General features: G+C 38.3%; 3 protein-coding genes and 1 long non-coding RNA gene across 5 annotated transcripts in view; 2 read left to right on the top strand and 2 right to left on the bottom strand.

The window, feature by feature from the left end:
- Positions 1-10,957: 10,957 nt before the first annotated feature.
- On the bottom strand, positions 10,958-46,837 carry PNPLA8 (patatin like phospholipase domain containing 8). Of its 2 annotated transcripts, none has more exons than XM_032687148.1 (10): positions 46,721-46,837; positions 44,525-45,737; positions 43,441-43,590; positions 42,068-42,219; positions 41,301-41,395; positions 37,827-37,998; positions 33,037-33,094; positions 30,624-30,818; positions 13,838-14,033; positions 10,958-11,816 (listed from the first exon to the last, which is right to left on the bottom strand). In XM_032687148.1, the coding sequence occupies exons 2-10, from the start codon at positions 45,644-45,646 to the stop codon at positions 11,542-11,544; spliced, it is 2,415 nt and encodes an 804-aa protein (XP_032543039.1). In that variant the 5' UTR covers positions 45,647-45,737; positions 46,721-46,837; the 3' UTR covers positions 10,958-11,541. The 2 variants fall into 2 exon arrangements, with proteins under 2 accessions (XP_032543039.1, XP_032543040.1); XM_032687149.1 differs by having other exon boundaries at positions 46,792-46,830.
- LOC116786522 (vasopressin V1b receptor-like) lies at positions 46,216-67,091 on the top strand. Its single transcript, XM_032687150.1, has 5 exons — positions 46,216-46,366; positions 62,238-62,475; positions 63,530-63,666; positions 65,041-65,053; positions 65,085-67,091. The coding sequence occupies exons 1-5, from the start codon at positions 46,232-46,234 to the stop codon at positions 65,180-65,182; spliced, it is 621 nt and encodes a 206-aa protein (XP_032543041.1). The 5' UTR covers positions 46,216-46,231; the 3' UTR covers positions 65,183-67,091.
- Positions 47,115-48,476, top strand: LOC116786523. Its single transcript, XR_004356984.1, has 3 exons — positions 47,115-47,341; positions 47,448-47,660; positions 48,325-48,476. It is a non-coding gene; the product is annotated as an uncharacterized LOC116786523 (long non-coding RNA).
- Positions 67,092-116,647: 49,556 nt separating the features above from the next.
- The window catches only part of THAP5 (THAP domain containing 5), a 6,440-nt gene continuing 1,191 nt past the window's right edge, over positions 116,648-121,896 (bottom strand). The window contains exons 2-3 of the mRNA XM_032687865.1: positions 120,170-120,359; positions 116,648-117,615 (exon numbers count right to left, since the gene is read on the bottom strand). Coding sequence (XP_032543756.1) covers positions 116,674-117,615; positions 120,170-120,359 — 1,132 coding nt within the window. The 3' untranslated portion in view covers positions 116,648-116,673. The remainder of the gene's footprint in view (positions 117,616-120,169; positions 120,360-121,896) is intronic.

The following is a 121,896-nucleotide window of genomic DNA, read 5'->3' as shown; positions in this document are numbered from 1 at the left end:
AAGATGATGATATTTTCCAAAAGCTATCTGGTGACACACTGTTGGAAATAATTTCCACATGCTTTTGAGATTAAGTTGAGGTGCAATGAATTTCATAGATAAACGGCAAGCAGATCTGTTTAGTTTTACTATTCTGTCTCTAGCAGATCAGCTTTTGCTTGTGTTTCTGTATTTTGATTATTTCCAATTCATGGTATACTTGTGTAGTGCTCCTCAGTACAGCACCTGAATGTTTTACTATGTTCTCTTGTGCTTGATCTCCCCCAACCCCCTTCTCTTTGCACATAAACCCTGAGATTCATTATTTTTCCATTCTTTTCTGGCAAGAGCATCTCATTTTCAAACTGGAGGAAAGTTACACAATTTCTAAGAATACTGGAAATAACTCTGTCACTATTTACACTTTGCCAGAAGAGCAAGTATCACATACAGCAATTATCATGACGTTTGAGTATCTTCCATGTCTATGCTGTATGTCACTCAAATACATGAAAAACTGTAGTTAATGATGTATGATCCCTGGTGTTCACACATTCCTCTCACTGGAAGTGAGCCCTTTTCCAATTTGTGTTCCTAAGATTGTCAGTCTTTCATTCTGTAGCTACCTTCACTCCTTCCAAAGTGCTCAGGCAGGGCTCACATTTAAATGATAATCATTCACCTCCTCTGGTGCCAGAACTTGCTTACCTGCTTGCTGTGATGCTGCCTGCTAAAAAATTCCAGCAGTTTCCCCAGCTCAGGAGTTCCCTTGAGTATTTTGAAAACTTGCAGAAGTAAATTAGTGTAGTTACCAGCTATGTGCCCTGGAATCAGATGGCTGGACAGAGCACAGACTGTGTGATAATTCCTCAGTCACCAAGAGTGGTGCAAAGAGGTTTCCCTGATTTACTCAGAATGACTAATACCAACTGAAATTTTTTTTTTTGTTTCATTGCCAGTCAGTTGAGGGAGGTGATTGTCCCACTTGACTCTGTGCTGGTGCGGCCTCACCTTGAATATTGTGTGCAGTTTTTCACTTTGCAATTTAAGAAGGATATAAAGCTATTAGAGAGTGTAGAAAGAAGGACCACAGAGATGAAGAATGGTCTAGAGGGGAAGCCCTACAAGAAGCAGCTGAGATCACTCGGTTTATTCAGCCTAGAGAAGAGGAAACTGAGGGGAGACCTCATTGCAGTCTACAGCTTCCTCATGAGGGGAAACAGAGGGGTGGTCACTGATCTCTTCTCTCTGGTGATCAGCAATAGGACCAGAGGGAATATGAAGGAATAGGCTGGATATTAGGAACGGGCTCCTCACCCAGAGGGTGGTTGGGCACTGGAACAGGCTCCCCAGGGAAGTGGTCACAACACCAAGCCTGTTTGAGTTCAAGAAGAGTTTGGACAATGTTCTGAGGCACATGGTGGGATTCTTGGGGTTGTCCTGTGCAACGCCAGGAGGTGAACTTGATGATCCTTTTGGGTCTCTTCCAACTCAGAATATTCCATGATTCTATGACTTTAATAATAAAGACAGAGAGGAAGCAAGCCTAAAAAGGTAAAGCACTGCAGTTTTGTTGCTCCTTGGTGCTGGAAGTCCCAACTGGTGACAAGCAAAATGGTCTATTGACTGGCACCAGCCCTCACAGGTGTAGCTGGCAGGCTCTGATGCCCACAGCTGGGACAATGTTGGACAACCTTAGGAGAGGCAGTGGAGACCTCTGGATCTATGGGACTGATTCCATGACTTTTTAATCTAATACGGTCTGTAAAAGGGAGTACTCCTAACTGGTTGTGGATACATCCAGGTTTTTTTCTCTATATGTGCATGCATGCGTTCATTATTTTCCACTACCATGGATCACAGAAACAGTTTTTCTGAGTTCACTCACATATTTCAATATGCTGAATAACCATTTTATTTAGCACATTCAATAGTAATTTGCTTATTTGATATATGAGTATCTGTAATCATTACACAAATGAATTTGGGGCTTACTGTTTCAATCTGTGACTTCAAGCTCAATAGATTCATCTGTCATCTAGACTTCTCTTCAAAAACATGGTATATATACTACCTTTGACATCAAACTTTGTTTTTTCTGCTAACATCCACTTATGTTATGAACTTACTTTTTGTTCTTGTGATTAGCAAGGAACCTTCTACCATCAAAATAAATCTCTTGGCACCATCTATATATGATTTTCTGTTATTTTAGCTATGTAATAATGATTTTCTTATTTCTCTGATCATCTGTTGTTCTGAGAAACATTTGTGCTCTGCTCAAAGGTTTAGAAATGCTGTAACACTGACGTTTTTAAAGCTGGAGAGACAAGACTATTGCTTTTTTTTTTTTCTATAACACTTTTATAATTCTGTGTTCTATGGCATAAATTCAAGAATTAACATGAAGAGAGCTATTTTAGGCAAGTACACTCTTGTCCAGAAATAAACAGAGAAATAGATGAGCACAAGGGCTGTTCTATAAGCCATTTAGCAATTGTTTGTAACAACAGCATTAAGTTTCAAAATTAGGCATGTGATTATTAAATACTACTTTACAACACAGCATTAGAGGTACTGGGTGTCAGAAGTCAGACAACTTCTACAAGGCAGAGCTAAAAAAAATAGGAGTTCAGAATGGGGAACAATGACATAGAAAAACATTGATCTATTCTAGGAAAGAAAAAGGGAACATCTTGAAACGGTACTCGGGTCAGAACTCCTACAGAAATGCCATCATACCTTTTGTCCCTAAGGAAGAAAACCTAGACCCGGATTCACGACAGCTATTGTTCTAGACCTTTAAAGCAAGATGAGAATAAGGCAAGATGACTTATCTGAACAAAACTATGAAATCTTAGGTCTCTTTGCAGTGATGTGGAAGGGTAGGTGCAGCTGAGTGCATGGCTGACTGCTTGCCACTATCTTGTTTTATTCGGACTGTAGAGGCAGATGCTTAGAGATGATACACAGCTCTAACATATATACCTGAGTAAAAGCTCAAAGATGTAAGACACTAACATTGAGCCTTATGCGATCTGATTTGTTGACCTTCACAGCAGTGACTGTAGACCAGAGGCTAACACTAAAACATAGACTAGCTGTAGCAGTTATTGTTTAATTCAAGCTAACGGAAGGCTGCAGTGTTACATCTATAAATCTATTTGAGCCTGTCTGCATCAGATTAGAAAATCAACTGTATTCAATCATTTTCTAATCTGCTGTTTACTGTTGTGGAAAGGGGTTTATGAGATGCAGTGTGTTTGTTTTTACAAATATAGTCTGACAGGGTGACTTACCTTCTGAAGAAGCTCTTTATTCTCATTTCTTTTTAGGTAACTAGGGAAGAAAAGCTGTCTAGAAACTGTCATTGTAAAAAAGTACATACTTCTGAGCACCTAATTAGAAAGTTCTCTTTTCTACTTTGAACAGGTTTTGGCTCTGCTTTGCGTAAGTTCAGAATTCTTCATTGTCTTCCCTCAACATGCCTCTGGCTGCATCCATAATGCTTTAGGCCTCTGGGAAAGACTCAGCTCAAGTCCAGAGGACCTATGTTCCTCAAGGAACAGGACTTTCACATGACCAATCAGATCACCTCACATGCTCTGCAGTGATTTCAGGCTGCCAGCACATATTCTGTGCCCCCTCCATGAGGCATGCTTTTGCAGAGTCACAGACAGCAGATCTCTGTGCATGGCTGCACAGGCATGTATCAAGGCCAATTAGGTTTTTCCACCACCAGCAGAAGGTACCCTCTCACACAATAGAAAACTAAATTTTGAATAGCAACCTGTCTTCCCCATGTCACCCCATGGTTACAGCCAAAGTCACACAGCTGTCCTGTAGGCTTAGCAGAGCAGCACCCATGCTGATCCTTTGGCTTGCTCAAGAAACACAATCCCTTCCACACACGTCTGAGAACCTGGCCTAACACCCCTCAGCCCAACACTGGATCTGGCTTGGGAGCTTCGTTGTCTTATTGTACAGTAGGACAGAAGGTTGGCATGGGAGTCTTCTTTTGAAGAACTGTCCCAGGCAGAAAGGAGAAGGCTTGGCACCAGCTCTCTGCTAAAAATAGCCGTCTGCCTATTTCACAAACATCCCTATCTGTCAGCTGGGCACTTGGTACCAGGTCTATCAAGGATGCTCTTCATAGCAAAGGTTACTAGAACAAGGTATATACTGTGAGATAAATTTTACTTGTTATGAGAACTTCACATCTCTGAAGTGCTTTTGCAATGGGGACCTTCTACAGAGGGGCCTCTTGACAGTCTTTCACAATGCCTTTAGGGTTGGCATGTCCCATTATAAGCCCAACTGCAATCCAAACATTTCAAAATATTTTGGGCACCTGAAAAATTGTCTTTTCTAGTGCTTTTAGTGACTTTGAGCTGTTGTGACCATGGAGTATTGTTTTCTGAAGCCTGGCTGCAAGAGCTTCTTCTTTACAATGAGCTATTTTGAGGGAGGAGAGCAAAGGCATTGTGTCCTGACTGGTAATAATGATCTAAGTCTTCTTCCTCATTATCTCCAGAAGGAAGGAGAACTATCTTTTTCTGTGTGCTTTGACTTTTTAAAGGCCTAATGGGACAGAATGACTACTAATATGAAGTGGCTACAACTCTAATGTGGAGGAAGAGAGGATCTGCTGCCTGTGTGCAGCAGCTGCAGTGTCTGGTGCCAGCAGGGACCGTTTGTAGAACGACCAAGTGTCCATGCATCAGGAACTGTGTGGCAGTGATGCTGCTTTCTGGGAGTGCCACAGGGACAGCACCTCATACCTGTGACCAACTCATACCAGTCGCTGACAAAAGAGAGCAGCAACCCCACAGTTGTGATCTAACACATGCTGGATATATTTGGTTCAGGAAACTAACCTCTTTTTTAGCAGTATTTGTTTTAAGTTGAATTATGAGGCACCTGCTGCAAATGCATTGGTTTGAAAAGAGATGATGTTTACCTGAGAGGCTGCAGTGTGCTGAGCCCTGCATAATGCATGAGGAAAAGCTTTCAGTTTCTCAGAGATGGCCTGAAGTGAAAGCACTCTACAGACATAAAATATAATGGAACAATATCACACTGGAAGTATTTTGGCTTTTTTTTTCTTTATTATCTCTGATATACACAACTATTTATATATATATGAACCCACACAATAAACAGCTGTTCAGAACACACTTGCTTCCTGACAATCTCATCTAAGTTACTCATCTGTAGCCCTTCCCAAGGATTTATGACATATCTAGTGCAAATTATTAAAACTTTGTCTGCTATAGAAATATTATTGTCTTTCCTGCTGGATTCAGAATCAGATTGTTTAGACCTGCTTGGTGATGTCCTAAAGTCTAATATTTAGCAAGAAATAAACCAGCTAGAATGCACACAATGCTCAAGTTTTGAAGTTATGGCATGCTTATGTCCTAATAGATATGTAAAGTAATGCTTTGAAATCAGATTTAGTAGTGTAAATGACTTTGTCCTTTGATTCCACATATTAAGCAGTACCTGAGATACCTACCTTTCCTTGCAGGATGATAGAAACATTCCTTACCTTGTAAACTCTCCAACAGTTCTGCTTTTTTTCTTTGCAATATATAGGTCTTGTTGTTCCATAGTTAGAAGTTTTCTGTGACTGCCCGACTTGCCTGCCTGAAAATACATTCAAATGAGATGTACAAAGGGACAGGACAGGCCCATATGTCTGATTTCTACAGAGCAGCCAGTGAGGAAGCATGGAATAGTAGCTATGCTGAAATTATGCCCTGGACACAGACCAGGTTTTTAAGATGTTACTTTTGGGGATTTGCTATCCAAATTTTGAGACATTCTGGAAGACTGTTTCCCTGTGGTATTAGTGTGATGATTATTACATTATTCAATTAGAAAATAATGGTGTAAGAACAAAAAGCTGCTCCCTTTCCAGTTTACAAGGTCTTGAAAATGAACGAAAAGCTTTCAAATGCTAAAATCACAACTTTGCTGAATTTACAGTGCATTTTAATGGTATTTAGTTCTATGCCCACGTTGTCTGTGGTTTTACATGAAAATTTTATATTACAGCTTCTTCCTGAAAAGCAAAGATTTCAAACTACTACTGTGTATTTATGCTATTGCGATTATATGGGGAAATAGCTGTTAATGATGTTGTTATGAGAAACTGATAAAATAAACGAAATAATAAATAAAAAGTAAAGTTGAATTGCTGCTAAGCATGCATTACCAGGGATGTAAGTACTGGAGTGTTTCAGTGCTTGTTTAATTTTTACAATATGTGAAAAATTGCTAATGGTTCGCCCTTACCAAAATCTGCTAATTTTATTAAAATAAATAATAGAATCGTCCTTGTTAAATCTTGAAGAAAGAACAATTAAAAAAATTAGTTCTTGTTTATAGGAGTATTTGCAAACAGTGAAGGCCATCAGTTGGACCAGATGTCACACTGGAATTAATGGGTAAGTACCAGGAGCAGACATGACTGTAGGTTTGGGAGTGAGGAAGCTGGAAATGAGGAGGGTGAGCAGTGATCAGGGGAATCGGAGGGGACAGTAGCCCCTTGAGTTCACAGCTCAGTGCTGTGTGGCTGGAGCAAGGAAAGCCTACTCCTCTTGTTCCTGCAGTCTGAGGAAGAGGCATTTGGTATGCTTGTTTTTCTTTGTAAATGAATATGATTACACTAAGAATATACCTTACTTCTAGCACCAAACTGTCCCTCAAATGGAACAGTTCTGCAAGGTCTGAAAATGTGACTCACTTTTCAAGCAGCAGTGAGAAAAAAACCCCAAACAACGCATTTCCCTTCCTGCCTTATGTAGTTAAGTGTAAAAGACTGTAACACAGCTGGCCTGGGAGTGCAGTCATTAAGCAGAAAGAGGAAGCCTTAACACATCCTTCTCCTGCAACAGATTATGTTTGGATTTAATACTTGTAATTTTGAGAACAGTCTTTTAATAAAAGAAAATCAGTACTATTTGTTGAGCCAGCAGCATGAAAATATTTTAATCTCAGATGAAAAACTAATGGTGTCAATGAGTAGGATGCACACCCCAGATTTTTCCTTCACCTGTCATATGTCTTGTAGTACTTCAACCTGTATCAGCTCCCATTACCAGCTAGGGAAGGAAAGCAAAATAAATAAAACATAAGTGATGGATCAAAGACAAGACATAATCCTTATCTGTTAGACCTAATGAGAAGGAGCTGTTAAGACACTTCCATAAGCCTATGGCTTCTGATATATATGCAGGATTAAAAAATTCTCACCTGCCAAGTGGGTTAGGGAGGATTCAGTTGGCCATGGAGACTGGTAGCAATTCTCACAGTGTGTTATAGAACCTCATTCAGAAGCTCAGGTTCTAAAATTCACACTGAAACAGTTTCTTTTGCTCTGTTAAGTCTCTGTATAGCCATTCTGTTTAACATCTTTCACTTTCTGGTTAAATTTACTTTCTGGCTAAGTGTGAGCACCTTCGGTTTTATGCAAGTGCTGTCTTTTAGCCTACTATCTTTTCCTTCTTGAAGTATTTTTATATAGTAGCACATACTCTCCTTCCAGCCCTTGTTTTGTTAGAAACAAACTGCACCCTCTTAATCTTCCCTTTGGCAGCCCTTCTTTGCATCTGTTTTAGTCTGAATATCTCTTTCTCTAATAGCACTGACCAAAACTATAATTATATTCAACTGCTGTTGCCCACAGCTTGTGCAATAGAATTGATATCTTCATATCACTGTTGAAATGGACACTGACAGGAAGTATCTTAAAGTGATCACACTTCAACATTTAAAAGTTTTACTTTTCTTTGGTAATGAAACTTTCTCCAATTACTATCTCCTTCTGCATAGATAATTAGAAACTAAGAGGTGACCTAAAGGTTATCTAAGAAAAACTTAAGAGGCTTTTCTCTTTCTGACCTTGCATAAAGGAAGATTATTTTATGCCTACACCTTTTCATTTCCCAGTCTGGACTCCTTCTCGCCATTCAAAATCAGAGCAAAGACATTTATGTCAATTTTACAATTGACATTATCACTTTCTCAACTCACTCAACTAAAGCATATCAAAGAAATAATAGAAAGGCTTGGATTGGAAGAGACTATAAAGATCATCTTAGTTCCAAGCCCCCCGCCATGGGGAGGGACATCAACAAACCTCCTGATTTTCTTTCCAGGATACAAACCTGGAACATTATCAAATGGCAACACTCATCTGGTCAGACAAACCTTGTTTTCTCTGAATGCACAAGCAACCTAAAATGCTTATCTCACTACCTTCTTGTTATTGCTTATTCTAGATTCAAAATTCACATTAATCTGTTTTTCATGTTTGTTCACATTTTCCTGGTCAAGGAATTTGCTCGTGCACTGTTACACTGTTAGTTTTGTAGCTGTGACTGCTGCCTCAATTTCAGTTTTTTAACTGTATAATCGCACAGCATTCCCAAGGGTACTTTTTCAAAGCAGAGTTCATTTAATGTGTTCTGCATTAGAATATTCCTTTTCCCGTTGTTAATTATACATCTTTATTCTTCAGAGGCACTTTTTTCGTTTTAGCTATTCTCTTCTCAAAGCCATGCTGCACTGAAATCCTATCGTTCAAAATATTCAAGAGCCCTCCTAGATTCATCTGTAAAGAGAATTATGTTTTTTGGCCCATCCAAATGATCAGTTAAAATCTGCTAGTATTTGACCCAGCACTAATCCTCCTGCTTGCTATCAATAAACTCCCTTAATTTAAAATTCTTTTTCCTTATTTCTTTATTTCGCCAGTCCTGATTCCTCTACAGTTCTCACTATTCCATTTTGTTCTGTTAAAGTATTATGCAGTATTCCACATCCAATAATGCCTCAATAAACTTCCTGAAAATAGTTTTACTTTATATATTGTAGGAACACACCCACAAGTTAGGATTCCTTGCAAACTGCTAAGTTTTTGAAGTAACTAAAGACTAATTACAGCTTGAGTGATACAACTGTTGCATCTCCACATTTTAAAGTGGTTTAGAGAGGAGAAAACGCCTAATTAGTGCCTGATAGTGCAGCACTTGTGGCACTGAGGATCAAAGAATTTAGTTTGAAAGGATTTGATACATGCATCTTGTGAATTTCTATACACAGTAGCCTAAACCAGTCTGAATTAATTACTCTATAGCTCAGCTCAATTCCATACATACTTTTAAAAGCCACACCTAAGGAAAATACTGTTACAGAACTAAAGAGGAGGGAAGAAGGGTGAATGAAGATAAGACAGTAGCTTGCAATAAAAACAGTGTCATCACAAATCCCAGTCTTGCCCTAATGGAAATAAATGCCTCCCTCCATGAGGAGGTTTTATTTGTATAAAAAAATAAAATGGAAATGTTATGACTTTGTTCACTAAAGGTCTGTGTTTTCTTAAATAATACTTGCTCCAAAAAGCTGTGACTGGAAACATGAATTCAGATATCTCACAGATGATGCTGTGACTTTGCTCTTTGACAGGGAAAGAAGTGTCTTACACGTGTTGTTACATGAGACTACCTGATATTGTCTGTTTTGACTTAGGATGCTGGCAACACAGTTCAACTCTATACAAGGTGCCTTCATTAGAATAATGCTGACATTTCTTTTTTATATGCTCCAATCATCTCACACCTATGAACAAAGTTTGATCTCTTGTTACACTTTTACTCAGTTCTTAGTTATTGGAATGAAAAAGGTAAGTTGTATGAATTTAAGTGGCATTAAAATCATAAAACATTCCTTTTTAGTATCTTTATTGTCCTACTCAAGGCATTACTTTTAGTGCTTATATTTTAAAAAGGGAAGGATGAACAACACACGTTCTTTCACTTATCTTTAAATTGCTCTATCTTTTTAACTTTTCTTTCTCTTCATTTCTCCTCTTTTCCCTTCCTCACACACTGAATGACAAAGGCTTCTATAGCCCTTATGCACCTAGAATTTGTTTGCATTGGGAACAATTTAAAAAAGGTGAAGGCTACAGCTTCTGCACTAATAATAGTTACCAGTTTCACTGGCAAACCCAAGGCAGAGAACTGAGGGAGAACCACAAAAGTATGGATATCTAAGTAAAATGACACAGGTAAAAATAAAAAGTATGTCAAATTAAAAAAAGAACATCTCAATCAAATGTTTTCTTGCACAGTCACAGGATACTATGCAACAGCTCCAAGGATAACAAAGGATCTCAGCTGTCTTCCTCAAATTCCTTTCCTAAAGACAGTTTAATAACATTTTCAACGTTTTAAGACAACAAATACAGAAAGTCACTATCAAAATGTTGTTTTCAGTAGATAATGCAATGGCAAGTGATTAGTCCCAAAAAGCAAAGTGACAAATGCACTGTTTTTTGGGGAAACTGGACATTTTAACTACTGCATAGTACATACATTTTTATCTAGTCAATATATTCATGCACTGTAGCTGTCTACTAGGAAACAAAAATTTAGGCACCTGGCAAGCAATCAAACAATCTTATTAACAGGTATGTGCCCAACACGTGACAGCTGCTGTGTCTAAAGCAAATTTTACTGCACCATTCTGAAGTGCTGCCATGTACCTTCCTGTGGTTGACAATGCTGTTTGACACACTATGTTGTCACAGCACATCACACCCCCTCCCATGGCATATGCAGAATGCTGCAAAGGAATGGGCAGTAAGATTGTAGTCTAAATGTTAACTTCACAGCTCTGAAATAATTCCAGGAGAATGCATATATGGAAGTTAGAAATGCATATTATTTAATGTATCAATTTCCTGCTATTTTCTTCTTGACCAGATACACCTGAAGTTTGGCAGCCAAAACTGAAGCTTCTATAAAAAAAGCTGCTCATTCATGTGAACTACTTCATGATCATATTTTCTTTATCCTGTGACTGGAATAGCTGGTCAAGTGACATTTTGGGGTTTGGGATTATTTTCAATAATGAATCAATCAATTGGAAGTTATCCCCATAAAAAATAAGAAGCAAGTTCTAAAAATATCAGTTAATTTTGATAATTTAATAGGCCATTTACAGTCATCCAAACATCTTACTCAATACAGTTATGTACAAAATCCATTAAAATAAAAAAAAAAGTTATCTTTCTGATGTAAAAGTGCAATTAACATAGGCAAAGTTTTTGTAAGAACATTACATTGCCATTAAATTCACTGGCTACATAAGAGCCTAACAGGTATATCGCCTACACTAAAGTGAATGAGGATTCTTTATCTGTTAATTTTGAATAAGCCTGGTAGTTGATAAATAAAGGTTTTCTGCCACCGTAATTATGGTACAAACATCCAAAAATGCATTGCACAATTGTTTTCATAATTTTCAGTTTTACCAACTTGAAGAAACTTAAGTAGAGCAACAGTAAGATCCATTAGGTTCAAAAAATAATTAACACCATTAAACCTTGTAACAAGTAAGTGTGCACAAAACAGCCATCTTAAATTGCTTTCTGTGAAATTCTGATAGCTTTCCAGAGATGTCATTTACCCTGAATAAACATTCTTCCTTTACAGTATCAAATGGATTTTCTGGAACAAGATTTATATTTATCTTTCATGCATTACATATTCACAATTTGGAAAAAAAAGGAAGGCCTTCATACATGTCAGCCTTTAATCTCATCCAGTCCTGAAGCCTCTGCAAAGTTGTTTTTTCTTGTGTTAATATTTTTGCAGCTTTTCTCAATTTTTCTTCATTTCGTTCTAAGTAGCGAATTCCATCTGTCTGCAGCTGATTGAGTTTCTCCTTACGACTTTCATCCAGAGCAATGTCCTCATTCATAAGAGGGTTAAATCTGAAATAAGTATCCGGAGGTAACAGTGCATCCAGCATGGTATGAACTTCTGTATTGAAAACAAATGAAGGAAACAGTTATATACACATGATAGACAAATAGTCCTACAAGTGCTCTGAACAACAACTGCTCTGGAGTGACACAGTAAGAGTAAATATGTGCTGCTTTGCTGAGTAAACATTTTTCCACCACAGCCTTATCAAAACCCCTTTCTCATTAGAAGCTTTGTAAATGTCTCTGCAACTCTGTTTACTCTGGAAAAGCTTAATCTCTCATTCCAAGACAACTTTACTGGTATGGCAATTAAGTAGGCTTTGCAGCTATCTAGATTTTTAATTACATTCCATTCCTTTACAAGTGAGAGCGCATCATGAAGAGCGGAATGTAACTTACATATTCCCATTCAGGATACCCAAGATTTGTTACACTCAGTACTAAGAGAAGCAGCTGTTGTGAAAACCACAGATACAGGTTCTTCTGTAATCTCAAAGACTGCTAAGTAAAAAGGTGGGATTAAAATTTTCTTTTGTTTGTAACTAATTAATTTTTTAGATATTACTACAGATTTGGGGTTTGAATTTAACATTCATTTAATTTAAAATGTTCAATTTAAGTTATTAGACTTCAGTTAACTAGTATAATAATAAAAAACTGGCTATATAATGCATTTGTATGTTCTTCTCTTTTATAACCTGTTTTCTCTCTCCCTTTAGATCTCTCTTCTCTTTGTTGGCTCCCTTAAAATTGCCTATGATTTCCTTCAGCTTTCATTCTATCTTCTTAGCATTCTTACTGTATTCCTCCATTCTTTTAAACACCTACTGTCATATAAAAAATTTAAAGTGAAAAAAATATCCTGGGTAAGATCACAGCAAAAGATTCCTGTAAACCTGAAATCTTCTTGGCTTGGCCTCTCTTCCTGCAAATTACTCAGCTATGTCTGTTCTTGTCTCACCACATCCAGTCTTTCTTGTCCTATTTAATACTCTCCCTTTTTTCCCCTCATAATATAAGTTCCCATTTCCTCAAATCTACTCTCCTCTCTTTCCATTTCCTCACCTTTGGTCTCCACAATGTACTTTCTCCTCCTCTTCCCATCTAATTTCTTGCCTCATTTTTCAGCTGCATTGAAACTTTTTCTTCCCTTGACAGGAAGTGGACACCACATATCTCCTTCTCATAATTCCCACTGCCTTTCCATGACTGTGCAAAAACCAAAAGGCAACCCAAATCTAGCTTTTTCTTACTAATGACGGTCAGTTGACAAAGACTATGCAGTAAGGGATCTAGACCTTAAGAGCATTTCTTGTTCTCTTTTTGCAGTATCAGATTCCTTTGTAAGGGGAGGGGGGAAAGCAGCTGTTTATCAATATTTCCTGTTTGTAAAAACAAAACAGATGTAAACTGCTAGTGACAGAGTTCCAGTGTACTCCCATCTAGGAACCAAGTTTATTTTGGAAAACAGATGCTTGGCTCTTCCTGGCAGCAATGGAAGTCATGACCATTGGCAGAGGCAGTCTAGTCCTTGGAAAAGTCCAGGTATAAAAGCACATATAAAAAGAGATCATAAGTAAAATTCTACTTCTGAAGCTGTTAAAAATCAATGTTATATATTAACTATTAAGCATTTCTTTGTTACATGAAAAATAAATAAAATGTAAGAAAATAGGATTTTCAAATGAATTCCTGAGTATGCGTTTCCTGAGAAGCACAAGTAAAAATGTATCACTTTGTATAAATCCTATTAGGTTATCTTTGTGATTCTGATAAATCAGCCTCATATTAACAGTTGAGAACATATAAACTAAAAGAGTTTAGCAACAACACAGTGAAGATGAAGATTAAGGAAAAAGATTCATACCATCATCTCCAGAAAACCTGTAATACTGGTACTAAAACATTCTACCTGAAGAACTACAAAGAGACATGCTTCTATTAGTTTCATGGGGCTGGTAGAGATGAGAAGGGAAAAGACAAAAGGTTGCAGATTGCTCTCTGCATTGGAACTATAATTCTAAGAAACATAAAACTGAAGACAGTCACAATACAAATATATCTTAAGACACCAACCTTCCGTATCAGTTGCACTGTTGATAACATTTGTGAGTTTGGCTTTCAAACTGGTGTGTGTGACATTGGTCTTCACCTCACTTTCGTATCGACCAGTGCCCAGCGATATCAAACACTGCAGTGGAACATTTGGCCAAAGACACTTGCACTCATGAACTGCCAGTGCAGAAGGATTATTCAGAAGCAGACCTCCATCCTGTAAATTAAGAAGAAATACAAATATTGGTACTACACATAACATATGTTCATAAAAGAAACTGCAACTATAAATTAAACTAGCGTAGCCCTAATATACAGAACCAATTAAATTCAACAAGCATTAATTTCCAACTTCAGTGTAATTTTCTTTTTGTGCTATGCAGCAGCTGTGTAGCTTGGCCTCCTGGGCTCATGGACACTGTCAGAGCAGCTGCTGGGGCCGTGCTTGGTTCTGCTGTTGTGAGCATTATATAGAAGAGGTAGGCTGAAATAGCAGTGTTCACTAGAGTATCTGAAGAAGCTATGACTTCATTTTTTGAAGACCTTTTTTGTAAGACAGATATGCATACTGACAATTTCAAACAATCAAAAAGTCTGTGCCTCAAAATGCTTATTACTGATATCACAAGGATATATTCTGTAACAAAATCTAAATCAGTAGCTGCAGATTCTAAAATAAATTAAAAAAGAAAAATGACAAGAGTTAAGCTTGGCCAAAGCTACTTTGTAAGCAGTCATTACGCAGGATGCTATAGCCTGGTTTTAAGACATGGAAAATCACTTAGGTTGAAAGGACCTATTGAGCTTATCTGGTCCGAACTCCCTGCCCATGCAGGTTCAGCTACAGCATGCTGCCCAAGGCCATATCCACTTGGGTTTTGAGTATCCCCACAAATGAAGACTCCAAAACCTCTGTCAGCAACCTGTTCCAGTGTTTGACCACTCATAGTAAAAAGTTTTCCTGTGTTCAGATGGAATTTGATATATTTGCATTTATGCCATTGTCTTTTGTCCTACCAGTAGGCACCACTGGGAAGACCACAGCTCCCTCATCTTCATTCCTTCCCATCCTTTATTTGTACACATGGATAAGTTCCCCCCGAGCCTTCTCTTCTCTAGGCTGCATAATCTCAGCTGCCTCAGTTTCTCATATAAGAGATGCTCCAGTCCTTTCATGATCTCTGAGGTTCTGCACTGGACTTGTTCCCATGTCTCTCTTGTATTGGGTAACTGTGGCCTCAGCAGTGCAGAGGCAGGACCATCCCTTCTGACCACTGGCAGCACTGCTGTTAATGCAGCCCAGGATGCTGTTGGCCTTCTTTACCACAAATGTGCATTGCTCATGTTCAGCTTCTTGTCCACCAGCACCCCAAAGTCCTTCTCTGCCAAGCTGCTTTACAACTCAGTGTGGGTTTGTGCATGGGGTTATTCCTCCACAGAGGCAGGACTCTGCCATTCCTCTTTTTGAACTTCATGAGAATTCTCCAGCCTGTTGAGGTCCCTTTGAGTGGTGGTCCAACCATTCATGTATCAGCCCTTCCTCTCATGTTTGTATCATCCATGGAATTCCTGAAGGTGCACTCTGTCTGATCATCCAGTTCACTAATGAAGATGTTAAATAGAATTTGCCCCAGTAATGACCCCTAGGAACACCTCTAGTGACTTGCTTCCAACTTGACTTTGTGGCACTGATCCCAATCTCTGGGTCCTGGTCATTCAGTTAGTTTGCATCCACCTCACTGTCTATTTATCTAATCTCCACTTTATGGGAAGTAAATGTCAAAGGCTTTACCAAAGTTGTTGTATACAACATCCGATGCTTTCCACTTGTCCACCAATTGCAGAAGGCTACCAGGTTGGTAAATCACGGGTAAACCACTTTGTAAATCCATGCTGACTACTCATGATTACCTTTTTGTCCTTATGGCTTTAGAAGTCCTTTTCAGGAGGATTTCCCCTATTACCTCCTAAGGGATTGGGCTGAAGCCAACTAGCCTGTAGTTCCCCAGAGCTTTCTTCTTGCTGTTCCTGAGGATATGAATAATATCTGCACTCCCAATTACCATTTAAAAATAATCAAGAGTCATCTCGCAGTGGCATGAGCCAGCTCCATCAGCACTCATGGGTGCAACCCATCAGGCTTATGAATTTATGTATGACCAGTTCATTTAACTGCTCCCTAATAGGGTTCTCCTCCACCAAGCACAAGTCCTCCTTGCACCACTTTCCCTCTTGCTTCAGGGGTCTGGGGATTCCTCAAAGCCATTTTTACTGGCAAAGATTGAGACAAAGGCAGCATTAAAGCATCTTGGACTTTTCCACATCACTTGTCACAAGTTGTGTTGCCCCATTCAGTAGCAGGCCCACATTTTCCCTAGTTTTTCTTTTGCTGTGTATGTACTTGTAAAATCCTTTATTGTTGCTCTCCACATCGCCCTCCAGGCTAGTCCTTGTTTTTTCTAGCCCTATCTCTGCAAGACTGGTCAGGAGATCTATACCCCTCCTGTGTCACTTGCCCCGGTTCCACCTTTTGTACACTTCCTTTTTATGCTGGAGTTCAGTTAGGACCTCCTTGCTTGTCCCTGCCTGCCACCTTTGCTTGATTTCATACTGGTTGGGGTGGTCCTTTCCTGACTTTGGAGAAGTGATCACTGAGTATCAGCCAGATCTCCCGGACCCCTTCCCTCTTTAAGCTCGTAGTCCATGGGATCCTTCCAAGCAGAGCTCTGAAGAGGATGAAGTCTGTTCTCCTGAAATGCAGTGCTGTAGTCCTGCTTTTTTCCCTGCTCCCTTCTCTTAGGATCCCGAACTCCATCCTCTCATGGTCACTGTAGCCAAGGCTTTCTCAAACTTTCACAGCCTTGACCAGTTCTTTATTAAGTAACAGGTCCAGCAAAGCACCTTTCCTTGTTGGTTCCTCCATCAGTGTAACAGTTGCTGTCATCAGTGCACTTGAGAAATCTCCTTGGTGGCTTGAGCTCTTCTGTATTGTCCTTTCATCAGGTCTCGGGATGATTCAAGGCCTGCTGAGGACCAGACCAGGGAACATGAAGTCTCTCTAAGTTATCTGAAGATCGTAATTCAGCTCAATACTACCAGGAACAAATGCTACTGTGGAATTGAGGAGAGATGTCTCTTGCTACCAACATGTTAAAAACTGGGATAAACCACTTTAGGACTAATAAGAATCAGTGTGACTGACAATAAGTCTGAGAAGCATTCAGACAATGAGATTTTCATCCAGAGAATCACAAAAAGTATGTTCAACACTTCTTGAAAGTAAAATGACCTTGACTCCAGCTAATAAATAGGTTATTTTGGAATTTGAATTCAATAGAACTTTCTATATTGGTAATGCCTTAAAGGGAGCAGTTATAAAGGCAAGACTTAAGCTGAAAACATTATCAAGAGCAGAGATGAATATCTTTATATCTATTCAAAATCTATACAAACATGTAAAATATAAAAGAAACAGAATATTGACTACAATAAGCATTATGCAAGTACCCCCTTATTCTAAAGCTCCCTGAACTCCCTCTATCCCATATCTGACCATTGCATTACTAGAATAATAAAGAAAAGCAATTCTACTCAGGAATAGCTTAGAATAAAAAAGGTTTTAGAGCTGGTAAACATTTTACAGAAAAACTCCTTTTAACTACAGCTGTGCTAGATAAATAAGTAAAACCAGGATTACTGAGCTTGGTTTTTTAAGTTTGCTTTCTTTTAATTAAGCTTTCATTTCAGTCTACAAAAAGCTCTTTGAACTCTTTCTGGATACCATCCGTTTTCCTCAAAACACTAAAAACACTGCTAAAATGAATGGTCTCTTCAGTGCCCATTATCCTTTGCTTATGTTTAAATTAGCTTCTACACAGAAAACTAAATACAAGGATGTTTTTGTCCTCTATATAACTCCCCATGAATCTTAATCTAAAATCTTCATAGTTATCTTAGTGGTGCTTACCTTCTTTCTTTAAATCCTAGATTAAAAACATGCTTACAGAATAATTTCCACTGATCTTGTGAATACAAATAAATTACACATGACTGCTTTACCATGAGAAAATCAGTGTTATCAGAAGTTAGGGGGTATATAATACCAGAATACTATAATATTTTTGTAACAGTAACAAATAAAAGATCAAAGGAACATAAAGTACACATACCTACACATACCACATTCAGTTTGTGATGAGACCAGCTTTGTTTAAATATGGAAATCATTGCACCTTCTCCAATTCAGGTTTCTTGAAATGACAGTAAAAAGGACAACTGATTTTTTTTCTTCCCCTCCAAACAGATAATGGTTGATAATGACCACATCTTGATCAATATTGTGCTTCAAATCAGATTACTCTGTTAAAAAAGTGGTGTTCATCATACTGCTCTTTTGCTTACAATGATGAACTACTGAGTCCTACTTCTAACTTTCAAAAAATCACATGTATCTATTATCTATATAAATGCTAGAATATGAACAGAATATTGGATAAATTACTACATTATCAACATACACTTGATCTAAAGCAAAACCAGTAGATCAAGTGAAGTGATTATCCCCTTTTATTGAGTACTCACAAGGTCAAACTGCTGATAGATACTATGTACAGCTTTAGACACCTAGTTACAAGGCACTGAAAAGCTGGAACACATACAGTAAAGAACCACTAAGATGGTTTAGGGGCTGAAGCATATGACATATGAGAAGAGATGTCCGGAACTAGGTTTCCTTGCCCTGGAAAAAAGAAAAAGCTAAGGAGGAATCTAATCACAGTCTTCTCTTATCTAAAGTGGGAGAAGAAACAGCCAAATTCCTTCAAAAAGTACAGAATGAGAGCAAGAGAAGCTGTGGAATCTCCATCTTTGGATATTTTCAAAACTAAACTGGGCAAGGGCTCTAGCAACCCAACTCAACTTTGAGGTTTAGCCAGTTTCGAACAGGAAGCTGGACCAATGACACCCCCCGAGGCCCTGTCCTCCTCCAATTTTCCTAAGGTTCTACTCTATTTAAAAGAAATACTGTATGAATCATAGATGCATGTTATTTTAGCTGTAAAATGAAATTACATTTTAAAAGCCATTTTTATTAGAAATTTAACTTTGTCAGTCTAGTCTCAGTCTTGTGGAAAACGTAAACATTTGTAGTGCCAAGAGAGGTTTAGGTTGAACATTTAAGAAAAATGTCTTCACCAAAAAGAGTTGTGAGGCCTTGGAACAGGCTGCCCAGGGAAGTGGTTGATACACCATCCTTGGAAATATTTAAAAGACCTGCAGATTTGGCCCTTTGGGACAATGTTTAGTGGTGGACTTGGCAGTGCGAGGTTAATGGTTGGACTTGATGATCTTAGATGTCTTTTGCAGCCTAAATGAGTCTATGATTCACACTTGGAATCTGTAACAGAAAGGGTAACTTACAGGGACTCTTCAAATTACTAAACTACTGATACAGAAAAAAGTGCCACTGGCCCAAGTTCGGACACAGGACTCAGTGTTGGGCAAACAGCCAGGGCAGATCCCTTATTCTGCCTGTTCTCCCATTCTTAGATTGCCTGGCCTTCCCTACCTTTCACAATCTCTTCTCTTTCAGCCAGTTCTCAATCCAATCACAAGCTGTCTTTTCCAGTTCCCAAACACACGAGTCACCCCTTCCCTTTTGTGTTCTCTGCTGCCACGGTCAGTGCACTGGCAAGTACCAGATGTTTCTTCATATGCTGAACTTTGCAAAACCACCCCACACTTGAGTCAACTTAATTTGCTGGCAGTACACCAAACACAAAGCGCCATAGTAGGAATGCTAATGCAAGGTAGTATGAAAAAGGGTAACTCCTCCAATGACGTCATGTAGGCAGACAGTAGGGAAGAAGAATTGTTTAAAATGTATAATAAAAATAATGGAAGTAATTAAATAAATTTTAAAATGGAACTTAGCAATAATAAAACCCCAATTTTGTTACTGATAGCAAAGCAGTGAACTCAGGGACTAGGACATTATTTTCAGTCTTTTGCCAAAGGCTTTCCAAGTGGCAAACATTCAATTGTTATCTTTTATTTAACATCCTATCAGCTAATTCCCAGATGAAGTCAATTCATTTTTTTCATAAAGATTTTTTACAAAAATTCCCTATGCAACTGTGAGCGTATATTTAGGATTTGCTGGTTGGTAAGAAGAAGTCAAAAGCTGTAGCTAAAATTTTCTAGTAGTGTTTTGACCATTGCAAAATAGTCAGGCAAGGCTCCCTTGTGATTTGACTAACAGACCTTAAATTATTTAAAGCAGGGAAAATGCACCTTTTGTAAGCATATGTTCCAATGAAAACATTCTGGTGGAGATAACCTGCTTGCATAGTTCTAGGGGTAAAGAAAGGCCTGGTTAAGTACTGTGAAACAGATGGGTGAAAATTCTACCATCAGAAGCAAAATAGATTGGGAGGTCTCAAAGAATGTGCTCCAGAGCACTTAGAAGCCTAGTAGCACAGAACTTTCTGAAAATCTTAAATGATTATGGTAAACGTGTATAAAGTCATCGGTGACATATTTAAGTCAATACCTTGAAAAAACAGTTATTCAAAATTAAGATATTAAAATTAAAAAATCAGTTTGAACCATACTTTACCGTGGGTAGAGCAGTTGTTTCCCATAAGTTCAGAACACTCTCTACATTCACAGGCTCTTACTGCATTTCCTAATTCTGTCAGACTCAAGTTGTGTCTTGTAATAATTCTGCGTAACATCTCGTGTGTTGCACAGTTTCACTTAAATGATGCTAAACTTTGTGAACAAAATAATCTAGCACTGTTAAGGACATATAATGTAAGAAAGCCAAGTCTGATATTTGGAAGCTGCATTTGCTTGCTCCATAGTAACCACTTCACCTCACTGCCTATGCAGACATGCTTTGCATTTTAGTTCACTCTTACAGACTTGGCCTGTTGTTTACTTTCACCGTCTTTGCAAAAAAGTAGAGACAGAATTAGTACAAAGCTATCACAGGCTAAGATTTTGAATGGACTTTTGAAAAGTATTTTTTAAATTCCATGGTTAAAGTCAACATAAATATAATAAATATGCAGATTAAGGATAAGGCTTGTTAATGCAAATGAGGAGTTTGAAGAGTATTTGCATTACAACAATGGATTGCTTCTTCGAAAAATTAAGATAACTACTCTAAAAACATTTACTCTTGTTTAAAGCAAAATAGGTACACCTTGCCAAATCATTCTGTAAGATCAGCTCAATACATTTATATAAGTAGCAGCAAATATCCTCAGAGTAGAAGACCGGAATGAGAAATGGAAAAATTCTTCCACTACCCAGAAGATCTATCAATACAAATAACTTCAAGATTCACATCCCAGCCTAGTCATCTCACTGCACTGTGCACCCATTATGAAAATGTCACTACATCCACCCTAAGGCTTTCAGGCTTACTCATTCAAGCATAACTGGGCTAACAAATTACAGTTTTTAATATATGCTTTGGGAAAAAGAAATCTATACATTAAGACTTAACAGTAAATAAACTAACCTCTATCACATTCAGCACTAATACACTCTCCTCAATACAAAGCTTATATGATCATGCTATTCTTTTAAATATATACAAAAATGTTTGAAATGTACATTAATTATGGCTCTGCTCTTGGGAGTAATCAGTCAGTCTGGTCACAGTGCTACTGAGGATGAAACTGCTGAATAAGAGCTCCCAGTAAGACAGGAAATCTTTATTTTTCTGAACAAGCATTTGACAAAACATATGATGTTTTATAAACATGGAACAGGACAGAAACAGAACTGTTTCCTCTTTATCTTGCTGACAAGCAATGGATGGTGGTGTTAATATTTCTAAAAAATCTCCATCTAAAATGTATAGTGTCCTAAAACAATTTGGTTTAGCTTCATCTAATAGTGTGTCCGATTCACTTTGCCACAAAGATCCATCCTTAATTTATAATCATGCTAATAGGGAGGCTATTGGGTCAACTACATACAATTTATAATACAGTCTGCACTAGGTTGATTCCCAACAGAGACCCTAATTGGAGACAGATATTAATACAATCCTCTTGTACATCAAATTTCTAACAATCACAGAAAGAACCAACTTCCTTATTTAAGGGGAGACAGACCTACTGCTTTAAATTCCTGAAATAAATATCTTGTGCTCATTACTTTGAAATGCTATATCCAAATTATGATTTCTCTTCAAACACTAATAAACACATAAGCAGTTACTTGTCACAATTCTAAAACATGCACTGAAAAAGGGATTCCCCTTGAACTGGCAAAGGAAAAAATTCTTTAGAAAACATTTGTATAGAATATGAAAAATAAATGCATTTGTATGTACATTATTGAATTACACCAATACTAAAATTTCCATTACTGCAGTCTTTGACAATTAAAAAAAAAATCTAAAGATGCATTAGCTACATTTGTACTTCTGCTACACGAGTTACAAAGAGAGAATTTAGACCGACATCATGAGTAAGAAAAAAATCTAATAAAGTTTGACAGTTTATTGAAAAGCTTCCTTTTCAGTACAACTATTTTCCCATGCAGTATTTACTATTATTTCCTCCTAATAAAACAGCAACACCATAATACACTGGTCATACACAGAAACGTCATGTTAACTGCTTCTGAGAACTGTCAATACTATTGCTATTATATGCTAAACATTTAATAATATATTTTACATTGTTTTACCCTCCATTAGACATGTTTGCTCTTGACATTTCTTCAGAATAAATGGTTAGCTGAGGTAGGCTCTTAGGTGATTACCTTCAATTATTAACTCATCCCAGTGAGTCACTAATTCACAGAAAATGACCAGCTGCTCTGAAAACATCACTGAATTCATGGGTTGTTATAAGACACAGAAAATGTACTCTTACAGGGTATTGATGAAGTTTGCTAAATATTAGCAGGTACCATAAAAGAAAGAATTATTTGGCATTAAAATATATTGTCAGATATTTCACTAAAAGTCTGTGCATAACAGATCTAATTAAATGAATTCTGCAATGAACAACAGCACACATCACCAAAACAGTACATATTTTATAACTGCATTTCCCAAATGATGAGCCACTTGTAGTATGACAAGCAAAGATCATGGTGTCTAACATAAGAAAAAAAACCTGTCCCATGGTTGAACCTACAGTGACTCCAGACACAGGCCTGAACTCAGGTTCTCCTTACGACGTGTGAAGCACAGGCAAGCTTCAACAGGACAGTTAAAAAAACCCACAAAGCAAACCAACCAATCAAAAAACCCCAACCTACGGGTCTGAATAAAATCCTTCTGGATTCAGATGACGCTTGGCGTACTCAAGTCTAGAATATTTGTCCTTCCTGACAACATTTAACTTAGGAAGCACATAAATACTCCATTTGCTATGGCAGAGTGTATCAGAATAAGGAGAAAGCACAAGTTGTTGCACTAAAAGAAGCACATTAATATAAACCCTCCACATGCAAACAAGAAATCACAGATCCATGTCAGATTTTCACAATTTCAAAATTCTTTTATTTCCCAAGCTAACAAGCTAACACAGTGGGGGCAGGGGGAGGGGGAAAAGAACTGAAGGAAAAGTTCTGTGCTTTCATGGGTCCCCTAAGTTAAGAAGTAACTAGATGACAAAATACAGTCGGAATCAGAGCCACCATGAGAAAGCTCTGAGTAGAGCTACCACAGAATGATTTAAACTACCAACTGTTGCTGTTGAAAGGCAACTGTAATTCTAAGGTGTACCTTTCTCTAAAAAAGGAAATACATGACACAATTAAGACAACATTGTGGATGGAATACACTGGAATACAGTGTTCCAGCCTGACTAAATTAACTTCTCTGAATTTTGCTTCTAATTTAGAAATGCTGATTTTGAATCTGGTATATCATTCGATTTTGCACAATGTGTCTCAGGTCATGTCAAAAACATACTGGATAGTCTATTTTCAGGAAAGATTACTCACACTGCAGTAGGTTCAGTGAAGGACCATTAGGATGACAAGAGTCTGTTTTGCAAAATTGAGACAGACTAGCAAAATAAAAAAGGATATGAGTGTTCTGTATATAAACATGAAGTACATACTTTGAGAAGAAAAGTAAATTAAACTAGAGAACAGTAAGTACTGGCACAAGGAAAATTTGTATCCATTAGCTAGGAATAGACTTAAGAATGAAAATGAAAAATTTTCTGGCCATGAGAAAAATGAGGAAATACCTTATTGAAATAACCTTCTACAAGAGTAGCAACAGCAAAGATGGCTTTATGTTTTATCAACAGCAACCTCTATTGCAGTTGGCAACCATGACAGAGGACCCAATTTGACCTGAGGGAAACTGTTTTTTTCTGTTTTCCCTTATTTTTTTTCCTAAGGAAGTGACAGCTGTAACCAAATTGAATTCTGTAACCAAAAATCTAGAATTATCTGCTACTAAAAACAACACTGTAAATATACCCCAAGTAATAGAAACATTGAAATGCAAAGAATCTTTGAAGAGATTGCCAAATTATTTCAGATTTGGAAAATTAATACCACAGATTAATCCTTATATTGGAAGAGAAGCTCAGTACAGGAAATAGGGCTTAGACGTTGTGCCCTATTCAATGAATGGAAATGCACTCAGTATTGAACTAATTGGCTTTATGCACATTTGTATGCATGGTGAAAATTATTCCTATCACATGTATCCATGGCAAGACGAGGGCAGTTTCCTAAACTGCAACAAAGAAGGCAAATTAGAGGCTTGACGGTAGCTGACAAAACATTAAATGATTTTTCACATTAAGTACCAGACCACTATGCATCATAAACCAGCTTTCCTTAAGGAAAGAGGTAATAGTATAATCCCACTACATTCTTAGGCTCTTATTTGCAATGAATATCACCAGACTATTTCATTTTGAAATGTGGCCCCATTTAAGTCAGTATTAGACAAATACACAACCAGGGACACTGAAAACTATAAGCCATCAAGAACTGACAAATTGTTCTTTTTGATCTAAGGAATGGTGGCTAGTACCATCAGAACTTGAGTGCAACAAACTGAATTGTTTGTACAGAGATTACTGAATTGACTCAGTTCATAATTTTTCACTCTACTCAGCCTCCTTAGACTTTACAAGATTTGTTTTACAGTAAATATTAGCTGGTCAACAGTGCTACTGAAGACATATGGACTCAGAAGTCTAAGCAAAAAAAATAGTTAAATGTAATACAGCTCATTTGAGTGAGGTTTGTTTTTTTCTTTTAAATAAGCACTCTGAATCAATTGAGAAAAAAATGATAATGCTTTCAAGTTAAATGCCTAAACAAAATACACTCTCACATCACTAAACAAATCTTCCAGTAGCATCTCACTTAGCAAGCCCCTCTGGGGAATCTTGCAAGCAGTCTGCTCTGCAAAATACTACTGGTGCAATAACCAGCAATTCCACAAAGGCTGGTAAACCACATCATGCATGTCCACCTTCAGAGCTGCTAACCAAACCTATAAAATCCATAGGAGAGAAATAAATACAGATATCGATGTAGCTAACATGTTCCAGTAAATTCCCTCTTGCTTAAATAGTACGTGACACTGCCTTGAAGGCTGTAGGAAAATGTGTATGGCAACAAGTAGACAGAGAAACAAAGAAATATTTGTTTCTATCATTGTGAGAACAAGATACACCTACTAAACCAGAGTCTGCATAAGCTCTGGTACATACTGATCACCGTGGCATATCCTAAGAATGAAAAGAACTTCAATGTGACCTATATTCTGTGTCTTAGAGCCTGAGAAGCACCCTTGAATCTAATTTTAAAAGCTACCATGTAAAACCAATTAGGGTAGGATCCACTAAGCGAATCACTTTTGAAGGCCTCTCCTGTAACAAGCTACAAAAGATGAAGTGGCTTTACAGATTTACTGCCTAATCAAAGGAAGGGGAAAGTTTGAAAAATATGAAGAAATCACAAAATATCTTTTCTCAATGAAGGTGTGACTTGAAACTTTAGTTACAGCATACTATTGTACCATATATATTTTTTATTTCTAGGTTGTATTCTCACCTCATATCCTGCTACACCTACATTATTAAAACTCCACTAACTGACCACATGCCAATTTAACTGTTTTACTACGTGATCTTGCTCAAAGAAAACAGTTATTTGAACACTGTTATAAATTAACATCAGCACTATAATAAATGGAACTGTAATACAACAATGAAATAACGGGAAGCTGTCAAGAAAAAGGTGATCAAGCCCTTTGTATGAAATTGGCTATATTTTATTTGAGAAAAATCTGTGGCTTTGTTGAATTTACCACCATCCCCCATACAATCCCTGCTGCCCTTTGAATTAATCCAGTGGGACAAATTTAGTTTTTGCTGTAAAACCTAGTAAATTAAGTGTTCATAATGATTTTGTTAAATCTTATATTGCTCTTGTAATTAATTGATAATTTCCTCAGCATACTTTACTGTTTACTGAAGTGACATTGAGTACCTCAAATGTTTTTCACACTACAGAAAAATAAAAAGGGGAAAAAAAAAAAAGAAAAAGAATATATAAGAAATAACACCCTACTGTGGGAAGTAGGAAAAATAAAATCACTGGTTTGTAGCAGGACTGGGGAGAGGTTAAGAGCTTCATAAATACATTTCAAAATAAAAGAGCTGACATGTGGCAATACGGCTTCTATATTGTAACATCATGACTTAGTCTCTCTTGACTTGCACGGTTCCTGGAGAAGCATGTTACAGGGATTAAATCCCTTTGAATGTTAATGTGTTCCTCTTTTGAACCACAAAGAATATTAATCCTCCTCTCCTCATCTACCAACAGCTGCGCTGTTTTTTCCTACTTGACAGAGCGGAACCAGATAGCATGACACGATTGACCTGAATGTAAATATTGCTGTTTGGTTTGGAACTGCTGACTTTTTGTGGAAATTTAACAAACCAAGATCAGCTCACCTGCAGCACAAATAAGCTTGCAGGCAGCTAGAAACACCTTTCTGAACAATGGCATCAAAAGAACTGTAAAACTAATTTACTACCTCACTAAAAAAATTAACACACTTAACAATCCCTTGAACATTTACAGTGTCTATATTACAGAAGTCAGGCTGGAATGTTTCCAGAGAAAGAGCATGTGTGTGTGTACACAAATACATATACACATATATAACTATACAGATTATGGAAAAGTAAGCCATAAAGCCAACAGCTACAGCTCAGTTCAGGCACGACTCCAGCACAGACATCTAGAGTCATACATAAAAACTCCATGAATCCATGTCAACCTTAAGCATAACTCTCTTTCAGCTACTTCATATGTTTGTGAGAGGACTCCAATCCCAACACAAGCTAGATACCATAAGACAAGAATATGCAGGATGACCCTAAAAAAAGCCCACTAAATTTCCATTTTCAAAATAAATATTTTCACACATTTGAAGAGTCTTAAATCAGATGAAATGCCAGAGTGCTTCTCAATTCAGATTTAAATGTACAACTGACTGATAATACAAAACCTGGTCTCTATATATAATTCTTTAGGAGTCCCAAACTTCAAAGCCAGGAAACAAATTTCAATATATGTACTATTCTGAATTTTCATGTACATTTTGGCCACCTCTGTTCTTGGAATTGTCTAGAAATATCAACACTGCAAGGCCAATTATAAATAAATTAATATGAAACTAGCACAGTTTATGTCCAGAAAACAGATTATGTTGATTAATGCAAGTCTCCAATCCATGAAAAAAATATCCTCAAAAGACCATCTTTCTGACACTGTACTACAATTTTGAAGCCTTTGGCATAAATTATTACTTATACTTACTGCACACTATGCTGATGCAATTTTAAAAATCATGGTACTGTTGAGAATGTCTAACAGTTATGCTTCATTTATTCATATAGTTCAAAAGCAGTCCATTCTGTTAGACAGTATATAGTGTAAAGTGATAATACAGAAAAGAGTAAGAATTTCCATATATACTACAAAGGTTAGGATCATACCTCATCTGGCTGAGGAATTTAAAATTACAATTGCAGTGCACTTTCAGAATAAAGATGCTTAACAATAATCTACTATTCCTGCATTTATGATACGAACTATAATCAAGAACAAAGATTTGCTAATATTAACATATTTTAATAAGAAAATTATTGTAAGCGGGAATATTACTGCATTTAGGATTCTATTTATTTAAAAATGTACTTATGCATATGTATTCCTTTCAATTCACTTTGGATACTCTAGCAGAGATAAAGCTCTTGATTACCTTGCATTTTCCACTGAGGTACTATTAACACCCAGGAAAAAAGGGTAACAGTCTGCTACATGCACAGAGGCTCTTACCCCAGGGTTAAAACAAGGTAATTCAAGATTGCTTGATTTTGCAGTGGTGGATTTATAATCTGAGATAGAAACCTGGAGGAAGACAGTCCTGTAGCATTTGCCATGTAGTAATTTGCTAGCTAGGCATCTAAGTACATCCCACACAAACCAGACAATTTTGGAAACAGATGAGGTAGAAAAAGTGTAATCTGAGGGGGAAAAAAGCACACAAGACTGGAAAGATCGATTCTATAAGAATTCAAGGTTTAAATATTCCTGCCCGTGTAGAAGAGATATTTTCAGATGATATGGAAGTTCGAGTCAGAAAATTCAGCATCTAGTTCTATTACAATAAACAGTTTTATTACTGAAAACAGATCCAGTTCTTTACGGCTTACAAAGGTGAATCGCATCCTAAGTCCTTCCTTTCTAGTAATTAAAATACATGAAATAGAGAAGAATGGTGAATTTGCAAAATTATGTTTGTAAGATCAGATGTAAAGGCTTTGTCCAAAGACTCTGCAGCAAGGAAAAAATAAATTATTACTTCATTCCAGCCCTCTGTGTCTGAAAATACTGGATCTGATCCCTATTAACACTAATTACACATTCTCTAGTCTGGTAAATTGGACTTGAAAGTGAACAGATGAAATGAATACCAGCCTAACTGCCTATCACACAGGTCTGGCAATTCAGAAACAATATTAAGACAAAGAATTGTGTAAGCACTGTGTAGAAGTTAAGAATCATGTTGTTTATTCACCTATTCTTCACACAAAAGCACAGACCAATTTTGATGTACTCTCAATTCAAGGAAATAGGGGTTGGAAAGGTGAGAAGAGGAAGAAAACTGCTTCACATAGCTTAATACTGACCCATTCAAGTAGTTAAGGACCAGCTTGGAATAGCTCCAAAGGCTAAAGCAACTCCCTTCCCAGTTTTGCTTGGCCAGATGGAAGATGAACATGTTTCAGGATTTCAAGCTGTGCTTTGGCTTGGAGTTTAATGTGTTGCTCCATTTTTAGCTTTAAAAAAGCCCCAAAACTTACCTGCTTATTTGATTAAAATGTTTGAAGGATAACAATATATACCATAATGGGGAGGCTGTGGGGTGGGAGGCAGGTAAGGGAGGGAGTAGGGAATAAAATGCCCTAAATAAAAAGGGAAAATGGTAAAATGAAAGAAATATCAGAATCCGGTTGATGTAGTAGCACCATCCTGCCCCTCCATGGGAGCCCTTACCCTCTCCACCCTTCAGCTTCTGTAGGGTATGGAATTATGCTGTTTTTTCTCAGATGAAATTCTAGCTGTTTCTTTGTACCAATGTTTATTATCTCTTAATTTTTCTCTATTTCATCTTATACTCATTTATCTGTTAGCCTTTAAACTTCAGTATTACTCAGGCACATTTCAATGCTAAAGATATTACAGAGCCCTTTCAATGGACACCATCAGAAATTCTATATGTGATCCAGGTACATCCTTATTACTCAAAATATGCTATTATTGGTTTCCAGCAATTACGGTCGATGCCATCATATGAATTAAAATGACAGAAATGTAACAGATGCTTTCATTAAACTTAAGTGATACAACTCTATGCTCACTTTAGTAAGGGTCTCTAGTTCAGTCACTCTTTGTAGTTTTTTTCTGTCACAGATCTGCACTAGATATTTATAAAAATAAATACTAATATTTTTAAATTAGTATGTACTGCAAGAAGGATTCTTTTAATACTCAGAGAACTGCGGACAATAAAGAGGCACTGGAGGACGAAACCACTATGGTTAAAAAAGCTACTAAAGAAATTAATTTGCCTTGCTCTTTACTTATCAGGGTCACCATCAGAAGCTGTAATTCAATAAAACAGAATACACTGTTAATAGGAGACACTGCTTTATCCTCAAGGGAATTTCTTTTGCAGTTGTCCTGAGTTCAATCTTACTGCCATGACATCTCTTATTCCTTTTACTAGCCCAGAACCAGGGTAGAGCTGAATAAGCTATCAATGGAAAGAATTAAAAAGTAGTCCTTTCAGTAAACTGAAAGTATGCACTAATAAAAAGAATACTGAAGTGTATAACCTGTTCTTTTCACACTTCACAATATTGTTAGAATTTTAAGTCACACCACCTGTTTAGTGAAATAATGCTCAATGAAATACCAGTTGTAAGCAGGAAGACAGAGGCAATTTGCAACTCATATAAGGTTTCCTTCCAGGCAGAGACGAAAGAAACAGTAGAAGAGCTTAAGCTTGTATTGAGAAGACTAAGATTTTTAAGCCTATACCCTTTCTAGTTCTATAAAGGCTATAGAAGCTGAAAATATCCTTTCTTACCCCTATCTGTCCTAGATTTCCTTTGTGCTATCAATTTATTTGTTTAGTTTTGATTTAGAGATTCAGACCACTTTTTTTCCTCGGGTGTAAAATTGAAAATATTTACTAAAGGAGATTTCAACTCACCTGATGAAGATCGCTGCCCAAAACATATTCCTGGAAGTAACCTGGTGCAGCAGACGATGCTCTAATGGCCTGCCACAGCTTATACTGACAGCCTCCAATGTAATGGGACTTAACACCAGGAAAGTGGTTGTAGTTTCTAAACACAAATGCTTTCAGTGGTGTTCCTCTGTTTACAATGGTGCTTACTGCAGCTACCTAGTGATGAGGAGGAACAAAATTAGTTACATATGATGATAATATTAATATAAGAATGACAGCTTCCCACAATGCGAAATTTAATTTATACCTTAAGTGCATCTCTGGAATCTTACTAGGTTCATTGTTTATTTACATTTTTATAAAGTCTATGTAAATTTTAAAAAGTGAAAGTAAAAAACAAACAAAAACCCCAATTCCCTAAAGAAAATGTTATTTTTAATCTGAAATTGTTTCCGCTGGCTACTCTGTTTCTACGAATATCTACAATGTTTAAATAAAAAGCTGCTGTCAACTATATGATTACAGAATATTTTGCTTTTAGGAACAGTATTTTATTCTCAGAAGTCTGTAATCAGCAATGCAACAATGCCATTAAATATGAATATCAGAACTGTCAATCAATTTCTTTCCCCCCAAAAATGATTACTTAATAAGAAAACCTGAGTTAAAGAATTGCAGGAAGAATCTCCCTCCCCAAAAAGAAATCAAAAACCCACCCAAAAACCAAAAGAAACACATGTAAGTCTTTCCAGGTTTTTATAAGGACACTGAAATGTCAGTAACAGAAATCACATACAGTATAACAAAGTGAAAGGTCAAAATGGTATTTCCATTAAAAAACAAAAAATGTATGACTAAAAAAAAAATGCATCTTACAGCTATAATCATGAGATGAAGGTGCCTACAGTTATGTGTGTTAGAATATGCAAGACCTTTTAGTGTTGTTGCAGCCAGCCTGGCTGGCACTATCAAAAAACCACTCTTTAGCAGCCAAGTGGCTGCTCAATTCCGTTTTGTTCACTATTTTACAGAGTAGGGTGTTTTCATGAAATTTTCCCAAGAGCACAGCTGATGCTGTGATATCACTCTATGCATTTTCATTCTTCAGCTACTTAATTTAAATAATTTTATTCACAGTAGATTCATCCTTACAGAAAAGAAAACAAAAGAGTAACTTCTACATAACAATGCAAAAGCAAAACACGTGCCTGGTTCATACTCAGTCATTTGATGGAGGGAAAGTTTCCTGTTTTTGTCAAAAGGAAGGTTTAGTTCTAAGCACTACTAGAAGAAGAAAGAAAAACAACTTCAGGAAATTTAATAAAAAAACCTATTAAATGGATGTTTGATTTTATTTTTGGCAATACCCATGTATTCTTCCACTTCATGATGCAGTCTAAGTTGCCAAGTGCTCAGCACCTTCAGGAAAAATCCATCTTGCTATGATTCAACAGCAGCAGAGCACACAACTGCATGTTTTATTTTGATTTTGCTATACCTTGTAAAGAGTGCCACCACTGAGAGCACTACAAAGCAATTACTGTGAACAGCTAGTTTCAACTCTATTTATATTCACATTTTATTACTGAAGAACATGGAAGGAAGCCAAAGATCCCAGTTCAAAGATAACTTTCAAGTCAACATAGGATAGCTTCTCTCTCAGAAAGCAACATACCACACCAGCCTTTTCATGTCCTTGTTTTAGACATGGACTAGGAACGCAGTCAGTCAGGCACATGTTTCTATGTTTAGAAAAATGTGAATATCTTCCATTTAACAGTAAAGCAATGAATATAGTGCTATGACACCAAAACACCTGTTAATTACAGATTGTTCTGAAATATGTCCTATTATATTTCTCTTCTTTCTTCACACCCTATCCTTCACCAAAAATAAAATACCCAGGCTTTCTCATCTTTCACTCTCGTGCTACTGCTGTATCTAACACCCCTCCAATGACTTGGTGCCTTTTCTACCATACAGGAAGAGAAGAGATCTCTAGGCTTAAGAATGTGCCTGGAGAAAACTGGGTACTCCAAATAAAGTGAGAAGAAACCCTGTCCTCTTACAACACAGTAAAACAGATCACGGATGACATGACAGGATCTCCAGGCACTAGAATTCCTATATGAAAAAAATAAGCTTTACACAATGTCAAAATGTTGACCTAGTATTTCTATGCTTTCCAGGTTTCTAACATCTCTGAAATATATTCCAACTCAAAGTATTAAAAATATGAGAAATTGATGCAGAAGTTTAAGAATCTAATTAATTTTTATCTTGTAAAAACCCAGGTTATTGCATTGGAAGCCTGAAGAGCTATCAACACTCATGCTGTTTATCCAATATTCTTCTAGGGACAGAATTTACTCAGAACTCTTAACAGTATTTGTGAAATACACAATTAGTATTTACCTCAGAAAACAGTACTTACCTTTGGACATTTGGATTTCCTTGCAGTTTCAATCATAAGATTCGAGCCCATTTTTTCTCTACAAAAAAGAGTGTACAAAACTGAAAATGCTCCATCAGTTTAGCATTAAAAAGATGTACATTTTTATCATTCTTATTTCTGCAACCTTTGCATTTAAAAGAAGGAGTCCTTGAATTTCGCTTTACTAATCAGATTTCTGCAGCTGACTTCAATGGACCACCATTTCAAACCTTCTAGGCTGTTGGAAATAAATCTGAAGAGTGTTCAAGGTCTTGATTCAAGTTACTTCATCACATATTTAACGATAATCATTAGGATTACTCAACTACTTAGTTAGATGAAGCACTTTGCTACATTCAGGAATCAAAAACTCAACATCCTTATTAAGCAGTTTCATAGTAATGAAAATTACTCTTCCGCACTGTTACAAAAACAAAAGCTAAGGAGAGAAAGATGTCATTCCACATGATTCAAAGAAAGTTAAAACACCTACATGTAATCTTCCATAACAGTAATCCAATATGCATTTAATATCTCTTTTTGAGGAAAAAATTTTTCAGATGCATACATTTTTATAAATCACATGAATGGGCAGCATTGTAATGTATCATCACATTAGCATTAGGGTCAGTATTCCAATTGCTAACTAGAAGGTAACTCTCCTGTATAGTAGAGGAGACTGGAGTAAATTACCACACTAGCCAATAATCTCACCTCAGCATCTATTTCAGCTTTGATTTGCTTACAGTAAAGGTCTAAAACTCTTACAGAGTTGGTGGTCATCCATAATGATTCTAAAAACAGGTTGTCCTTTAAGCAAGTTTTCTTCCTCCCCTAGAACATAGCCCACCCTGCCTTATTCTGCAAAGACTGTTGTCAGTATTGCCATACTTTTAAAGCAGGGATATTCCATGTGTTGTTTTTATGAGATCATCCACCTACAGCTCACACCCCCTTCTGATAGTAGGTGGTAGGACTTCCACCGGTAAAAACAACACCTTTATCAACCTAGTCAGGTCAGAAGATAAAAGTAGCTTTACATGCTACAACAGCAGCAGTCCTCCATGCAGACAGTAGACTGTACTTGTAGCTAGGACAATTTACTGCTCCACTAGTGGATATCTGTGCTCAAAGGATGGCTGTGTACATGTCCTTGAGAGGGAAAAAGGAAGAAAAACAGCTTCCAGTCCTATGATTGAAAACTCTTGCTGACACAATTCTTCTATCAGTAGCACTGTTTTATTTTTTTTTTCAATAAACGCATTAATTCCAGTCTCAGTCACCAGCAAGGAGGGGAAAAGTGCCATCTGCACTCCCTAACTGATTACAGAAGGAGACGAAGGCACACAAAACCATGAAGTAGGAATAAAAGACTGACAGAGGTGAGATATCAAAGACATCTACTGATTTGCATCACTTTCATCTACTTCTGAAATATCTATATTAGCTATTTTTTCCCAAACCCTGAATGCAAAGATTAAAAAAATGCATAAGCAATATCCACTGCTTAATTATAGGAACCATCAAACTGAATAACTATCTCCTCACATCTTGTTTTTTATGAAGGTCAGGAACTGATGCTTCAGATATGTACAAGAAATCCCTTAAACTACTATGCAACTTTAGACATTAAGGTCTAAAGATAAAAGTTTAATATCACCTCCAAATTTATTTTAGTTCTCTTGCTAGCATTAATACAGTAATTGCGTATTATATAAATGTTTTTGTCAAGCCTCGCTGTTCAGTTACTTTAACTAAGTCACAGCAGAAGTAATTCCACAGTTTCTTCACATACTGCATTAAAAAAGAAAGTCTTCTAATTTTACTTTTATTGAATATTCCCTTGATCACAAAGAAAAGAGGAGACTGGTAATTCTCAAGATACCTTATTTATCTCAAATTACCACTTTATCATGAAAAAAAGCAAACAAGTTAAAGACCCCTAGTGCCTTTGTGTATGTTGTCTTTAGGTCACTGGCTACTTTTTAACAATCTTGCAACAGAAACATTCTCTAAAATGGGGTAACCAGGACTATAAATAGTGTTTTAAGTGAAACTGTACTACAAATTAATATAACAGCATCATAATATTTTCTGTATTTTCAATGTCAACTGACAATCATCTTGTTTGACCACAAGAATACAGATGTTTCATTAAACTGTCCATGACAGCACCCAAATCACTTTTGATATTAAAGCTACTTTAAATCCTGTAAGCATTTTACATTTTTCCACTCACAGGTTATTACTTTACACATAATTTCATTTCCCTATTTTTGCATCTATCTACTTTGCTTGTGTCTGTCTGTGCCTATGTCCTCTAGACATGACCTACATAAGTCTCTTTCACAAACGTTGCCGTTTCATTGCTTCAAGTCACTAATATTGCAACACCTATTTCAGTAATGCTATGAACAACATTCTGCCAACCATATGCTTGAAGAAACATTCTAATGGGCTACAGCAACGGTGCAATCAAACACTTGAGAAAGAGCATTCAATGCAAAAGGCAAAACTGTACCTTTTACCCTCTTCTAACAACAACAGTAGTACCAGGAAACTATTACATCCTTACCAAACCTACAGGAGAAACTTTTATAGCACATGCTGGTACAGAATGTGCTGCCCATCCAGTTGCTAGAAAACAGTGTTCAATTTGCAAAACAAATACTGGTTTGAAGTATTATTACTTGCATTCTCAAACACATGCATTACCAATTTTCCTACCAAAAGAGTACATGTAGCTTTTATCCTACGCTCCATAAAGTGATTGAGTGCTTCTCAATCCCAGTATTTTAGCTAGCTTGTAAAAAACCCTAGTTGCTCACCAAATTTCTCCAGTAGTTTCTTCAGACATATGCAAGAAAAAAATAGTATATGTAAACAACAGTCAAAAGAAAACAGAAAAGTTGGAACTATAAGCCAGGTTCTTCTTACAAATGCAATTCAATATAGCACTACCTAAGAGTGATATGTGGTAAGTATAGTTTTCTGCACAATGTAACTGATTAAAACCAGTCCTCAAATTGCAACTCAAGAAATATATAAGAAAAGTTAAAATAGACAAATACATAAGACTTAAAATCAATTCCCTACAGCACTCTGAATAAAAAGTCAGTTAACTAAAATTAGTCCCATTTTCTGAAATGGAATTTATAACATACCTCATGAATGCATGCAACATTAGCCTAATGTAACATTAGCTTAATTATTTTCAGCGGGAATACTTTCTGTCAAAAAATATAACCACTGACATCATGGTAGGGCTAAACATACATTGCATGTCTGTATATTGTCAATGGATATTCTCTATTTCAAGGACGGGAGACAAGCTAGCATTTAAACAATAAAAACCTACCCTGAACAAGTAAGGCTTTTAAATTTAAAACAAAACATAGAGAGCAGTTTCCTCACACTATGACTGAAAGTTAGACTTAACCTTCATATTGCTGTAAAGAGGTGCTATACAGTCTTTTAATTCCCTTTCTTAGTTCCAGGCTCCCACACCACAAGGAAGCCTCCAGGAATCCCTTCAATAAAATGTTGTGTAGGCATAGAATCTCCCTTCAACACTGCAAAATTAGGTCAACAAGAAGTCATTTGTTGATCAGCACATTTAATTTTCAATTCAGTCTATAGATAGTATATTAATTGCCTGGTTTCTGTCTATTGCACCGCAATTCTTTATCTAATGTGCTACAGCTTCAAAAAAACAAAAAAATAGCATTTTAATTAAAAGCATGTAAAATACTTTCATATGAGGTTACTGTGATTTTCACAAGACTTCTTTTAGTTGAGCGGGGGGGAAAGAGGAAAGGCAGAGAAAAATCTCATTGCTAAAAAAAAGACCTCCAGATATCTGAAAAGAAAAGCTCATGATATTAATTTGATAAACATATTTATTTCTAAAAATATGCAAGAGCACAGAGAAGTGGTGCTTCGAAGCCTCTCTCTCCACTTCAAAGATGTGATATGCTTAAAACTCAAACAGCACAGGTATTCCCACAAAAAGTCTAGAAAAAAACCCTCTTTCGATCTCATAAAACACACTAATCATGTTCCCAAAGGAACTTATTATTTATCAGAAGGAACCTTTTACCTTTTTACACTTTCTCTCAGAAAAGACTGTTTCAGTTCTTTCAGTGGTAGTGCCAGCTTATGTTGATTGGGAGACTATGATATTAGTTTGCTAAAAATTATAAACAATTGAACTATCAATACCAATACAGATGAATAAAACACATAATACAATAATTCCTTACAGTGACTTTTCCTGTGTAGTCGTTAATGCATGTGTATACACTTCTAAGAACAAATACCATTTAATGGGCAACTCTGACACTGAGGATATTTTTTCATTGTGATCCTTACAGCTCATTTCCCTTTTCAAAGAAAGGGACAATGGGCGAACCCCCAACATTAAAAATCCCTACTAGAGCACATAATTTCATTTCTCACCAATCTCCTATAAGAAAAAAGGCACAGCAGGTGGCTAGTAAATTTTGTAGCAAATCTGTAATGAGTCAGATCAAACAGAGCTGGCAAGCATACAGGAATATAATCAGAAATCAGTGCATTAAAGCTTACTTTATTCCCCAGAAACAGAAATCATTACATTAAAGGCTTTCAGTGTTTTGGTAAATATGAAAGCAGCTATTTCAAAAGAATTAGAGTATATGCTACTCCTTTCTAGTTGTTTTAAGAATTTTCATTACCAGTGAAGCAATAACAAAACCAAATGCACTCAGACACTACATTAATTATTTTTCACCTGATCATTATTTACTTACTTGAGCATTTTTTCCCATATATCACTGTCATAAAAGGCGTGGCTCCAACCCATTTTGACTGTTCCAACAATGACATTCTGCTTAAAAACATCTGATCCTAATTTGTGGTACAGTTCTTCACAATCATCCAGAGGGATATGGAACAACCCCAACATAAAAGCTAATATAGCTCCTGAAAAATAAATATTTTGCAATATAAAATGTAGCCTGAAGTGAGATTACAAAGACGTATTACCAGTTAATGTAGGTCAGAGGTTAGCAGAGTATCTGTCTGGAAATAGGAAGACCAATTTACATTTATATCGGTAAATTTCTGTTCAGACATCACAGACCAGAAATATGAGAAGTTGGAAAGTGACATTATTTCATTTTGCAGATTTCATCCCTGCAAACAAGTATAGGGCAGAAAACAAATTAAATCCACTCCTTTACTTGGAAAGAGAAATAAGTAAGAGAAATCTATGTTGCGATATCAGAAACATATTTGGAGCATTACTTGCTATTTTGAAAACTCTTAAGTCAGCAGAGAAAAATGCTCAGAAAATTCTTTAAAAATAAGGGAGTTTTGAGTACATAGGATTAGATTTGGTTGCAATCATTTACAGTTAGTCTCATACATGCTGCCATCTAGTGTATGCCTAACAAAAATTATGACCTACACTTACAGGAGAAAAAACAACAGCATTCAAAAGGCATGGCTGTTGAATACCAATAAGGACTGTGGAGAAATACAATCAACGCATTATACAATTCTTAGATATAATAAACTGAAAGGGACACATATAAGCTTTAAATCTAATTGTGCAGTACTGTGACAGCATGTAATTAAGCGTTAGGAATAGTTAGGACACATGATTTTTTCAATTTGCAAATAAATGCAATAGGTTTGAATAAAATTATTTCTAAAAGGTGCAAATGTTTGAAATAGAGTAAGAGTACAACACGTGCAGAACGAACTACATGAAGGAAGTTATGGATGGCTTTAAAGGAAACATGACTTCCAAGCCTCTCTCGCTCTCACAGACCCCACCACCCTGACAGCTGAGCATCAGTGCATTGATGGTCTCAGTTTCTTAAAAAGTAGCACAAACACTTAAGGGAACTTGGGCCTATTTGACACAAAGTTTCACTGAGAGAAACTTAATTGCCAAGTCACCAAATGCCTGTATTCTAACACCTAGCACAGAGAAACACCATTTTCCCAAGTCATGCAAATCCTTTGCTATCTTGTTTTCCTCTAAACTCTCCAGCATGACTTCTACATTATCATGCATTTGCTATTTTGGTGAGCAGTTTCCAAGGTTTCAGGGCCTATTACAGCATCATTGCAGTGACCTTTCTCTGTGACTGCTGCATTTAAATGCTCTGACCCCCAGTGAGGACAAGCACAGGAAAGCTAACTACAAAGACACACTCTGCAATGCTGAATTCACAGCAAACTGATTATTTCTAAACCTCAAAGGCAAAACAGCTAAATGATATTAAGAAATACATAAAGTGCAGCAGAAAAGAGAAGTGCAATGCACAAGAGGCATCCTTCCTATCATTTAACACATCACTCTTGTAAAGCACAATTCATCCAGATTCACTGGCACATGTACTGTCAACACAAACAGAACTGCTAGTACATGCTGACAGATGTGCACAACCTCTCCCAACCACGTCTTGTCATCTATTATTGTGAGCTGGACTACTGCAGACAAAGCTTGATAGTATAAACATTTAAAACAATATGTTAAGTATTTACTAGCAGTTACAAACCCAAAAATTTGGGGAAGAATTAAAAATAAAGTTAGGTCTAGTGAGAGTAGTGGGATCAAATTAAGAACACTAGGCCTCTCTATCCAAGATAAAATATCTTGTTGTGATTGAAGAAATTGGCGAAGTATTTTGCAGGGAATCTATCTTCCATGGAACCACTTACTGCTAAATTAACTAACAAAGGATTTCTTTGGAAGATTATTTAAACTGTAAAATGGGGAACTATATTGTGCCTACAAACAAATTCTGTCTGGTAGACCTAAATATTCTCCTTTACTACTGAGTCTATTAAGCAAATCTCTGGAAACACAAACATTTTCTCTCGTCATGGTCATCTATGCTTAATATAATTTCTGAATTAAACTGTATAGAATATAAGTATAGTGCAAAAAAACTTGAATAATGTTGAATGATTTTCTAAAGGAAACTGAGCTATTGAACTACAGCATATACCTCATGTTAGAAATCAGCATTGTGTGGCTAATGGTCTAGCACCATTTCTGAAGACGACGACTATTGCTTAAAGAGAAACTTATGCTTTAGTTTCCTACTTTCTAGGGAGGAGTAACTTAACACTGAGTCACAAGAGTAATTAAATCTGGGAGGGACCTGTAGAGGTCATCTAGTCCAGCCTCTGTTCAAACAGGTTCAGTTAGAATAGGTTACTCCGGACTTGTTGAGCCAAGTTTTTAATATCTCCATGGATGGAGATTCCCCAGACTGTGCAGGCAATTCCTTCCAGTGTCTGACCATCTCTGCAAGAAAAACAAGATTCTGTAACCTAATTATAACTTCCCATACTCCAGTTTGTCCGTTGGCTTTTCTCCTATCACTGTGCACCTTCAAGATGACTCTAGCTCCATCTTCTTTATATTTTCTCATTAACTGAAACAGCAAAAAGGTTTTGCTTTAGCCTGCTCTTCTCAAGGCTGAATAAACCCAGTTTTTGCACCCTCTCCCTTATATGTCATGAGATGCAGTCCCCTGATTATCTGCTTGACCCTGTGCCAGACTCACTCAGTACGTACAAGAACACACCCCACAAATTTAAGGTTTACAGAGAAGCCCCAAACTAGACATTCATAGCCAAACAGAGACCCTTCATCTGTTAGGTATGTTCTTGTCCACGCAAGCCAGCGTGGTTGGCTTTCTTTGCTCAAGGATACACTGATGATTCATGTCCAGCTTGTATGAATCAAGACTAGGTCTTTTTCTTTAAAGTTGGTTTCTAGATGGAAGGCTTTGTATTTGGCTTTATCGAACCTGTCAAGCCTGTACAGGCCAACCTGAACAGAGGCACCACTATACTGACCACTTCCTCTAAATTAAATCATCCAAGATCTTGCTACAGGCACACTCTGTCCTACTGTGCAGGTCATTAACAAAGTTGGGAAGCATTACTGATCCAATATGAGTCCCTGAGGGGCATTACCTTAGTTGTCTGTGAAGTCCCATAAATATCTAAGATAACTGTATCTGTGTGCAAAGTGAAGATTTCACATTAATTGAAAACAATGACAAATCAGTTTGAAGTCACAACTATCATAAACCACCCAAAGTTCTTATATAGAAGAAAAAAGACAAACTTTAGAAATCACATCTATGCTTTCCCAGCTTACCCTCTAAGTCAGAAACTGTAAAACCTACATTTAATTCTCAGATGTTCTTTTACTATATTCACAGCAAAATTCCAAACTGTAGCTTAATAATTACCTGTGCTTACACCACAGATGTAGTCAAAAAGTTGATAAACTGGCTTTCCAGTTAGTTCTTCTAGTTTCCGAAGAGTCTGAAGTGCAACTAAGCCCCTGAAACACAAAAATCCCCTTCACATGCAATGGCAGTTTTATCTTACAGTCATAATTAAGCAAAGGTGGTCTTAGAGCTAATTATAATTCAATAACTACAACAATAAGAATACTGAATAATTCAGGGAATAAAAGAGTAGCAGAACAAAATTAAAATAGAATGATGAATACTAAATATAAATTACATACTCAGACATACCAAAAATAGTATTCAACAGCTTCAGCCATATTGGTTTGTAGTAAAGGCTTGGGGATGATCATTCTGTGGATGTAGACTCAAGATATTTTAGCTGCATCCACACCACACAGCACTTTAAGTTTGGTCTTAACACAGGGCTGTATAATGCCCCTTGGAGTACAGTATTTTTCTGTGTGGGGTTTGTATGGCCCCCAACTCAATGTGTCCGAAATAATGGGAGAGATGCACTACAGACCACAGACTTGTGTTTCTGGCATGCAACTGTGCTAACTCAGTTGGGATAGAGCAAGATAATTGTGTATGGCAAAACAAGCACCAAACAGAGCACCAGTCAAGCACCAATGCATACAAAAATAATACCCGTGTAACACAAATGTAAATCATGAATTGCCCTTTTTTGGGCATACATTTATCAAAGAGAAACTGAAATTTTATTTCTAGTTACAGTATAAAAAAGGCTACAGAAGTTTTACCTTGTTCCTCCTCCATCAATGGTGAGGACTCTAATTCCCCAGCCTTTCACAGGGTCGGTATATCCAATTAGAGCTAAAGTTTCTCTAACAGCAGCCTGAAGACTTTCATCATTAGCCTGTCTCAGTCGCAGCAGGCATGGGATTACTTTTTCCTATTGATGAATACAAAGGTATTTCATTCCAATCATATGTTTACAGCAAAAGAATCCATGCTTAAATTTACTAGCTTGGCATTTAAGTATAGAAGTAATATTAGTTAAACTTGAAGGAAAACTTCTTCAAAACTGTATTTACCCATCTTCCTCTCTCTAAAAATGGAAATAAAGGATGCCAATATTATGTTGTACACGCCTCATTGCTAAAAGTAGCCACCTATCAAAATTCAGCAGTCGAGGTGAAACACAAATCTTTTGAATAGCTAGAAAAGCTACATTCACCAGGAATTAAGCTTAATTGGCTTAATGTCACATTAGCCAAATATAGATTTGAGTATGTAGCACATCAAGTATAGGTAAAAGCCCAGATTTTGCTTAAAAAGTATCACATTGCTTCAAAACAAGAAATGCCTTCTAAGTAAACTAATAACAAATATTAAAATTCTTCCTCACATGGAGTACTTTTTAAATGTACATTACCACAAATATATAGAGCATTACAATCAAAATGGGAAGAGTGGATATACTCTTTCATAATAAAGTAATTCACATATATTTATGTGGACTCCTGACCTATACTCTGCCCAAATGATTCATCTGGCCTGCACTCCATTCCCAAAGGCTGCTTTTCCAGAAATTCTACAATCTATGTCACACATATATCACATCTTGTGGAAAAAGGCACAAGGCTGACAAATGTTGTGATTGAGCTAGTACTTCTAGAATAGTCTACCACCCACCTCCTGTCCTCTCACTGCCGGGAAGAAAATGAGTAGGACTAGATTACGTGCACTTATTTGATGGTTATACTTCACCCTTGCCTTCTCTCTTCGAAGGAAGCATGTAAACAAGCATAGAAAGTACTGTGCATATGCAGATCAACTGTACAGTACATTCCTGTCTGGTCAACTGCCACAGAGGACACAGCATACGACCTTCCCCTACCACTTGAAAAAAAAAGCTATACCACCTCCCCACATGACCATGTCGTATGCTTCTAAATTAAACACTGCAATCTTAGGAGCCTTTAGCTAAACTGCTGATAGTTTGCACACAAATCTGCTTGAACCAGCTAAAGAGTTATAAAAAGAGACACTCAAGTTGTAATCTTTACAAATAAGACTAGTCCACAGAAGCAAATAACGAGGTTTTATGTTATTCTATATCAATCATCTGTCAGATATTTAATTTTTATCCAAGCATAAGGACTATTTGCACCTTAATTGCAACTCCTCTGCTCTCTGGAAATTCTAGAAGATGATAGGTCAGTTCTTCAACCCTGCTGATACAGACTCTCCGATTAGTGGATCTTCGTAGGGCTTGAACTAAAGCTCGAGTCCTGTTATCAATACTCACTCTTGCAATAATCTAAAAAAGATAAACAGATAATATAAAACTATTCTAAGAAATGTGTCAAATTTGTCAACACCAATTCCAATGTGTTATTTTAAGATTTCTCAGAAGGAATGAACAGGATGTTGTACTAGAGATCTGCTACACGGTCCAAGTAAGCATTACTTAAACTGGAAACAGATAACCTTTTGATTCTTAATTAGAAAACTAAATAAAGTCAGCTCACAGCAAGAATACACCAAACAAACATGTGTCAGCATGTACTCAGGTGTATTTTCAGGGCAACTCTGAAATCATGGTATATGAAGCATAAACAAACCATGAACTGTGAAATTACTATAACTACAAAAACCCCCACAATTAGATCTGTCTGTATTTAAGGAGCCTCTCTACATATACACGAACTAAGTATATGCATATATAACACACACACACACGTGTATATTTTTATATATATATATATACATGCTTTATATATAAACTTACATGTACATACGTGTACTTCTATAAAAAGTATATACATATTTTTATACGTGTATACAGATGTATATATACCTATTTTTAAGTACATATATGTATTTGTAAGTTTATATATAGTATGTGTATACATGAAAATTTATACAGTTTTGCATATATACTTATTTATCAAAGTAGATACAATAAATCATAGAACAGTTTGGGTTGGAAGGGGCCTTAAATACCCTCTAGTTCCAAACTCCCTGCCATGGACAGGGACACCACATTATGTACTTACATGTAGGTATGCATATGAATAAAAGTATGTGTACATATGTAAGTACAGACAGAGGTATATACTTATTTACGTAAGCATGTATGTATATGTACGGTTCCATATAGGTACATACATTTGTGTAGTGTGTATATATACACTTGTATAAAATAAAGATAGAAATAATACATAAATAATTAACACTAAACAAAGACTTGCCTTTTCTCTCTGAAGAGACAGATGCTTTTCCCTCTCTTCTGCAGTCTTGGCCTCTTTTGATTTGTCCTCATCAGTCTTCTCAGAAGCTTCTTGTTCTGGCTGTTTACTCTTTTCTGGTGAAACAACTTTTGATTCGGATCTTAACTTGGGAACCAGCCCCCCAATATAGCTGTCTACAAAAGCTTGTACGCTGTTACTGGGATACGAAAGAAAGTTTGCAATACTTTTTTTAGTGGAAACTGGAAGGGCAGTATTTGTCTTTTCAGCACCCAGAGTCTCTGCTTCAGGAGCTAAAGTAGCTGCTGAATCCACTGTCTTTTTTTCACTCGTTACAGTATTTTCTGATGAATCAAGCTTATTCCTCTCTTCACTTTTAGAGTCCTGTAATGAAGCATTCCTTTTTTTCTCTTGTTCCATAACGGAATTACTAAAGTAAGAGTTGATATGATCAGCTATGAAGTTGTAAGTCTCTCCAAAATTTGTAGAAAAGTAGCTTATATGAAAAAGGTGGTTTTTAGTAGATGCTGAAACTTCTGGAGTATCTTGACAAGTACCACTTGAACTTACTAACACAGATTCCAAGTTTTCACTTGCACAAGTGGATTTCTTTGCAGCTGGGCCTCTGTTGCAATCCTCCTGAGTTCTGGCATCTGTGACTTTTTTATCATTGCCTAGATTTCCACTGATGTTATTTACACCTGTACTACTTTTATTTGCTTTTCCCAAAGTACCTGAGTGTGACTTTAATCGAGCTATTCGTGACACCAGTTCACTGTGAGTGCCAGACACAGCCTTTGAAACAGATTCTATAGTATTCTTAATTCGTGACATGCGAATGCTCACCTTTGTAAGTCCTTTGGAAGAAGAAGTTAGAAGTTTAGAAATTCTACAGTATAAAAACTCATGACTGTAAATATATTTGCTATACCAAAATGTTCTGCTTCTGGCCCATTTACATCGAGGCTCGCTTGTATGCAAAACTCTCAGGTGTGTGGCATGATTTATCCTCCAGCAGACTTTAGGTCTATGCAAACACAGATATTTGTTTCTTTGTTTCCACCAAAGGTTTTTTGGGTTAATAAAAAAGACCAAATATGTGTCCAAAGATAATTGAACTGTCATTACTTATAAATAATTACGCCTTTTCTATGCTGCTTTCTACTTCATTCCAGAAAATATATTTCAATAAATAAGTCTCGTATTGTAGTGTTATCTGAAAAAGAAAAAAAAAACCAACAAAAAATCAACAATGGAGACCCATATACAGTAACAAGTAAACTAAAAATCACAGAGTGGGTTAAGGCAGATGTAGCTTATTTACGCTTTCTGTAAAGACAGATAAACATTCAAATCAAATAAGCTCATGGGAATATTTACTGCTCAGGACATTTGGTAGCACCACCCCAACATTTCAACATGCTACTCCCTAAAGGCCAGTTTAAGCCTATCTTAAGCAATGTTACACTTCTCAAAAGCATTTAGTGACATACAGAAAATTGATTGCTGTTTCTTCCTATAGAGAGAAATTTGTTTTTCTTTACGAAATTACCTTGTGCAGAAATCACATTTCAAATGTCATTATATTACAACCCCTTTGCAGAATTCCTCACAGGGGAGGAGGGACGCCGATTCTTTGACCAAAGTTCCATGGGACATGTCTATCCCAAGAGCCAAGGACAGTACATAACCCTTGCTCTGCAAAGAAAGATGCGACGGGCGGAGCAGCGTTTTACACACCACACCAGAGCTGCGCTGACACTGCAGGCACAAATCCATTACCTGCCCAAATGGCAAGTCCAGGCTTCTCTAGCCCCCGTGACAAGTGCCGAGGAGGGCCGCCAGGTAGGCATGCAGGCCAACTTCTGCGCAGGCCGACGCCAGTGACAGCAGTGGTCACAGCGCCGCAGATTGCGGCGTCGTTACTTACGGTCTCCTCTGCCTGAGCTGTGCCTGTCCCGCTGGGTCCGCGCCAGGCTCCGGGCTCCGGGTCCCGCCGGCGGGCCGGGTTATAAAGGCACAGGGGCTCCTCCTGTCCCGGGGGGGAGCGGGCGCTGTTCTTGCCTTGCGCCATTTCGCAGAATCGCTGCCGAGAGCGGCCGCGTAAACAAGCACCGCGTCCCGTCCCGTCCCGTCCCCGCTGTCCCCGGCCCACCCTGCGTCACGCGCGCGAGCCCCGTATGCCCGGCACGCGCTCACCGTGTTCCCCCCGCCTCCGTTCCCCGCATGACCCGGTGGCGACGCGACACGGCCCTTCCCGGTGGCGGTACCTGCCGGGCATCGGCTTCCGCCTCCCCCCTCTGCCCCGACCGCCGCCGCCGAGCCCGGTCAGGGCCCGAGCGCGGTCCGGGGCCGCGCCCTCACGAGCGGTACCGCCCGGGCGGAGCGGGCGCGAGCGGCCGAACCGGGAACGACAACACTCGCCGCGGGAGAGCGCACCACTGCGCCTGCGCCGCCTCGGGTGCCGGAAACAGCTGGGGCGCGCGCCACCGCCTGACGGGCCGCCGCGGGGGGCGGGGCGGTGACGCGCGACCACGGCAGCGGCGGGGCGGGGCTGCTGCGCGTGCGCGCCGGCGGGGACGGGCGTGGCGGGCGGCGACGTGCGGGACAGCACGCGGGGGGGCACCGCCCGGTGACCGTGACGAAATCACGGAAAATGGGAGGGGCTTGGAACGGACCAAAAGGATCGTCCGGTCCCAGCCTCCCTCTCACTAGAACAGCTTGTTCAAAGACCTATCCAACCTGGCTTTGAACACTGCCAGGGTTGAGGAATCCACAATCTCCCTGGGCAGCCTGTTCCAGTGCCTCACCATCCTCGCAGTAAAGAATTTATTCCTAATATGTAACCTCGATTTCCCCTCTTTCAATTTGTACCCACTATTGCTTGTTCTAATACTACAGTTCCTGACGAAGTGTCCCTCTTCAGCTTCCCCGTAGGCCCCCTTCAGGTACTGGAAGCTGCTATGAGGTCTGCACACAACCTATTCTGCAGGATGAACAGCCCCAACTTTCTCAGCCTGTCTTCATAGGGGAGGTGTTCCAGTCCTCTTATGAATTTTGTGGCCCTCCTCTAGACTTGCTCCAGCAGTTCTATGTCCTTCTTGTATTGGGGACCCCAGGGCTGGATGCAGCACTCCAGGTGGGGTCTCACAAGAGCAGAGTAAAGGGGCAGAATCCCTTTCCTCGACCTGCTGGCCCCACTGCTTTTGATGCAGCCCAGGATTTGTTTGGCTTTCTGGTTGGGCACAGTGGAGCTCATTGTGTCCCATGCTGCTGGTGGTGTTGGGATCTTGGTGCTGTCCCCTGCCAGAGGCGCTGGGAGTGAGGGGCTGGGAGAAGGAGAAGAGCCCCTACCCGACCTCTGTGGCCACTTGGTGCCGGTGCTGTGGGAATATTTTGTGGCGTTTCCTACTTAACTCTTGGGCAATGATGACAGAGTGGTTTTCATGGTTTCATAGGCTTAGTGGGCACCTTGCTCTTTTACAGCTAGGCTTCAGAGCAGCAGCAAAACCATGAGCTTCCTGTCTGCACGGGCTGTCTGAAACACAATTTTAGTGAAGTTGTAAAAACTCCGGGTGATGATGGCAAGGGAGCATGGATGTGCTGTGTGTGTGGGTGGAGTGATAGGATCCTTACCCTGAGTGTTAGGAGGGTCACATCCCATTTGCAGTTTCAGATATCAGTTTTGTGCTTCTGTTCTTTCTCACAAATAAAAAAGTAAAATTAGTTTTCTTAGCTTGCATTTTATTCCCCACAGGAAAATTTATATTATTACATGCTGTATTTTTTTATAAATTGAACAGGTTAAACTCTACACATCTCCCACTGCAGGACATCCCTGGCTGGATGCCAGATGCCCACTGAAGCTGCGCTGTCACTTCCTTCCTCAGCTGGACACGGGAGAGAAAATAGAACAAAAGGCTCATGAGTTGGTATAAGGACAAGGAGAGATCACTCACCAATGTGGTAGTTTGGTCTAGTCCTTCCTTGGTGACCAGTTTGTAACCAAGGAAGGGTCTAGATTTACCCAGTATTCCCTACGATTTTTATGTAAGCCGGACTATAAGAAGAAAGGAGGAGAGGCCTTCGCTCTCTTTCCTTCCGGCGGCTTGGAGGTGCAGGTTCCCTGCTGTTGAGTCTGCCATGTTGGGGAGCGAGGCCTGGTAAGGCCTTGTCGACCTTGCGAGGTGGAGGTTGCCGGCGATCGTTCCGGAGCGACTCTCGGTTGTCCCAAGAAGAGTGGTGGGATATTTCTTTGCTAACTCTTTTAGTTGCTAGATATTGGGCTACTAATCAGGATATATATATATTTTATTTTGGTTTTGTTCCTTTTTCCCTTCCCCCTTCCCTTTCCCTTGTAAAATTGTATATATATTTCAGTTGTATATAACTGTAACATAAGTGTAAATATATTTATATATCTATTGCTATAGCTATCTCTCTCATTTCGGTTTTTCTTCGTTGTTTTTCTCCCTCTTCTCCCTGAGGTTTGGGGGGTGGGGGGGAGGGGAACTCTCGTGGTAAGGTTTGCAGATTTGGCAGGGAGCCAGCTTCAAACCGTATCAACCAGTTACCATCATGGGCAAAACAGGCTTGACTTGGGGAAATTAGTTTAATATAATACCAATTAAATCAGAGTAGGGTAATGAGAAATAAAACCAAGTCTTAAAACACCCACTCTCCAACTCTCTTTCTTCCCAGGCCCAACTTTACTCCCAGTGGTACAAGGAGGCGGGGTATGGGGGCTGCAGTCAGTTTGTCACATGCTGTCTCTGCTGCTCTTTGCTCCTCAGGGGGAGGACTCCTAACACTCTTCTCCTGCTCCAGCGTGGAGTTCCTCCCACAGGAGACAGACCTCCATGAGCTTCTGCAATGTGAATCCTTCCCATGGGCTGCAGCTCTTCACAAACTGCTCCAGCATGGGTCCCTTACATAGGGTGGTGCATGGTGTTCCTTCCTTCAGGAACAGACTGCTCCAGTGTGGATGCCCCACAGGGTCACAAGTCCTGCCAGAAAACCTGCTCCAGTGTGGGCTTCTCTCTCCATGTGTCCATAGGTCCTGCCAGGAGCCTGCTCCAGCATGGGCTTCCTACAGAGTCACAACCTCCTTCAAGCACCTACCTGCTCTGGCGTGAGGTCTTCCAGGGGCTTTAGGGGAATTTCTGCTCTGGTGCCTGGAGCACCTCCTCCCCTTCCTTCTTCACTGCCCCAGACATCTTCAGAATTGTTCCTCTCACATAATCTCACTCCTCTCTCCCAGCTGCTGCTGTGCAGAAATTTTTTCCATTTCTTAACTATTTTATCAAAGAGGCACTACCCCTATTGCTGATGGGTTCAGCTTTGGCTGGTGATGGGTTCATCTTGGAGCCTGTTGGAATTGACACCTTCCAACACAGGGGCAGCTTCTGTTCTTTTTTTGTATGGAAGCCACCCCAGTAGTTCCTCCCCCTCCCCTACCAAAACCTCATCACATTAACCCAATGCAATGAAATTTTTACACTCAAGGTGTGTCACTTCCTCAGTGAAGTACTCAGTGGCCACAAATAGCTCATGAGCCCCATATTATCTGGGATCCTTTTGCGTAGGACAGTGGCAGTTCACACCCAGGTGCTCCTCTGTTCCCTCCAAAATGCTTTCAGAGCTGCTTGCTTTCTGGCCTGTTCTGCAGGTATGGTCTGCCTGCCTTGTTTGTAGATTACTACACATCTGGTTGTATTATCTAGTGGTAATTTACTCCTGGGAGTTGGTTTTAGGGCTTGTGTGCTATTCTTTAATTTACCATGATATTTCATTATATGTGCTTAAGCTCATTTTTAAACCAAATAGCTCAAACAGTAGTGGTGTCTACCAGATGCAGCTAAGCAGGGAGGTTTTGCTGTCCCTTGCTGTATGAGTTACATCAGGTAAAGGCCAGTTACTCTTATGAGAGCAATGCAGTACTGATACATTTTAGACTGTGGTAGCTTAAGTTTGCTTAAGCAGCTTCCCTGGGTGTGTTTGCCCTTCTGTAAGCCCCAGGACTCTTGCGTGTGGTGCAGTGTGGTGGACCAAGTTGTATCTCATCAGATGACTTAAGAGACAGTGGCCCAACTGAAACTAGAGTCTGAGCTGGCTTAAAACAGGTTAACTTGCATTCTTATGACAACAAAGGGTTAGGCAAAATGAGACCTACAACTTCAGTAAGAAGGAATTTTGGACACGATAAGCTTCATGCTGCCAGGACACATCCTGCTTCTCTTTGACTGGCAAATAAGATACTGGAGGTAGGAGGCAACTGATCCCTTCTAGCTACACATGCCCACTTCCTAAACACTCACACTCTCTCCCATAATCTCATTGTAAAATTCTCTCCTGTGCCTGCTCAGACATTCATCTCACCAGTGGGATATGTACAGTGGTATGTTGATTCATACCTTTGCTAAGGAAAAAATTAGAGGATTTCGCATTTCAATTCCAATCACAGACCTATGTGTTCTTGCCACATGGCTCTCCTCAAGGACAAGCAGACCCATCTGATCTGACATGTTCAGAAGTGCATGATTCATCAGCTTCTCATGCAACTCTGAAAGAACTGGAAAACACTAAACAAGAAAAGAAAAAATTATGTATTGCCAAGCAAAAATTCTGCGTCCACACCTTCCCAAACATTTTGCCAATTTAGCCTTCTCTGTACTGCAATCATGATATTAAGAAAAAATTATCTCAAATTTATTTAAAAGATAGACACTTCAACTAAGCTAATTTTATAAGCTCTCTTGGCAGTCAAAGGTGAGTTCATCCTGTTTGATTAAACACCTGCTTTTTAGATAAGAGAGGTGAATCCACCTACGGTATTCAGAGAGGCTAACTCCAATTTTAGCCATTTTGGCATAATATGGATGATCCCATTTATGACATTTTAAGATACATTTTAATTTTAATAGGATGCACATTAGCTGTTTTAAAAATACTTCCATTTCAGTACTTTCCATGGGAACTCTCAAGAAAGAAATCTGTTGTTATTATTGATGAGTTTTTGCTGATCTCTATTAGATTGCATACCCAGCACTCAGATTCTTTCAGGATGGTCCCTTGAAACATGATTGTTTTCAGTTTAGGACAACATTGAAAGTAGTTTGATTTTAGTGAGTTCTATCTCTGTAACTTAATTTAAAAAATCAAAGGCTTTCAAAACATTTTCTTATTGTACATATTAATACATGTTTTTGCAGGTAAGATGCAAACTTTTGTAAATCAAGTTGCACATCAGTTGTGATAAATCTTCCTGCTTTTATGAAAGAGACTTCTTTGGTGTACGTGAATTTTGTCTTGTTATAGCCGAAATATTGTGGTGTCAATACTGGAAGTGAGTTAACTGTGTTCATTTAAATGCAAGCTATATTTTTAATCGCTATTAATTATTTTTAACATTCACATTTATATGTTTGTCTTGGACTCCTGCTTGGAGAGAAAGTCATAATGGGTTATGGGGCAGTTTGATAAAAATTGGATATTTACCAGAAATAATGGTTCCAAAATTTGTCTTTCTAGGGTTCTCTGTCTTGATCTATGAAATATGAAATATGAAATATTACACTCTCCCTCACTATAAAAGGTGGCACAAATACACTGAAATTAATTAATTCTGGAACTCCTTACAAAATTAAGTTTTACTCTTTGTTGCTATTCTAGTTGCAGAGTTCAGTGACTTCATCTTAGGTGAATTAAACCCAAATAGAACATCTTCCAGGTTGAGATGTTAATGTTGAGAAAATAGTTATTAAAATAAAATATATCTCAAAATGTCATAAATGGGATCATCCATATCATGTGAAAATGACTATAAATGGAGTTAGCCACATATTTTTGCTGTAGGTTTGATACAAAGCTATAATATAAATAGCATTTGAATATATATAAGTGTGGTTTTTTACTTACCATATTGATTATGGATCGTATCCTGGAAACACAGCAGTGTCATCTAAGAGACTCGAACAAATGAAAAAAAAACCCAAGTATTTCAAAGCCCTATGACAAATGAACATATATTAGTGGGGCAGTATTCTGCTAGTAATGCTGTCTGAGATAATTGCTTAAATCTAACTTCTTCAATCAAGCCTTAGGGAAAATACTGTTTTCTATTTTTGTCAGCATAATATGACATAGACAGAAGCTGTGTAGCGGCCACCAAATATACTCAGCTTTGTAAACATATGGATTCTGTCTCTTAACACTAGATGGCAGACAAAAATGGGAAAATATTTCCTTAGTTTCAGGGATAGAATGTGGAAAAATTAAATTGCAACTTGAATGAATGTTCACTGAAAGTTCTCAATAGGAATTAAGACCACTGAACGCGTGACACAAATATCATGCTTATAACAGCATGGATGCTTTCTGCAGCCTTTCATTTGGCTGTGGTTTTTGGCACAAACACTGAAAATAATCAAGTAGAATATTTCTACATTATTTTCATATTGCTTTTTTATCTCTGTTACTTCCCTTTAATATTTTGCTCTTGTGAAAGAACTAAAAATTCTAGAAGCCTTAGAAAGGCTAAAGCAACTCAAATAAAAGAGAAGCTTACAGAGAAAACTGTCCTCGACGGGTGGTCACATAGTTGTGAAATTGCCTTCCAAAATGAAGACTTATATTGTAACTGCTTCGTGTCTTCGCCTTACATTGGTTGCCTAAAGTAATTATGGCTCCTTTGCTCCTTATTGTCACTGAATCTTGGACAATAGTATGGAAGTAACATGTTTGCTAAGGAGGCAACTCTTTTCATAGAATATTATAAATTGTTGTACTAAATATTATGTAATCAGTTCACCTAATAACCAGTGAATATTTTGGGTTGTTACCCCCTTCCTCTTCCGGAAATATCCACCAAAAGAGGTGTGGTGGGACAGTCAGAATCCCCAAGATTCTGCATCCCACACTGAATCCCACTCCAAAATGTCAGTCCTTCTAGCTAACAGTGATGTGCATATACCATACTAGAACTGTAACAAATCCCACCAAATTCCACCTTATCTCTCCCACTCGGTGCTGCTGCTGTGACTGCACAGACACTAAGCCAGACTGGCTATCTCCAGTGCCTCATTTGGGCAGCCTTATGGACTAAAATCAGAAAAGACCCAAGTTATTCTCATGGTGATTTTCCCGTTGGAGTTGTTCCAAATGAGAAAAGTAAGTGTACTGGAACAGAAGGGTAAGTGCAAAAGTAAGTATGACTTTCCTGCCTTGTGGTTAGAAAGTCAGCTACAGAGATATCCATAGCTTCTGGTCTAAGTTCCTCAGATCATTCTCATTACACAATAGCTTTTGGTATAAAATGTATATATAGGAGCAAACACCAGACTGTGGCATTGCCCTTCTCACAGGAGTGCTTTACCCACAAGGATACATGCCCCTTTTTTTCCAGGGTTTCTTCTTGGTTTCATGAATCTTCCATTCTTTTGTGCATAGTCACCTAGTTCCAACAAGAGGAGAAAGCTTTTTCAATTCTGCCTTGCCAATAAAGTGGTGAACTTATTATTCAGAAATGTATATTTAAACCTTCTCAGGCTAAAAATAGCACTGATCTCCTTTTCTTGCATCACCTGGGTAAATACTCCATTGAAAATAATCTTACACTAGATATTGTCAATGACCTTATTCCTGTTCCTCTTCCTTCCAATCCCTACTGTTCCTCCTCTCCTCATCCAGTGGCCTTCATTTTCTCACCCCATTTGAAAGGACTGGACAATTTTCGGTCTGTTCATCGAAGGAATGCTTGTAAGGTGTCATTAAGAGTTACAGGCTCTGCATTTTGAATGTGTAAAGATACCTGGCTCTTGTGCAGAATTAAGACACTAGATTTTAATTAGGATCTGTAATTTGACTATGCCCTGCTCTGTTCATTTTTCTGCTTCACTAAATCCAAGAAGTTTCCTGCTTCCCACACAATATAAAGGTACTTGGACCCCTAAATCAGAGGTTTGGATTCTGCTCAGGGAATTGGTACCTCAAGTCCTTTATGCATCTATCCTTAATTTCCTGTGCCTCTACAGCTCATAAGGGTCAATGGCTCTGTCTTTGATCAGTGCTTTTGTGCATTCTAGAAATCTACCTGCCTGTACCAATCACTTCATTATATACTAGTTATGAATCATGCAGTTGATTACTTAGAATTTGAAATTCAGACTCATGCTAGAGGTCATATTACAAATTCCTCTTCAGCCCCCTATGATTATCATAATAGTAATTCTGTTACCTTTCAGCACTCGAGAAGTGATAGATGTGAATTTTGTTACTGCAGCGTCTGGTTGAGAGTATGATTGTACAAGTGTCACACAAGGTTCTTGGTGTAAATGGAAGGAGCTCAAAACATAAAGTCACTTTAATTCTGCTGGAATGAATTCACTGTCCACAGTGTTTGCAATTTCTTATTCAGTATTGCTGGTGAAATTTACTGTCATTGTTATTTATGTTATCTTTTAATTAAAACGTTGACGTATGGCTGACCTTTGCTCTGGATCTTGAAGTATTATATTAGGTTCCATCTTAGCATTTTTGCTTTTATTGAAAAGCTCTGTTTATAGGTTCTTATCTGTGGAAAAAGTACTTGGTAATTCTTCTTCAAAACCAGTCCATGATAGTTCCTTTTTCCTGAAGTTACACATTATTTCTGCATTTTTCTTCACTCTGACCAGCCTTGATGAGGCTCCTTATCTGCCAATTTCCCACGACCCTGGTGGCAGGTGAGCTGTCAGACCATTAAGTGTCCTGAAAGGGAATCCAGACTGTCTGGAATGCTGCAAATGAAATAGATAATTTTTGGCAGAAACCTACATAATTGATTTGTAATGATTTTTTTGTATCTTAAAGTAGTCTGATGGAAGTTGTAGAAGTAACAGTAAAACCTCAGGACTCTACAAGTGAGCACTATTAAAGTCACACAAAATTTTACAGTAGCAATAGGAAGAAGCCATTAATTAGAAAATGGTTTGTAAACTGTGGAAGATAATTCTACCACCATAATGGAAATACATGACTGAAAAAATCTGATTCCGGGCTTTGAACTGAGAGCTACCTTCACTCACTACCCTCAGTAAGAGCTGTGAAATCAGAAACAATGACACCAGCAATAGTGAATAATAAATCTTTTACTGAAACAAGTTTTAAAAATATTGTTTCAGACATAATCTCCTTAGGGATTTAAAAGAGGTGCGTAGCAATGTACGTAGTTAGTGGTCCTGTTTTATGGTGAGTATCTGGGACATGACTAGTTATGAGTCACAGGGGACCCATACCCGTTGTTTTTTTCTCTGGCTTTAATGCCTCTGGCCAATTCCTACTGAAGGATGCACTTAATTTATGAAGGTCTTGTTCCAAAATATTGCCTAACAGTAAATATAGTAATTTGATGTGTTGCAGTCTTACATTTTTAAGGCTATAAACCTGAATTTGTTTTTATATAGATTTTAATCTTACTAAAGTAACACTCCCTTTAAATAGTTAATTTACACATTTGAGAAATGAACGTAGTTTCATGGAAAGTGAAAGGCATACACATGTACACAACACATAAATACGTGTGATTCCACTTTGGGGATATAAACAGGGCTAGCAGGACAGAATGTTGCCACATGTTCATTATAATGTTAATTTGAAAAGTTAAGGGTGGTTTGTAGTTCATCTTGACTGAAAATTAATGAGATTTTGGGTTGTCCTGACATTTTCTAATAGTCTTTTGGCTTCATTAGAAGCTCTACTTCCTGCCCAAAAGTGATTTTGTCCAAATCAAAGCTTAACTCTTTCTGAGGAGTGAAGTTATTGACACTATTCTTCATTTTGTGTCTTCTTGTGTGGTGACAACGTCAGCTGCCTACATTGTATGATTGAATTTATGCTGTCTGTAATAATGTCTGCAACGTATTTTTCTCTGGTTTTTGTTGGCACATTGCCTTTAGTTGTTGCATTTGAGCCTGTTTTAGTTTCACAGAGCCAGTCTAGTAACTTTCTAACTAATAGGAGTGAGCCATTAAGCCTGGTCCAAAGAACCTTGTATAATATACCTTAATATAACTATTGAATTAATGATGGGGTTTCTTTAAGAATCCAGAACTGTAGGAAATTGTACCAGTGCAGAAGCAATAAGACATACATAATTTTAGTCCAGTAAAAATTACTTACAGTGAAGTAGTTTATCCATTGCGTTCTGGAAATAAGCAATATTATAATACTGAAAAATATGCTACCTTGCTGTAAATGCACTTGTGCCACAGGCTAAGTCCTTGAACAGTATTCATTTGTAACTTTGGCTAATCTCGTGTATGAAAGAATCCATTTGCGAGCCATTGCACTACTTCCAGAAGGATTTCTCATAACATTACCTGCTACTTGTGCTTATTTGCATTACTTAATACATCTCCTCAAGTGTATTCTCTATCACTAGGGAAATTTCAATGCAATGCTATGTTAACTCTTTTTATCTACCCTAGAGCATATTACTAAGTAAATGTTTTTTATAAAAACATATTAAGAAGTAAATGTTTCTACCATCTTCTTTATAACTGAATCTTTTACTGCATGCTCTAGTCCCTTCCACCCTCTAAGGCCCTTGGAAGCTGTTTTTACATTTTAGTGTTTGAAACGAGATAAAATCACATAAGCACTAAGGAAATAATTTTTGATTTATCTAAAATTCTGTAGAGATGTGACAAATCATGTGAAAATTTTCTTTTCTTAATTAGTTGGTTTTCATGACTTGACAAGTGCAATAGTAATAATCTACTAGTCCTTCAGATCTACAGAATCTCACAGAGAAAAGAGGCAGACCTGGGTTTCTTACATCAAGAGCAGACAGCAATATTTCTCACTTGATCTTTACTTAAATAGGAACCTTTTAAAACTTGTTTATGCATTCCAAAGTAAAAGTGTGCAAACCTATTATCTTCACAAGTTGTATTTCATAAGTAATATCTGTCATGAGATTATACAGTTTCTGGGTTTTAGAAGCTTGTGGGGGGCTTTTAACTCTAAAATACACATATTTCTGCTTCAGCATATATTTCTTGCCTGGCTTGGCAAAAAGATTTGCAATGCACTGCAATTCATACAGTTTTTGGAAGACAAAGATTGTGATGGGAGTTGTCACACACAACTCACATGAAATACATAGATCAAGGGAGGTGTTTATTCCCCCCTACTCACCACATATGGAATATTGCCTCTCATTGTGGAGCCCCTGCACAGGAAAGGTGTTGATGAGCTTGAGTGAGCTTAGCATAGGGCTATGAAGATGTAACCTAGTGAGGGAGGCTGAGTGAGCTGGGCTTGTGCTCCTCACCAGGGTGGCACAGCAATAAAGAGGTAAAAGAATTGTTCTCATAAGATAGGATAAAACCCAGAAATATATACAGTGAGGAAATCTTAGGTCCCTTCCAATGCTGGGAGCTCTGCTGTTGTGCAGCATTGGATAGACATCTAGTGGATCTTCCCCAACACATTGCACAGATGCCGCCTGTGCAGGGGTTCCTCCTTCCTTCCACAATGTGGAGCCTTTTATTTTGTGGGGCAAACAATCATGTTTTTTCTCCTGACAGTCTGGGTTGCCATCTGAGTTACAACGTTCCCCAGCACCAGCACAGGCTTTAAGTACAAAGCTCAGTAGAGCAGACATATCTTGTTCAAGATCACTAACTCCTTGAATACAGTATTTTCCACAGTGCTCCCAATATGGGTTGTTCATCCTGGAGGAGAGATGACTTCAGAAGCCCTAACATTGCCCTCCTATACCTATGAGGATGCTGGCAAGAGGTCTGAACCAGTGAGGTTATGGCAGAAGAATGAGAGGACATGTTCAGAATCGGAGGAGGGTCTAGTGGCACATAAGGAAAGCTCTTTCACAGTGAAAATAAGCATTTGCAAACAATTACCCAGGGAGGTTTGGGGATTCTAAGCTCTTGGAGGTTTTCAAAACCTGACTGGACAAACCCTTGGTAAAGTGGTATGAATTCAGTGTTGCCACTGTCTTGAGCAGCTGTGTGATTCTGAAGTTCTGAGAAGATATCTAATTTTGAGACTTGATCTGTGAGCTGAATCTCTTCCTTCTAGCTAACTGACAAACATTAGATGAGAGCCCACACTGAGAAGTTCAGCAGAAGTTAATTAAAATGTGCCTTCCCACACTACTGAAAGCAAATAATTTAGGAATAGAATTTAACTTGAACAGATACAGTTTAGAATAAAGCAAAGCTGGGCAATGGGAGAAGGACACTACTGTAGTGAAAGAACCGCTAAGACTACTTAAACATTTTTTTCTATTATCTTAATTTTCTTTTCTCAGTGAGTTACATTCCCAGAGTGGATCAAATTTCAATATAACACTATCCTGACTATCTGCTAGCATGCATGAAAAAGATTGAAAGGACACAATTCCAAAATTATGAAACCATTAATATACACTGAACTGATTATATACAAGATAGAGTCTTACACCACTAGGACAATTTGTACAATCAGGTCCACCACCCTTTTTATAAACATGGCAAGGGCTACTTGTTTCTCAGTGTGCTTGCCCTTTAACCTGTGTCCACATGCTGAATCTGACACCAGGGCTGCTGCCCAGACACTGTGTGCTCTGTATGTGTGTTGGCCTAGGAAGAGTTGCATGTTCCCATGGATCTTGTTGAACGATTCTAGGTGATAAAACACCTTTGCCTGAAATATATGTCTACCCATACATTATGCATTGTGAAAAATTTATGAATGTATGCTTCTGGTATAACATTCTGGTTAGTCTTCCAATAGTACCTCAGAATTGACTTGTGTTGCATATTCTGGTCTTCTTGCATATAATTGCTTGATTATCTTTCAGATCATGAAATGAAAATTCATGTTTATTTTCCATGCCTGACCCTGGGCTTAATTTTCTGTTCACGTATTCCTATTTCAACCCACCTAGACCTAGCTCTGCATAGATGTACATATTTGGTCTGTATCCTGCTAGAATAAAGATCCCACCTGGCTTTTCATTATCTCATGGAGTCTGGATGGTCAAGGTAAATGATTCTGGAGTACATGCCTGAAACTCGGTCTCCATCAGAAGGCAGATCAGCCCACCTACTCCACAGCACAGTGTTTGCTGTCACTGGAATTGCCAGGGGTTCATGACTTGTGACCAGTTCAATTGCTCTTCTGCAAGTTTCTGGGTGAAGGGAGAATGAGGGTTAAGACAAACCCATTTGTTCCTTTATGATCTTGCTATGCCTGTTTCCCACTAAAAGAGAGGGGTTCCAAGCTGAGGGGGGAAACTAAAAGGAAACAACCTCAGGAATCCAAGTTTACTACAAATAGGCTTTAATTTAGGAAAAAAATTATCAGGTATATTAGATTAAGTGGTTGTGATTCATACTCTTTGCAACAGTCTTAGAGAAAAGCCGTTGTAGACTCAGGCAGCTGCAGCAGTGTTTAGCCAAGTATGGATTACAGCTACTTATAGCTGCTGTTGGTGGAAAAGTTTCCTGAGATTGTTCAGCTTGTCTGTTATCTGTTCTCATAGTCATACCCTTGCATGAGCTGTTAACATCCATCCCATGGTGCTATGAAAGGGGGAAAGAGGGAGAGAAAAGAGATCACATTGTTTTTGTAAACTGTTCTAGTCTACCTCACCATCCTGTTTATGAATTTTGCCCTTCACCTGTCTGTTGATACATGAAAACCTTTAGTGGCAAAGAGGTAGTAGTCTGTCTGTGAGCTTCCTGAGCTGGTCTTATAATATAGTCAAGATCACAGTGATCTATCAGTTTAGGTGCAGTATTATATACTCTTTATGAACATGGATATTACTTTCAACCTTACTGGTTTCCTCTTCAGAACGACTTCAAATTACTAGTGTCCTGACTGTAACCAGAAAGATATGAGTGCCCTAGCTTCAAATAAGATTGCATACAAATATCTGTTTTCATATTAAATGAATTCATTTTATTAAATCTCTCTTTTGTGATTAAGAGGGCAAGGCTGAGGGAGAAAAAAATGAAATTAATTCAAAATTGCTATTCTTATCTGTGACTAACAATATGCAAGTCATACTGGAAGGTTGAAGAACAATGAATTTCCTGTGGTCATGATATAAGTTGCGCCACAAAAATAAAAAGGTTTAGGTACTGAGAAATGACCTCCCAGCTTTTAGCACTACAGTGGAATAAAGACGCTTGGAAATTGTTTCATCATAGAGACCTTTTCCTCAGTTGGATTTCCCACTGAATTTTCACTTATTTTTCTGTTAATTCTCAGTAGACTCAGAGTCCCAATAAAAGTAATTTATTTCATGTGTTATTTTTCATTTTTCTGAGAAAAAACCTTTAAGTCTTGACCCCATCTTGAAATAAAAAGATTATTTTTAGGGCAGTTCAAATAGTTTCCTTTTCATTTTAGAATCAGGTGACTCCAAAAAGAGAAGGAAAAAAAGGGGCTATGGAAAAAGGCATTTATTTGTCTGTGCTGCATTTAGGGTGTGGTTGTGCCCCAGGAGCCTGGAGAGCTGCAGTTACGATGCGCCTGAGCTCAGGGACCCAACTTTTCTCTACTTATAAGCATTCCTCCCAGTTCAGCTGAAGAATGCTCCTCTGGTTTGCGTAGAAAAATTCTTGCAAGAGGTCTCCTGAGTAAGGTCATTTGAGGATGACTTTGGCCACAGCTGTTTACAAGTTAGGGTTTTGACCGAAGTGAGTAATTGAATCATGTTGAGCCTCTGAAGTTTGCCTTTTATTTATATGTTTCCCCCAATTGTGTGGCTCGGTCTGCCATTGGCTGCGGTCCCTGCAGCCTACCCGAGGGCTCTGCAATTACATAAGGCTCTGTCTGCTGGGAGCCTATATAAAGCCTTTGTGCACGCCAGCAAGACAGAATTTCATCAAGATTCAGGTCCCACTGCTTTAGTTTGCACAAGCAGGAGGAGTTTTGCTTGAAGATATACTGAAACTCGAATGCCAGCCTGGTTTGTTTACCAGCAGGTGCTTCACAGCTGTCAACCTGAGTCGTAAGTGGCAGCTACTGTAAGTAGCTTCTGTGCACTATGAAGAATTTTTCATTTCCTATGCAGGATAATACATATCAGACTGAGAGTCCTTCTCACAGATTCCCGAGTTTGACAAATCAGTCAGATCCTGTTGGAAGACCAGAAAGAGATGAACAATTAGCTCAAGTAGAGATTGCTGTACTGGGGGTCATATTTCTGACAGCATCTGTGGGCAATTTTATTCTCATACTGGTGCTGTGGCGAAGAAGAAAGAAGCTCTCTAGGATGTATGTGTTCATGCTTCACCTCAGCATTGCTGATTTAGTGGTAGCCTTTTTTCAAGTTCTGCCTCAGCTCATATGGGATATTACAGATGTTTTCATAGGGCCAGATTTCTTGTGCAGAATTATCAAGTACCTACAATTGCTAGGCATGTTTGCCTCTACTTATATGATAGTGGTCATGACAGTGGACAGATATCAAGCAGTTTGCTACCCTATGGTCACGTTCCAAAAGAAGAGAGCGCTCTGGAACATCCCTATTTTCACCAGCTGGTTTATAGCACTGATTCTTAGCCTACCACAGGTATTTATCTTTTCTAAGACTGAAATATCTCCAGGTATCTTTGAATGTTGGGGTGAATTTATTCAACCATGGGGCCCAAGGGCATATGTGACTTGGATTTTTGTAGTTATATTCTTCATTCCCTCAGCCATTCTTATCACATGCCAGGTTAAGATTTGCAAAATAATCAGAAGAAATATATATGTGAAAAAACAGAATGAATGTGAAGCAACAAATCAGAAGCAAGTCCTGCCATCCCGAGCAAGCAGTGTGAACTGTATTTCAAAGGCTATGATCAAGACAGTAAAAATGACAGTGGTGACAGTTGTTGCATATGTGCTCTGTTGGTCACCTTTCTTCATTGCGCAGCTGTGGTCTGTGTGGTTCCCCAGTGTCGTGACTGAAGGTAAGATACTCTCCATCCTCATTACTAACTGCATAGCAGGCTAGCACATTGCCATCAATTGCTTTATGTTTGCACTTTGCTTTTGTGTAAAAGTTACTGTGATCATTTGAGTAGGATTAAAAAGAAATTTCTGGACTGGTTATCTCATTTATTTAATTAGGTACAGGGAACTTCATGTGTTATGTGATGAAAACTCCATGTGTGTGTTTTGTGTGATTAAGAGCTTAAAGGTTAATGAAGAGTGGGGTGAAAAGTATCATGTGCTCCAGCAAAGGTTCAGACTTTTAGAGGTTTTAGGTAGTATAGCAACAGTATTTGGGTTGTATTTAGTATTTATTTTTGAGATGAAAAGGAGTAATTGACTATCCAAAGGAATGAGATAAATATTTCTTATTTACTGGATAGAAGAGGGATGTTATAAGACACCTGATTTTTTAAAATATTGAAATCATATTGATGAAATCGCTGTAGTAGCCACTGTGGCATTGGAAGTTGTAAATCAGATGTTTATAAAGCTAAACAGCAAGCCTGAGAGAGTTATCAAAGAAAGCCAGGTTGTAAACAAGATCAATCTTGTCAAACTTGTGCTACTGCCTCTTTGTGAAAGGCAGACTCTATAAATTCACCCATTCTAAACTCAGAGATAAAAAACAAAAGAAAAAGAAGATAATACCTTTGTCTGATAAAAAAATCTTCTGATCTTTGTTTTAAGAATTATTCCTGTCTGTGTGACTTGGAGTCTTATTCTACATACATTTATATATATCTATGTCTGTATTTATCTGTATTTGTATAAAAGGTTAGTAATTGCTTTTAAATTTAATGCAGCTACATCAAAAAAGAACTACATGGAACTATTTAATTCTGAAATGCACGCAATAAAGTGTGCTTCATATCTTCAGCAATTGCAAACTGCATTAAAATGTGAATTTTCTACTATTAGATTAACTTTAGTATATGAATAAATACAGCAGAAAGCAACAGACTGTGAAAATGGTACTTATTTGTACAAGTGTTTATTTACTCTCTTATTCCTTTAACTCTTTCATTCTAGGTTCAGCATTCACCATTATCATGCTCCTTGGCAATTTAAATAGTTGCACCAACCCATGGATTTACATGTATTTCTGTGGCCACATTCCATATTGCACAAATAAGCAAGTGGAGAATACCTCAGCTCAAGAGGAATCGGTGATCACAGGGAGCATTCACCTTGTAGACAGAGACCCTGAGGAAAACAGTACTTCTGCATAAATACTGACTGCTTTTTGATGTTTTGTTACATTCCTTCTATTTGTAAGACATATCAATATTTTATGATCATCCCTTATTTTGTGGATAAGGAAGCTGGAAAATTGTCTTTTGTTGCACAAATATATATTTCTCTGCAGTTCTGTAGCATATACAGGAAGTTTCTGTGTTGTGCAAGCCAGGCTCAGTACTTCCATCACCACTGTCTTATCAGAATGGATTTTTGTTAAAAAAAAAAAAGCATCTTAGATGTTTTGTGTCCAAAAGTACTTTCTGGTCTGTGATTCTGGATTTCTAAGTAGTAATATTTTGCAACTAACTGATCCAACAAATTGAGACATGACTAAACTTGAATATGTTTTCAAATTGAACAACGAATTGTTCATCATTGTGGTCTGATTGGGGAACAGTCTGACAAATCTTAAAAGGGCAGCACAGAGTCAGAAAAATCTTTTGCCAGCTATTAATAGTAACTAGTTTAAATCAATTCCTTATATACATTTATAAAATGCCAAGCCGCTTAATATAATTAAAAAAAAAAAGAATTGGTTGTGCTTGTTACACAACACCTACTTCAGTTTCAAATTCCATTGTGGATGGCAGGTATCAGCAGCACAGCAGCAGCCCAGATTTTTGGCTTCACTCCATGGGATTTTATCTTCCATGCATCCCCTGATGTGCAAGCAGTTAACTGGACACCTCCCTACACCCCATACCCATGCATATACATACTTGAACTAAAAATGGGTGTTAGGAGTGTACACTTTCATTTGGTATTCAGACCTATTTGTTCTGGCATGCAATTTATTGGCTGAGTGTGCTTAGAACCCCTTCGGGCTCAAATTTAATTATTTCCCTTCATGGTAAAAATAGATCTACCTATTTTTATCTCAAAATGCTGTTTGGCTGCTGGTTTGTGGGTGTTATATGCGGGTAGCTAGTTATTCCCTTTCAGTGTCTGCAATCTAATCAGAGGAGGATGGAAGGAATATTAGCAAGGCTCTTTCTGGTGAGAATAGAGCTGCATTCCCAGAGATCTTTGGTGACACTTGCATATCATCTGTCTATATTATACTGTGTTTCAGCAGTGCTATTCACATGTCATTTTTCTGAGTGCTAGCAGTCTCAAATATCAGTGGAAAAGCTATAAAATTGTGGGTGTTTAATTGTCTTTAAATCATATTCAAATATTGATTTAAACTAAATACTGATCAGATTATCAGAAGTACTGCTGTACAGTGAATAGTTACACTTCAGGTTGATCTGTGCTGATATGACTGAATATTTTATGATTTCTATTCCCTGTATTGTTAGACCAAATACTGCTGTCCTTTGTGATGGGAAAAGCTAATGTCCCAGTCCAGCTGGCAAGAGGAACGGATTTCGGGCAAGTAGGAAGAGAAGGAGGTGGATGAAGGCAGTACCAGAGCCAGACAGGAATGGGAAGAGTCTATGAAGTCTCTTATAAAAATTGCAATTGATATTTTTTCTTGTGTTTTCCCCCTCTCTTTAGTTAATAGTTATTAATTCTACCCCACAACAAATTCCTTGTTGGAGCAATTCTCTAACTCAAGTGGCATTGTCATTATCTGGGGTAAGAATATCAAAGTTATAATCCATACTATTGATAGGGTATTTGTTATATTCAGCCATTCACTGACTTTCTAAGACTTTCAATCAATTAGCTCTCAGTTAGGTTTTCCCTTGTGACTGAATATGATGGTTAATGGTGGGATTTTTAGTTTTTCTACCTCTGTTGATTGCAGTTAGTTACATAGTATAATATGCAGTGCTGAAAGGTGGTGTAAACAGAAATGTTGCAAGGAATTACCTGTCACTGTACAACTGTATTTGCAGCAAAACTCTTCCAAAGGCATTCATTTGCAAGAAAAACAGGCATTCAAATAATGTGGGAAGAGTCATCCAGATCCAGAACTGACAGAAGTCACAATTCTGCTCAGACACTGCAGTGAAGCTGTACCATTTGCCACCACCTGCTCTGGCCTCCAATTAAAGTTAAAAAGTAGAAGTATAAACTTCTACTTATATTTCTACATTGCTCATATATTTATTACTGGCTTTATAAATAATTTGGTAGAGCTGGTAGCCTAAATAACAGTAGCTTAATCTGTTCTTTAAAAGTCTGAGAGCAATATTAACTGACCATATTTCAGATATTTTGATCATGTGTTGAATGAAATGTCAAAAATTCTAAAATTCAGTAATGGTTGTTTATTGTTTGCAATGTTCAAACCAATTATATTTTTATCTTTCAAGTGCTTTCTTTCTGATTTTTTCATTTTCTTTCCCCTGAGATCAATTCTGCTGTTAAGGAGAAAAATAAATGTTACTGTATTATGGTACAAGCTACAGGCTATGGACACTTTTAGTTTCAGTCTGCCAGGAGGTATCTGAACACAGGTATTCCTGCTTTTTTTCTTAGCAAAATGAATTAGGCTGCATTTTTCAGATGAATTCATTATCCTAAATGACCTACCCTGCTTACCCCATGGGCAGCAGTGACAGACACACTCAGTGGGGAGTTTGGTTCAGGCCCACAATTTTCTGTCAAAACTCATTTTCAAATGATGGAAAATTCATTTTGATAACATTTTTCTTTCCTTCTTTTTTTTCTTTTTTTTCTTAGTAGAGTGCCCCTTACAGAATTTTTCTTAAAGAAAAGACATTTAAAAATATAATAAATATAATAAATTTGTAAATTTGACCATCAGTATTTTTGGAAGTTTTAGTTTGAATGTCTTGTGTACTTCTTTTCCTCTATAGTTGGATTCCTCGTTTGGACTATATCTTTCCAATTTACTGTCACTGATTTTCAACAGGTATTAGATTATCTCATTAAGAGAGAGAGCTGACTGTGGGACAACAGTGTAATCTGTCCAAGGTGTTTAGTCAATGTGGGAGAATCAGAAACTGAAACGTACAAGTCCCTGGAGGCACTGTGGAAGCTCATAAAAATGAAAAAATCCAGTTATCAGATGAAAGTCTTTCTTATCAAAGCCTGGATTCTATTTTCTCACACAAATAATTTCTGAGTAGAAAAATACCTAGTGTACAAGTTCCCACTCTTGAAGTGAATGGCTATGTTGTTGATGCTGGCACTGCAATATGGTTTCTGGTTATCTAGGTGGGGATTGTTTTTTTATTTTCCGGGGTTTTGTTACCACTTGGGAAAGGCACAGTTTAATACAAGGAATTAGATACTTTCTTAAAAATTATTATTTTATGTGTTGCAGTACAGATAAGAAGAATCAAAGACAATGTAATCTATTGATTCTGTATAGATTTATTACAGAAAAAAACTCATAAAAAATAACTTAGTAGAATAAAAGGAAAATCTCAACATGTGTTTTGCATTCTTAACAGTGTATTTTGATAATTCTCTTGTTCTATAGAACTACTGCTGTATTTGCATAGTCAGTCCCAGTTCACATTCTTGTAAATGGTGAATACTGAAGCCAGATGTGTTGTGAGATAAACTTTTTAATCTTTCAATGAAATAATGCTGACAAATTTCAAAGATGGTGCCAAACTAATGTCCTTCCAATTTCACTTTGGTCATTTAGTTCTAGCAACAGGAACCAGTTACTGAGTCAAGTAAATTGCTCCTGTCTCTGCCTTGTTGGGGGAAGACTGGCAGAGTGATGTGGAGATCAAAGCTGGAACTAGCAGAGTTTATTCTGTGAGGCAGACATGGCATGCAGACATGGCTGTATTGTCTACTTCCCCAACACATGGCCAGGACAAAAGTATCGTCAAGAGGTTGCAAATTTTAGCTATTCTAGGCTTAAGGGTAGCATTAGCAGAAAGACAGAGCAAGATGATCCAGCTACTCAGTTCTTTCAGGCAAATTCAGTTTGGGTTGGATTCCTTAGAGGGGGAAAAAAAAAGAAAAAGAAAGCAAGCCATTTTCTGACTTCACAAGGTAGAGGTTTGGTCCTGAATGCCTTGGCTGTCTTCAGGAAACCTCCATGATTATGAAACATACTGCTCATAAAGCAGCAAAACAGGATTGCAAACAGTTCAAATGTTACTCTCTGTGGAGTAGAGGGTTTATTTATTCTCTATGGATGATCCATATATGATGATCCATAGCTGATCCATATAGATTTGAATTGAAAGGAAATCTCTCTGTTAGAAAATCGGAGATAAAATCTGATGTGATTTGTGCTACCACATGAAAACTCCAACTGCTATTCCAAATCCTACTTCTTCAATCCTATGTGTGTCAGCAGCAGGCCCCTCTATGCTCTCACAGCCCCAGGTAGAACCTCATGATCTACAATCCAGTTCCCAAATTCTACCTGCCCTAATCTGTTGTTGGGGTATGCCAGGTTGTCTTCACTTTACCTCTCTGAAACAGAATGGTAGAAGCTGTGTTTTTTCCTTAGGCTTGTATGATGATCCTGCAATTGCCACTTGAGGACTTTCTGAAGGTCATCTCATTAAGAGGGCAAATTCTGGGCATTTTTAAAAGCCCTCTGTAAAATTTTCATTATTTTACACTTCGCTCTTTAGGAGCAAAACTAAGTGGCCACAACCACTCCCTTTTGCTTCTTTTTTTTTGCCAGCACAGGAGTCCAAAGTATATACTTTCCACCAGTAGATCATAGCAAATAATTTAACCAATATAATCTATCATACATCTCCATAATGAACTTTGAAGATAATGAAGCTCTAACTAAAGGCCTTTCCATCCAGATGTTGTCCTAGAGATGCAGTGCGAACATATTCAAATGCTATTGTATTCATCAGGTGCTTTTTTCTATAATGACTGACACTTTAAAAGACCTTCAGAATTGTGGATTTATGTTTCTTGCATCCATTTCAGTATACCAAAAATTGTTAAAATTGTATATTACCCAAATTTTAGCAACAAATCTCCTGAATTCTGAGTTAACAACACAGGAATCAGTAGGCCTTTGTGGAGGAACCATTTCAATACCATTTGGAAAAGAAGTCTGAAAAAATACCAGATTAAAACATTTGATGTTGAAGATCTCTGGAGGCTATGGTTGGGAAGTTGGTTAAACTAGAGAGACATCTTCTTACAACTCAGCAATGACTTTTCAAGACAATTGATATAGTAACAAATATTGGACATGAGTAAGACTCGATATTTTGTCATCATCATTGTCATTGCCATCATAGTCATCATCATGATTATTTAAAAGAAAGCAGCATATAACCTACAATAAGTTTTAAAACAAAGCACAGATTTGACACAGTGTGACATATGTAGACCAATTCTGAAGCTGAAATAATATAAGAGGCATGATTTCAATCACAAATGCAAACTTTATATATGATATTGCTATTTGTTTATCTAAAAGGATATAGGTATATTCTTTGGTTCCAAGTATATTGTTGTGTGTTGAATTCCATGAAAGTGCCTTAAGATGAATTTTGGCACAAAATGTTAAAAAAGTATTTCATGTTTGTACATTTTACTTATGTATGTGTTAAAAAATTTTTTTTGCTTTAAGAGGGTACTCTGGTATTCCTTAGCTTATTCTTGAGTTCAGTTATTATCAATATCACCACCTTTGAAGAGATACTAGGAATAAATTATCTGCCAGCTATCACAGTGTATTGGAAATATTTGCCCACGTCTCTAAATGTGTTAATAGATGTCTGGCCTCAAATGTTTTAATGCAGAGTGGCTCCAGCTTTTGACTTCCTGATGGGAAAAATTGTACTTCATCCTGGAGAATACAAGCCTTCTGGCAAGCAGAGTCATGATGTGAACTCACTGCTTATTGATACATTTAATACCAATTACAGTCTGTTGGGAATATGATTCATGTTCCTAATCCCTTCTTGATTAGGAATATGAATCATGCAATCTCATGTTCTGAAGTGATATGTGTGTTTAGATGTAACTATCTTCTCAAAAAATTAAGTGAGAAAAACCTCAGAAAAGAAATACTTATTGTTTCCTCAGCACCTGAGAGTGCTGAGTCTCGGAGTTTAATGCATTTACTGTGAAAGATGGGGTTAAAAACACTACTGTAGCATTTAGGCTTGTTTTGTTTCCATTTACACAGAGAAATAATACTGGATTGTATGATCCTTTCATGTAGACTGTGTTAAAGGAATGATATCATGGAAAGTCAAACACTTTGAGCTCTTGAATCACAGACTCATAAAATCGTTAAGGTCGGAAAAGACCTGCAAGATCATCGAGTCCAAACATTAACCCAGCACCGTCATATGCACCACTAAACTGTATCCCCAAGTGCCATACCCACACGCCTTTTGAACACTTCCAGGGATGGTGATTCCACCACTTCTGTGGGCAGCCTCTTCCAGTGCCTGACTACCCTTTCAGTGAAGCAGCTTTTTATTAATATCTAATCTAAACCTCCCCTGCTACAACTAAAAGCCATTTTGTGCGGTCCCATTTCTTCCTACCTGGGAAAAGAGACCAACCCTCACCTCACTCCTGCTTGAATGTCAGTATGCATGTGCATAATAAACTAGTTAATGCCATGGATCTGCCATAGGACTGCTCTGCAGCTGCTCCTGTGGATCATGGACGAGGCATGCCCAGCATATGCACAGTCTTTAGGAAATTTCCCTCCCAAATGCTCCCCAAATAGGAGTAAGGTGGCACTAAGAGTGCATATGCACTGAAGGTGCACACTGTATGGCTAAAGCATATTGTGTTTATGTTGTGAACAGTGGTGACAACAGATGATCAGAACTGGACATGTGTATTATTAACAAGGCTGTCTGCCCATGGAAATATGCACAGAAACAGGTAAAGTGACTAAGAAGTATCTCAGGTGGTGTCCATATTGAAGGCACTAGCACAGGCGTATCCTTTACTTTCTGTTGTGTTTTTTTTGTGTCATGAAATAGTGCACTAAATATCCATCTGGGCATGAACACATTAAAAGCGAGTGTTGACATCATTGCGTAGCAGGTACTGGTGACTGTGTGGACAAGTGTTACTGGGGTACCACTGCCTATTTCAGGAGCCCAGAGGGCAGAGGTGCTCTACTGCCCAGCACTCCCCTCACCTCCACCTCTTCCTTATTCCATGGGGATAAAAGGAGGAGACAACACATAGTTGCATCTCTGCAACTTAGAAACATCTAGATGTGTAGTTATCTTTATCTTTTGACTCCTTTCCCCACAATGTCACCTTAGTCTGATACTTCCGGTAGAAGCTCCTGAATGACTCTGCAAGAGAAGGATGTTACCATATGATAGGGGTTTTGTTCTGATGAGAATGAGACGGTTAAGCTCATCTTAGTTGCAATTTAAGCAAGGACTGTATGCCAAAAGGAGTTGAATTTTGTATTAATTACCTGGAGACATAAAAATTAGATTTTCAGTCACTGAAATGAAGGAATGAGACTGATTGAATAGCTGACTTATCTATTAATTCAGTAGCTTCAGGTTTTCCTTTATTAAAGATTCTTTTCTATAAATCAAAGAAGATGAGAGGAACATCATCAGTATAGAACTGGACTAATCCTACTGAATTTTAAGCTCTGTCAAGGCTGCAAGATAGAATTAAATAATTGATATCAGACAAAGAGTTAACTTGGGACTTTGATCAAAAGAAATAAAGTATTTTATGTACACTATCTGTAAAATATCTGGAGGCACAAAAGTACTACCCATAGGAAAGCTATAGAATACTGTTTTATAAATCAATTTCTAAGGTAAGTCAATAATTTTTAATAAAAACCCATGTCAGATATAGATGTGTTTATACGTTAAAATTTAATCTTGTGATTTGATGCAAAGTGCATATTGTAATACTCTGAGTTTTTTTCTATACTGCGTTCCAGAGCTGAAATACTTTCTCTGCCTTCAGGTTAAGAAATCAATTACAAGTTTATGCACGCATTTTTCTCCTGAAGGGAAACGCAGAGTTGATTCAGACAAAAGTCTCAGAATTGAACTGCATTCAAATTGTTCATGAAATTTCTGTGTCTGTAAGAGAAAGGAATTGTGCAAGCAGTGTTGTTTTTTCTAGAAGTTTCAACATTTCTCTAGCACTGAACATTATGAAAATGTATTGTGAGTATGCTAAGTAGCTAAAAAGTGTTATAATATAGTAGTGTATCCTTTACCTTCATAGTTAATATTTTAGCAATGTATAATTTCACATTGTTATCAAATGTGATTTACCTTATAATAATAAAAATGGAAAAATGGAACAGAAATCATTCTGAAAATTCTATCTGAAAATTGGTTTAAACTCTGCTTTTTAAAATTCTGCTCTTCATGGAATGACCCAGAACTCTAAAAATGAACGTTAATGTTATTAATTCTAGTTATTTTAAAGTGTCTCACTCCTCTGGAGTAAAAGGTAATGCAAGTGTTTTAGAAGAGTTTTCATTAGTGGCAAAAACATTTTACTTCACTGTTGCAGTGGGATGACACCACCTGGTTGCCAGGTGCCCACCCAAGTCACTCTATCACTCCCCTGCTCATCTGGACAGTGAAGAGAAAATAGAATGAAAGGCTCAAGGGTCGAGATAAGGACAGGGAGAGATCGCTCACCAATTACTGTCATGGGCAAAACTGACTTGACTTGGAGAATTTACCCAGCATATTGCCAATCAAACACTTGAACTCTGTCTGGCTTGGTGCTGTAACCACTTCCCTGGGGAGCCTGTTCCAGTGCTCAACCACCCTGTGGATGGAAAACCTTTTTCTAATATCCAACCTAAACCTCCCCTGACAACTTCAGGCCATTCCCTCAGGTCCTGTCACTGGTCACCACAGAGAAGAGATCAGTGTCTGCCCCTCCTCTTCCTCTCATGAGGAAGTTGTAGACTGCAATGAGGTCTCTCAGTCTCCTCCAGGCTGAACACACCAAGTGCCCTCAGCCGCTCCTCATATGGCTTCCCCTCAAAGCCCTTCACCACCTTTGTTGCCCTCCTTTGGATGTTCTCTAACAGCTTAATAACTTTCTTACATTGTGGTGCCCAAAACCACCACACAATATTCAAGGTGAGGCCACACTAGTGCAGAGCAGAGCAGGACAATCCCCTCCCTTGACTGGCTGGCAATGCTTTGCCTGATGCCCCCCAGGACATGGTTGGCTCTCCTGACTGCCAGGGCACTGCTGACTCATGTTCAACTTGCCATCAACCAGGACCCCCAGGTCCCTTTCCACGACACTGCTTTCCGGCATCTCATTCCCCAGTCTGTACGTGCATTTGGGGTTGCCTCATCCCAGGTGTAGAATACGTACTTTCCCTTGTTGAGCCTCATATGATTGGTGATCTCCCAGTCCTCTAATTTGTTGAGGAATCCTTCCCACAGGCTGCAGTTTTCACAGGCTGCTTCAGCATGGATATCTTCCACTGGGTAACAGTCTTTCAGGAACAGCCTGCTCCTGTGTGGGTCACACACGGAGTCACAAATCCCACCAGCAAACCTGCTTGTGTGTGAGCTCCTCTCTCCATGGGACTACAGTCCTGCCAGGAGCCTGCTCCAGCATAGGCTTCCCACAGTACCACAGCCTCCTTCGGGCATCCTCCTGCTCAGTCATGGGGTCCTCCAGGGGCTGCAGGTTGATCTCTGCTCCACCAAGGATCTCCATGGGCTGCAAGACCTACCTGACCATGGTCTGCACCAAGACCTGTAGGGGAATCTCTGCTCCAGTGCCTGGAGCATCTCCTCTCCCTCTTCCACTGACCCTGGAGTCTGCAGGGTTGTTTATCTCATGTATTCTCACTCCTTTCCTCTGGATGTGGTTGCTCATTTTTTTCCTCCTACTTAAACTTTGTTGTCCTGGAGGTGCTACCACCCTTGCTGATGATTCTGGCCGGTGGCAGGTCCCTCTTGGAGCTCGTTGGCACTGGTTTCATTGGACATGGGGAAGCTTCTAAAAGCTTCTCACAGAAGCCATACCTGTAGGCTTTCTACTACCTAAACGTGGCCACGCAGACCCAGTATGACTGTGCTCTGTCAGGTATGGTGTACACTCAGAATGTGAAAGATCACTCACAGAGGAAAGTGCTTCATGTATTTTATGTACATCAGTGAACAAGATAAATCAGAAAAATGGCTTGATTAAAAAAAAAAATTATCTGAACCAAGGTTTGAAACAAAGTGCATATGCATATCTTTAGACATAGAAACAAATAAATTCTCCATTTAGCATAAAGGCAAGGAGAAGTTGCCATTCAGAAGAAATATTTAAAAAGCTCTTTATGTTTTAGGCTATTTAGAACTGGACCACTTACTACAAGAATAAAAATACAGTAAACTGCAAACATGATTTTGCCCAATCATACAGCATCTCTACGAACAAGAAGTTTGTCTCATTTATCTGGGTTAAAGCATGGTTTGTCACAAGGCTGCATCATGTGAAAATCTATGATTTCCTTTGTGGTCTCTGGGGAAAATGGGACTATTTGTCCCTGAGCAGGCTTTAAAACAATATTGTCAAATACCTTAATGTGTCATGTGCAGAATGATGTTTAGGAGCCATTCCCATGCTATGCAATGTTAGCCCGATGTCCGAGTGTGCTGCCAGTTGTTGGGTTGCTGTGTAATTGAGTGGCATGTTTGCAGCCTGTCTCAAAACCAAGCAAATACATGTAAGGAAGCACAGATTGTAGACAGCAGGAGTTACTAACCAAGCTTTTTGCAGCACATATGCTACAGAACAACAAATTGGAACAGAGAGATGAAAATATTCAGTGAATATTCAGGGTCAGTGAATATTCAGGGGCAGTGAACAATGCCAATTTGTATGACATAATTACAGAAACGTCTGTGCCAATTTTTTTCCTATGCCCCTGAGAATATCTACAAATTACATAATAACTATTAAAGTTTGCAGTTTGTTCCTTGGCAGAAGAACAGTTCAAATTTTAGGCTGTTTATATGACTTTTCTTTTTTATGTCTGTTTGAAGTTGGTTGCTGCTTGAACAAACTGGCACCTCTTTCTTCCTAAGCCTTGGGATTTTTTCTAAAGTTTGTTCTGTTCAAAATTAAAGTTTCAATTCCTGAATCATAATGTCAGAGTCAAGGGGTATCTAGTGGCTGACAACAACCTGCCACCTTTGACCGCCTCATCTTAGGTCTGGCTGAAAACTCAGGATTCAAAGTAATTCAAGGGTCTGGAAGAACCTTTGGGAACTGTCCTCAGGGACTGCCCTGATCCCTGGCATGCTCTACAGAATTTCTGAAGGAAGGGGTGATACACATCTTATTCTTCTGCAAGGAGTATGTAGCCATATAAGTAGATTTCTGGTCCACACTAATGTGTTTATCAGACAGGGAGAGATCATTATATAAACCAGTTATTTTCTTTATTATCCCCTTATCATCCACACTATGAAAGAAGACCTTTGAAACAGTCTTGAATCTGATTATACTGAGTTCTGTATAAACAGATAAACTATTCCTTCCAGAAAATATTCTCCACTTTCTTTAAGACAGAATACCACATTATCAGGTGACCACATTATCAGGTGACCAAAGAGAGAAATTATGGATCCTTTTCACTCAGTGAGGAATCTAGAAATGTGAATATTTTCCTAACATAGGTTATTTGATGTTTTACTCTATACATCAGCTGTCGAACATAGAGACTTCCAGCTGTTCTGTCCTTCAGCAGTCTCAGCCCAGATACAAGAACTTGAATCCCAAAGAGCAACACTGCACTGAGAATTAATGCTAGCAATTAAATGAGAGTGCATCTCTTTCTGCCTGCATCAGCTACCCATAGCACTATATCTTCAAGTCACAATGCAATGTGATATTCAATGTGTATCTTAGATACCCATAGTGGTGTGGTTAGAGCAAGAGGCCAAGATATGTGTCATTTTAGCAAAAAAGCAATCTTTGAAGTGTAAGTCTTTAAAAGAACAGCTTGTTTATCAAAGAACAGAGATTAATTACAGGCATTATTTTAAATACAAATCAGTTATACTATATTTCATTCTCAGAACCACTTCTATTTGTCTTCCCGAATATGAAAAAAGTGGGACTGAAATAGGTAAGAAAATAAAAAATGAGATGGGGGAAAGGAGTAAGAGCCTTAAAAGTATTCTCTAAATAAAAGTGTGAATACCATAATCAAGGAGAATAAACAGGGACCCAAGGATACCAGTGAGTGCACTTCCTCAGGAGTTCAACCTAACTTCATAGCTTCAAATACATAATTTCTTGTAAATCTCATTATCTTCTTATATGCCTATTTGGAAAAGTGGATTGGTGGCTTATTCTAAGACACACATCGTATGTCTATAAAATGTTCTTAAATGGGAACTACAGCAAATTTTAAGAATGTGAAGCTTGTAATGTTGTCTCAGTTCTAATTTTGGTATCCTAACAAGCCAGCCTTTGTCAAAGAAATTGAGTGTTAAAAGAAGTGTGAGTATATCATCCCTATCTTCATTAAGCATGCCATACTTGTCTTATGGAATGGCAATTAGATGAACAGAGGCTTCTCAAACTAATAATTATCCAGTGAAGAGTTCAGGGCTTTCCTCTCATCTTTGAGATGAGAATGAACAGTGAAAAGTAGTTTTCCCCCTGAATTTTATTGTGAATATGCTGGATTGTTTTTGGTAGCAGTGCAGTAGTCTGCTGGTGGTATTTGCCCCAGTTCAGCCTCCAACAAGAGCTAAAAGTAGGAAGAAATAGCACTGGAAATCAGAAGCCAGCTCAAGCACTAGGCGTGGTGGAGGCAGAGCCCCTGGGGCTTGGCTGCAGATGAAGTTAGGACAACCAGTCCAAATAAGATCAGCAGCAGGATGGAATATTAGCTGTGGATTTGTGGTCAAGTGTGATTACTTGAGGAAAATAGGTAGGTTTGACTAGGTATTTGTGAGGTCAGAGCAGCCTTTTGTCTTCCATACTGGATTATTCCTCAGATTTGAGATAAGGATTACTTTTAACTTTCCTTTAACATTGACACAGAAATGTGTATAAAGTATTTAATTTTTAATAGCTATCATAATAAAGGAATTTAGGGGAGTCCCTGTACATCATTTGACACTCTATGAGAAGATGAGTCTGGACTTTGTTTGCTGTCTTTTTCTGAGACAATCAAGTAGAGTGAAAGGTTTCAGCTAAAAAAGTGTAAGAAAAAATTGCTCAGTGTCAAAATGATCAGTTTTTCATTGAAAGACTATCACTTTATGAAAAAGTAAATAGAAATTCACCTGAAAAATGAAAGAAGATGATTAGTTTTCAATTTTTTGTTTCAATAAATTGAAAGAATCTTTCATTTTGAATTGATTGCTGTATTGTTGTCAATGTTTTAGCTTAAAAAATATGCATTAGTTACTTTACTCAACTCTGTCTCTGAGAAAACAGTTGGCCCAATGTACTACTAAATATGAAAGAACTGGGTACACACATATTTCAGAAGAATGATCTGAGATCGCTGTGTAGGTAGTCACCCCTCAGCCATTTCTGAAAAGACTAGAGATGAGTGGGCACTCTGCAAATATAGAGAGCATTATAACCCCTCTATGACTATATGTCTGTGTTAGTTTTTGTGCCTCCTTTATGCTGTTACAACCAACTAAGATTCCGAAGGATATTTCTGCTAGATATACTGTCCTTCTGAATAGCTATTAAAACCTGCATTATGTGAAAAAGAATTACAAGCTAAAACTTCTTGGACTTCAAATGCAAATGAACAAGGATTTAATAACCAGGCAATCATTGAAACATAACTCTCTTATGGAAGAGTAATATAGAAAAACCTCTGTGCATAAATAATGTCTTTATGTTTTGAAATTTGTCATACCAAGTGGCATGCTAGCTATATGAACTGAGGATTCTGGTAATTTTTAGGACACAAGTACTTCATAGTATAATAAAGAAAATGGCCTAATATTCTTCCCACTGGAAGTGCATCCTATGAGAGACAGCATGGTTCAATGAAAAACACCTCACTGAGAGGTAAGTCCTACACTGCAACATATAATCATTTCCTTCAGAAATTTGTTTGAGTCTTGCATTTGATGATGTTCTATACGAAGAACATGTCCATTCAAAATTGAGGATTTATACTGACTTTAAATGAAAAAGGTCTAGATATTATAGATTAGAATCATATAATTATTCAGGTTAGAAAGGACTTCTGTAAGAGATGGAGTCCAACCCCCTGCTCAAAATAGATCTGATTAGTTCAGGTTGCTCAGGGACTTGTCAGTCAGAGTATTCTGCACAGATTATAAACTTTTTCCATTCTATTTTAACTCAAAGCCCTGTGTTTGTAACTAGGCAAGACCTACTGATGGAGAATTTAATGAAGCTCATATAGTATATTTTTCATTTTCTAAAAGCATAGTATTTGCTTATTATATTTCGCAAGCACACTTGAGTTATATGAATACACAAACTGTCAAGAACTTTCCTGCTGTACTTGATTTCATCACGACTTAATCTTTACTTTTGCATTTGAATTAGGCTTATGTGAAGCATTTTTTTGGAATGCTGCAAAGTTCTGACAATGTAGTGGAAAGCCTTTTATGGATCCTTCAGATCTATAAAGCCTTTTGTTTTGTTTTGTTCTCAGATTGCAATTTATGTTATTTCTATTTATTTCTGGGTTTTGGTAGTAAGGATTTTAACAGGATGGGAGGATTGGTCTGGATGCATTTTCAGAGCTAGTTCATCACTACTGCTGACCTGCTACTAGCACACTGCTAGAATGGAGTTTTAGTGAGTTGAGTGAAAACAATCACTCAAATATCTGGAGTTACTCTTTGTGCCTGATTGTCTGAATCTGCCCCAGAAAATTTCATGCTGCTTGTTATGTGTTTTGGAAGCCAATATCTAATTTAAGCCACAGCTCTCCTCTTGAATGTAGGAGTTTGTTCAGGTATGAACCCCAAAACATCTGAATGAGGCAGTGAGATAAGGAAACCATACTCCTCATCCTTTCTACTTACACACTGATGTCCTTGTGTCCAAAAATATGAGAAGTGACTGTGCTGCTCTCCAGCACTTTCTCAGCCTGGATGGCTGCTGAGAGTGCACCAGCCCTGTGGAAAAGCTGACATAGGAGCCCTAGCTGGAAGGTTTTGTCTGTAGTTAGGGGGCGGACAGATGGAAGGATCAGGAGCCTGTCTTGAATGTCTGGAGATCATCCCTAGAGAAATCACCATTCTGTTAACTATTCAGACAGCATATGCTGGTGATCTGACTAATATATTTATCTAAAGCTGCTCTGTATTACTTCTCTGCTATACACACACGGGGATATAATTATTTGAAAAGGTGTCTCAAAAATGTCCAGAATCACAGCAAGATGGGTACAAGATTAGCAAGCATGATGCCTTGAGGGGTCCACATAAGCCCTGATTGGAAAAATTTAATACTGAGGATGATAAAAGTGAGCTTTTTGTCTGGGTAAGATGAAATGTTCAGTGAGAAAATACATGGCAGGGGAGAGAGAGAGAACATTTTTCTTTAACAGGCGCAGACAGTAGTAGAAGTAGATTCATTTATCAATAATTGACAAGTAGGCTACATTATTACAAATGGAGGAGTGATAGTAAGAAGGCTGTACTTGTGACATCCAAGGGACAGATAATTTCTTGTCCTTGTCTTTGCTTTTTTTTTGAGATAGAATTGTGTGTAAAGGAAGTATGACAAATATTTTAAACATTTATTTCATTTAAATATTAAAAATATTGGGTTTAGTGATTTGTATAGAAACATAGAATCATTTATATTCCAAAATACCATGAAGATCATCCAGTCCAACCTTTAACCTTTGACCCTGAGATTAGCTCGGTTGGTTAGAGCATGGTGCTAATACCACCAACGTTGTGGGTTCAACCCCCATATGGGCCATTCACTTAAGAGTTGTCTCCATGATCCTTGTGGTTCTGTTCCAACTCAGAATATTCCAAGAAATTCTGTGAAACCTAGCACTGCCAAGTCCATCAAACAATGTCCCTCCCATTCAGTCAGCCAATGTTTATTTAGGAGAATAAGGGTGCTCTGCTTCTTATTTTCCTTTGTTCCTTCTACTCATGATTTACTAGCTTAAAGCCAACCTAGTTACAATCAGATTCTTTTGCCTATCTGTTTTTTGATTGTCTTTTACCTTATTCTTGTCTTCATTGTAATCTTCACTCTGAGTCTTAGATCCTAAGCCCAAAACATCTCCAGAGAGGTCTTCTGTCTTTCAGATATCTTTTCTTAGTTTGTCTTCTCTCAATTAGTCCACAGTGTACAACAAGGAGATGCTTACTTCCTTTCACTGTCAATGTTATGTGAAATCTTCACTGAGAATTTTGAGGACACAGATGTGAGTCGTATTCCAAGCACTAGTGCCTTGTATGGATTGTAGGCTTGACTGAGAGGAAAGGGTGAAACTGGGAGATTGAAAAGCCAAAAAGGCTGGTGATTTCAAATCTATTATGTGTATGTCTACTTTAAGTCTCTGGGACCATGTTTATCGCTATGTGGGTATAACCAAAACTGTGTATTCTACACCCTCTATGTCATTTGTGATGGACAGTTAATAAATGGATTGTTTGCAGCAGCTGCCCAGAGCACCCCTGACGTCTCAGACTATAAGCTGGGTGTTAAAACATCTCTCTTAAGTTGGGTTCATTTCTTCTGAGGATTTACTTTGAAACCTGCACAGTCTCCTATCTATACAAGATGTGTGAGGGACAGTAGTGGGCTGTGTACAGCTTTGGCATCCAGTATTTCTGGAATGGCCAGAGAAGAGTCTGGAGTGGCCAAGCCTGCGGCTAATGGGTGACTGTGAAGTCTGGAGCCTGCCTATACCTGCAGTTTGGACCACGGTAATACCCCACAAAGAGCGAATTTCCCAGAGACCATTGGCATTGAAATCACTGTTTAAAATTTGCCTGTGGTGTCCTACAAATCTAAAATGAAATCACAGCTGAAAATGACATTTAGAAAATTCAATCAGTAGAGAAAGCTGAGCAGTTTACAGGGCCCACATCTCTATAAGTATATGAGGATAAACTGTTCAGCCTGTATATTACCCAAAACATTTACAAACTGTCCTATTAATGGATTATGTGATATTCTACATAGCAATACAAATAAATCCGACTCAGGCAAAGATATGATGAGCAGGCTGCTTGTTGAAAGCCAGAGAGTGCACAAACAGATACAGACATGAGCATACATATGCTACTTTAAATGCTTATAAAAATTAGACGTTAAATTCCAAGGACGCTTTTTGGAATCCATTCAGGGTAGAATTTACAGAGTTTTTTCACGTTTTTGAACTCAGCTCCTATTTAAATGGATGGGAACTAAACATCCACAACCCTTAAGAAGTTAAAAATAAATAGATCATTAGTCACTTTGTGCCTCAGTTTCATAGGGAATAATAATTTTCCTTTCTGTCACCTCTCATCTGTCACAGCTATTTTGAAATGAGGGTTATCTCATGTAGAATGACTTCCATGTGGATTTTCTATAGAAACACCCTAGATCTCTAGGGGCTAGGGATATATTCACCAGCCTATACTTCTCCAAATCCTCTTTTTTGCCATTTTTAATGAAGATATGTGTAGCAGTTGCCTTTATCTCATCATCAGTCTGGTTATTATTTAGCTTGGTTAGGAATTTAGGCATTTGTTGTTTAGCCAAGCTGGTCTTCTGCTCTGTCTACCTATTTTGTTGCAAACTGGTATGAATTGCACTTATACATCATGAAGATTGTTCATGGGGATCAGCCAGCTTCCCTGGGCACTTTTGCCTGTAAGAACAGCCTCCCAGGAGGACCAATTTATCAATTCCCTGAACAAGTATAACTCTACTATCCTAAAGTCCAGAGTCTTTAGTCAGAGTTTTTAGAATAATTTAGGTTGGAAGAGGCCTCTGGGAGTCATCTGGTCCAGTCCCACACCCAGAGCGCGTCCAACCTAGCTTGGGTTGCTCAGGACCAAGGACAGATATGACACACAGTTTCTGGGCCACGTCTTCCCATCTTTGGCTACCTTCAGTGCTAAAAAAATTTTGTCCATCTACTCAGAATTTGCCTTATTTTAACTTGTGACCCTTGACTCTCATCTTATCACTGAGTACCTTCAAGAAGAGTCCGGCTTCATCTTCCCTAGACCCTTCCATGAAGTACTCTGCTACTTACCGCTCTCAGCTTGCTTCAGGGTCCACATTGTGGTCACTGCAGCCCAAGGCTGCCCTTGATTGTCTTATCCCTGAACAGTTCTTCATTGTTTTTTAGTAGATTATCCAGAAAAATACCTCCCCTGTTTGAAAAAATCCTTGTCAAAACATTCTATAAATATCTCTTTTACATGGGTGATGAACGGCAGGAAAAGTTCATTTCTTATGTTTAACTACAAACTGAATTACTAAAGTGTGACTAAGTTTCTAGCTTGGCCAAAGCAATGAACACCCCAAAAATACACTATTTATTAGCTTGTGGCACTGACATAAACAGCATAGATATGATATATAACACGACAGAATTTGACTGGAAAGTGAAGCTGCAGTTATAACCCGAAAATATTTCCTGTGTAATAGGTATTGATGCAAAGAATACTAAAGTCTATTTGTATAAAGGATTGAGCATCCTTATTAGAAAGATTTCATTAAAAATTATTGACAGTACAAATAAAGTACCGTGAGTCAATCTTTTTTATACCATTAGAGTTGATCTCAAAAAGGGCAGAAAATCCTGTTTTGCCATCAATAATTTAAAACAATAACCATAATTTTATTTCTGACTACCATTATCATTTGGCTGTCATGGAGAATTTAAGATAATAATGAAAACCACTTATTGATTGTTTTAAAAGTGTCACAGATATTCCAGCTTGTTGTAGATGATTTGCTGTTTAGCTGGTTAATTAGGATTAGGAAATGAGATAAAATGCAAGGTTTTGGCTTTTCATATAATATGGGAATAAGCATCATTGTAGACTTATCTCACTTTCTCAACAGTCCTTAGTTGAGAGTCCGTGTATGAGGTCTTTCATTGAAAGTTCTGCAGAAAAGCACTGTAGTGAAATATGGCTCCCTGGCAATCTTTCATTACTTATGTCTATTTTTAATCATTTCCCACTACAGCACAGTGGGAAATGCAGGACAAAACCATATTTGGATATATTTAGCCAAGAGATTTACAACTGCTAGGAAAATCCAGATAGTACACAATGTGACCGTGTGTTCCTCAGCAACTCTGGACGCTTCTGATCTGCATTCAGCTCTTCACATTCATTGCCACAGCTGAGTTTGGGGTTTCAGTCCATATATTGATACATTTGAAAGTGTAAGTCCAGATAATCCCAAATATCATCAAAAGCTTAAGGGTAAAAACATCTTTCCTTCTTTATTTGCTATGGCATAAGAAGTAGTGTGTTGTATGTTTTATAGGTACAATTTTTTGCATAAGTACTCTGAAAGTTCAAGCGATGTGAAACTCAAACCAGGCTCTGAAAATTAGTGTCTATTTTTAGTCTTGTTTTTCTTGTGCCTCAGCTCCACATCTGTAAAGTAGGATTCATAACACCCACTATCTCGACAGGATGCTGTGAAAATGCAATTACATGTATTCACAGCACAGATACTGGAAAGAAAAGTATTATAAAGGAAGTCCGCGAGGAATTCTCATGTTCAATGCAAAGTTTGATTGCATGTAACAGCTGATCATCAAATAGCAAAGATTTGAACTCTTTTTGCTTATGTAACAAGTAACACAGATCTCAGAAAAAAATAGCAGCAATTAAGCAATAAATTTAATCCCTATTACAGGCACAGGGAAGACACAGGCTTCTACATTGTCTACCAATATATGTGTCATGGTGTGCATTATGACTATGCAGATTAGCATATGCTAGTCCATTTAACCATTTCATTTTGAAACCCTAGTGTTCATGTCTGTGTATATTGAAATAAAATTTTGGTTATTGTACATAAGTGACTATATGCAGATGAGATGTTCCTTTGTATTTTTGCAGCTTGCATCAAGATTATCCTCATCATTACCCGGCCAAATATGGCTTAGTCTTCAAAAGACAATATTCACAGCTTGATGATTTTCTGACTGTACTAATGTTTGGGTTTGATTGGTGTTTTTTTCCTGATCTTTTCTGTTATCAGATATGAATCTTTCATTTATATTTAATTCAATTATTATTGTTCTAACAAAGATTTTCATAAGGTATTTCCAGGTTCAATAGATTAGAAAATTGCAAAATTGTGAATATTGGGGTATTACTTATTGTAACCTCTTTTGGAGACATTCTTTCTGGTCAAATATGGTCAATTCCAAGCCACTGAGATTGGAGTGGGTATTCTTCCCTTTATCAGTAAAGGATTCACAGGTGCCAACAGGACATACATATCTGAATGTATATGCTCTTATTTGAAAATGTCCTTGAGAGGTGGGGGAAATGAAATGAATGAAACTGGAACCTAGGATCTGTAATAAAGAGGTCAAATGTATCTCTGTTTGGGTATATTTCATCCTGAGAAGATGTATAAACCTTTTCACATTCAGGCCTGTCAGGAATGGAGCAGTATTTTCCCGAGTTTATGACTTTGCATCTGCCAAAATCTAAGATGTTACTTTGCAACTGTCACTGTTCCATTAATGCAATAATTTATCTATCTGGATGTCAAGGCATTTGGTGATATTTGCTGGTGATCTCAGAAATGTAGATTGATATTATTTTTTTTCTGAATATTTCAATTGTGCCCTTTACAGAGTAACAAATCAGTCCCATCTGCCTAAAACTATTGCAATTAAACCCCATATCTGCTAGCTTTTTTTTTCTAGAGACAGAAGCTTAATTATATTAATATATCTTAGTTGCACATTTGTCCTGGCTCTGCATCCATTTTTTTAAATGGTATTTAAGGCATTCTTATGGTGTCCCACAAAAAAAAGTGTGCTACCCAAATAAGTAATTTTAGCCAAATATGAAAATTATTTTTGCTTGAAATGTCTCTGAAAGAAAGTTCACATCACAGTAACTAGTTATTGAAGTAGTTCTTATAACATTAATCCATTTAATTTGGCTTCTGCTCGACCCTAGCTTAGAATATAATATGATTTAAGAAGAACCCTGTGTTATTCCTCTCAGATACGTTTTGATAGTGTTCATCAGTACTGAGGGAGAATGAAAAATTTGCTCTGACCTCCTTGGCAGTATTCCCTCTTTCTGGACTCAGTTGTGTGCAGCTGGAGAAGCCTGAGGTCTGTGTCTGGAGAGGGGAAAAACATGGCTACAGAGCAAAGAGAGAACTGTGGTCCTTTGACAGAACATGGTTGCCTGAAGCAGACAGTGTGAGCACCGTGGGTAAGGAAGAAAAAATGTCAGGCTATTACAGAAGCATGTTTTTTTTGTCAATGTTCTTACCTTGTTTCCAAGCTGAAAAGCCCATGCATGACTTGTGCCTTGTTATTCTTATTACATGTTTAGGTGGAAATGCAAGTTTTGTATAGGACATGTGATACCCTTTTACATAGACATTAATTTCTTATGAATAAAAGGGTTCCTGAGAAACAAGTGTAGTAACAAGCTAGCACAGACACATGCTGTCGCTGGCAGTGAGAGGAAGTGACCCCTTCTCCAGCTTTGGTGTTAGCTGCTTTCCTTTGTGGCTTTTACAGACTTTTGTACCAGAACATTTCTTTTTCCACTGTGTTTCAAACAGTGGCACTTTCAGTTTGTAAAACTTCTACCTATAAAATTTACTGCATGGAACAATATATGGATGGGAATAGTCCCTCTGCTGCATATTTTGTGGGAATCTCATCTGAGCACTCAGCTCTTACTGTGTCTGTTTTGTAGGAAAGAGGGAACAATTTTTTATATTTTTTTAACTGCAAAAGTAATTTTTCTTTTGAAAGATTTGTCTGTGGACTCATTTTGACTGTATTTTAGTTGAACTTTTTGATATATTTTGCAGGAATTAACTAAAGATTCCCAGTACTGATTTCCCAAGTCACCAAAACCTGTCAGATATCAATGCAATGGTTTATTTAAAAAATATCTTCTTACTCTCAGTGTAGGAATACTGGAACTGTGGAGGAACATATATTACAAGACCTTCAGAAAATTGATACATTTTGCTTTCATATGCAAACTTGCCATTCTTATAACCCTAACTTGTTTTATTACCAGTCTGAAATTTCCTGAACATTCCCTTCATCCTTTAGCAGCTGCGGCTGAGTTTCTTTATAAATATTAATGCTTGCTTCTCATAGACACAATTAAATCTGCATCACTCCACAGATGTAAGCCAGTGAGTTCATTTACTATTACTTTCTGCTTGATTTCTTTTTTTTTTTTAACCATCAGAGAAGGAAATACTTGATTCAGATCTGTTTGCTGACTTCAGATTTGTATTGTATATTTGTATTCCATGGTTGTGTTCTTGCTATTAGGTGAGACTTTCTCACAGAAGAAACTGAAAAGCAGCCTTTCTGTGCTAATCCTGCTCTGCTTGGAAGATACCCAGTATCACAGTGCTGTTGAACAGTGCCCTCGCCTTCATATCTCAGCCTCACTGATAGAATCTCTCCCCTGAAATGCCAGGGCATTGTTTTTCTGGGGTCACAGAGATAGTATTTTCCCCATGTGTTATTCTTCTGTCTTTGGTCCCATGACTTAGTGCTTACAGACCTCTTTATTTTGGTTAGGTTGGGTTCTCATGGATGGTAACTACCACCAGCCTGAGAACTGCACCCTTTTCTCCCTCTTGCTCCTTTCCTTCACCTCTTGCTCCTTTCCTTCACCTCTTGCTTTGCAGATTTTAGTTTCTAGCAGAGAAAAAGCAAGCACAGAGCACAGCAAGGTCAAAGGTATCATTTAAAAATGGCTTAAATATTATCCAATGATACATGTGCACAGGAACTTAGCAGACAATGGTTATGCAGTACTTATATTTAATTAACATATTCCTCTTCTGGTTCAGCTGCTAAAAATATATTATTCACAGTGACAATGTTAGAAATCCATCACCACCCAGCAGGAACCTGGGCTTTGTGCAGGTATCCTTTTGAAGCAGGTTGTTGCAGTTTTCCTTGTTGTGACAGGGAAAATCTGCTCTTTTACTCATTCAGGACTGTAGGGTCCTGTTCATTATCCACTTTTGTTGACAAAGACCTGATTCTCTGGCCCACAACAGCCAAGGACTTGACTTTGTGAGGAGTTATGTGTACACTCACTTTTACTCACTTGTACTTATGTGGAGCAATCTGATCAAGTGGGAAAATAAAATTGCAGTAAGTTTTCAGCATGGCCTCCATGTTGACTTCCCTCAATAATCCCTCAAACTCATATCAGTTCTCTACTATGGTGTTTCTTTTCCTCAGAAAGAGAATGATCCAGATACAGAATTCTGATGATATGGAAGTTTTCCTTTTTAAACTGTTTAAGAGACTTGCATCTCAGTTTGAAACAGGAGCAGCAGCTGCCTTTGTTTATTGGAAATAACTGTCTTTTTGTAGTCTGAAAAAGGCCTGGTATCTAATTTTGCTGTTGTTGGCTGTGCTTTTTCAATATGTCTAGTCAGACAACACCCATGAACTGCATTTATTAAAGGCATTAATGAATTTTAAGAGCAACGAGGGACATCTGTAGCACTTGTGTGGGCACAAACCCAGCTTGCACGAAGTGCGGTGCTGAATTAACTTTATTATCAAGAACAGCGGTTTAAGTACAATGTTCAAACTATAACACGCGACCATTCAACCAATCACACCAAGGCACTCCACTGCACGTATGATAGAGTACTTGGGAGACCACAACTCCCAGAGTGCTATTCAGCACCCTTAACATGAACCCCACAGACATCTTGGTTGAATACTGTGGAAATACCTTCTAGTGGAGGTATTTAGGCATAGGATTAGGTTGTCTAGGAAGGTAAAAGAATCTTAATCACTATAAACTTCCAGCCTCTTGATTGACAAATGTCCCCCAAGAGCTATTTAGTTGATCCTGCCCTATACAGACGGATAAGTAATAGGAATTCTAAAGTCCTTTGCAGCCCTATTTCTTATGATTGCCAAGAAAAAACAGCATGCATGAATTAGGAACCAGGAACACTCATGCCTCATCCCATATTCTGTAACAATCTTAATAACTTCTTCTTGAATCTTCAACGTGCTCTACAATAATCGTGTGCTTTAGAATACAGAGGAAGTATCATCATTAAATACAGAAGTTAAATGTATTTTTAGACATATAAAAGGACATGTGGTTTGTAGCCTAGCAACAGGCTCATCATCCACCATTGTAGTGCATTTAGAGACACACAGATGTGCTTGAATGAATACTTGAATGATAGAAGAAGTAAAAATAAACTGAAAGTGCTTCTGCTTGCTCATCTCCATCAGCATCAGCAGCATTAATTGTGGAAGTTTCTGTAGGATGTGTTCTGTGGGCTGTTTTCATGTCACCCAGAGAGCCTTCCTGATTTCCAACAGTATCTTCAGATGTAGTGGAATAGCGTCAATAAAGGAGATCCTGAAGCTAAAGCCTACAAAGATCCATTTGGTCCCTTAATTAAGTAACAGCTTTTTCCCAAGTGGTCAGCACAAAGCAAATATTATTTTTTTTGTTTCTGAAAATCTGATTGCTGCCATTCAAATAAAGGGGGAGGAGGGAGGGGAGAGGAGAGAAAGAAGGAAAGAAAAAAAAAAGAAGAAAAGAAAAAACAAGGTAGGAAAAAAAGAAGATAGGAAAAAACAAGAAGGGAAGGAGGGAGGAAGGAAGGAAGAAGAAAAGGGCACCCAGACAGAGAATCTTGGCATACGTAAGTGATTTTGTTGTTTATATAAAATGACATACAGTGGGGTTCAGATCATTCTCAGATAGCTGTGTCCACTTTGCAGTAAATAGGAGCAGGATAAGAATAATCTTGTTTTCCTATGGAGGACTGTAGCAATGGCTTGGAACAAAGCTTTGCAACAGGTGTGAGGATGGCTTGTATAATTTTTACGTCATCCTTTGTGGAAAATAAATCATATTTTGCATAAGTTAATATCAGAACAATGGATGGAAGAAGTCATACATGACTAAAAGGTTTTAGGAATATGTATGTAATTTTTGTACTTGATGTCATCAGGGATTACTGCAATTTTATTGTCTAGTTGGTTTTTTATGGTTGTAAAACTGCACTAGATTTATTGAGATGAATGTACAAAATGAGCACTCATTTTAACAAGTGGAAGGGGATTCCAGGTAAGAGCAAGATCCATCGAAGGACTTTGCGGACCTTGCCATGAGTCAAGTGGTTGAAAGAAACCTGGACCATAGAGCTCTGCTATGAGGTGCCTACACACACAGTAGACTGCAAAGGACGTGTCAAGGCCCACGCAAGTCAACAGGCAAATATTCAAGAAAGACCTAAAATTCTTTTGTTCTGGGATTTTTCTCTCCAAAGCTGAGTTTTCTTATGGAGATGGTTCTCTTTTTTTTCCTTTTGTTTTCTACCAGAGAACCGAACAGAACCAATATTTAGTTTGTTCCCTTCTCAAATGTGCCAAAGGCTCCTTATCTGGTGGATCATTAGTGCTGTTTAGTTCTGAAATTATACTCTAATGCTGAGACTATTTGTTCAGGAAGGGGGACAGTTAGGTTTCAGTTTTCTGCTCAGATCGTGAGGCTGACAAATCACACAGCATTGAAGGATGATCCTGTGCACAGTACAGTCCATTTCTTCTTGCTGAAAGTTTTAGTGAATTTACTCAAAATTCTCCTGCACTCCTCAGCAATGTAAATAGCAGGTCCACAGATGTCCTTTTCTAATGCAAATATGTGTGTGCACTGATATTATTTGAACAGGGATAGAAGAGAGTAGAAATGTTGCTGGCACTATTACCAGCACTAGGTTTGTACAGAGAAATAAATGCAGATCGTTCCACGCAAAGATATAGGAATGTTCCACTGAGGAAGAAAAAGGAATTACTCTGCAGCTTAATGAGCAATTAACCCTTCATCTTGTCTTCTAAGTCTGTTTTAGAGCAAGTAGAATTAAATACAGATTATAGGCTCTTTCAGCTTTGGTCTGGGGTTTGTTCAGAACACCTCAACTGCTGCTGAAGAACTGCTCTTTAAGGCACATCCCGAATCTTGTTCTGTTTGATCCCCCTGCCTTATGTTTTTACTGAAATACTGATTTTAACATGAATGCTGGTAATTTTACAACCCTCACCTCCACGCTCAGCCTGCTCTAGGCCTGTAGGCTGCTGTCGTATACAATGCCATGTGTTGAACTACTCAGATATAGAGGAATAGTTTTTAGCCCCTTATTCCTGATTGAATGTAGAACGAGTAAAGCTTTACTGGCTTATTGGGCATTTTTAATGTAGGTTTTGTGGTTTTTTTATGTATCTTGAACTCTTCTTTAATTGTGTTCTATAATTTGGTATCATAAATCTTCACTTCTGCAGAGGCTTTACTCATTCTAGCCCTCCTCTTGGGGAACTGTCTTGATTTTATTCCTATTATATCATATGCCTGACACTCCTGATTATGGATTCAGTGATTGATAACAGCCAAAGATTGAACAGAAGTATATTTTATTCAATGTTCTTAACTTACCTGAATACCTTCTAAAAGTCTTTCAAAGGTACAGCTCCCCACTGAAGTTATACTTAACTCTCTTCCTGTATTTGCTTGAAGGTGCCATTACTTCACTTCACTGAAACTGGCTTAGCCAAGAAAAGTAATTTATTGAGATGCTTTCCGAGTAAGACCGTTTAGTCTACTGATAATGAATTCTCCATAGCTGTTCACTTAATATTTAGAAATACTACCATTTAACAATCATTCACTTCTTCAAGTCTAAGATGTTGCCTTTGGCAATTTCAATAATTTGAAGAGAATGCAGTTGAGTAGTTTTATTAAATTTGGTTTCTTATTTGTTCAGATGTCTGAGAATTTCTCCTGCTGGTTGGACAGAACATTTACTAGGAGAGACAGGACACTTTCAAAGGTTGAAAAACTCCATCCAGAAAATGCACTAAAACTCCTCTCTGGTTAAACAAGAGCTTCCATAATTCCTTTCCGGCTAGGCTTCAGGTTTTGTCTAACCATAGTGAAAGGGTTGTCTGTGACAATGCAAACAGAAGATTAGGACTACTCAATCTAGAGGCATTTTCCCTGTCAACTTTAAGGAGACAGATGATTCAGGGATCCTGGGAAAGTCTGGCTAAGAAGATAAGTAAATAGGGCTCCTGCCCAGCCAGCTTCCAGCATTCACTTCTCCCTTGTATCCTCCTTACTGAAACCTTCAAAGTCAGTCTTGATGTGGTTGCACAGCTGCTGGAACACCCCATAACCATGTCCCAAAGACATGATAAGACTGGAAGTCTTGCAGAATTTTCTTCATAAATGATGAGGAGCCAGACATCAGTTTCATAGTTTTCTTCTGCTCCACTTTTCAAGCGTGAGGAAGGTGCTAGCTAGATTCAGGACTTATGGCTGACTTCAAATTCCCATATTATGGTATTCCCGTATTGCTCTCCTGCAAATGTTTTAAATATTGCAGCCTGGGCTTTAGTATGCTATTTATTGCTAGACTTTCAAGAATGTTGCAGAGGCTGAAAACAACATTTTTGTAGAGATGTTTCTCTGTAAGCATGTTGAAATCAGGAAAAAAAAGAAAAGAATACCAAAGGGTGGTTACAATGTTACATTCATCACACTTCATAGGTTGAAGTACGGAGTGGGTACCTGAAAATCCTGAAATGTGAATTTCAAGGTCAACTGTCCTAACACTCCTCCTCAGCTTCCTCACCTCCTCCTCAAAGCCTGTCATCTTTAATCTGCTTCAAAAGCAAATATTATGCTCCTTGGAAGTATATTGACAGATTTAGGGATAACATCTTTCTAGCAAAAATGTTATTTTTGGGCAAGTGAAATCAACAGCCCAGACTATTCCCTGGAAAGTGGTTTCATGGTTGAAGCTCCCACCTACCCTTCTTTTGTTTTTTTGCCTTGACTGCCTGAATAAAGATGAAAATGTCTTTGGTTTTTTGCATTCCAAAGAAAATTTGAGGGAAAACCCCAGCATCCATATATGTATATGCCATTTGCCTTATTTTTGTGAAGAGGCTTAAGGGAAGGGATTTTCTGAAGAAGCTTAATAGCCACTGTAGAAGCCCTACAGATACACTGCCAGATAAGAATGGCAAACTAACGATATCAACAGAAATAGTCCATAACAAAGGAAGAAAACACAGCTGATGTCTAAGCAGAGGAACAGAAGGGAAAGAACTGGAACAGAAGAATGCAGGAGCAGGAAATATATTCCTTCCAAAGCACAGTGGACCTTATTTAGTTAAGCAATTATTATAGCTTATTTAACAAAGTAGTTATTTTTATATTCTCCCTCTTCTTTGGCAAATCTAGTTTTCAGGATAGATAACCAAATGGTGGAAGTTGAACAATCATGGTGAGCAGTAGCAGCTGGTAAGCTAATCAACTGAGTCAATGTTTCTGGTAAGGACATCCCTACATATACATTAGCTATAAACAAATATAACAGGAAAAGGTAGCATTTAAGAGTTAGAAATGGTATTTCTAATCTGTCATTTCCAACTAGGAAAATATATCCAAACTAGTTTTAAAATAGTCTTCAGCTGGGAGGGGACTCTCGTCCTGTTAAAACTAAAGGAAGAAAAGAGGAGGGGGATTTTGCTTTTGCTCTTGGGGCCTTCAAGAAACATGACATTACTGTGTTACTGATTAAGAAGGTGAATTATGCAAGTTGCTTTTTAAAATGTAGGTCTCTCTACCGGTTTCTAGAATACAGAAGTCCCAACTTCTAGAATACAGAACATGAACAATGGCTCAATGACATTCTTGTGCATATTAACCACCAGGTTAGGAGACAGGTGAATTGTTTCTGTCATACATGTATTCACTGGGCCACAAAAGAAGGGTGAAGGGACAAATTACACAGACTTAAAACTTTATCTAAACCCTACTAGAGCCACTGGAAATAGTTCTAACTGCAGGACTTAGATGAAGTATCTATTTCATAACTGAGAAGACTGGCTTGGTATATAGAAATAAACTCACATTCAGGAACAAGATCTGGGGTGTATCTAAAAGCGCCTTTGTAAAAATCAGGATATTTTTCTATTAAAGTCCTGTACAAAACTAGTAGGAGACAACCAAAAAAGGCATAATGCTTTGAAGGGTTGAAAGAAAAGAAAGCTTTTAAAAATCAGATTTCTCTAATTAAATCCTAAAAAGCCTTTATTACAATCAGAGCTACTGTGAGACACAACATGTCTCTGCATGTGAGTGAACAGTTTTTTCTGTATTTTAACAGCTTACTGTAAACTTTACAGTTCCCGTGTTACAATTTTTGTCTGGCTTTATAAATATAGATTATATCTAAATTAGTTATACCTGAATAATTTCAATGGGCAAATGTTTGCAAATAGAGAAAGTATGCACTGTTAGAATACGCTGTGAATATTATGGTATATTAATTCAAAAGGAAAGCAAAGACATTAAAATATTTCCAGTGCTTTAAAGACTCTTATTCTTGCCATCCTTCATAAGTTGATTGTCCTATGAATTGAAGTCGGTTTGTTGTCATGGAAGTTTGTTTTTATCAAAAGTTTCTACAAATTAGCATTTTTTAATATAAAAAGAAAAATTCTTCCTACAGAGCTTACAGATAAAAGCATCACTATGTTGCTCCTTCTTGGCTATTTTGAAATTCTATCAGCATCGAATGCATATTCAGCAGCCCCAAACAAAAAGACTCCGATTTCAAGCTGTTGACTGTCTGATACACGGCTCCCTGCACCTTCTTTTAAAGAAACAAATCATGCAGGTCTTCGAGACAGGCTCTTATCTGATCTGCTTCCACAAAGAGGCAGTGATTGTATTTCAGACTTAGGTGCAGAATGAGCATCCTCAGTAGGGCTTTCCCTAGCCAGGAGGTGCAGGGTATAAACTACACTTTACCCCAGCACAGTTCATGCCATTTGTGCCCCAGAGGTGCAATATAGGGTGACTTGTAAAAGCCTCAAGTCTGCCTCCCTTTCCAGATCCACAAGTCCAGGCAATATCTCCTCCTCCTCTGTCCATGGCTGGTGTCCTGAAAGCTATGCTGATCCAACAGGATTAAAATCAAGATCTGTCTTTTATAAGGCATTTGTCTAAGGCTGAAGGCATTACAGGCTTTGTGTGCATTAGTACATTAACAGGGCCAGGGCTGAGCTCTGGTATGAGTTCACCATCTGCTAAAATATTTGCACAGATTTTGGCTCAGTTCTTCAGTCAGCTAGTGCTTCCCAAAGAGTCTGTGGACTTCGGGTGATTACCATAAGCCAGAGACCATCCCTAAACAGCCATATCAATATATTAAGTTTTATGCATAATAGTAATATTGGTACATTACTTTACCATATAGAATACATGTAATAAATAAAATATATTTATATAATGCATCAATATTGATACAGTAGTTTAATAGAATATTTTAGTCATAGAGTAATACTATTAATTATTATGTAGATAATTACTATATAGACATAACAATCTATCAATGTGTTAATACTAATTATATAATAATATGATAATATATTAATAATGGTCTCAAGTTATATTGCTAATATAACTGCTTTATTTAGGGCAAATCAGAGGGTTTAGATGTATACCTGCACTGTGCCAGTGCATTTGTTTCAGAACTAAGGAACAGCTTCCATTCCATTTTACTTCCCATTAGAGATGTGACCATAAAGTCCAGCAACTGGTCTGCAAACAAAGCAGTGGTTTCTAAACTGCTGTGGGTTATCTCTGTCTCCTGGAGACATCAACCACAAACCATATCCTGAAGCTAGAGATAACTGTGGTCAGTTTATGACAAAAGCATGCACGCTGCTGTTATGCACCAGTAGCCATCAGTGGGTTTGGGGGTCACTGGGGCATCTTCCTGCAGCCATGGAGGACTGTACTCACCTTGTTACTTATTTTCTATTGGGATGATTTTTCAGCTGGTTTAGGCTTTGCTTATATTATCATTATAATTCTTAAGAGTGCAAATAATAGGCAGCATTTCCATCTACACAGAAGAAATGTGCAGCCTCATCAGCAACTCTGCAATGGTCAGAATTTACAGCACTGCCAAGAATATCACACAGGAATCCTTCTCAGTTTATAATCCACAGGAAAAGTAGGAGCAGAGACTGGTTAAACAATACCTGTTCTGTCAGATTACCTAAAATGGGCTTTAATCACTTCCCTTTATCAGGTCTATGCAGCCCTCGTTTGCTAGGAGAAATTAGCTGGAACTAATTTACAAGCAATGAGTGATAGGCAATTTATCTAGAAGCTTACAACTGTTGCCTGGATACAAATCTCTGTAAATGCTTTTATATATAAAATGCTTTGCAGCAATTTGTTTTGATGACAAATTGTCAAACAGAAAGCCAGGGCACATGACATTATTACTTAAACTCCTATGTGACACAAAGTACTGTCCCCGTGCTGCCACTGAATTGGTATAATAAGGAACAGTATCTTGTTGAGCTCTGTTTGGTGAGAGAACGCACATGGCCTCTGAATATAGTTCTTATTTTCCTCTAGAGGATTAGAAATATGTGAGTGCAAAGATCAGAATTTCATTTAATCACCTGACTACGTTTATTAGCAGCTGCTGCTATTTTTCAAGGTAAAGCATTGGAGAAAACTATTATAAAAAACCACAAACCCTCATTCAAATACACTGAGTTAATAAAGGGCATCCTTTATCTCTCTTAAAAGCGGGACTGTTAGAATTGATTACAAGGATGTTGAAAATCTCTAAGTAGGAACCAAAAAAATTGCAATTGTACAGTCTGGAGAGGCGGTTTGAACAAGCCTTTTTTCCTTGTTCTAATACATGTATTTTCCTTGCTAAAATCAGGCTGTGTACAGATGCCTGCAAATCAAATATTAGAATTCCCAAGGTGATTGCTAAGCTGCACCTGCATGTCCAGCTACTGAACTGTGTCCCAGAAACACAAGACTCCAGTGGGAAGCAAGGAAATTTCCTTTGCAGAAGTTTGCTGCTCACTCTGATTAAACCCACACTATCCTTTTGGTAGAATGAGTAATTTGATATAACTGTAACATATCACGTCTTAAACTAGAAGCTCTATTCTTCTTTTTTTGGCTGAAAAAAAACCAACAAAGTCGAAGAAAAAAGAAAGAGGAACTCAGACATGAGGATAGTTGTGAAGCTTCTGTTGTATTTTTCCCTATAGATTTTTGAACTTCATCAAAAAAGGACACCAAAGTGTACTTTAAGTGTCTAGGATCCCTGGATGAAGAACTTTAGGTGATTTGTAATACTGATCAGCTTTTCTTTCCCTGGCAGCTTTCAAGCAGAGCATAGGTGGGCTGGGCAGAACAAGCTGGTTCCCAGGCTTCTGCACACTACTAAAGATAATTAATGTCAGTTTATGAAGTTTTTTTTATTTTAAAAGTTTCTAACAATCATGAATTTCCCTATTAAAACCACTACTTAGCACTATTACAAACTCCAAGGAAACAAGAAAGCAAACAAATGCATGAGATAAAGTTATTTTTACCCACTGTATTACATTGCTTCCTTTTGTTGTCTTTGGCCCTAATCTGCTTGATACACATTTCCTCTAGGTCTCAAGGATTGGGATAGTCACTACCAAATTACTTTCACCATAGCTATGCCCTCTTGGCCTCCCTCACCATCCCAGGCGTGGGAATAGATATGAATAGATATGAATTTCTTGAACTTGAGGGTCAGGCAAATGATAGTAAAAGTCTGTCTTGGGGTTGCCCAGAGCAAGTCAGTCAACTCCATGCATTACAACTATAACTGTTAAGAAAGAAGGGTAATTCTTGTAGATGACTGCCTTCTTAAGGAAACTGAGGGCCCTGGATGCCAACTGGGTCCATCCCACTGGGAAGTTTGCTGCCTGCCTGGGGAAGAGATATTACTAGGAGACTCCCTGGACTGATTCAGATTTCTGATTATTATCTACTTCTGGTTGTCTGGGCCAGCAAGTGGAGGGAAGAGAGGAGGGCTGTGAAAAATAATAAAAAGCATTTTTATAAATACATTAGCAACCAAACGAGGGCTAAGAAAGATCTCCATCCTTTATTGGATGTGGACGGGAACATTGCAACCAAGGATGAGGAAAAGGCTGAGGTACTTAATGCCGCCTTTGCCCCACTCTTTAACAGAAAGACCACACTGCTCAGAGCAACCACACTGCTGAGCTGGTACACAGGGGTGGGAAGCAGAACAGACCCCCTGCAATCTGGGAGGAAGTAGTTAGTAACCTGCTATGCCACTTAGACACTCACAAGTCTATGGAGCAGGATGGGATTCACCTGAGGGTACTGAGGTGCTTGGCAGAAAAGAGCTCATCGAGCCACTTTCCATCATTTATCATCAGTCTTGGTTAATGGGAGGGGTCACAGATGACTGGAGGTTAGCTAATGTGAGCATCAGCTCACCTACAAGAAGGGGAAGAGGGAGGATTGAGAGAACTACAGGCCTGGACATCAGGAATAATTTGTTCCCTGAAAGGGTGGTTAAGCGTTGAAACAGGCTATCCAGGGAGGTGGAGTCACCAACCCTGGAGATGTTCAAGACATGGCACTTGGTGGTGTTTGGACAAAGGTTGGACTCGATGAATCTGGAGGTCTTTTCCAACCTCAATGATTCTATGATTCTACGTTAAAATAGGAGGAATTCAAATGTAGGCTAGACATATGTTGTGCTCCCAGTTCTTTGAATTCTCATTTAAGTTTTGATATCTCATTTTGCTGTTGGTGTTTGCAAGTATATGTTGTAGAATATTATTATCAGCACAAGAAGTTAATATATAATTTCTGTATTGTTTTCTGTTAGGGTGTTCTGAAAAGGAAAATTAATATTCTGTAAAAATCAATATAGCGATGTATAAAAGTTGTTTCTACTTCCTCACAGAGAACATTAACTTTTTTTGATGATGTTTGGAAACATCATCCTAGTGGCCTCCTTTCATGCAAAATGCTATCAGCTGTGCATGACGGATGAAAGTGCTGCCAGTTGGCACAAAATAATCAGAGCCTTGTTAGAAAGGTTTTCCTTGGAATATAAATTCTTGAAAGATTCAAGTACATCTTCTGCACAATCCTCTCTGCCTACAGAAATGCAGCCAACAGTGCATTTCCCTCAACCCAGGTGGGAGGACCAGCAGAAGGCAGTTTTCTATGGTGGTTTTTTTTGCAGTTGATCCTGTAGGAACATTCTTATCCGTTCACTTTCTATTCTGCCAGATAAATCTAGTTTGTCAATCGCTTGAGTGGTAACTGCTACTGTTTAATTACTGAACAAAGAGTAAATTTCTTATTTTAACTTGAAGATAAAGAAGTGGCTCCTGTGTCTCCCTTTCAAGAGGGTGGATCAAAGGCGGCACCTGCTTAGCACCTGTCATCACTTCAGAGCATCAAAGAAAATGTTTATTAAAACTACAACCTTTGGCCATACCTCTTTAAAGTAAGATAGGGTTTCCACAGCTTGAAATGAAGACTCATGTCAAAGCTGAAAAATACTTATCCAGCTTTCTAAACATGAGAACATAAGACATTTTATTAAAAGAACATATGTAATGGCCAAAATAAACTATTCAAAAAGCATCTGCAAGGTCATTTAGTGTTGTATAAACCGACAGCCAAAAATTTAAAGAGGAGATATTAAGATACAACAAAAGCCCGACCTTTTTCTGCAAGTGGTAAAAGCTGCTAGTGAGTGATCAGACAGGATAATGATGAGAATAATGAATCAAGAAAAAGCGTTATCCCTTTTTCTTTTTTTTGCTTTGTTCCAGCTTTGTAAGACCCTTTATAATACAATATTTAAGGTAAAGAATGAAGAAAAAGTGTGTAACCAAGTATGAGAGAGACACAAAATGCAGATGAGAAATGCTGAGAGTTCAAATGCATGGAGAGACGCTAAGGCATGCAGTAGTAAGGGCTGTTTGCTGCTGAAAGATGCTGAAAGTTGTATTGAAATGATGAAGCCATTCAGGAAAAAGGAAGGGTCTGGAGGGAATCTGTTGCATTGCCACTTGCCTTCATGCCCAGCAGAGCTGGCTGTGGTGAGAGATGGATGGTCAAATGATGCTTAGTGCTTTTTTGTGGATTGGGATGGCAGTCCCATTCTTATGAGAATCATTTCAATTTCTTTATGTATGTAATTGATAACTTCAAGATTATTGTCAGTATCTGCTAAAGCATATTTCAGGGACTATGTTCTTCCCTGAGAATGACTAATTTATGATCTGTATTAGCATTTTGCGTTTGAGAAGAAAGGGTTAGCTTTTGTCTTGAGGAAACTGAATGTTATCATAGAAATTGTTTTGATTAGGTAACAGTATTTAGTATCTTCTGGTCTCATGATAGACTGTATCAGCAAAAGGAAGTAAAAGCACAACTTGGAATTTACAAGTCACTGTAGAAAACTCCAAATGATACTTCAGTTCAGTTTTCTCCCTGGAAGTAAAATATAAATGGAAAATTGACAAGAGTGTACCCTGTGAGAAATGGAAAACCTTAATCCTAATGGTTATGTGTTTGCTAAAATTCCATGGAAAGTGCTGAAGCAGACTAGATAGATATGATCTTATTAATGTTCAGTTTCACCATTTTTTTCCTCTGCCTGTAGTTTGATTCAAGTTTTAAGAGATAACTGTTTTTTCAGTTTGACGATTTTATGACAATACAATAGTTTAGCTCTGTGCACACACTTCTTCCCCATATTCTAAAGCATGCAAGATCAAGACTGAATTTTTAGTTGTGCAGAAAAGAAAGTGTTTTATGGCTGTTTATGCTGTGTTTTATGGCTCCTTAATGAAGCATCTTCAGAATCATTGCTGTCATGCACACACATAAAGCAAGATAACTTTTTCTCATTGAAAAGCATGGTAGACATGGCAAATGGCCAAAAGTTTTGTCCTGCAAATATTCTTCTGGTGGTTTGTCATGCATTGTCATGAATGGTCCTATTGAAGTCATCTTTAGATGTAATTAATAATGCATTATTAATTATTAACTTCACTGTATGCAAAGTCCTTTTAAAGGTGCCTTACATTTGAATAATAATTAAAAAGTTACCCAGTAATTACCATAAATTAATGTCAGAACACCAGCTGGTTGCAGCAGCTGAGGCCAAAAGTCCACTTAGCCTGGCATTCTGTCTCGGATGGGGGTCATAAGTGCAAGAACATAGCAAATGTAGATGACATTTCCTTCCTACCCTCCTGGATGTATTTTACTTACTTAATGAGCCTAAGCAGTAGAAAGGTGTCCAGATGGTGTCCTTTCAACTCATCACTCTCCTTCTGAGCCAAGTAGACAACTTCCACTCACAGTGTCCTCTGGCCAAGTTTCATGAAAATTCCCATTTTAAAAAAGTTCTACCTGTTGCATGAAGCACTACCTTGTTTTGATTAGTTCAAACATTTGTAGGATATGAAAAGGAATGCCTGCTTTACAGAAAATTTAATAAAAAAATGTCACTAATCTCTTTTCCTGTATAGTATGTGTTTGGTTGTTGCAGATGATATGATGGTGTGACACCTGTAAGATAGAAACTCATCATACACTGCAGATTTGTCAGCCAATACAATAAATGTATCTCCATGGGCAGCATAATATCTGAGCAGCTTTTCTTTTTAGAAAAAAAATCAAATGGTCCTGGTTAAACTCAAGAGCAAGGCTTGACCCATGCAGAAATAACCTGTATGGCTTTTTATACCACCTGGAGCAGGTCTCCATGTGTGGTCTTCTCTCATCTTTATGCAAATGATGAGGCCTGGATATCTCTGGCTTCTGCTGTGCAGGTGCTGCTATCAGCAAGTGCTGGGGCTTTTCAGGAGTAGGAAAAACATGGGTGCTGGAATTAATACAAAATTGTATAAAATGCTACAAAACACACTCTTTCTAGCTGGACAGTACTTTAGATTTACAAATTCTCATTTCAGAAAATTGTTATTCTTTGGCCACGAGATTCAGATGGAAGAGGAAGGACTTGGCAGCCTGTGGAGCTGAACTGAGAAATTACAAAGCAGTCAGCAGACGCCCTGGCACACACATATTCTTCTGAAGGTGGCAGCTGCTCTAGTCTGATTAGCAGCCGTGAAACTGGTTGGTTGTAAACCAGACTGATAAACAAAGTAACTCTTTCAATGCCAATTCTACCTTTAGACATTAGAATGAAAATATTTTTAATAAACTGTTGTTTATGTTCTAGTCCTCCTAAAACAAGAGTAAGGCCCCATCATGCTGAAAAGGGCTATCTGAACGTAGCAGGGTTTTTTTTAGGGACAATGAGATAGTTAAATCAGTTCAAACTGTTGAATGAGATCAGAATGACCTTGGTTCAGCTAGTCAAAAGGGATCCTCACTTCCTCTCTGTTCTGAAAAACATTGCTGGCTGTCAGCAGTGTCCAAAACTTTTAGTTTTAGCCTTTCTGGCTAAGATGGGATGCTGAACAGCATGTGTGATTCTCAAAGAACTAACATGATTCTAGGTACAGTGGTTAGCTAGGACTATCTAGGTTGCCTTTAGGAGCTGCAAAAGCTGAACGTGCTAAAGAATGGCTCCCCTAATTTTTAGCACACAAAGGATTTTGTGAAGGGATAACAATGACTTCAAAGATAAATAAATTGCTACAAAAATTAAATCCCATTCACTATGATGACAGCTGGGGAAACCAAATAAGAAGATTAGTATTAGTCGAAAATGTTGTAGTCATAAGACTTAGCAAGTCAGCAATTCTTATTTGATTCTGGAAAGCATTTTGATTGGAGAAAATAACAGGGTATTCCCTAGCTACCCTCCATCATGGTATAAACTTTATTTACACTTAAATGGCAATGGCAAAGAATAGTGGAAAACGCTAGAAAATAAATGAAACCTTACAGAAGGGGCCAAGATATCTGCAAGACAATTTGTACTCAGTGAAAATTCAATAAAATAGACCACATAATTAGTGCCCACTGAAACACAATCTCCCAGGGGTCTGCAAATTGTTGAAAGCTAAACCCTAGCCACATAAACCTGGTACAGATCCCTTAGTCTGCTGGAGATCGTAAGCTCCTCTCTGCTCCTTATGCTTGAGTATTACCACGTTGTGTTGATGAGCTTGGCAGCTGCTCACTTGGATATCATGTTGTGCTGCTGGTGGTGATGTCTGAGGGGAGCTGCTCAAGCAGAAAGGCTCTTTGTGTGGAAAATAGTGTCTGTCTACAGCCTACCAGACTGCATAAGGGTAGCTCAGGCTCTCAAACAAGACAGCTTGCATATTATAATAGCCATGGTGCTAAAAACAGAGGTTTCCTTTAGAATCAAGTGCTCAAAGTTATTAATAGTTGTGAGTGTGTGACCCAATGAAATAGCTGGAATGGCATATGAGAAATAAGAGGATTTATCAATGACAAGATCTTTCTCATTTAAGTTCTCTGATACTTTTCAGTCATTTCTGGGCAAATAGTGTGCTAATTAGCTCAATTTCCCTGGGGAAAGGAACTGACCCCTTTTTTCTTCGCCTGAGAACGTTTTCACACTTTTAATCAGAATATACTGAGACTGCCTCAAATTGCAGGAGTCTGTCAAAATACATAATAAAGCCTGAAAAGTGGAAGTGGTAGGTTGGCGTTCTGGTATCATATTTCTTGGTGTTTTTACCTTTAAGGAAACAAACTTCAACCTGTACATAAATCTATATCCAGATATACTTATAAATCATTGGTGAGGATTTTAGTGATTGGCTTCTGAGACTGACTTCAGAAACTGGCAGATAAAATCAGAGTTTAGAGGCAAGTGGGAAACCTGGGGGATGCTATCAGAGGTAGGAATGACCCTGTTGACTCCAAAGAATATAAACTGATACCCAGCTCTCTTTTTACTTGCCCATTGATATTTCTCATTAGGATCAGCAGGACAACCTGAAAACAAAGCAAGGCTTAGTATGGGAGGATTATGCTGTTCCACTGATTCAAATGGATGTTCCTAGATTTCCCTTAATCGCACTGAGATGTCTACAATGCCTGCAAGAGACTCTGCTGCCCCCTTGTTTTCCAGCCTTTCACCTACGTTTCATTCCTGTTCTTGCTAAATATGACTATGGGAAGATTTAAAAAGGAATTGTAAAAAAAATTATAAAATAAGTATCTACGTGTTAGCAAAAATAAACTGCTATTGCCAAAGTATTTGCACTAATTGTGAGAAGCTCTGTCAAAGAATAGAGCACATTGCCTCTTTGCATTTTCCCCTCCATTGATTCTGATGCTTTGCATCATGATGATGCTCTCCCCATGCAGCAGAGGCAAAGCTCTGCATGCCATCTTAAAATCAAAATGGCATCTTTGCAGCCTTAAAGTATTAGAGCTGGGACATAGATGGGAATAATTTTCATTCTGGTTTTTTTTCTTGACGACACTAGTAGCAAAACCAATGGAAATAATAATAATAATAATAAACTAATTTAAAAGGCTTCCACTATAAAATAATGACTGCCTGTCCTATAGACTCTTGTGTGAACACAACCACAACTTTGTGACAATATTGTATTCAGAAACTATAACTGGGAGCACCTGCTTTTTGTTTCATGGAGTGTTTGTTGGTAGAAGGGAGTGTTAGTTGGTAGAACAGAATGTTTCAGCCTGGTAGTGTGGGCCATGCCAATACCAGGACCCTTCTCCTCTCTCTGCTCCTGACAGGGAGCTGCTCAGCTTGGAGAATCCCATTGCATAAGGGCTGCAGTGCTGGCAGGGGGAAGGCTGCTGTGAGAGGGACCCACAGCATGTGACCTCCAGAGCCCTGCTAGAGCCAACATTCTGGGATTTTGTGGTTTTGTGATTTGTGCCTGGATATGAAGCTGAGTTTGGAAGCTCTAGAGTCTTGTCCCAACTTTCCCAAGGCCATCCACCTCCCTGTGTGGTTCTAGATCTATACAATAATTGTGGTAAAATCATTTTTCTTTTACTCGTTAGTTGATTCTTCTATTAGATTAATTACTGGGTGTGTTTGCAGGGCCCATCACCCCTGAGCCGTGTTCCCTTCATAATAGCAATGGAAATTAAGCCAGTGAGCAGTCATGTTGCAGTTGTGATGGGTCATGGGAGATGGAATTTGGATGAAAGTTTAACATTTTGTGTTAGTTTGGCCCTCACTCTCTCTTAAACCACTTTAAAAGTATTTTTATGGCATGTCTTATAGTCCCTTCAGGATCATGAGTTTGTTCCTCTTCTCTTACTTTTTTCATATTAGATTTATGTTTTGGCTCAAATCTAAAATAAATGTTTTCAATTACAATGCTTTTAATCAGTTTTAAGAGAACTGTTTCCCTTTGCATTAAACATTTAGAACAGAAACATGATATGCATGGAATTAAATAATCTGAATATTTATTACTAATGATTACATGTAGAAGGAAAATACTGACCACTTAGGATTTTTGAATAAAGACAAAGTGTGATGCCAAAAGGCATGTTGTACATGTGATTTAGTGGAGTTGCTCTAAAAGTAAGCATTTAGCAATAAGGGAAAAGGTAGTTTGCAAATGATGCAAAACCTGTGGGTCATCTTTGTCAGGATTCCTGTTCTTACAGAGCTGCATTTTGCCTCTGGTATTTGTGGTAGGTTACTGTTTTCACTTTTCAAATGATTTTCACTCTGGAAGGGAAGGTTTGCATTTCCTCCTTTAGGAGCTGCTTTATAGTGACTTCTTTTCAACATGAGATGTGACAGCAAACTTGACAGAGAGCAAATATTTGTCCTTCATTGTGGTTGCTCCAAAGCCCTTTACAACAAGCAGGAGTCACAGTCAGCTGGGAGCCAGCTCTGGTGCATCGTGACTTCACCATGAATTTTGTTTCATGCGGGTTCTGGTATATCTGCAGGGAGAAGAGGAAGCAGCACTTTTCAGAGGAAACATTGAATATATTGAGGCCAGTTCTCTTATTATTTCAGATCTACATACATTTCATGGGTATAGTGCTTGAGTGCTTTGATATTACACCATGTCAGGTGACTAAGGCACCATCTCTCTCTTAGTATTCTTAGTGCCTTCCCAGCCCCGAGGCTGTATAAATTGTGTCACCTTCTCTTAGCAGCTATTGCCCTCCCTTTCTGGAGGCTGGTTGTGAGGAGGAGGTGTGCTGGGCTGGCTGCTGTAGCTCCAGGCCACCGACACAGACTATCAGCCTTGGCACACCACTCCCTGCCTCTGGCTAAGCATCTTGGATCTGCAGAGAATAAAAAAGATTGGTGGTCAGATTTGTAAAGGCAGTGTGATGTGTAACACATAAATGCCTTTAAAAATGCAACCTTTAGTCTTTGGTTTCTTCTTAAAAAATATAAATACTTGAGGAAAGCACAACAGTACGAAAAAACGTATGTTTGGCATTACCTACATTTTGCTCTAAGGAAGGGGGCTGGAGGAAAGTGCAGCGGGAATTTGTAGTCTTTATTTTGCATAAAGGGGGTGTTAGAGGGCCATGCATTAGGAAGAGCAGTGTTAAGTGGTGTACATCTGAGTAGGTTTTTTGGTGCATCTTCACACTGTTTGTGGGATCTAACACAGGGCTGCCTGCCTGCATCTGGCTCAGGGAATTTCTTTCATAACAGAAATGGACTTTTTCTGTAGAGGACAGGAAATGGTCTGTGTGGTGAAAAAAGAATATCAGGATTCATTTAAATTTTTTAAATTCATGACCCTACCTTTGTTTAGAGACTTCACTCATATCCCTTGAAAATCATAATCCTTCTGGGAAGAAAAGCAAAACGAACAGTCACTTAATGCTTTTAATGGCTCTGCAGTTCTGAAATATTGTCTGCTTCTGTATTTTCTCTGGAGAGCTGCAGAAACATGGGCTGTTGGGCAGGTGTCAGCATTCACTTTAAATTGTTCATTCCCAGCTATAGCTTTTCAGGAAGATAACTTGTTTCTGTTTCAAAATCCATCAATTTGCTCATTAGAAAGCAGTAGAGGGTATTTCCCAGAAGGTTATGGATCCCGAAAAATGTTGAGGTAATGTAAAATACTAATTTGAAACACTGTAGTGTTAGTGACTGTCCTGAAATGAAAGGCAGGACATATCATTCTGTCATATAACATTTCACTACTGCTTCATGATCTATTGTCAGAAAATTATTGTAGAAATAATAAAACACATTTTTACAATAAAAGTTGGGAACCAAAAATGTGTTGTTTTTTCATGCTTAGAGGAAGATTTTGATGTATCTGGGACTTGTTCTAGTAACATTATTAAAATATCCTCTTGTTTTTAAGGCAAGTACAGTATCTTGAGTGCTTTTTGGGTGTGCATGTGAGAGTGTAAATTTGCCTGCCTCCCTATCAGTTCCTCTCACTTCAGCCTTTTTGTTCATATAAATGCATCACTTCACCTGCAATTAAACTTAGGTTAAAAGCTCAATTGTTCTTAAACACACTTCTTTAAAACCCAAAGCACAGCTTTCATGGCCAGCTAAAACATCATTTGGGAAGCTCATCATATTTCTTTAACTATCGGATTACTTTTTTTGCTATTATATATGCAGCTGTTGATGGAGAAGAAAAATATGTCAAATTTAAAAAATCTGTATTTGTCTAAGAAACAGATCAAACAATTAGAAAAGATCCATAGTTCTGTTTTAGTATTTTATTTTTTGCCTTTTTTTTCTTCCATTTCTGTATATTATCTGCTATCAACAGTGCAGGAGCTGGAGCTAAAGACCCCCACAGTGATAGATTATTATAAGCAAGATCCTTTCAGATATAATGAAGAGTTAATTTTGAATGAAGTGAGTTAAAGAGACATCTTATTCATTAAAAAAAGACAACACCTAACATATTTACATTATCTGGTGAAAGATAATTCACATTACCACTCACAGTGCAGTCAAAGGAGGCTGAGGATTTCAGTGCAATAAGCCATGTGTATATCCACACCCTGTAATTTTAATGTTTGAGCTTGGGGTAAGACAAAAAGATGTAGGCTGAAAGCAATACCTGTTACGAGAAGCAGGCACCTGGTAGTCTGGTGAGGGATTTTGCAACAGAAAGTTGTGTTCCTGAAGTCTTGAAATGAGATCAGTGTAAAAGGTAAACAAAAACAACAAATAAAGGTAAGAAAACAATGTCTGCAATCCCTCTGTACTCATCAAAACCCATTGATAAAGCAGTAAATTAATTTCAGAAACAGAATAAAATACATAATAAAATGTATTGAAATGGATAGTTGCAGAAGCAAATTGATAGTTTTAATGTGAAAGATGTAAAATACAATTTCATTTGGATTTATGACCATGATCTCATTATGGTGATTTATGTGTTTAAAAGTTGTGAAAATAGTAATCTCAAATGCAACTGTGGCTGAGCTCATGTTTTTGTAGCAACTCTCAGATAAGTGTCAGTCTCTAATATATTTTTAAGTAAAAATCCAATTGGGATTTGTTATTACTTCTAATTAATGTCCATAAATGAAACATAGATTTGTGCTCATTTTCTGTATATTTTTTTTTTCTTGCAGCATTTCCTACCCCAGTAAGTCTCAGGAGCTTGATTTACTGTTCTCTTTTTACTGCAATAAGGGGGAGAAAATAAAACAATAAAAGCCCACCATCTGTCCGGGTTTTGCTTCTTTGTCAAGTCCCTGCTGGAGGCCCGAGCTGTGATTCAGTTCAAAGGTGATGTCCTGTGTGCCAGACAAACCTTGAATATGTGCTCTCCTCACAGTTGGAAAATGCAGTGTTTCTGTACCAGGTGGGAAGTTGAGCCCATTGGGAGTGAGTGCCCCCACCTTTTAAGGGACTACACAGATAACTGAGTCATGGAGAGGGGCTGCTAGTAAGGAGTGGATGCCTTTCTACAGATGTTGATTGGGGCTCTGAATTGAAAAGAGTCTGCTGTTGTGCTCACCCTTATCTAGTGGCAGCAGAACATTCACTGTTTCCTGAAAACATCCTGCCAGTCTGCTGGAGCCGGCTCTGGGGAGGCTAATTCACTGTTGTGAGAGTATTCAGTCTGTCAGTAGACGCTGAAGCAATACACCGTTGTCACTCCATGTTGTGGTTTAACCCCAGCCAGCAACTAACTACCACAAAGCTCACTTCCTAGACCCCTGGTGGGATGGGAGAGATAACTAAAAAAAAAAAAAAAAAGGTAAAACCTGTGGGTTGGGATAAGAACAAGTTAATTGACATAAAATATAATAATAATATTAAATAATAATTATTGTATTCAAAATGGAGAGCACAAGGAGAAAGAGAAATAAAACCCAAGAAAGGCAACTGATGTGCCATCCAGCTGCTTACCACCTGCTGACAGATGCCCAGGCTGTCACTGAGCAGTGACCTGAGCCCCCAGTCAGCTCCCCACAGTTTATATACTGAGTGTGACATTCTATGATATGGAATATCCCTTTGTCCAGATCAGGTCAGCTCTCCTGGCTATGCTCCCTGCCAACTTCTTGTGCATCTCCTCCCTTGCAGAGTATGGGAAACAAAAGTTCTTTACTTAGGGTAAGCCCTACTTTGCAACAATTAAAACATCACTGTGTTATCAACATTATTCTCATAACAAAACCAAAAAACACAGCCCTGTACTAGCTACTAGGAAGAAAATTAACTCTATCTCAGCCAAAAAAATGATACTCTATAACTACCCTCCAGACAAAGCCAGCTTTACATGGTACAGGATTTCTCACCACATAAAACACCAAATAAAGAGTTTTGATGTAAGTTTAGTAACAGCTGCTGCTAAGTATAAGATCTAAAGGGCTTTATATATTTTGCATGCCATGAAACTATAGCTCCTCATGTCTTTATTGGCTCCAAACAGTAGCTATTCTTGTCATTGAGAACTCTTAAAGCCTAGCCTTATGTAGCCTCAGAGTCTATTGACTCAGAACGAAGAACAGACTGCTGCTATTTGTGATCTATAGCGTGCTTACCCAAGCAGACATGGCTGAAAAAAACCTCTTCGTGGTGTTTGTTACTACTCTAGAGTGAAGCTGTAGCAGCAACAAGTTTGTTTTCAGTCCCAAGGGCCAGTAAAAGGTCAAATGTGTCTGTCTACAACCAGTTTTTATTATTCAGGAAGCAATGCAGAACTCCTGTGGCTGACACGCACCTTGTGAGGATATTCTGCAGCACTGAGACTTGTGCTCATGATGTACTCTGCCTAAGGCAGACACCTGGTCAATCAGTTTTTCTACTTGTACATATTTCTTACAGAGATAGAGGTGTCTTTCAAAATCTTCAGGGAAAAAAAGGTTGTATCTATGTAAATGAAATATCTGAGCAAAATCCCCTCTAGAGTTTTGAAAGGTCTTTGTCTTAACACTGCCTGTACAGAAAACTGAGGCACAATTTGGAAGGACTGCTGTGCCGGACTACTTTATATTAGCCTTTAGTCTTTCAAACTTGTCCCTGTCTGAGAACTCAAAGTGATTTACTTTTTGAAACGGGTGAGATTTATTTTAGGGAACTTCAGGTATTTATAACACATATATATCATATAATCATAGAATCAACCAGGTTGGAAAAGACCTCCGAGATCATCAAGTCCAACCCTTGATCCAACACCGCTGTGGTTGCTAGACCATGGCACTAAGTGTCACATCCAGTCTCATCTTAAAAACCTCCAGGGACAGTGAATCCAACACCTCCCTGGGAAGCCCATTCCAATATCTGATTACTCTCTCTCTAAAAAAATTTCTTCCTAGTATCCAACCTAAACTTCCCCTGGCAGAGCTTAAGACCGTGCCCTCTTGTTCGACTGCTGGTTGCCTGGGAGAAGAGACCAACCCCCACCTGGCTACAACCTCCTTTCAGGGAGTTGTAGAGAGTGATGAGGTCTCCCTCGAGCCTCCACTTCTCCAGGTTAAACAACCCCAGCTTCCTCAGCCTCTCCTCTTAGGACTTGTGCTCCAGTCTCTTCACCAGCCTCGTTACTCTTCTCTGGACCTGCTCCAGCCCCTCAATATCCTTCCTGAACTGAGGGACCCAGAACTGGACACAGCACTCCAGGTGTGGCCTCATCAGCACTGAGTACAGGGGAAGAATCACTTCCCTGGTCCTGTTGGCCACACTGTTCCTGATCCAGGCCAGGATGCCATTGGCCTTCTTGGCCACCTGGGCACACTGCTGGCTCATGTTCAGCTTCCTGTCAATCCAAACTCCCAGATCCCTTTCTGCCTGGCTGCTCTCCAGCCTCTCTTTGCCCAGTCTGTAGCACTGCATGGGGTCATTGTGGCCAAAGTGCAGGACCCAGCATTTGGCCTTGTTGAACCTCATCCCGTTGGAATCAGACCATATATCTAAATCTGAAATATCTACCCCCCTGGCCATAGTCAGTAGATAAATAGGCATTTCCTCAGTTCATTTCTTCCTCTTTGTATCAAATATTGCTTAATTGTGGTGCGTCTCATGAGGGAGATATCCAGTCAGGTGAGACAATTTCTTTCAGAAGGCTGTGGTGGAGTGGCTGACCACCCTGAGGCTTTTATGCCTCTGAAGCCAGTGGTTACTTTGACACATCTTCCTTCACCATCTGGTTTTGCAATGCCACTGTGACTACCCTGTTCCATTCTTTCAGAAAATCACATGGGTACTTCTAACCTTTACTGTAACACCTGATTATCTGTTATACTTTGAAAGTAACACTGAAATAAGCAAACAGAAACTTGCTTGAATGTGCACTACCAATATTCTCCTATTCTGATTATCTGAAGTTGTGTATTCTCACGGCAAGATTTGTTCCATGACATTTAAGAGGGGATTATGCCATGCATAAGCTGTTGTGCACATACCTTCCTGGTTTCAAAAGCATGGCTGCAGTACTTGAGTAGCAAAGCAGACACTCCTGATGAAGGGTATGATTAAATACTCACACTATTATCCTGATTAATATGCAAATAAGCAACGCTAAACTGTTTACAGGATTCAAACTGTAATCACTGACCCACTTCAACAAACGAGGAATGGAATCATGTCCCATGTAAGGACAGCGAATACATCTCCTTTTGCCACTCACTTGAGTAGTAGGCTCTCGAATTTCATGTTTTATGCTCAGAATATAAATAAGTTTCTTGTCTGAATCTTTATTTTTGTAGTATTGAAGCAAATTAGTCATCCTGTTTTGTTCATACATTACCCTTCTTTATTAAAGATGCAGCTGAAATATAAGGAAACACCTCCTCCCCCTGCCGCCCATAGTTAATCTGTTTCCATACGGTTTCAATAACAACAGAATAAAAAATTAAATGCACGTCTTTGGTCTGACTCCTACAGAACGATCCAGTAGCGCCACCTGCTGCTTACAGGGAACACTGCTGCTTCAAATACGTGCAATATATACTGGTTTTATATGTAAATATAGATATATTCCAAAAGCATCTCTACAGTGTAACCATTTTGAATGGTTGTGAAACAGGCTTCTAAATTGCTTTTATGCTTTCAGAAATGCCAGTTTAAGTGTCTTTTTTAGGAAAGGCAAATATTTAAATGGTGATAGACTTTTTGTAATGTATGCCATAATATTTAATAATGACAAGAGATATATTTACTGGAAAAAGTCTGTTTAGATGTTTTGTTCTTATTGTTTTCATTGTGGGAAATATTTTGGCTGAAACTCACATCTCTGCAGCACTAAATGGTCAGGTAAATTAGAAAGGCATTTCAAGTGGAGGAGAAAATAGAGCAATAATATTTTTATAAGATCTAGCATGAATAAAATGCTAAAGCATTTCCAGAGATCCACTTGAGGTTGCAGAAATTTAAATTAACTTGTGTAAGTAAGTCATAAAATGCTTTTGTAAATGAGAAAAGAATATTTTTTGTCCAAATCCACGTTAATGTTTAAGTTGTTGATGAACATATAATTTGTCCTTTTCCCTTTCTGTTTCTCTTCCCTCTTGCCTTGGCGCTGGTGATCCATGCCTTCCAGTGCATTACTTGATTTTCCCTGTATCTTTGAGCTGTGACTAGCATGTGGAAACCCATAGAAGGGACAGCACCTGCAACTGGTGCTGCATTGGCATTGCAGAGACGCCCCGCAGGAAAGCACTTTTGCCAGTGCAAATGCCAAAGCCCACTCCTTACTCCCTGTCCCCTGAGCACCTCCCATGCCTTGAGCATCTCTCCTAAGGCCTATGTGTGCAGGTGCCATTTCCCCTCCAGCCTTACAACACAGCATGAGGCTTCCTGCTTGTGGACTTTATGGAAAAGGACCAAGTCACTCGCCACTAACCCATGTCTTAGACTTTTCCTCAAGGCAGTGTGTGGAATTTGTCTAGTTCTTCCTAGGTGGTTAAAATACTGTCTGCTGCTCACAGTGTCTGCTGGGTTTGCCCATCTCTCACAAAAGAAGGCTCTAGGTTTCGTTGCCCTACTGTCATTATGAAGTTTAAAATCTCTAAAGAGCAAGTGTAAAATGCTCTAAAGAGCATTTACCTCAGTCTCTACCACTGTAGTCTCTAACAGAGTCTACCACTGTCATTGACATAATTAACTAATTATGGCTGTAGGGGTCCAGAGCCTGCAGGCAGCCCCTGCCAGCATGAGCCCTCACCTGGCAACATAATGGGGTCCCTGGGTGTTGGACCATCTCACTGCGATATGGGAAGGCTGGAATAGGCTGTGCCTAGTGCTTTGCTGAGGCAGTACTGGATGCAGGCTGAACTGCAGGAGTGCGGATTTGCATGTATGACTTTAACCTGCAGCTAAGTGGCATTATCCAGTAAGAGCAGGATCGAGTTGTACACAGGGCAGCGGGGACCAAAGTGTGTGTTGTGGTTTAACCCCAGTCGGCAACCATAGCTACTTTCTCACTCTGCCATTGTGGGATAGGGGAGAGAATCAGAAAAGTGGAGAGAATTTGTGGGCAAGCAGGTGTTCAGCCATCTCAAGGAAAGCAGGGCTCCATCATGGGTAATGGTAACTGGAGAAGACAAATGCCATCACTCAAAACACACACCTCTTCCTTCTTCTTCCCCCAGCTTTATATGCTGAGCATGACACCATATGGTCTGGGGTCCCTTTGGTCAGTTGGCATCAGCTGTTCTGGCTGTGTCCCCTCACAACTCCTTGTGTACCCTCCTCGCTGGTGGGGTGGGGTGAGAGGTAGAAAAGGCCTTGTAACCTCTGCTCAGCAATAGCTAAAACATTCCTGTGTTATCAACACTGTTTCCAGCACAAATCCAAAACACAGCCCCATATCAGCTACTGTGAAGAAAATTAATTGTACCAGCCAAAAGCAGCAGTGTGGTTATGTATGAAGGAAATGTAACCATTACGGAAGATGTTAGGAAATGGAGGGAACTGCAATTTTTAAAATGTGGCATATAGCTTAACTGAAGAGAAGGCAGCCTCTAGCACGAGTCGAACTGTGCCATTAGAGCCCACCAGCACTGCAGTCCCAGGGGGTCCCTTCACTGGAGGCACAGCAGGTGACTGCCCTGTGGTCGACATGGGCACAGCTGGACCCCACAGCACCCATCCAGAGCACCCATCATGGACTAGCTTGGGCAAAACAGAAAAGAGATAACAATTACTAACCAACAGGGCATTTTGAGTGAGCCCAGGTCTGCTGCTAGCTTTTCTAATGCAGGAGCCAAGACTCAAGAGTAGGAGAGGGTTTAAATGGAATAATTACAACTTCACTGTGTTTAAAAGACTGAAAAAGGATCGAAGACATCTAATGAGAGATCTAGACAGACTTGTAATGAATGCTTGCGATGCATGGAAGAGTGCAGTCAATATTTGCACCACTGATGCAAGAAAGCACAGAAGTCCTAGATACTTATTAGTCTGACAGAAAGAAAAAATCCCCTGTACCTGTCCCTGCATTCAGAATGAAAGAAATAGAACTTCACACTCCACCTCGTAAAGAAGATGGAAAATCAGGGGAAATGGGCACCAATTTATTCCAGATAGAACCACACTGCTTGTAGGCAAGTTTAATGAAACTAGTGGAATTGAAATGAAGATATAAGAGAAAGCAAATGCCAAATTCCTACAGTAGCCAGTGGACAGTGGTAAAGAAATACAACTGAACAGTTAAAGGGGTGAATTAATAAAATAGATGCCATCTGTTAAATCTATAAAGTGTTAGAATAATTAATTACATTAGTGGAAATTGAAAGTCAAAAGTTTAAAAAAAGGTGATGCAAATGCAAAATTATTGAAAACGTGAGGACATTTGACTATCAAGATAAGCCCAATACATTACAGAAGGAATGATGACTCAGTGCACTGCTTTGATGCTGGGTTGTCACTGTACAAAGGGAGTTTCCACTGGATCTTAAGGAGTAATACAGCACCTTCAAGTGCCCATCAGGTTTGGTGAAATAAAATTGGGTGCAAAGGCTGTACAGTTTATGATTAGGAAACACTGAAAACAAAATGTAGATGTAGCATCTAATCCAGTGGGGTGTGGCCATTTCCAATATGCTACTTTTCCTTCTGTGTAATAATTAGCCTGAGTAATTCAGTGTCAGCTTATTACTGAGGCAAATGAACCAGCTGTATCTTTCTGTAAGCAACAGTAGCCACCTATAATGTAAATATTTTTAAATTAATATGTCCACCCTGGGCCCATTGGCCCAAAACACACTATAGAAGGGAAATTTGTAGACCTGGTGACAGACCTGTAGAGTTACTGAGTTGTTCTAATATAGTCCCAAGAAACTCTGTAAAAAAAAAAGGAAAATTGAACATTTGTGGTTTTTTTCCCCAGGTTTAAAGAAATCTATGTGAAAAATAATGTTGTCAATTTTAATACTGGAAGCTATTGCTAAAAGCAAAATATATCAGCAATACAAATACTGTATTAAAACTCCCACATTTTCTTTGGGAATAGAGCTTTGCTGAGATAATAGTTTGAAGTATAGCAACTCTTTTGCCATGGCCAAGCTCTCATTGCCATCCAAAACCTACAGTGTACTTCTGAACTGTGTGATCAGCCTTAAAATATACAGGGTTAGCAGAGGATTTGTAGTGACATTAATGAAAACTCTAAAATTGCCAAATCATTTAGCAATGTCATACAGCATTTTGTAAACCACTTTGAAAGATCTCTTACTTCGCAAAAATTACTAAATGTGCAGTTCAGAGAAGCCACCTGAAAAATGTTCACAAGATTGGATTCTATGTAACAGCAATGTTTCTAGAGGATACAGGACATCCCTTGTGATTTCAGAGCACACAAGGCAGAACAGGAGTGTTCTCTTGTTATAGGGAGATAATAAAACGGAATAAAATGAGATAATAAGAGGGAATAAAATAAGTGGGTCACAGACTCCCAGTAAATAATTCATCATATTATAAGTGACCGTTATGTCCTTTAGCAATATTACCAAGCATATCCTGTGCATAAAGCCTACAAGAAGATAACTAGTTGAAGAACAAAACAAGCCTAACTGGTTACTTAGCTTAACTGGTTACTGATACAGACTAACTTCCTACAGCTCTGTGCTTTAGTGGCCCAACTTCTGCACAGACACTCTAAGTCTCAAAAATTCTCTGAAATGTGACTAGTTTGCAACCTATCTAGTTGGAGGCCAGCTTTGTAATTAGTGTGGCTTGATCTTCAATTCCGTATGAAATAATTACCAGGACAGTTTAGAATGTGTCTGAAAGAGAATACGAATAACAGACTGCAAAGGAACCCCTTTGCTCCAGTCCTGGACTGAACTTGCAGTGGTGGGGATGACACAATTCTGGAATAAAGGAAATCACAACCAAGTTCCTCAAGTAGTCTAATCACTGTAGAATAGAATATCCCAGAATAGTTCAGCTGGAAGGGACCTACAATGATCATCCAGTCCAGCCACAATGTACAGTTGGAATGGATGATTTAGTGCTGGTTCTGTGTACAGCAAACTCTGTACCACCAAGGGGTGGCAAACAGACAGAGTAAGCAGCAAGTATTTAAGCAAATTAATTTCCCTCAAAATGAACTGTAGTATCTGTCTACTGTAGTGGTACCTCATAACTCGAAATAGTTAATAAAATCAATAAAGGGGAGTGAACAATATTCTTACAGAATTTTTATTTCAAGAACCAAATGAAAGGCAACACCTTTTATTGCAGAAACAATTTTAGTAAGATCCAAGTGTACAAAAAACTACCAGAACAAATGTTAGATGAACAGAAGACTAAAGAGCAATTTTGACCTCACTGAAAAATGCATATTACATATCTCTTTACTTATTTGAAAGAGAATTGGGACACTTTTTCTTTTTTTAAACAACGATTTTATAATTGTCCATCCCATATGCTTATTCTGTCTGTTCTACTGCTGCCTCAAGGGGGCCCCCTGGTGGTCTAGTGGTTAGGATGCGGCGCTTTCACCACCGTACCCCGGGTTCGATTCCCAGTCAGGGAAGTCCCCCGGGCAGATGGAGCTCGTCAGCCCTGTAAGGCCATCCATCTAAGAGAAGGTCACTCTAAACAAACCTACGTCCTGAGGACCTCACTGCCACTGTCCAAGCTCGCTCGGCCCCGGCAGATGAACCTTAGGATTAAAGGGTGGGCTCAGCTCAGCGCACACTGTGTCTCACCTAAAAAATCCACTGCGCAGGCTCGAAGGGTAAAGACCTTTCCCCAATCTTCGTTCGCGAAGACTGGCCATACTATACTATACTGCTGCCTCAAATGCAGGAGCTGCATGTTTCAGAGGAGGCTGCAGCTAGAAAGGGTTAACTTGACTTTATTGATTCAATTCACTCACTTTTTTAGAAAAATTCACCCGATTGAGGGGCTTTTTTTAAGCTTACTTCTAAGTCATGTTTTACAGGCAATAGTCTACCACCTAGCTTTGGCTGATGTAACATTTTAAAGAATACTTGCTCGTCACATAATTTGCATTAGATGTTTAAAACACTATGACGGAAACAAAAATTAATTTGTCCAAAAGGACTGTCAAAGAGACTAAAAAGATATTTTAGAACCATCAGTGAAAGCCTTTACTGTATTATAGTTACTTCAAGGGTTGTAAAGCAGTTTTCTGCTGTCTTCAGTTTTTCTTCAGAAAGCTGGTTTTCTTGCTTCAATTGTCCAATAAGAGCTTCCAAGGACCTGAGTCTCCCCAAAGTTTTTACTTCCTGCATTTCAAGCAAAGTTATCTTAGAGTGGAGTTTTGAAATTTTTTGCCAAAGGTGATCTCTGTCTATGTCTTGTTTGCAGTATGAATGCTCAGTTTGTAATATTTCACTTCCACCATATTCAATCATATCTTTCTCCTTAGTGTCAAGAAACTCTTCCTTAACAGCCAGGAAAGTACTATTTACTATTTCAGGCTGTTCTGGACTCTCAGCTGGCACAATAATAGCAATGACAGATTCTTCACTTCCACTGAACTGTTCAATGTTTTGTGTGACTGTACTCAGTAAAACCGCATCTTCACTTGTTGGCTGTACTTCACCAGAGCAGACAACGTGAGGGACAGGATTTTCAATTGCATAATCAGGAATTGGCCCCACAGCATTGTTCAGTTTCAGAGATGAATTCATGTAGTCAGGATCTGTAAATTGCAAGACTGTAGCTGTACAGCCTCCTGGATCCTCCACAGAAGTACGAACACTGGTAGCTTCCATTCTGTGGACTGCTGCTGCCATTAAAACAGGATTAGGTTGGTGTATATGCTGTGTAGATGAACTATCAAGAACGACACTCTCTGCCTGAAAGTTGTCTTCATTTTGAAGTTGCAGGTTTTGAATATGTAAAGGTTTACTGAATGCAGCTGAGCAAACTACTTCTGCTTCTTCCTCTATATTTTCTGCAATTACAGGATTTTCCTTTGGTGCACAAGGTTCAAGTGGTACAGATGCTTTCTCTGACACTACATTTGTTTCTTCCAGGTCTTGTCTCTGTATTTCTCGTGGACTCTTCTGAGAACCATCTTTTTCCTGATGGAGGAAAAAAAAATTAAAAAATTAGGCAAATCTCATTCTATAGCATGGTACGGCATAAGGAGTAATATAGACAAGCACTGTTTAAAAATTATACCAAAAGGTCCAAAAATTCATGTAAGCATCTTCCGTAACTTTGCTTCAGGTCCTAAATGCTAAAATACTATTTTAAAGCTCTAACGGCAATAACAGTTTTTGGTTTTGTTTTGTTTTTTGGTTGTGGGGTTTTTTTGTTTTGTTGTTTGGTTTTTTTTTGAACTCTAAGGAATGTGGACCGTTTTACATAGGACAGTAATTTTAAAAGCACTTGAAGAGAAGCAACTACACAAAGACTGGGTAGCATCTCCTGTTACCACCTAAAATATTTTATTAAATATATTAATATATTAAATGTACACAGTACAAGATTCTTGCATTAAAGATGGATCAAAGTTGTTTTAGAAAGATGTAGCAAACTTTTACTCGTGCAGGATATGCCAAACAGAATTTAACAACAAAAAAAAAGATTATGAACACAAGCTTGCTGAATAATGAAACATATTCATGCGTAATCACATAGGCTGATTTTTAAACCAGCAATTCAATTCTGACAATTAAACTTTACAATTCTTAAATTACTTCTTTGATAGATACAAATCTTAGCAGAACAATGCAATGTTAACAGGACTTTAAAAAGAAGCTGATACTGAGAGAGACACAATTTGAAGCTTATCCTTTTTTAGACACCTTTTTTCCCCCCTCTTTCCCATTAACTACATCACTACATGATTACATTTAAGATCAGTATGCAAATGAGCTCTTTTGTATGTCAGTCAGTGAAAAAAAAATAGTGGGTGTCATTTTTTTCTAGTAAAATCATTTAGCATTTCTGGGAAGATATCCTTCACTTCTTGGTAATACATAAAGCAAGTTGGTGGTGAACAATATGCAAATATACAATTCTTCACTCTCAGCTTTCCAAATGCAGCTTGGGGCCTTAGCTTCTTGTTCCTCTACATTAAGTCAGGAACACACTAAAAAGGATTCTTCCCTAAAGTAAGGAGAACTCTTTCCCATATCTTTGTGAATATTCAGTCTATGTAGAAAATTAAGGTTTGGGCAAGAACAGAACCAGAGGTCAAGCCAACAGACACTGCTGATTTGCTGAGGTGGTCATCAACAGGATATGACTTGATGTTTAGAAAAATGCAATGAGAAAAAAGTGACACCAGAGAGAGAAGTGAGATCCCAGCAAAACAAGGTCACAGTATCACAGGTATGAAGAACTGGCATCTCTCTTTTTTTGATAGCGAGGCAGTGATTGGATTTATTGAAAGGAAGCATAGGATATTACTTTTCCAAACTTGATAAATCTATCTGGGATTTCTCAGATATATATTGCTGATGCAAAAGTAATTTAGAGAAGCCATTGGTATGGTCTTGGCAACGGTATTATATAAAAAGTTTGTTACCTTCGTAACTCCACTGTCCATCTTTGTAGGTGTACTATGACTGGTCTATGGTCACATGCAAATCAAGAAAGAATGAAGACATGGGGAAAACACAATTTTTCTTTGGAGTGAAAACACACAGCTTATCTGTAATAGCACAGAAGCATGGGGCAGCAAAGTTCAGTTCCAAAGCTCCCTGTTATAACAGCAGCACAGGGAAGTGAGGGATATATTGAAGCAGGTGGTGGTGGGTAATGGAAAGATATTTCCTGCTAAGGTTACTACTGCCATAAATTGAAAGATTTTCTATTTTTATATTTGAGAGATTTATCAAGATTGCTTTTCATTCTAGAGAGTCAAAAGCAGTCTAGACAATAGTTGCAGCTGTCCAAGAAGATAAAGTACTTTTTGATTAAATATTATTTGTTTTGTAAAATCAATTAGCCACATATTTCAGATTCATCAGTTTAGCTTTAATTCCAGTCCTCCCATTTCTCCCATCTCCAATGTGATGATACAGAGGAAGACAGTCACAGATTAGAAGAGAATTAGCATAGCTTTCACCAAGATCAGGTGCCTCGGTAGCACAGTACTTTTATGTAACCAATATTACAATCCTGTGAAAGACAAGATGGAATAGTCTTTGTAGGATATCTTTGGCAGCCTACAGTCCTGAGCTCTTAGGTGTTAGAGAGGTTAGGAACAGGAAAGAGAAATCTGTAGTTTGAAAATAATACAATCCAAAGCCAGTATTTCTGTACAGTTAATAAAAGGTCTAAAAAGAACATTAAAATATTAGATTAATTGCACTGGAAAAAAATTTAGAATCGTTCTCATGAAGAATTTAAATTTTTCTATAGTAAATGCTTCTGTAATTTCCAGTTTAAAAAGATATTGAAGCTCCAGTCAGAGTATGGTCAGTCGTTCTTCCTTTATGCTATAGAATCTCACACATATGTTTGTGTCAGTCCTGCTGACAACTATTTTAACAGACAGCAATTCTATTTTTAAAATAATTCTGATTATATTATGATTATATTACAGATAATTAGGTAATTAGAACATCTCTATTATAGTTGGTTATCTTTGTACTACAATAAAAAAAGATAAAATTAGGTTACCTCATCATCTGGGGAAGAGAAGATTGTCGGTACAGCAGTGTGTTTCAAGTATCGTATACCCCATCGCACGTCAAGGGAGTCAGGGGTAAAATGGTCACTGCACAGAAGCTGGTGCTTACTTGGAGTCCACGAATCTCGTTTCATATTCCGCAACCATTTCTCAAGTCTCTCTTTATCATGAAGTGGAAATCTTTTTAAAGCAATTGAAAAGACAAACAAGAACACATTAAAAAAAAAACAAACAAAAACCCCATTTTTTTTCTTTCTTTCTTTTAAAAGAAAAATATCTCATTGTCCCTTACAAGGTAGCCTGGCCTTACCAAGGTATTAAATAATATTTTTTCAAAAATTTTAAATATTAATGCTAATCAGGATGTCATATACATGTGAATCCAATAATTATCCAAATTATTTGTAGTTGGGTATTTGTTCTGGAGTTCAGCAGCAGAATTTCTGCTGATTTATACTAGCCAAGGGTTTCAGAAACCATGGCCAAGATGTTTTGTAGGTTTTATCCCACAACACTTGCTCAGAAAGCAGTTCTGCTGAGGGGATATTAAATACTCAGACAAAATTTAAAGAAAGTTAGGACGGGCCCTCATTTTATTAATAGTATTTCTAGGGCTTTTTTGTCTTACTAGACACAACTAGTATTTTTTGTTCACCAGAGTACACATCTCATTTTGTATTATCAGATAATTTGGCAACATATTTCCAATGCAGGTACCACCAAAAATGCCAAGGCAGTGGAAAGGTTTATTCTGAAGATGTGAGCACTAAAACCGCTAAAAAGGAAAAGCTGCACCAAGCTGCAAAGCAGTGCTAGGCCTGAGAGAGAGAACCCAAACTCCTGTTTTCTTCCAGGCCTCTTATCTCCTCTGTCCTCTCTGCTGCGCCTGCCTGTAACATCTGTTTTACCTCTCCACATTCCAAGGAACTACCCAAAGAGGCAGCTTTTCTCTGGAATGCAAGAGGGAAAGAAACATCCCCTATCTTTGAAAAAGGGGTTTCTTCTTAGGCAGAAAGTCTCCTCAAGCAAATATTTAATTAAGCTCTAATCTCCTCAAAACGAAATCTTCTGAAATATGAACACCTATCCCTACACTTTTGTAACACACCACTCACTGCTTTCCCCAGACTCAGCCAGCTTCAGATAGAAAACAAAATTATCTGTAGCAAGAGATAGGTCTGATAGTTAAAGTTATTATTTTAGCTTAAGGGCACCTTTGGTAAAACGTGCTCATGCTTCAATACCCCTTACTCATCAACAGAATCTGTTCTCTGGTGTAAACAAGACAAAAAAAAAAGGAAAATGGAAAGAGGAAGTGGACAGTATTTATTTAGCAGCTGCCATCATTGCACAAGTCAGAGAGGTGAGGAAATGAAACAAAGAAGGGCCAAGTTAGAAGTCAGGCCAGCTGAGATTAGGTTACAGTTAAAAACATTTGGAAGGGGCTCAGACCCCAAACCACAGAGCAGTAGAGGACTCCTTTGGGGGTGGTAAGGAGCAAGGGAGTAGAACACCATAAATCAAGTCTCAGCATGCCTTCTACGGGAGCATTATACTTGGAACGCAGCACAACTCAATGGCTAGATAAAACATCTGTGTTCTTGCAATCATCTCCATAACATTTGAATATGAACATGACTCAGTGCTCAAACTTGTTTTGATTATCCATGTGGCTCTCACATTCTCTAAAGCATTAGGAAAAATAAATTATTTTCAT

The sequence above is a fragment of the Chiroxiphia lanceolata genome, chromosome 5 (assembly GCF_009829145.1).
Source record: "Chiroxiphia lanceolata isolate bChiLan1 chromosome 5, bChiLan1.pri, whole genome shotgun sequence".
NCBI lineage: Eukaryota > Metazoa > Chordata > Aves > Passeriformes > Pipridae > Chiroxiphia > Chiroxiphia lanceolata.
Note: the sequence above shows the minus strand (reverse complement) of the source record. Positions and strands in the feature narration are given on the sequence as shown.

Bases quoted from the DNA above. Each gene is read 5' to 3' on its own strand.
- LOC116786522 (XM_032687150.1), top strand. From the start codon at position 46,232: ATGCGACGGGCGGAGCAGCGTTTTACACACCACACCAGAGCTGCGCTG. The intron at 46,367-62,237 runs GTAGGCATGCAG...ATCACATGCCAG, and splicing joins GTGCCGAGGAGGGCCGCCAG to GTTAAGATTTGCAAAATAAT. The intron at 62,476-63,529 runs GTAAGATACTCT...CTTTCATTCTAG, and splicing joins CCCCAGTGTCGTGACTGAAG to GTTCAGCATTCACCATTATC.
- PNPLA8 (XM_032687148.1), bottom strand. From the start codon at position 45,646: ATGACAGTTCAATTATCTTTGGACACATATTTGGTCTTTTTTATTAAC. The intron at 41,396-42,067 runs GTAAAACTTCTG...TTTGTGTTTCAG, and splicing joins ATTGATGGAGGAGGAACAAG to GGGCTTAGTTGCACTTCAGA. The intron at 37,999-41,300 runs GTAATTATTAAG...TTTATTTTTCAG, and splicing joins CATCTGTGGTGTAAGCACAG to GAGCTATATTAGCTTTTATG.